Consider the following 144,179-nt stretch of genomic DNA (forward strand, 5'->3'; position numbering starts at 1 on the left):
AGTCCTATGCATGTCAACTCAGAAGGCCCAGTGAGTTCAATGAGACTTACTCCCAGGTAAGTGTGTATAGAATTGCAGCCATAAAGATACTCAAACTGTGTCTGGCGTGCACTTTCCAGGAAATCTATATGGTTGTATTCACAAAATGCAGAGCAGAATCTGCTTGTCATCTTGAGAGTCCTAAGGGTATTTCTAAAGTGCATTTTAATCCTCATGATTGCAGAGGACCTTTTGAAATCTGCAATCGCTTGTCCTAATGATTCAGAAACCAAAACAGACTCTATAGAAGTTATGATTCAGAATTTCAGCACTCCACTCTGCTCTATGGGCTAAGTCCTCTGGGCTAAGATCCTTGTCTAATCCTAGCATGTCCTTTTCCTTGCTTGTTGGCAACCTTCAGTCTTGAAAGACTATGGTATCGCGCTCTGAAAGGTGGTTCTGGAACAGCGTCTAGTGTGGCTGAAAAGGCCAGTTTGGGAGTGACAATCCCTTCCACACCGGGAGCAAGTGCAGTCTGTCCCTGGTCTGTCTCCCTGGCTATGGGCCTTCCTTCTTTGCCTCTTTGCCTCAGACGGTTGGCCAAGTGTCTCTTCAAACTGAGAAAGGCCATGCTGCACAGCCTGCCTCCAAGTGGACCGCTCAGAGGCCAGGGTTTCCCACCTGTTGAGGTCCCCTCCTAAGGCCTTCAGATCCCTCTTGCAGATGTCCTGGTATCGCAGCTGTAGGGCGCTTTCCTTGCATGAGTTCTCCATAGAGGAGATCCTTTGGGATCCGGCCATCATCCATTCTCACGACATGACCGAGCCAACGCAGGCGTCTCTGTTTCAGCAGTGCATACATGCTAGGGATTCCAGCACGTTCCAGGACTGTGTTGTTTGGAACTTTGTCCTGCCAGGTGATGCCGAGAATACGTCGGAGGCAGCGCATGTGGAAAGCGTTCAGTTTCCTCTCCTGTTGTGAGCGAAGAGTCCATGACTCGCTGCAGTACAGAAGTGTACTCAGGACGAAAGCTCTGTAGACCTGGATCTTAGTATGTTCCGTCAGCTTCTTGTTGGACCAGACTCTCTTTGTGAGTCTGGAAAATATGGTAGCTGCTTTACCGATGCATTTGTTTAGCTCAGTATCGAGAGAAAGAGTGTCAGAGATCGTTGAGCCAAGGTACACAAAGTCATGAACAACCTCCAGTTCATGCGCAGAGATTGTAATGCAGGGAGGTGAGTCCACATCCTGAACCATGACCTGTGTTTTCTTAAGGCTGATCGTCAGTCCAAAATCTTGGCAGGCCTTGCTAAAACGATCCATGAGCTGCTGGAGATCTTTGGCAGAGTGGGTAGTGACAGCTGCATCGTCGGCAAAGAGGAAGTCACGCAGACATTTCAGCTGGACTTTGGACTTTGCTCTTAGTCTGGAGAGGTTGAAGTTCTTTTCGTATTGGTAATTATTACCTGCATATAATATTATTGCAGAGATTGAGTTAGATCTGGCATTCGTAGGGTTGGTTCACATATGTGTGTGGATCACTTGGGGAATGCAGCTTCAAAATATGATTGTATGTACAGATCTCACACAATCATCAGAACTTTGGTGTCATATGGAATTTTTCCCCCCAGAATCAGTTCACATGTTCAGTTATCATTCACCTAATGCTGAGTAACCAAGTGAGGAGAAACCAATTTATGTAGATGCATATGTGCATACAGGCACATGTTGGAGAGGATTGGAAACAATGACAATGAGTTCCATTGGTTGATGAAGAAAAATAGGTTAAGCTGGTTATAGTCATTACACAAGAACACTTTCAATTGTGTACACCAATTTTTAGACTCCAGCAGCGTTTTTCCATGAAGCCAGAGAGTGCTTTTGGTGAGGTCTCAATCTGACTCTGTTAGAAAAGCATCTTTGTGCACTCATACCCTATTCTGAGGCTTGAACTAATGCCATTAGGGCTGCATATGTCTGTTGCTGTATCACTGCAATTCTTTATTGTGGTGATGCAAACCTGTGCGTTTCTAAATAATCAGATTGCTTTGAAAAGGCACCATCAGTCTTCATTGCTCTTTCTTTCACAGAGACATGACTCTGCAAAACCTATCCTGAAATTCCCACTACTGCACAGTTCAGACAGCTAGAACAGAAAGCTTGTCTTCAGCACTATCATTTTGGGTCATACTGAGAGGTTTGCATGCAGTTGCCAGCTGGGGTATAGGACAGGTCTGAAAGTATCAAAGGGATTTCTGAAGCAATGGTTCATATACTCTCCAGAAAAGAAGCAGAAGGGGATGAGGAAGTCAGAGGGTCGATACAGTTTTTGTGGCAATTGCGTTTGCCACTACTGAGTTTCACTGATGTCTCCTGCAGCAAACATGTACATTGCACACAACAGATATGCACCCTTACCTGTACATGTAAGCTGCACATTGTGAGCTGCCTTGAGTGTTCTTAATTGAAAAGGCAGGTGAGATATAAATAAATAAATAAATAAATAAATAAATAAATAAAATGTACACTTGATGCAAGTGCCTGATTGCACATTAAGATTCATGAGTGCTGAGAGATCTGTGACTGTCACCAATATTTTATATGTTTGCTTGGAGAGATAGCTGTGTCACATCAGTGTAGCTGATGCAAATATAAACCCCTCATTGAAGAGGTCAAACGCATCAAATGTGAGTGACAGTCACATGACATTAAATACCAATGTACATATGTCAGGGAATCAATCAAGCTCATGTTTGTCAGCATTTAAGGATATGTGCCTCTGATTGCATGTTTGCTGAAATACCGCTATAATGCTAGGGTACCTGTGTGAAATAGTTTTGAGGTGCACTATGTGGGCCACTCAGCATGTCCTGTTGATTTTTTTTTAAGCTTCAGCTAGCACATACAAGTGTGGGAAGCCAGAAAGAAAGCACTTATTCATAGGGCATATGCCCTAGTTCTCACAAATAGCAGATGAGGATCAACCTGTGACTAGACTGTATCACTTCAAACTGTAAGTGGGGATGCATCTGATTGCAGTGGTGTAGCTAATGATCGTGTAGTCCTGTGCCAAGCTCAGAATGTTGCCCCGGAAGTGATGTCACAACAGGAAGTGACATCACACCAGGGCTTTAAAAAAAAAGTGAAAATTGGGAGGAACCCACCTTCTCCCCCCAGCAGCTCAACACCCACTTGCTCTGCTGCCTCCCCTCAGTCAGTGGCATCTATCTGCTACCTGCAGTCAAACAAGATTTGTAGCCCCCCCCCAGACAAAATCAAATTTAATTACGAATAAATAAAAAGTATGCCCCTTCTCAGTCAGAGACACTGTGCTGGGGTGAAGAGGGATGGTTATTCTCCGCTTGCTAAATATAAGAGGGGCACCACTTGGAAAAGTGCCTTTTTACCCAGTTAGCAGGGGTACATTGATTTATTTATTTAGTGTATAGCATATAATACATGCTCTTATATATCGGATAGACTAGATCAAATGTCAATGTCCAGTTCACGCAGCCATTCAAGGACAGAGTAACCTTCATAGAAAAAGTCAGACCATGGGCCAGTATACACCCTCAGTTTGCAGCTAGACACAATGTGGTACATGGTTTGGTGGGAGAACCCGCAGTCACACTGAGGGGTAGATACTAGCCCTCATTTGAACACTGAGTCCTGACAAACACCATGTAGGGTACGGATCCTATTCAAAGTTTTCCACTGCTGATGAGGTAAGTCGAAACCTGGCACCTTAAGTGTAAGATCTTCTATATATCTACACCTTTCTGGGTGTTTGACTGCCCATTTAGCTTTCCATTGGGCATTGATGTTAAAATTGTTGTGCAGATGTTGTGCAAGTGCCACAACATCTGGATTTGAGTGCTTCCTGAATTTGAGCCTGCTGATTGTTAGATGAGGAAGATCGGCATGCACTGGTAAAAGTGGGTTGTTGGTGATTTTTCTGTATTCTTTCACTAAAGCCTCTTGTCTCCGTAGGGCTGGTGGTGCTATGTGGCTCAAAACAGGGAGCCGACAGACAGGAGTGGGTCTTATACAGCCGCTTATGATCCTCATGGGTTCATTTAATCTGGCATAAATCTTGCTAGTATGACAGCTGTTAAGCCATACAGGAGCACAGTATTCTGCTGCGGAGTAGATCAATCCTAATGCAGATGTTCTGAGAGTGCTGGCTGAAACTTCCCATTTTGTTCCTATTAATTTCTGGAGTATGTTGTTTCTGGTATTGATTTTTTTGGCTGTGTTCTTGAGGTGTGGCTTATAAGAGAGAAATAGCACAAAAGTGTGAACTAAATGAACTAGCAATCAGCTGGCAGCCAGACCACATGGTAGATTTCCTGGCTTTCTAAAACATGGCAATGATACATGGAAATGAGGGCTGACTCATAGTAACACCTTATTGGTTTCATGCTGTATCATGATAACATGTCATTGCAACATGTCAATAACATAATAACATGTCATTGCCTCTCAGACCAATCAGTTTCATAGGTCAGTTTTGAGTTAAGAAAAATCCTCTTCTTGTTCCATAAGGCAGGTGTGTTTTCATTTTATGGTTAATTGTCCATAACTTTTGATAGAATATAGATATTCCAATGCAATTTATTTCATTGCATTCAGTATAAAATTACCTGTCCCATGATATATAACGTGATGGTATTATTCATACATGCCAAGATTTTCACAATTTTGGTCACTAGTGTCAAGCTCAGCTTGTTGCCCCACTAAAGTCTGATGCCCAGTGCAACTGCTACCCCCTGCACCCCCTTAGCTACACCACTGTCTGACTGAATGCTCCTCTAATGCCCCTTTTCCCAGCATAGAAAATTACTCTGTTGGTGAAGGCTACGAGAACCATTCTACCCAACAGGCTAGTTTTTCACCTGGAGAACATTTTGAGGAAGGGTATGGTGATGTATTTAATCATTCAAGTGTTTGCTGGCAGTGTGAAGTGGTACTGCCTGGACACAATTTAACCACTTTTTTTTATAAGCCAGGCAGCAGCTGTCCAAGGGCCCAGTGAGTACCACCAGACAGCATCTCAAGTATCACCGGTGGTACTCATACCACTGTTTGAGAAACACTGTTCTAAGACTCCCAGTGGTAGAACACAGACTTTGTCTGCAGAAGGTCCCTGGTTGAGGAGGACTAGGAAAGACACCTGGCTGAAATCCCAGTCAGTATAGACCATCGATTTTCAACACTTTCCATCTCAAGGCACACTGACAAAGCACTAAAATTGTCAAGGCCATCAGTTTTTTGGCCATTGACAAGGTATACCATGTTGCAGGTAGGGGGCTCAAATCCCCCAATTGCCCTACTTATAAACGACCCCCCCCAACTCCTGAGGCACACCTGTGGACTGTCCTTGGCACACCAGTGTGTCACAGCACAGTGGTTGAAAATTGCTGGTATATAGACAATCCTGAGCCAGCTGAACTCCTGCTCCAGTTTAACATAAGGCTTCTTCATGGCTCAACCTGACAATTTAGACTGTGATCCTATCCACACTTTCCTGGGAGTAAGCCCCATTGACACTAATGGGACTTTCTTCTGAGTAGACATGCATAAGATTGGGCTCTGAGGCTGCAGTCCTACCCACACTTTCCCTGGGAGTAAGCCCCATTGACACTAATGGGACTTACTTCTGAGCAGACATGCATCGGCTTGGGCTCTTACACAGGTCGCCCGCGATACCTGGGAGGGCGCTGCAATGTAGGGAGCCTGGCTACAGTGGGGGGAACCTGGCTGACCACCTGGGCGTCGGGACAGAGTAGAGGCGGCGGCAAACTTGGACCTGCGCCCGTGGGTGGCTGACAGCAGCCGACTGGCCTCGGTTTTCTTCTTCCCCCCTAAGAACTGGGCGATGGGAGCCCCGGAGGGCTGGGCTGGGCTGGGCAGGGCCGAGCAGTTCCAGTGCGTGGCTGGGGAGAGACGGGGCGGGGCTGCGGCTGGTTGCTCGTCACTTGCTGCAAAGCAGAGCCCGAGTCTCAGGAGAGAACAAGGGGCTCATTCAGTGCCCGGCAGAGGGAGAGTTGCGCGGCGCGGTGCAGCGGCCGGGAGGGCGAGGGGCGCCCCGCCAGCCAGCCAGCCAGCCAGCCGGTCCAGCTCAGCCCAGCTCCCCTTCCGCCGGATCCGCAGGGAGGGACGATGGCGCCACTGCTGCTCCTCTACCTGCCCGGGCTGGCCCTCGCCTTCAACCTGGACACCGACAACGTGGTCATGTGGAGCGGCGACTCCGGCAGCCTCTTCGGCTTCTCCCTGGCCATGCACCGGCAGCTGCAGCCGCAGGACAGGAGGCTGTAAGTGGCTCCGCTCCGGGGGGAGGCTTGGCCGCGGTGGGGCGCTTCCCTGGAGGGGAAAGGGGGCGGCAGCTCGGCCTGCCCAAGCCCAGCCTGCTCCCTTAGGGGAGTCTTGGAAGGGGTCCTTCTCCGCCCCTCCACCTTGAGCCAGGACCCTCCGTGTGCCTTCTGGGGCTCTGCCTACTGGGCTTCTGGCTACTCAGAAGTAAGTCCCATGATGGTCAGTGGAGTCTGCACCCAGAAAAGTGTGGATAGGATTGTAGCCTCAAAGCCCAATCCCATGATAGTCAATGGAGCTTACTCCCAGGAAAGTGTGGACAGGATTGCAGCCTAAGTAGGCGAATCATGGAAGGCTTGCGGTTGGCGCGCGTTGTGGAGCTCTGCAGGTGGCATCGGGCGCCTTCCTCGTGGGCTCAGGGTGCAGTTGGCAGGGGCTGGCAGTGCAATCGTGGGCACGCTTCCTCTGAAGTTAGTTCTGTTGTGTTCAGTGGGGTTTACTACAGGTAGGTATGCCTAGGAGTGCAGCCTTGGTTGCTGTGGCCCTACAAAGGAGCGCTCCTTCAGTCCAGTCCTAGGGGATTCGATGACTCCTTTCCACCCTGGATCCTGCTCTGTCTCCTGGAAGGCTGCGCTGGCCCTGCGGGAACAGGAGGCGCAACTTTGGGAAGCGAGTTCCTGGCTGCTTGCTGTGTGCCGTGTTGTGATTCCTCCACCAGGGCATGGAGGTGTGTGGGGAACAAGGTGAGGCATCCAAGTACACTCACTTCCGCCAGTGTGCTAGGCAAATCTCTCCCCTCCCTCTCTGCCTAAGCGGTCAGGGTGGAGCGTAGGAGCAAGAGCAGCCACCTGTTAGCCAGGGCTGCTGCTGGGATGGGGAGCCCAGTCCTAGGCATGTCTACTCAGAAGTAAGTTCCATGATCGTCAATGGGGCTTACTCCCTGGCAAGTGTGGATAGGATTGTAGCCTGGGACATGTCCAAATGGAAAGGGACTGCTGTTTTGGAGAACTTTCTGGGACTGATGCATTACCTTAAAAGAAAGTACTAAGTTTTTCAGATCAGAATCTTTTATTGGTATGTAGTGCTAACTTCTCCCCACTACAAGTCTTGCCTTCAAGTGGTTTGCATCTGTGGGAGTCAGATTCCTAAATTTGCAATATAAATATAAAGAACCCCCCAATCCTGCCTACTGTGTTTTGCATTTCTAATTCCTGCTAACAAAGAATGCCAAAGGGGGGGGGGATTGTACAGCAACAAAAGAACCATCCCCCTAAGGGAATGTAAACTTCTCAGGTCAGCTGCAAAAGCCAAAAGGGTGGTGCTTAAATAAGCAAGTATTTTGCCTCCTGCAGGAAAGCAAATTAAAGGACAGGATGCCTAGTTTGAACTGTGTGTGAAAGCTCTTTGCTTTGGGAAAAAAGACTTCTTTCCCTGTGGTGTGTGTACCTTGCTTTGTAAAGCTGAGTTGAAAGCTTGCTGGGTGATCACAAGACCCTCCTGTTCCTCATAATTTTGCTGATGTATAAGCTCATCAGGACACTCCAGTTAGGGGAAAATAGTTTAAAGTAGAATTGTCAGGGGGAAAAAAATTAAAAACCCAACCTGGCTCCCACACCTGTGATTTTTGATAGAGATTTATGCGGAAATCAAGCCAGTGAGGCTTTTCACAGAGTTAAACATTACCTGCTGCAAACTGAACAGCTGTTACACAGGGTGCTTCAAAAGTTGGTAACCATCATTTTAACTCATAAGGTTGGTTGAATGAATACAGTATTTGGTGTGTGTGTGTGTGTGTGTGTTGGGAGGGAATGATGCCAGCACTGATGTTCACGCCTGAGACAGTTTTTGTCCTGTTGGATCAGATCAAAGATTCTTCTCGTCCATCATCCTGCTTGGCACAGTGGCCAGACGGTTGGCTCCAGGAAGCCAACTGCCAGGGCCTGAATTAAGGCAACATTCCTCTCCTGCTGTTACTCCCTGTGCTCTGCTATTCAGGGATGTGCTGCCTCTGAACGGGGAGGTTCTCCATAGCCATCATGATTCATCCCAGTAAATAGTGCAATGCCCTTCCACAAATTTGTCCAACTCCTTTTAAAACCATCTTCAGTTAGTGGCCATTATGCAACATATGTAGCAGTATTTCATTTTGGCTCTCCTGAATCTCTTGCCAGTCAACTGAATTCCTAAAGGGGAAAGCCTCGCTTCCCCTTTTAGCAGCTGCTCCTTAAGGATTTGAACTGGCAAATGCAAGATTGAAGAGCAGGAAGGAACTACCCAAATGCCACCAAGGATGTGGTTAGTTCTATGACACAATTGCATTTAGCTCTGATGTCATCATACAGTGCTGTAACGTGAAATGTGGGAAACCCATGCTGCGGCAGGGAGGGGGAGTGAGCCCAGAAGCTCCTGGGGTCCTCATAATCTCCTAACCATAGTTACAAAATCAGGAAATGCAACAGGCCCCAGGGACTGTTTTTGAACATTGAAATGAAATGATTTGTTGAAACCTACATACTAGGTATGCATGTGAGAGACTAGAAATTCCATGTGAAGTTACAGGTTCTGTTTTTTGTTTGTTTCTGCAAAAACTGTGATGGTAGTGTTTGAGAGCTAGAAAGGTACTAACTTATTAAGACAGACCACTTTCAGGGGCAATGGTATGTGTGATCAGCCAGACCAAGAGTGTGATCAACACACGTTTTGAGGAAGTTCAAGGCTCTTTTATTCTTTACAGGAGCAGAAAGGAAGAGGATAACTCTCCCTTTTCTTTGCCCTGCAGGCGGGTGAGGGTGAGCTGCCACAAGTGTGAACATGTGCTTCCTTTAGGCATGGCTGACTCATGCCACTGCTGGCTTCTGCCCAACTTTTGTCAACCTGTCTTTGGACCCTGTGTGTTCCTACTAGTAGCCTGCCTCCATTCTTGTTCTGTGGGTGTATGTACCATGGAAAGCTCCCCATTCAAATGCAAATAGAGACATGATTTTAATGTTTTATCAAAAACACTTGGTCCAGTCCTGTGTGTGTTTCCTTGGCAGTAACTCCTGCCTAGTCTAATGGGACTTACTCTAAACTGTGTATGCATAGGATTGCAACTTAGTATCATTTGGTTAAATAAATCGACTTTCCCCCCAAGTAAATGTGTTTAGGTTTGTTTAATAAAAGGTAATACGCTCCAATAAGTTTTGATACTTGTGTCAGAGGTTATTTGTGAGAAGTCTTTGTAGTCTGTTCATGTGGTTCTGAACAAAATACAGGTGGGACTTCAGTATCCGTTGGGGTTTGGTTCTGAAACTCCCTGCAGATACCAAAAAACATGTCAAATAAAAGCAGTTAAAACAAACATGAGTCAGTCAGGCAGTCAATTAGAACTGCTATTTTGCAGTTCGCTCCAAGAAAAGTGACCCCTTCACTTCGCCCTGGCTCATATCTGGTGGTTGATCACTCCCATATTCCATTGTTCAGTGAACCAGGGTGAAGGGAAGGGTCATTTTTCTCAAAGTAAGCTGCAAAATAGCAGTTCTAATAGTCTGACTCCCTAGTAAAGTGGTTTTTAGAAAAGGGATTGTAAAGGGCCTCCCCCCCCCTCCTTGTTCATGGATCAGCAGGGTCCTTCTTATCTGCAGTGGCCATGAGTCTAATCCATGGATAAAAATGGTTGGACCTGTAACTTTATTTTGGTTGCTTCTGTACACATTGACATTTGCGAACTGCCTATGTAAAGGGTTTACTCCTGGAAGTGTCATGAGTGGTAAGATACGGTCCTGTCTTGTATTGGTTTAACTCTGAGTTAAACCAGGGCTGCATTTTTAAGGTTCTAGCGCTAGGAGTACTAGAGAGCTTTTTTTTTTTAGCTTCCAGTGTGCTCAGATCGTGTTCTCTCTCTCTTTTTTAGGTTCTAGCATGCTAATCATGCTAGAATTTTTACAAGTGAGCTTGGTGCTAGAAGAGATAGCCGCCACCATGCTTACATCACCTCCACTTATTTTTAAAATTAAAAAAGAATGTAACATTGTAACTACCTCTTGTCAATTGTCTCATGTGAACGAACTCTTTAATTTTCTTGGTGTTCCATCGTATGATTGAGTCTGTCCACTGGCAGATTGAGTCTGTCACTGGAAGATTCCAGAGATGGCTTTCTGGACCCATTTGCTTCCGGGAACCAGCTGGTTTAGAACACAGTGTACTAGTGGCAGGAAGGAGAAGAGCTTGGGGAAAAGTATGTTAGAGTCATCCTTGTTGCAGCTGGGAGTGGGCTAATAAGATGAGGGGAAACAGAAAAAGACAAAGAGAAGTCTCTGATAGGAAGGACATCTGGGAGTCATATTAGGCAGAGGAGCTGTGCAGGTGACTTGAAACAACACAACCAGCCAATTTGTTGGCTGTAGGCCTTTTGTTTCTAAGGGCTATCTAGTGACAAAAGTCTCATTGTCTCCTAAGGTCAGAGTGAACTATAGAAATGGTAGCTGTAGATTGTCTGTGGTGTTTGAAATCTGATTGAAGTCTACTCAGACAGGCAAAATTGTTGTGCTAATTGCATGGAAATGGTCTTTCTAGTAAATAATTTGCCCAGATGTATGCCTGAACAATATTCAAATGAAGTTTCTGCCTGATTGGAACTGGCCTGACCAGAGTTTTATTTTTGCCTCAAAAGCCAGGCCATTCCAAGATATGGCTTGAATACCTTGGCACCTGCAAGCTGCAGTCATTTTTTTCCTTGTGGCATATGTTGGCATACTAGATTTGTGGATTTCTGTGTAACCTAAAGAGTCAAATACTCATTATTTCAAGAAAGCGGCATTCTGCCAAGTCAAAAGAAATGTCAAGAATGGTGTTTGTGGCTTAGTAAGAATGTTGGGTCAAGACATCATGACCCCTTTATTTGGAGTGTCTTACAAAAGGTTGGTACTTTATTTTTTACATGGATATATCCCCTTCTTCCTCCACGGAGCTCACACATTGTTCTCCTCTTCCATTTTGTCATCACAGCAACCCTGTGAGATAGAAGAGAGTGACTGGCTCAGAGTCACTCAGTGAGCTACATTCCTAAGCAGCTCTCCCAGGTCCTATCTGACACTATTATTTATTTACAAATTTATACCCTTCTTTTTCTCCCTTGTGGGCATTCACAACGGCTGTAACCACTATACAGTACCATATTAGCTCTCAAGTATTGCTTCCTTGTACCCCCTTTTCTTAAAAAAGAGGGGGAAAAGTTTCATTGGTGTTAGTTTTGTCTCTGTGCTGTTAGAGGTTTCACTAGCACCCCATCCCTTTGTCCATTATAACAGTTCTGAAACCAAAGATTCAGCAGCTGATTTCCAACCAATATGTGATTTTCAACATTCTTGTCGCTGCCAAAAAGGGTCAAGATGGATTACAATATATTTGTATTGTATCTCATCATATCCTCACATCAACTCTGTGAGTCAAGTGAGGACATGATTTCTATAACACCATATAAATACATGGAGAACTAGAGGACAGGTTACAATCTATATACCCAGACAAGAAGGCAACGGGGGGGGGGGGAGGAAATGGAAGCAGGAATAAATTGGAATAAAACATGTGCTTCTTTCTGCCATATGTATGTGGAGTAAGTTATAATAGGGGACTAAGGGTCTGAGCCTTAGGCTTCATGGAAAGGTGAGTTTTAAGAAGGGGTTGGAAGTAAGGAAAGGAAGGAGACTTCTCATAGTGATTCTGAGAGGGTACTGAGGAAGATCTTTCTAAAGGAGATCTTTGGAAAGTTGAGGATGATGAAACTGGAGAACTGAAGATCATGGGCAAGACTGTAAAGGGACATGAGAGCAGAAAGATAAGGAGGGCCTTGAAGGTCTTTTAAGGCAGGGAAGGACTTTGTGCTAGTTCTGGGAGTGGACAGGAAGCCATTCTAGACATTTAAGGAGGACTGTGAAATCTTGAGTATGTTGGAAGGAGGGTGCAATCCTAACCTCTTATGTCAGTGCTTTCCAGCACTGATACCTCAGAGCTGCAATGCTCTTGTAAGGGAACAAACATTCTCTTACTTTGAGGAGGCCTCCGTGAGTGACACCCTACTGCAGGATGCAGCACATGTCCCATTGGCACTGCTATGCCAGTGCTGGAGAGCACTGACATAAGGGGTTAGGATTGCGCCCTGATTTTGATAGCAGAGAGGTGGACTGAGATAAGCCAATGGAACACCAGTAGGCTATATTCTTCTTCTTTTCTGTAGATAATCTGCCTTCTAAATCTATGTACATGGCCCTGTAGATAATTATGCAAGCGAGTCAGGATTAATTCTGCTGGTTCAGTATAACTAATTTCAAAAGTATAATCTGTTCTCTATAAGACCCTTGCTAAAATCAGTGGAAGTTTTTGTTGATAAAAACACTGATAAATGAAAATGCAACAGTATGCAATCTAAGTAGTTCTATTGCTTGATCTCCATTCATTGCAGTGTGACTTGCTTGGTATGGGTAGCTATGCTGTGCATTTAAGTGCTATACAGTACTTGTAAAGAACCAGCTAGACTACAGGGATAATGGATTTTGAAGTAATAGATTAGACAAATTGGTGGATAGACAGGTGTATCAATTACTTCTAGTCATGATGGCTGTATAAAACCTCTCTGTTGAGGAAAAAATACCATTTCCTGGAGAGCAGTGGTGAGAGAGGAGACCTCTTTATGCCCTACTTGCTGACTTATCAGATGCCCTGCCAACCCTGGTTGATAGGGTTGTCAACTCTGCAGGACTGACCTAGAGTCTCCAGGAATCAGCATCATTCGCCAAGTGAGTACTGGAAGCAGTTCTTGAGATGCAAAATTTCTGTGCCATCTCTGCTGGCTCTGTGGTGAGGCAGAAGGCCCTTGCCCCTGGCCAGCTCAACACCCAGTGCTGCCAGAAGCTTCTGCGGCCAGCCATGGCACTCACTGAGTAGTACCCCAGTTTGCTTTGCACCTTGCTGACCAATGCCTGGCCAGGGCGGCTACAGTCGGGCCTGGGCTCAACCATTGTGGCCAGATCTGCTCCTGGGCCATGAACGCGGGACTTGGAATGTCCTTCAGGGAGGTCACATGGATAAGTCAACCTAGGTGTTCAGGGTAAATTTTAAGACTAAAATTTACCATACAAGCATATATGGTACTTAATTTTGTGGTAATGGTCAGATTTTTGTTTTCAGTCTTTATTTTAAGCCATTTCTGCTCTCTGTTGCATATATGCAACAGGGACAAAATATGTACACCTGTGGGCTGGGCAAAAAATGGATTTTAATATGCATTTCTAACTACAGGTGAGATTTGTGTATTGCTTTTTTAACACTTAATTGACTGAGGCAGTCAACACTTTAGAATACTTGTTTTTCTAGGTATTGTATACAAAAGGACAAGTCACTCCTTGTGCACCTGCAGCGCCCTCCCCCCAAGTTTAATACCTATCAGGTAACTCTCTGCTGCTCGAAAGAAATCTCTCTAATTGTGTAGCTGAAAAACCATGAAATGCAGCTGGGAAGGTTGAATGGGCGGGGTTGGGGGTTGGAGGAAGGCAGCTCTTGTAATGCAGGCATCTAGCCAATGCTAAAGCTGAAAGGAGACATTTTCTGTCTTTCTGGCATGTTTGTGGCACACTTTTGTGTATTGGGTTTCTTAAAAAGTAAAACAGAACAAAGACTGAAACCCAAAGAAACAAAAAAGCCTCCCCTGTGCTCAGAAATAATATATTCTGTCCTTGATGCAGTTGTGACATATGATGTGTCAGCATGGCTGCCCAAGGGTGAACTTGGCTCTAGTGTTTATCGTCCCCACTCTTTATACTGTATCTCCTGTTTCCAGTTTCTACTTACTCTAGTATTGGTCAGGAGTATTGCCTTATTTGGATTGATATAACATGGGATAGGTGCCCTTTGACATATCCATAGTGTCCCTGAACACAGGAACACTCTGCCATCCCCACTTCCCATACCCTTCCAAAGCCTGTATTAAAAAGGTACCATGTGATAGTCCCAACCAGTGGAAACAACTGGAAGGTCACTGCCATTGGGGGGCAATTAATCCTGATTGAAGTTTTGTATTGATTAATATGGGGATATCTCTTCATGCATATATGACATGAGAAGAAAATAACCAATTTCTACAGTTACTGGCTTGCAGTAACCTGTGCATTCCGTGATCTTGGGGATGGGTCAGTTAAATGCATGGTGATTCTCATGCACTGGATATTTATTTAAAAGATACATATCCTATCTTTTCACCAGTGTAACAAACAGTATTGGAACAATACAGAGCAATGAACCACCTGCAACTTCAGGTGTAATGCCTGGCTGTTCAATAAGAAGTCAGGGATGCCATGGCTTTCTGGTTTCTCTCTAGAAGACGGCATGACTCTGAAATTCCCCTCTTGGGTGGAATCTGAGAACTTTAGCAATCAGGGCAGATGTGGAGTGGTGGTGTTTGTTTTGGAATTGTCTGACAAATAGATCTTGAGGCTTCTATCCCCAAATGAAAAATGTGAGATATCTCTGGTTCCTAGCTGTACTTGACCTGTACAATCTTCTATCCTCACCCCAGTGATTTTTTTGAGGGGTGATCATCCTTCCTGATTAAATCTACATACTCTGCTTTCATTGAGTCAACAGTGGGGGGAAGTGAGAGAGGGAGAGAGAAAGAGATTCAGTAGCAACAATAGAAGCATTTGTTTCACCTATCACGATGAATGGCTGAAACAAACTTCAAAGTCCAGTTGTGACATTTCAGATGTGATCGTTGTTTAGAGAAAAAAAAAAAAAAAAGAGTTTGCCAGGATGCCAAAATTAAGCTCTGCCATTGGGGGGCCTAATTCAAAGTGACAGTTGGCTCCTAAAGTGGTTTGGGCTGTCAGTTCATAAACCACAAAACAAAATTGAGTCTGTCTCTTTTCTGCCAGGCAATTTCATGCTAGTAAGAAATAAACTACAGATAAAAGCAAGAGCCCCTCTAATGACACCTATGCAAGACTACAGGAATGCTGCAAGTGTCTGTGTAGATTACCAGGGCTTTACCAGATATGTAACAGTCATGATTCAGAATGTAATGTCTTGTTTGTTCACACTAGCTTTTCATGGTTCAAAAACTGTGGTAATAGTAACTGGCATCAACCTCTGTGAGTGTGATCAAAGCTTTATCTCCGACTATAACATATGGGTCGTCTTAGAAACTCCTTGCTTCTTTAGAGCAAATTTGAAAGTCGCCAATCGGCTGGTCCCCTATAAAGTTGTTCCCCAGGAGTTGCAGTGTGGTCCACCTGACAATTCAGCGAGGGCAGATACAGGGGACAGAAACCCTGATGCACCTGCTCACTCCCTTGGCAAAGTTGCAGAGAGAGTCCAGACTAGGGACAGCCACTTGTTCTGCTAGGACTCCCTGGTGGAACTATTTTAATTTTTTATATTTCACATTTTTATACCATCCTTCCTCCAAGGAGCTCAGCATGGTGTACATGATTTCTCCTCTCCTTTTGTACTTACAACAACTGTGAGATAAGTTTAGGCTGAGAGATAGTGACTGGAGAGAGTAGTGAGAGACAGCCCAAGCTGATCCAGGAAGCTTCATGGCTGAGTGGGGGTTTGAACCTGAATCTTCCAGGTCTAAATCCAACTCCTGAACCACTGCACCACCCTTGTGCTCTATGGTTGCTGCTTCTTAAGACACACACACACACACACACACACACACACACACACACACACACACACACACACACACTCATACCATTCCGATTTGATGCAGCCCAGCATCAAAGGTGGGGAGTGCTGAACCAGTTCCCTGGCAATGTTAATTTGTCCTGCGAAGCAGAAGCACATGAGGTGAAGAGGTGTGATTAAAAAGTGTGGTTTCATTCCTTTCACCACCTCCACATGTCACTTTTCATAGTGAAAACTGTACTTCACAAAACATTGGTGCAGCTCTGATTTCCTATGGGCTTCCATGGAATGAAGAAAAGTCATCTGCTGGTGATGTCACCAAAGCTATTGACCACTTCTAAGAGTCCTTACTTCAGACAATAGCCTCACTCACCCCTTGCTCTGATCAAGGCGACTTAGCGGTTTTTTAAAGCAAGTAATCTTCAGTTCTCTCCCAACTCTTGCTGAGTGATACCCAGGCCTCTCAACTAATCTCTTGTGTAAGTCTCTACATGCTGCAGAATCCCACAAGTACTGGGTTCAAACAAAGGATTGGCTCACCATCTTTATTTCAGTTCCAGTTTGGTGTAAGGAGCAAACTGTGTAGGAGTTGAGCTTTTATTTTTTAAATGAAAAACAGCAGGGGGGGGGAAGCTGTGCTTCAGAGCAGAGGAAGGGTAGGCAAGGGATGAGTTGCTGAACCCTTTCCTTGCTGACTCCCTATGTTCCTTCCATGCAAAATCTCACTTTTCCACTTTGGGGTTCCAGATGTATTTACATTGTAGATTCTGATGTTGCTGGTAAGCCTCATAGACCATCTATGCACATTCTTGGTACGTTAAATTAATATGTATTTAGAGGGAGGCATTGTTGTGGTAGACCCCATTCCAATGTAAGCATATTGCTTTGGACATCTGTGAAGAACCTCCATGTGTGGGTGGAGAACTTTCCATGGGCAATTGGGAACCCTTTGCAAGGAGGGTTCCTGATCCTGGGGAGGGAGTCCTCTATACTTATAGCTGAAGGAGGCTCTTTACAGATGATCTAATGAACATGTGAAGGATGGTGCAGAACATGCCATTGTAATATTGCATCCCCCATGTATTCATTGAATGCCCAAAGAACATGTGTTTAGGTCAGTGGTTCCCATACTGGTGGGTCACAACCCACCAACCAGGGAAGCACTTGTCTCTGCCCCTTTAAGGAGCGGGGGGAGGGGTGAAAGCAGCAATGCTACCTCTAGCATTGCACTGCTGGGGGTGTGTGTTTCACCTTACCTGAGGAAGTGCCAGCTGCCGCAGGACTTCTCAGATGCATCTGTTGGGCTCCCCAAGCCTCTGTAACAGTAAAAAAAAAGTAATTATGGAAACCATTTCTGGTTTTCAATCGAAAACCAGTTTCAGTAGTAAAAAAAAGTTTTAACTGTTACAGAGGCGTGGGGAGCCCTGAAGAGGCATTTGCAGAACTCCCTGCATCCCCCAGAGGCTGGCACTCCCTCAAGTAAGGTGAAAACCCCTCTCTTCTTCCCCCCCCCCACAGCAGCATGATCCTGGGGATTTCATTGTTGCCATACCCCTCTCCCATATACACGTATGGTGCTCCCAACTCCCTTGTAGGAGTTTGGGAAGCACTGGTCTAGAGAGGAAGTGTGGTATATAAATGTAATAAATAAAAGAGGTTGCTATTTTCCATTGGCTTACTTGGGAGCAATTTCCATTTAATCCCGAATTACATAGTTTGGCCATGATGTCTGAACTGGGTCATGGTGTTTGAAGCTGTGGCCCACTCCAAATATGCAGAAACATGTAGAAATCAGTATTTCTCACAGAATAACTGCATACTTGGATGCAAAACCCACGTGGGTTTCCTTACCTGTGAATTTTTGTCCCCCATGCAAGGAGGGAGGTTCTCAACATGACAAAGTCAATGACACAATCCTATACATACCTACTCAGAAGTGAGTCTCTCTGTGTTCAGTGTGGCTTACTCACAGGAAAGTTTTATCGGATAGAAACCTAAGGTGTAATCAGTGGGTCAGCCATTGGTGTAGTGTTGGGGATCAATAAGTGAGGCTATGGTGGATAAGGCTGACAGCTAATCAATATGACCCTCCAGTACCTTGAGGAGTCAATCTGATCTCTTTTTACATTCTTGTTGTTACATAAAAATACTATAATTGAAATTGAAATCTCTTTTCTGCTTTTTTGAGAGTGCATGTGAAAGGCTATGGGGTGGATGCTTGGGTGACTGTTCCCATGTGCCTGCTTTTGGGAAGCATCCTATGTCCCCTTGCTCATAAGTAGGCCCCAGAGTGTGGCTGGGGGATTGCTCCTGCATCAGCCCTCAGTTACACCCTGGAAAGGTAGAGAGCACAAGAACCCTGTTGTCACTTGTAGGAGCAGGACCAGGAAATTTAGTGCCCTCAGGAGGGCCAATTGTCTTGGTAACTCTCACCCTTTTAGGCTGACAAATAGTGCTGGGATAGATGCAGGCACAGAAAGTCTGCTGAAGGATGAGTGACAGCCCTGGAAGAGGGACTAGTGCAGTTTTTGCCATGAATAAATCCCTGAACGTGTGGTTATAAATCCCACGTGGGTTGAAATTCATGGGTGTCTTTTCCCATGTATTACTTGTATGTTTGGAATGGGCCTGTGATAGTTTTAGTGCAATCTGCTATTTTGTGAAGGCCAAGGTGTTGTGATGTAGGTAAATGTGAAAGTAGAAAAGGATGCACTTCAGCTATAGTGGCTTCTGTATAAGTCTAACACATTATTTCTCCTTTATTTGGAAAGGGGGTTGGAGGAGGAAGCACCAAGGTTGGGGCAGAAGAATCGGGTCATTTTTATTTTGTTAGCATCAACCTTTGCTAGGCATCAATCTTGTGTGGTCAGATACAGTTTTTGTAACTTATGCTGTCAGAGCACTAAAAGCATCTCTGAGGCAAGTACTGTGTCTAAAACTTGCATGTCTAAACATGCTGTTTCCACTTGCATGTGCCTAGACTGAGGACTGATTCATGTACTTTGAGAAGGAGGCATGTTAACCACAAGTATGTCAGCATCTCTCTTAGTGACTTGACTATCTCTTGACTCCCTTGTCTATCAAAGGTTAAATGGAGACAAACCTTTCCAAACACTTGGGGAGGGGGGCCACATTCCAGATTCTGGAGCAGCAATGGCTCTCTATTGCATATCTGTTAACATGCAGCAGATATATATCTCACCTTTATGGTGAGCTTTGTGTATACATATCTATCTCATGAAGTGTGAATCAGCCTTCTGGATTTGTTAGGACAGTATATCCATTATGATTCTTGGAATTCAGGAAGTTCAGATCAAGAACTGTTTTAGAACAGCAAAACTTGAGAGTTTGGTCTAGCACCATTTTACTGAATCAAGGACAACTGTTGGTGTTTGGGTGGGGAGAAGGCGGAAGCTATGATTCTGGATTAAGGGGCCGAATACTATCCAACTTTCCAGCACTGATGCAGCCATGTCAACGGGGTGTGAGCTGCATCCTGCAGGGGAAAGGCAGTCTCAGAGGCCTCCTCAAGGTAGGGTAACATTTGCTCCCTTACTTCTGGGCTGCGTTGTTGCTGCACCAGTACTGGAAAGTTGGATATGATTAGGCCCTAAGTCTTTCAAATTCTGTGGACAATTTTAAAACCCAAATTCCATAGTTGGAATGCATGAGGATAATGTGCAAAATTTGCTTTGCCACCCAGTTCTTTCCATGTTTACTCAGAAGTAAGTCTCTCTAGGCTGCATTGAGCTCCCAATATGCATAGAATTGCAGCTTTACAATTCTAGGCACTTCTGTTTAGGTTGGTCCCATTAAGCTTAGTGGGATTTACTCCCAGGTAAATATATACTGTATAACAGTGTTTCTCAAGGATTGTCCTCTGCCATACCACTTCACATGGTCTACTTATTCTAAGTATTACTGGAAGTATCTCGTGATGACATCATCTCCTGGGTTGGGAGCCAGGTGCAACACCAGTAAGAGACTCAGGGTGAACGGGAGAGCTTTTTAGAGTGTGAAAAAGCATGCTTTGGTGCTCTGCCCACAGAGTGGAGTTCCCTACTGTTGTTTGTTGCATTGCGTTCTTGATCTTGTTGCTGGGTGGCAGGTGTCCAAGGTCCTGTAAGTACCACCAGACACCACCTTAAGTACCACTGATGGTATCCATACCACTGGTTGAGAAACATTGCTGTATAGGATTGCAGCCTTAGGCCACTTATAAAACCTGAAGGTTTCATTTTTTTAATAGGACTGAAGTAGTAAAAGGTAGAGAATAAGTAATGATATGAATATTGGTTTCAGTTTTTTATAAGGACAGCACTGGGGTTAATGGTTCAAAGTACAGACTCTGAACTGCACTCAGTTTCCCAGATTGTCCAGGGAAAAATAGACATCTTTTGAAATGACATAAATTGGCCTTGATAGTATATTTGATGGAATGCTACCCCCTGTTCTAGCATGCTCTCGTTTGTTTGGGACCTGGAGACGTATGCTTCGTTTCAACTGGTCTGAGTACCAGAAGACAATGTTGTTTATGGTGCACAGAAGCAGTAATAATGAAACCAGCCAGGAAAACTGCAAAACCAGCTGTTCCAGGCTTCCTTTTCTGGCCAGGCTGATGTAGACATGTAGGGACAGATGGGCAGACCTTTGCCATGTAGCCGGAGACTTGCAACACAATCATGTCTCTCTTTCTTACATGTAAACCCTTTGTCCTCACTGAAGTTGTCAACGAATCATTCTTTTGTCTGTAAGGGTCACTGTTTTTAACAAAGCCATCCTAATAAGCAAGGCATCTGCACTGAGAACTTGAAATCTAATGGAATCTAGTAAAACTCTTCTCAAAAGCCTAGCTGTCACCTACACAGAGGCTGTGGAAAAAGGAGGCTAATGGTGCTTTGGGGCCTTTTTCACCTTCCTCCCCACAATTTTCCTTGTAGCCTGAAATGAGAGGTGCAGTGTGAGATGGGGCACACTTGCCTTTGTTTTAGAACCCCCCCCCCCCGTGTTTATTTAAAATGCTCTTTACCTGCCTTTTAACCAAGGTTGTCAGAGTGACATACAGCAGAATTAAAATGCAATAGAAAGCATTAAAATATTTATGTATTTTATACTCCCCTTCCTCTAAGGAACTTAGGGTGGTGTACATAGTTCCTCCCCTCCTTTTGTCCTCACAACAACACTGTGAGTGGCTCAAGGGCACTCAGGAAGCTTCATGGCTGAGTGGGAATTGAACCTGGATCCCCAAACCACTACACCAACAACAAAACATGAAAATGGCAATAGAATTAATTGAAAACAAAACTTCTGATTTAAAGTACATATAATTTTAAATAGCATTAAAACTACTTTTTACCTAGTACCTAAAAATCATCAAGGTAGGTGCCAGACAAGAGGACTTGGGGAGGGAGTTCCACAAATGAAGTTCCCAGGTACGAATTGCAGTTTAAGCCGCTCAACTGACCTCAGAAACGGGTGGGTGAGCCCAAGCAGGGCATCTTAGCAATTGGGCAGGTTCATAGGGGAGGAGGTACCTCTTTTGAGATGGTTTAAGGTAATTGTTTTAAACATAAGGCTTTGGTCCAGATACTGCCCATGGAAGCTCTTTATATGGCCCGTGTGATATTTGGGCTTGCCCAGTACCACCATCAGTTGCTTTTATCTACTGAGCTATGATGATGCAAAAGAGACATTGTTGGAAGAGTGATCTGCAAGATAATTGCACTCTCCCATATCTTGAAAATATGATCAAGAATTGCATATTTTCTCTTTTGTCATTTGTAGCTAATGAGTTCCTAACTGAGGAAAAACTGCTCATTTCTGGTCATCACCTGCTTAGTGATTTCACTTCCTGCTTTAATGACATCACTTCTGGCCCTCAGCAGGTGGCCATGAATGCTATTCCACCCACTATATGAATGACACCTCTGGTTTAAGGTGGTAGAGATCAGAACCAGTGTCTTGAATTATATCAGGAAAAAAATTAATAGCCCCTGAAGCTCTTTAAGGACTGTATATTGTTGCTTCCCTGTTTTGTCTTCTGTTTATGTCACCTTGCTAACACTTTGAACTGCATCCTGGTAATCTGATGTGATGTCTAAGCTCTGAATGGCTGTCAAAGACTCTTTGAAATTGGTGTTGGAAAAACCCCATCCAAACTCTGTTCATCTGGGCATTAGGATTCCAACATGACAGTTCCAAATGGCTAACAGACTCCTTATGAACTATTTGCAGTTCTTGCGTAGGACCAGTTCACACAACCTAACAATACTTATTTTTGTCATGCAGTCAAAGTTTCGAGTATACAGTCATATGAAAGACCTTTACTATGCCAGCAACATAGCCAGGAATTACTGCTGCAAGAGCTTCTTACAAATGTTATTATTTGTAAGGCTAATAAAAGTACAGAGAGTTTTTGAGATCTAATTCAATCCTGTCTGGGTTTTTTAAAACAAACAAAAGTAAAACCGAACATTTCCTACATCAGTGTCTGAATTAAGGCGCTTGGCATCTCAACAGAAAAAATCTTTTGTTGGCTCCAAACTGCAGAAGATTTTGTGCTCCCCTGTTTTTCTTGTTAAAAAAGTCTAGCCAGAGGCTCCTCTCAGAATCCTCTTCCTCCCTTGCAAGCCTTTTATCCAGGAAAGTTCTCACAGGAGTAGCCAACCAGTAGCCAGAATTAAATGAAAATTGGTTCTGTGCCTTCCTAAAACATCTCAAAATCAGGTTGGATTTTGGGAGGTGTGGGGACAGGCATTGCTCCAGAACATATAAAAGCAAAGCAAGATGGAAACAGAATAAAAATGAGGTTAAATAAAAGAGGTCTTCTTAGTGGACTTTTAAAAAGCAAATAAAATGCACCCACACCAAAGGCATGGATTGATTTTAAACCCCCCCCCCCCATTTTATTAGACAAGGCTATACAATTCATCTTTGGGCATGAAATAGCTCAGTCCTTGCAATGGGACTTGCTTCCAAGGAAGCATCCTAAGTACAGCAGCTGTGCAGTTTGATCCTGTGCATGCTAATTTTGAAAATATGGTCTTCTGCATTCAGTAGTTCTCACTCCCAGGTAAGTGTAAAGAATATAAGTTTAACAACAGAAGCTTATGCATGTATACTCAGAAGTGAGTCCCATTGAGTTCTATGGAAGTTACTCCCAGGAAAGTGTGTATTAGATTCCAGTTATAGTTTGATGCTTATTTTCCCAAATAAAGGGAGACAGCCTGTTAACTTTTACTCTGGATTACGCTTCATTGAATTTGATGGGCTTTTCTTTTGTATACACATCAATTGGATCAGTCTGCTTGAGATACTTTCTGCATATTGTCTTTCTATACAATATTTACATACTGCCATTCACCACTTAAGTTCTCAAAGCAATTTAGTAAAATTGGACAACAATTAAAACATCTGAATTCTACAGTTTCTACTAGGACCCAGTAAGATGGTATTGATGGCTCCTAGCTCTTGGACATTATGGTGAGAGAGGCTGTTGGAAGTGCTGGGGGGACAGTGATGAAAACCTTCTTATTGTTAATTTTTGGCCCAATCTTTCTCTTTCCAAAGAGATATTGTTGCACAACTTAGGGTGCAATCCTAACCCCTTATGTCAGTGCTTTCCAGCACTGGCATAGTGGTGCCAATGGAACATGTGCTGCATCCTGCAGTTGGGTGTCACTCATGGAGGCCTCCTCAAAGTAAGGGAATGTTTGTTGCCTTACCTCAGAGCTGCATTGCCTTTATGTCAGCGCTGGAAAGGGGTTAGGATTGCGCCCTTAGATGTGTACTGAACTGTCCAAGTATACATTGGATTGTGCAGGAGTTCTAGGAGTCTGGCAGTTTGCATCTCAGAAGTCAGGTTTCCAGAAGGGTAAAGTCATGTGAGTGGTGAGGAACAGGCATGAACCCTGGGGAACATGTATGCCCACCACAACACAAACTGGACATTTGTACAAACTTTCCCAGTTAGGCTAACATCCATGATCCCTTCCTAGTGTATGGAGGTTGGGGAGGCAGATCACAGATACCAACAGAGTCATGCACACACCTGTGTGAATGCCAACAGAGTCATGCACACACCTGTGTGAATGCCTGGTTTACACATTAGTGTACCTGTGGTTACCTGATGCTGGCAATAAAGACTGTAGGTTGGTCTCCTCCATTATGCCCAGTTTGTGACCTTGAGCAGGCCACTGCTGAAGATGGCTGGATTGCATGGATGTTTTGTCTGATGCAAAAAAAGCAAATCTGGTGTTCAGGTTAATCTAGTATGTAAAGAATTGCTGAGTTTTGCCAGTGATTATATAGGAGCGTGTGGGCTAGATGTATCAAGAAATCAAAAATGAATGGAATATTTTTATAATATGGAGATCTATAGCACGTTTGCAATCAGCTGATGTCTATGTAACGTTAACATGGTTAACATATTCCTAACATGGTTAAGTAAATTGGGAGTGGTTCATGAGATTTCACACTCTGTCTCCTTTCTGAAGCGTGAATGTCCACTGTGCAGGATATCTCAAATTTCTGTTTACTAGCATTGCATTTGACTTGCTAAGGACCTGGTGAGAATTAATGCTCTGCAAAGAAGGGTTTGGAGAACATATATGATCCAGTGGACTAATCCTGATTGCTTAGCCCAGGGGTGTCAAACTCGTTTCATACAGAGGGCCAAAGTTTACATTCAGGACTCTAGCTGAGGGCCGGAAGTGATGTCATTAAGCAGAAAGTGACATCATTAAGCAACTAATGGCCAGAAATAAGACCCTGTTCTCATATAGAAACTCATTAACTACAAATGACAGAAGAGAAAGTACACAAATCTTGATCATATTTCAAGATTTAGGAAAGCCCAATTTTCATGTGGGCTGCCATTTCAGCTGTAATACCTCAACAGCTGAGAGCCTGGGGGCCGGATAAAAAGCCCCTGGGGGCTGCATCCGGCCCCCAGGCCTTATGTTTCACACCCCTGGCTTAGCCAATGTTGAGCAATTGACAACATTATGTCTGTGACAGCCCATGAAGATGTTTGTCTACTCTAACCTTGGGTGTTTTTTCCCATGGATCTTATCAGTTCTTCTTAAAAACAAAATAATAAGCAGTCCTTTTTGTACCCAAGCTATTTTTTTTAGCTTCTCTGAAGATGGCATTGTACGTAAGTATAACTTTGGTTAATCATCCTTTACTGATGTATAAATTTCCTCAGCTAACCTGGAAAGAATCAAGCCCTAGATGATTTGTGTAAATATGTTTCTGGGCCATTTCAAGACAAGAGTCTTGGACTTTTATGAAAAACTCCATTGGAATTCTCAATACGCATGTGAATTCACACCAAAGCCTGGGGTTTGTTTTACCTGTAGTACTACTGTATAATGATTGTGTCTGTGAAACTTGCTTGGGGTAAACAATGGTCACTTTGTCTGGAATTTCTAGTATGCGAGGTTGTGGGTTTTCTGGATTCTAAATATATTTGGTCTCTCAAATAGTTCTCCTATTCACTGGAATTTGTCAGGAGTTTTCAACAGATTTACCTGAAGATAGACATGAATCTAAGCTTCTATCTGCTAAGGTTTGCCAGTGATTATATAGGAGTGTGTGGGCTCGATGTTTTTAGAACTTCTAAATTGAGAAAAAGAGAGAGAGTGCACAAGCACACACAGGAATTGAATGGGACCTGCAAGTTCAGAGGACCTGGGGACCAACATCCAGTTATGTCATTTCCAAAGGTTTGATTATCCTCTGGGAGACAGAGTGCTGGACTCGATGGCAGATGTTAAAGTACCCTGCAGCTGTAAATCTTTATTCCCCAGTGAAATAATGACAGTGAGTTCTGCTTTGAGGTTGGGCCCCTTTCTTGCAATTGGGCACACATGAACATGAGAAGCAGTCACAGACTGTGGGGCCATTAGACCATCTAGTGCAATGCTGTCAACTCCCACTGTCAGCAGCTCTTCAAGGTCTTGGGGCGGAGGTCCCTCCTAACCCTGCCTTCTCAACTGGAGATGCCTGAGATTGAACCTGGAATGTTATGCATGCAAAGCATGTGTTCCACCACTGAGCAATGCCCCCCCTGACTTAAACGGCAGAGTTGGGAAATGCAGGTGTTGTGGCTGAACAGAGACTTTCACTCAGAGACAGCTTTTATATATATATATATATATATATATATATATATATATATATATATATATATATATATATTACTTACAACACCTTTTGAGCATTTCTTCAAAGTCAGTGTACATATGTGAAAAATCAGAAATGTGATTTTAAGTGCTCTTGTATTGTGTTTTAAAATCAATGTCGGGACATAACAAGTGGTTTTGCAACTGCCTTTCACCTACCTCTAGTTTTTGTTGTGTATATTGTTGTGTATATTGATCAGAGGTGTTCTATCTAAAACTCATTTTTGTTCTTCACCCATTTTTTTCTTCAGAGTTGCAGATTTGGGCAAAGTTTTTTTTTTTTTTTGTATTTTTGCTTATCCTCCCTGTAGGATCTGTGTGTGTGGGCATGAAGCGGAAGCCTTGTTAGATTCACCAGTGTGGTTTTCTTCATCTGGTGAAACAGAGAAGGTCAGAAAAAGCCTTGTCAATTGTGCTGTTGCTGGGAAATCTTCATTCAGCTGTCCCCTTTCATTGCCATAAATTGCTGCTCGGTCGGGGTGGGGGGGGGGGAGATGAGAAGGAGTTTTGAGTCTCTCTCCCTTCAACATGGCAAGAATACACTCTGTGCTGGTGAACACAGTAACAAATAAACTAAGACTGCCGAAACTGGCAAGTTCATCTAATTTTGTTCATTTCCTTGGCTAGTATAAGGGACAGAATAGTGATAGAAATGTCTGTGGAGCAAACTAGATGTTCATGAAAGCACATTAGAATCTAGTTGTGGGACCTTATAGGTAGCATCTGGGGATGGCAGGTGGTCATGTATCTTCTCCTGAACTAGCTGGAGGGAATGTAGTGACATTTAAATGAGGAAAAGCATAATAAATGAAAGACAGTAATCAGAAATGAAGCAGAAGAGTATTCCCAAGTGATAATTAAAGCATGTTAAATACACATGTGACTGCAGCTTCAGTCGTTTTATTTCATATTCTATGTAGCTTCCTTGCAGCATAAATAGAAACATCAGAAGTTGGTGGAGAGAAAAGCAAAAGATGATGAAATTCATAATGGAAATGGGTTTAGGTGCTTTGGGGTCTAATCCTATCCAACTTGCTAGTGCTGCTGCTGCTGCAAAGCAGCCCTGAGGTAAAAGAGTAAAAATTCTCTTATCTTGACTCTGTGACAGTGACTCTGGGGGGCTTCTGTGATTGCCCCCCCCACCCAAGTATGCTCCACATGCCCCACTGGCATGACTTCATGAGCACTGGAAAGTTGGATAGGATTGGGCCCTTAGTGACCTTACAGCTCTACATCTTCAGTGAATGTCTGTCTTCAGCAATTCTAAAGTATGTTCTACAAACCTCTCCCCTTGAGGCCACATTCTTACAAAGAGGCATCTGTCAATAATCCCCACAAACTGCACATTTGTTTCATGCTGTCTTTCTGAGATTGTGCCCTTGGAGGAGTGTATGTGTGTGACTCTCTGTTTGGGATAAATAACTTTAATCTTATGTGGGACTGCTGGGGAGGATAGAGTGTACATATAAATAAGTGGGTGCTTGTGTTCTGTTCAGTAAGGAAGTGGTAGATCCTTTCAGGTAGATCAAACCCACGCCTACTATCCTAGGTTTGCCTATCTCACTGTTGCTGCTGCTTTAAAACATTTGATGTGTGTTTTGGCAACAATTTGTTTGGAGGGCAGAGAGCGTGCTGGGGCTTAAGGGTTCAATCCTATCCAGTTTTCCAGTGCTGGTGCTACTGTGCCTAAGGGGTACTGCTTCTTGTGTTAAGGAGGCAGTCACAGAGGCTCCTCAAGGTATGGGAACATTTGTTCCCTTACCTCGGGGCTGCATTGCAGCTGCCCCAGTACTGGAAAGTTGAATAGGACTGGGCCCTAAGTCTGCCTGGTATAATATATATTCTTTATTTGTTTTTCACATTTTTTATACCACCCTTCCTCCAGAGAGTTCAGGGTGATTTACATAATTCCCTACTTTTGTCTTCACAACAGCCCCATGAGGTAGGTGAAGCTGAGAAATAGTGACTGGCCCAAGGTCACCCAGGAAACTTCATGGCTGTGTGGGGATTTGAACCTTGATCTTCCAGATCTAAGTCCAGTTCTCGAACCACTACACCATCCTGGCTCTTCAAGCCTGGACTCCTAGGACTAGTTCACACATGTATACTTCTTATCTCTCAGGCAGCCCATTCCTAACCTGCACTGGAGAAGGTAGGCCAACTGGCTTGCACCTTATCCAGCACAGGGTTGGAGGTGGCTGTGGTGCAACTCGGAGTAATTGGTATTTTTTCCCCTTACCCTGAGGAATGCCCCAGCCACCACAATGGATTACTCAGATCTGTGTCAGCTAAATCACTGGTACGGATCTTGGCAGCCTGATGTCTTGCTGGGCTGCTTGAGAGAGAGGTTAGGATCCTGCCTAAGTGCTGGAGACTGGTTCCATCCCCCTCCTGGGACTGGTTTTAAGGCACGTTTGCAACACCTGGAGGCTGCTGCAAGAGGCTTGTGCCAGCTTAAGGGCAGTTTTGGATTGCACCCATTGGCTGTTACTGTCCGAGGATGCCTTGCTTACGTAAATTATTTCATTTATTTAAATGATTTATATCCCACCTTTCCATCCCAATAATTGGAGTACTCAAGGAAGCATATAATGCAGTCAAAAACAGTAATGAGCAAAATAAAAACAAAATAGTCACGCGCCACTTAACGATGGGGATTGGGAGCACGATCTCCCTCATTGAGCAGCGCTTGACACAGTGTGGACCCTCCAAAGGGAAGGGGTGCTCCCCTCCCTCCCAGAGGGTCATCTAAGCCTTCCAGAGGCAGCTCATGTCCGAGTGCTGCTTCTGCAAGGCTCAGACTGAGGGAAATTGCATCTCTCATGCGAGTTCTGGTTTCACGGACGAAACCAGAAATCACACAAAAGACACAATTTCCCTCAGTCTGATCTGTGTAGTGCAAGCACTTGGTTGTGCGCTGCCTCTGGGAGGCTCAGACAATCTTCCAGAGTTGAGGGGAGCAGAGCTCTCCTCGCATTCGGAGGGTGGGGGTGTGTGCCACCCTTGGTTGTTAGATATGTGATCCTGGCATAAACTGGTAAGTCACAAAGGGGCACACCTGTATAAAGTGAAATAATGATGGAATAGTCATAATGAATAGTGCAATAAACTTTAGAACAAAATATGGAATACAACTGCAAACCCCCAAAGTGACTAATATGAGCCACTGCAGATTAATTCCCATGGCAGAACTTCTGTAGAGCCTGGTGGCAGCTGGCCTGAGACTCTTCAAGTTCTGAGGAATGTTGTGCTCTCCACATGTATGTGAATGGGACCTTGGTTTCAGATGTGTTTTCTCAGTCTAACAGCTTTCTGTGACCATAGCATGCATTGGCGCACGGCATGTCTCTGATTCAGTAGCTTGGCTCTGTAAACACCAGTTTAGGGAGGAGGAAGCAAGTGTAATTCCTGAGCTGGAAACTCTGCCCGAATATGTAAGAAACAAACAAGATAAAAAGAAATAGCAAGAGTGAAGAATAACAAAACCTTAATGGAAACCAGCATGCTCTGACAAGGAAGCAATTTAATTATTTACAGGGGTACAAGTTCTTAAAATGAAATAAAAGCTTATAGCTTCTAAATCATAAAGAGAGATGAGAGAAGCCACCCATTAAAGGCTACAAAATAATCTTTAATTTTGTTGCCTCTAATGTGTGACTCTTCTCATCTCTACAGATGATGGAAAAAGGCTCCTGTTTCAAAGCACATGTTGTGCAGCACTGAGCTTATAATGGATTTAGGAAGTTGTCTGTGGAGATTTCCTCACCATCAGAAATTATACCCAGAGATTTGTGGCAATATAATGCTTCTCAGCCATTAACGCTGGTTACGGAATTAGGAATGGGCTCTTGTATTGCATGCCCGTTCTCCTAAACCATGATTGGTTATAGGTGTGTGCTGGCCATGGTTTGTTTGTAACCTGAATTAGGAAATCCTAATTTGCATTACCCATAGTTAATAATAATGATCAAAACACCAAGCAAGATCATTCTCTTTGAGAGGGAAGAGGTTAAGGGGGGTTGGGGGAGCATACCAATTTATGACCTGATTTGGATTCCTGCACAATTATTAAAAGTGGCATGAGTCTGTAGCAGCCCTGAAAAATTAAAACGCACAGATTGAGGTAACTGGTTTATTTGATCTTAACAAACCTCTCCCCTCAAGGAAAGGTCGGCCTTTTCAGTTTAAGTAGCATTTCACCAGATGATGTTGGATATTTGGTAACTTCAAAAAAAGCATGTCCTGAAAGGTTTTTGAGAAGACTTGGTAACATGATGGTAAGCAGGGTCAAAGGGAACCTAGCGGGTGAACATTTTTCTCTTTGGTGCCTGTCTTAAGTGTTTGTGAGCCTACCAAGACCCCAGTTGTGTTCTATTTTTAGAAAATAAGTCTTTTGATATTTACTTGATATTTACATGAATTCTTATAGTACCTTTTTCAAATCTGCATTATGGCTGCCACAGGGATACTACCCTAAATAGCCTTCCTAGGGCAATTCACCTGCAATCCTACAGTAGTACCAACATGTGGATCAAGATGATCACACCATAAGTCTCTTCACCATTTCCAGTGACCATCAGGAATATGGAGCAGGAGTTTGGATGAGTTGGCTGCTTTTTGGCTGCTTCACTATAACCAGGGCCGGCCCTTCCATGAGGCCAACTGAAACTGTCGCATCAGGCAGCAAATTAGTGAGGGTGCACTTCTCTGTCTACTTCCTTGCCTTCACTGCTGCTCCTTCTCCTTCGACTCCCTGGATGGGAAAAAAGAAGAGTGGAGGAGAGAGGAAGAAGAAGTGTGGTGGGGAGCAGAGTGCTGAGCTAAGACATCGGAGAGTGGGAGGAGCAGAGGCTGGCATATCATTTGCTAAGGAGGAGTGATTTGGCATGCCATCTGCGGTGTCAGGAAGTCTTGAGCCAGCCCTGAGTTGTAGGGCTGGCTCCTGACATCTGAGATGACATGCCAATTACTGCCCCTCCTATAATTACCATAAGGTGTGAGGATTATACCCCTGTTTCATTACTTCGTTCCTTAAAGGATGTTCTTTGTTTGGTGGAACTGTTATCATTTCTCTCCCTGCCCCCAATCTGCCACACCTACATACATTGTGAAGGTGACTTCATAGATGAAGTGGGTTTATTTCCTGCTGGTGCCTGATTGTGGGAGTGCCCATATCAAGTCATTCTCAAAAAAGTGGGTGAGCACTGATGAGAAGTGCTTGCTACGCATGTGAGATCATCTGTGATGGTGGGTGGGAGGGTGGCTTGTCTACCGCATGAAGAGGAGTTCACATATAAAACAAGTGTTCCACAAGAGTGCCTGATATTGTTGCAACAGCAGAGCCTTGCTGCTTATGTTCATGGAAAAGAACTAATGCAGCGTTTCCAAAACTTTGGGTTGCAACCTACTGGTGAGTCATGAGTCAACCATGGGCACTTGGCCCAACTTGATGCTCCTGGTAGTGCTGCAGTGCATTATTACCGGAAGTCACTTCCATGGGACATTCAGGGACCCACAGAGGTGGATTACAGGCTTGGTGTGACCCAGAAGCAGCCTCTGGGGCCTCTCACTACTACAGGGAACATTGCATCATGACCCCCTGAGGAGGATGAGATGGGTTGTGGTGCTGAAAAATTTGGGAACTGCTGAACTTGTCTTTCTTCCAGGCTATAGAAACGTTTTTAAAAACGAGATTTTTTTAAATGTCGAATGGTGGAGCCTTCCCACTTTGACCATTATACCAACTGTCCATATTCCTCCAATTCACTCTGCTCTTCCTTTCTCAACAGGGTGCTAGTTGGGGCTCCTCGCCAGAGAGCTTTCGTATCACAGCAAGCCAACAGGACTGGAGGGTTGTACAGCTGTGACATTCAATCGCCAAATACAAAATGCACACGGATAGTATTTGATGACAATGGTAAGCTCAGCAAGATCTAGACTTAAGTAGTTGTCTCGTTCTAGGAAGGTCGTAATGGCAATTAGTGACCATCTTGCAGAGTTTGTTTTTTTTAAAGCATTTTTTAAAAAGTCCTCTGGGAATTTTATTGATTCGATGTTTTAATTTATGCTTTGGGGTTTCTTGGAAATTAATATTTAATTGAAAACTAGTTTCCATTGCTGTAAAACTCTTTAATGACTCTGTTGAAGGACTCAACATGGGCATAACCACCAAGTTCTTCTGCAGAAGTGTGAGATTTATTACCACATGCTTGTTCATGAGAACTTCCTGGTAACTGGTAAAATAAACTAAAATCAACAAGCATTTTCAGATAACTAAGTACTTTATAGAGGGGACACAATTTCATCACAGACTTCCAAAAACATACACCATCAACATCGCCAATACTGAATGTAATATTGTAATTCAGTACTGATACTGTAGGCTAACAGTGCCATCTGAAGACTGTTTCAGGTATTAAATGAACTTCAATGGATTCAGAGTTGTGTTTGCAAATAACTGCATGAACTGTTATGAATGCCATTCATAGGGAACCATGTTATGATGCTTTTTCAGTTGATTTGAGAAAAGAAAGCAAGGAAGACCAATGGATGGGTGTTACTGTCCAGAGTCAAGGGCCTGGCGGAAAAGTGGTGGTAAGCTTCTTCCAAGAGCAAACAGTTTGAAATAATAACATGTATGTACAGCTTTTCAACAAAAAAGTTCACAAAGTGGTTTACAAGAAGAAAAAAAATCCAAATAGCTAAATGGCTATACTAATGAGGTGCATTGAGGGTTTCTGAGGGGTTTTTGAATTTTAAATTTCTTAGCACATATTCAGTTACACTATTTTTGCACTGGGATATAGACGATTCTCGGTCACTCAGACAGATACCTTGCTCAACTGCCTCTTAGTGCTTCCTTCCCTTGTAGACCCATTGAGTTGAGTAAAGCTTGCCAATGTGTTAAGTGTACAAAACTTAACGGAAACGCAAACGCTTATAGTTTACAGGTTCAGCTAGGCTTATTACATGATTATTTTTGCTTAAACTAGCAGCCAGTTGTATGCTTCTGTGTATATATCAGGGCTCTCCAGATCCCGACCTGTGGACTGGCTCTGTCATGCAGTCTAATCCCTCCCCTGCATGAACTGAGCTTGCTGTTTGCAGGGGAGCCTCTGTTTCAAGCCACTGATCTCCCCTAAACCGTATACCAGCCAGCTGCTTCTGGGTTCTGTTGCCCAAGCAGGCTTTGTGCCTGGATTTCCAGGCAGGTGTGGCTGGCTGGAGCACAGTTTGGGGGAGATGCAGCAGGGAAGCAGGTCCCCTGGTGGAACGGAATGCTCCATTTGCATGGGGGAAACCTTCCCCAGTGCACAGTGACCTCCAGTTTGGAGACTGCTGGTATCGATAAACAGAGCTGAAAGCAATGGTGGGGCTTCACATCTCTCATTGAGGAGGGAACTTGGTCCAGGGGAAAGATAAACAGCATTTTATCTGTGTTTCTTGTTATCTTACAGACGTGTGCGCATCGCTATGAGAAAAGGCAATTTGTGAACACAAATCAAGAAACTCGAGATATCATAGGGAGGTGCTATGTACTGAGTCAGGATCTCACCATCAACGCGCAGGATGACATGGATGGTGGGGAGTGGAGTTTTTGCGATGGTCGACTGAGAGGCCATGAGAAGTTTGGTTCATGCCAGCAAGGTGTAGCTGCCACGTTTACCAAAGATTATCACTATGTGGTATTTGGGGCACCAGGCACCTATAACTGGAAAGGTATGGCTTGGCTTTTTCAGCACTCCTGTTGGCTGCTTCCAGAGCAAGCACTTGATTTTCTTAAGAAATAATCAAATCCTGTGCTAGGTGGAACAGTGGACTTAGGGCCCAATCCTGTGCCTTCCAGTGCTGGCACTGGGTGCTGTAAACAGGCTATGAAGTACACTTATGGCACCGGGAGAGCAAGGAGTGCCAACACTGGGCCCGCACCAGTCGGTGCTGGGCCCAGTGCCAGGACGCTGACATTGGAGGAGCGCCCACAATAGGGTGCACTGCCAGGTGGTGGTGCAAGGTTAATGGGCTGGAGGGGAGGCATTCTGGGGCAGGGGAGGAACTGGGCCAGGGGGGTGGTTGGACTGGTGGAGCCTGCTCTGCTGGATCCTATGCTCTGTTTTAGACTGTAAAGCCTGACACGAAACACTTCCAGTCTGCGCCAGCAAAATAGCCAGTGCAGACTGGAGAAGACCCATTGTGGCCCCTGCACCCTTACTCGGGGGAAGGGAACAAAAGTCCCCTTCCTTCGAGGAGACCTCCAGTGGCCTTGACAGTGCAGTTGGATGCAGCGGTAGCTATTTTGGCAGTGCTGCACCTGGTGGAGCTGCTGGCTTCAGGATTGGCCTGTTAGGCAGCTTTCTGTGTTCCTTGCACTGAGTCATATAGGCAGAGGCTCCAGAAAAGGCTTGCTTTTGCCAGGCTTCCTGAAATTCCAATTCAACTTGGGAGGCTGAGGTTTGAACTTTTTGAGTTTTGTCACACAGAGCATGCGACTTCTCCTCACAGCCTTGCTAGATCCTGAGTGTAAAGCCTGGGAGTGCAGAAAACGGGCATGAGAGAAGGGAGCTGGCTGGCGTACTGTAGGATTTTCTATGCCTCTCCCTCTGTAGACTGCCACCCCCTCTGCTGGTGTAACATAGCTGTGCAGAGATTAAGCCAGTGGTACTCAAACTTTTCCGGCCAGTGGCTCCCTTGTCCCCCGTGGCTGTTGGCCATGACTCCCCATCGTGTTTCTGAGGGCTGGAAGTGACATCATTAAACAGGAAGTGGCCAGAAATAACTGTATTAAATATTATAATATTTATATATTATATATATTATTAATATTAATTATATTAAACATATCATTAATTAAATGCAGATCTTAAAAACATATTATTAATACACAGTAATATACATGCTTTATAAATGATCAGCTGCTGATCACTGTTGGAGACAGGATGCTGGAGTAGGTAGGTTTTGTCTGGTCCAGGAGGACTCATTTTTTTAAACTTTGTAAGCATACCAATAGAATTGTTTTATCAAATGAACTTTGTGAACAACCAGTCTGACCAACATTACACACACACACACCCCTGCGGACCCCAATCCAACTAGTCATTTCTCCCACTCTCCTTGGATAGGATTGAACCCTTTATTAATTTAATGAAATTAAATTTTTCCAGCAGCTGGTGGGGAAAACAAAAATAGACCATGAAAATATATCAGAACAGATAAGGGTTTGGTTAGGAAGCTGATTTGTCTCCTATACTAGGAGATGCACAGCTCAAGCCTATGCATGTCTACTCAGAAGTGAGTCCCATTAGAGTCAATGGGGCTTACTCCCAGGAAAGTGTGGATAGGAGTGGGCTGGCAATCACTTCATCAATGGCTGATAGGTATTCCCTTCAAATAGCAAGATTCATCACTTAAAAAATACAGCCTCTCCTCTTCAGTCAAACAACAAGATTAATAAATCACTTTAAAAACAGTACCCTTTTTCTGCTCCTGGCCAAGTAAAGTGTGTGCTTCTCTCTCTCCCCCCCCCCCTTTGCCAACTGCATGGAAACAACTTTAAGACCCCTGGTGACTGGTAAAATGGGAAGCGTTTTATTTGGGGAGGGGGAGAAAAACGGGAAGGTTTGGAGATCGAAAGGGGGGAGTGGAAGAAGGAGGGGGTTGAAAGGAGACTTCACTTTGATGAGAAGCAACCCCAGGCTGGGAACTAGGAACCAACCAGACAAGGATCAGCGAGGGTTAAGGACTGCAAGCCCAGCATGCTCGGAAGAGGGCGGGGTGGCAGCAGCCACTCTCCAAGCTGAGCAACTTGCATTTCTTCTGCTTAAAAAAAAAATGACCTGCCCAGGGGTGTGACTGTATCGCTGCGAGAGGATGTCCCGCGCCTCCCCTTTGAGTTCTTGGCGCCGCCCTAAAGAGCCGTGCCTCACAGTTTTGAATAAGCTGTGAATTGGTTGCCCTGGTCTTTGTCTAAACCACGAATTCACCCTGTGGATTTGGGCAAGCCGTTCTCTCTCAGCTCCCCCCACCCCAGCTTTCTTGCCTTGCAGGTTTGTTGTAAGGACTCTGCCAAGGTAATCAATAGGAAGCGATCTGCACCCTCAAAGAAGTGGTATCCAAATGTCCTTTATTATTGCTGAATTCCAGTTCAAGTGACTTCTGTCTGGTTGCAGACTGCTATGAAATAGGCACAAGCTCTTTCCCTGAGAAGGCAGCTTGTGGAACTGGATGTGTTTTTATGTCTGTCTGTCTGTGTAGAAGTAGACAGGATCATTATGCTTTTTTAACCCAGCAAAACTGCATTAACCTCAGTGAAAGACTTGTTTGAGATAGGGATTAATGCAAGGAGAGAATCTCGACGAAATTCATTTGGTGAGCAGGGCAAGTTTAAATGAAAAAGCAAATGTGTTTGTCTCAGCTCCTTGATACTGAAAGGCCGTGAAACAGTACTTCCAACTTTCCTTCAGAAAATAAATTAAGGAGGTTGTTTTTCTAGCTGCCCTCTCTTCAGCCCACAGCTGTGAAATTCTTCTCTCTTCGCTGACCTTTAACCTTTGTGATAAATTGTTGCAGCCTGCACCTGTGCCTGACACACGAACCCCACAAAGCCTGTGCAGTTTGACACATGAAATCCTATCTTTTGACATGCCAGTTTTCACGTCCAGAAAATATGACCATCCCAATGTGGTTTATCAAACGGTGTGGTTGTTTCCCCTTAGTTTTCAGTGATTTAAATACTGAAGATTTCAAATCGTATGCTGTGAGTGTTGAAAGACACCTCACAAATGGATCGATGCATGAAAGAGCGGTGGGATATCCAGTCCGTGTGCTCTTTTTAGTGTGGAGTGGCGTCTCTTTCACAGAGGGGTCCATGGAGTTCCTTCATGCTGTTCTGTTGTTGTGCCCTGGCTTTGCCCTTCTCCACATTCAGCTCTGCTTGCCATCCAGTTTAGGTTGGAGGATTTCTACGATTAATTTTGGAACTGGCACGCATGCAGTTTGTCACAATACTCAGTTTACATTTGGGGGGGTGGAGTGGTGGCGGCGGCGGCATTGTTTACCAATGTGCATAGATTAAACTGACACAGGGGCCTTGGGATGGTCCTAAGGTCACACTGGAATTCCCTTTTGAGCTGTGATTGAACCAGGGTTAATATTATTATTAATTATTAACAGTATTTATATGTGCTGAGTGTCAGTGGTGTCACTAGGGGGATGTGGAGGGTGTGGATCACACCGGGTGAAAACCTGGGGGGGGGGTGACACCAAAGGAAGGGAGAAATTAAGTGACCAGGAGGGGCTCCACATCAGGAAACCAAACCTGGTAGACCTGAGCTCTGGAGACTTTTCCAGCTATTGCTGCCCTCTTCCTGTCCTGTTTTGCCCCCCCTTGCCCTGCACAGGATGACAGAAACCCTAGTGATGCCGCTGCTGAGTGTATCTTAAATGTCTTTCTTTGCACTTTGGACACCCTCTGCATACAATTGCTATTCCTGAGAACCTCAACTTTTAATTTCAAAGGCTTTCCTGCTCTCAGAGTTCTGAAAAAAGAAACCGTTTTTGCAATCTTACACCTACCTGCTTGGAACAGCAAGTCCCTGTGATTTCTGTGGAGCTGGCTTAATGAGACCATGAAGGGCTACAATTTTCCATAAAGGCATTACTCTCCTTTGGAATCTTCCTGTTGGCTTTTAAATCCTTTAGACGGGGCTTTCAGTTCCCCGTTTCCTGTGCCATCACCATCTTTGTGTTGACTCCCTACAGCTCTAACCTGTTTTTTACCTTACGGCCCAGTGCTCCTCTTTCTTCCTAGCTCTCTGCCATTTCAGATTCTCCCAAAATAATCAAGATCCTGCAAATCTCAGATATTCCAAATCATGTGCGAATGTGTGTAAATTGCATTTTTTTGCCATGAATGCCATATGTGGATTTTTTGTTGTTGCCCTGATCATATCTTTCTGAACATTTCTTGGTATATCATGAAGTTTCAGACCAAGTCTAAAATTGGTTCATTACCCAGAGCTGCATTATGGATCCTCCTCCTCTTTCTCTTCTCCACAAAATTATACCATTATTGCCTTGGTTTTATTTCTACTTTTGAAGAAAAGAAAAAAAAGTTGTCCAGTATTTTGTTTTCTCCCTTTCCATACCATTCATCCCATTTTTGTGTTTTACCATTTCATTCTTCCAGGAGTAGTCCGTGCTGAGCAAAAGAATCAGACATTTTATGAAATGAATATCTTTGATGATGGGCCTTATGAAGTTGGTGATGAGAGCCACTACGACGAGAGCCTAGTTCCTGTTCCAGCTAACAGTTACTTAGGTAGGATTAAGCACTTCAGAGATCTATCAAAAGTGTGGCGCAATAGTATAAAAGCCTGCCAGAAGGTAATTTCATTTGGAGACGCCTTGCATTTAAGCCAGTAGTTGGTCATTCGTGCCCTCCTCCTGCATTTTATGGCTGCTTTGAAGTGTAAAATGGTACTTGGGTGAGGTACCTCTAAGGGCTGCTAATGTAATGAGACATTTAAGAGCAGGGATGAGGACTTGCAAATTCTTAGGCATGATTATAATCGCTCTCTCTCACACAGTAAGTATTGTACGTGGATCAATAGTCCTCAGTCCCATAGCTTCAGACTTGTAGCACGGGGAGGTCTTTGTCTCTGAAGAGGACTGTCTGTGATCGCTCAGAATAGCTTTTATACTATATCTGCTATGAAAGCTGCCAAATAGCACCCCAGAATTGATGGGCAGCTCCTGAGGTTCCTTTGCAGCATCTTAATGGCTGTCCCAGAAGATTAGTGTGTTGCGTTGCAATTGCAGGCATGCTTTTAGGTGCTCAACCTTTGAGTGTGGATTGACATAAATAACTGTTTGTATGGCATTTGTGATGAATGGGAAAGCAGTCTCTCTTGATGCAAACAATGGGAAGGGAAAATAGCATCCTGCAACTTGGAGACGTCTTCCAGCATGGAACAGGAATCTTGAAACACTGAATAGTGACAAGTCTGTAAGTACTCTTTGGGTGAAGTTTTGTGCAGAGCACTTGACTAAGGACTGCCCTTTGCTATTAAAACAAATTCAAGGGGTGGGTGGAAGGAAAGCATTGCTCATGTATCTTTGCTGCGGTAAGGCATCATTGTGAAGCTCTTGAAAGGTGCCCTTCCAAATTCACTCTATGATTTGAGACCAATCCAAGGTCCACACCAACCAATGATTTGCTTTAAAGATTCTCTCACATGCTGGCAGGCATCCCACTGCTGCATATGAAAAGCTCCAGCCATTAGGGATATTAAAAGTTATTTTAGTACTACCACCTTCTCTGCATCTCTATGAGTGCCTCTTCTCTTGCCTAGCAACAGGGTCTGCCTGGCTGCTCTGAGCATTGGCCCAAGAGGACAGTAACTAAGAGTCCAGTCCCATCGAACTTTCCAGCACTGATGCAGCTGTACCAACAGGGCTTGTGCTGCATCTTTCGGTGGGGGAGGGGGTGGGCAGTCATGGAGGCCTCCTCAGTGCAAGGGAACATTTGTTCCCTTACCCCGGAGCTTCATTGCAGCTGGATCAGTGCTAGAAAATTAGACAGGTTTGGACCCATAGGGACATTTTCCAACCCAGCTTGCCAATTTGTTGTTGTTAGTATGCATATGCTGCTTTTCAGCAAAAAGTGGTTCACAAAGCAGTTTCCATAGCAAAATAAATAGTTGTCTGTCCCATAAGGCTCACAGTCTAAAATAAGGTACAAAAGCGTCAGCAACAGGCAGCCACTGGAAAAGACACCATGCTGCTGTGGAAAGGAACAGTTGCTCTCCCCCTGCTGAATATAAGAGGGCAGAGCCTTGAAAGGTGCCTTTTAAAGTTCCCACTCTGTATCTTAGAGTGAAAGGATCCCTCCCTCCTGCTTTTCTTCTAGCATCATTAGATGGTTGCTGATGTAACATATATGACTTTCCGGAGCATGTCATGAGACCACTTCTTTGCTGAGATCCTGAGCCATAGTTGGAGAAGGCATCATTGGAATGCATAGGGAAAGAATTTATTAATCTGCCTGCCCCTTTCTCCAAACATTATGGAAAGGGGAAAGAGGAAAGGGTGGAAGGAAAATCTCTAGAAATCTCTATTCTAAGAGTGATGTACACAATCTGAGAACCAGATGGCTTTGTGCTCTATCTGTATCCCACATGTTTCTTCTGGGACTACTGATCTGTGTACTTAAATTGATTGCAAGCCCCTCAGGACAGGGGCTTGTCTTTTTACTCTGTCTAAAGCACCATGTAAATGGATGATGACACTAAATACATAAGCAGATAATAATGTTTCTGACATTGAGTCCAGGACCTGCTGAGCAAGCATGATCACAATGAGCTGTTCCTGCCATTATTGCAGGAAGATCAGTATGCGTGTACTTGTTGACAGTTTCTTGAATGGCTTCAGATGTTCCCTTGAAGCAACAACAGATGAATTGTGAATGGCTGCTATTTCCTCATTGCTGCTTCCAGGACTTGTGTGAATAGAGAAAGACACATTAGAAGAGCATACACCTAGGTGCAGGGAAGATGTGCAAGTTGCCTAGGATCTAGTTGAGGTAAAGAAGTGCAAGGGGCTCCTACTTCCTCTATGGAATCTGAATCACCACCCACACTATCTGTGTTCTGTTGTAATTCGTTAACATGGTTGGGGACAAGGCACACAAAACAGGTTGCCATTTGCTGGAAATAAGGTAGAAATAAATATGGTGACAGTACTCTGTAATATCAGCCAATAATAAAGCTTCATAATGAGTCTCATATATTTCTGGATGTCTTATAATTCTGTTTTGTTTTTTTTCCTGGCTGTCTTGTAATCCTACTTTTGCTTGATTAACTTATGTATAGTAGCACATCTCTCCCTTTTGGGCTTATAGAAGCTCCTCCTTCACTTCAGTTGACCTTATGAATTATGCTTACTGCTTAACATGCTCTCCTTCCTTTTCTAAATCTTCTTCTTCCACTTGCACTTACAGGTCTTCTTTTTATGACAAGTATGTCTTATTCTAACCCTGATCAGTTTGTGTACAAAACACTACCCCCCAGTATCGGAGTAGACAAACCTTCTGATGTGTTGATGAATAGCTACCTAGGTTTGTGACCTCTGAGGAGATGCCATCCATCTGCACTTCATTCATTGAATTCAAAATGTCCATGTCATTATTTTATTTCCATTGCAAGTTATGCATGTCACAGAAGTTCAGATGAGATGACCTTGAACTTATAATAGAAGGTGGTTTTTGTGGAGTAGCATTTGAACTCAAGCTTTCCAGTCACTCACCTGGCTAGGGACCTATGATCTTCATGTGAATGAGACTGGAAGGCTGGGTACTCCCATACCCTATGGTGCCACAATCCATCTTTTCCTTATTCCCTTCCACAAATACATTGAGAGAGGGGAGATGATAGGATGAATGTGGTGGCACCAGGGAGAGTACTGAAATGTTTGGCAAGTCCAATTTGTCATTACCACCATCTTACCTGAACCTCTTGTTGCACAATTAATTTTGCTCATTGACAATTGGAATGGCAGTGGTGAAAGAGTCCACAAGTGGAATTTGCTGGGGCACTTTTCAGGCTATTGAAACTGTGGCAGAACTACATGCTATGTGCAAGATGGGACTGCCACTGAAGACTGTATCCCTGTGTTGAATTCTCTTCCGTGAAATATAGTATTACTATAATAATAATGTCATCACATGGAGTCCTGGTTGTGCAGTGCCAGTTCCATGCAACTGACTGCTTTTGTTAGTGGTAGGAAAATGTACAGCAGGAGTATGTCATGATGTGGTGTGGGTGATCCCACACATTACAAGGGAGGAGGGGAGAGGTTTCTGCATGCTGACACCATATTTGGCAGCAGCCCTATGTCATTCTCTATCCTGAGTCTTAAAGTATATTGTTAAGGTGTTTTAAAAGTGGGGAGGGGCGGCATTGTGGACCATTATTGAGCTTTACATGTTCACTGTGGAACTTTCCAGAACAATGCTGATGATTTCACCACTGCTCCTTTTGTAAAGTTTTGGTTCAATGATTGCTGTGCCAGCTTTCTAGCCCCATATAAATGAATGCAGAGTTACATTGTCAGTGCTGGGTGGATCAAGTACCCAAGTAGTCAAATACAATGAAATGCTTGGCAAAAAAAAAAGCCATTTGTATGAACTGTGAAGAGCGTGATTCATTTTCCACCAAGAGTTACAATCCTTTAATGTCATGTGGTGCACTATGTTAAAGTGGTACGTGTCGGACAGTTCCAAGCACATAGAAGTAAACCAGTCACATAGACTGTAGTAGGCAAGATGATTACTCAGTACATCTGACTATCTGGGTGAAATTGTTTCGGTAATTTTGGTGCTTCTAACTTTGCTGGGAAGGCACAGGTTTGTGCTGTAACAGACATGAATGAAGTACCATCAGGTTTTCATTTAAACTTTGCCTACTCTATAAAAATCATGTAAATAATTTGGTATTGGAGTATATATATATACCTCTAGTACTCTTAATCACCACTTTAATATAGTCCAGTTACAGGGGATTATGAGTAGCAGGATAACTTCTTCACCTGCACATGTATGTTGTGTTGTAGGTTTTTCTTTGGACTCGGGAAAAGGCATCGTGACCCAGGAAAACATAACTTTTGTTTCTGGAGCCCCAAGAGCAAACCATAGTGGAGCTGTTGTTCTGTTGAAAAAATTTAGTACCACCAAAAGGATCCTTTCCCTTGAGCATGTCTTTGAGGGTGAAGGCCTGGCTTCTTCATTTGGCTATGACGTGGCAGTTGTGGATCTCAACCGTGATGGGTAAAGCTGACCTCTGGTTCCTACTTTTTACTTGTTTTTCCTCCATGATGTAATGTGGGGCATAGCTCTTTTTTTTGCAAAGGGGGAGAAAGGGGGCTTCCTGTCCTTGGTTTGTGGATATCAGAAATAGCAACCACGGCAGAATTAAGATAGGTAACCTGGAGTCTTCGTACTTAACAAAAGTGTTGTTAAATGTTTCTGTACTCCCCCCCCCCCCCGCAACAACTTTCCAGTTTAAGTAGTTTGAGTAAGTTGCAAGTTTTAGGATGCAGAAAAAGTTAAAAGAAACACTTCCCAAAATTCTTTGAAACATCTTGAACCTAAACTAGCCACTTTCTCTTCTTATTTCCCTTTAATGAGAGCCACAGTGGTCCAGTGGATGGCGCTGGATTTGATTTAAGGAGGTGGGCCTTAAACCCAAATGAAAGAGTCCACAAGCGTTTGGGTTTAAGGCCCACCTCCATTATGAACTTTGGGCAAACTATATGTACGCGGCTTAGCTCATTAGCTGAAAAATTGGAATAATGATTGACTTTGCAGGCTCGTTGTGAGAATGGACATATTAATTGTTAAGCAGTAGCGTACCTGAGGGGAGTCACAGGGGTAACAAGACCCCAGGTGGCACTCTAAGAGGCGGCAATGCCACCCCCCACTGTGATCCTGCCCCCCTTGCTCACTCCTGTGTCCCCTCTGAACACAACCAGAGCTGTGTTCCAGTCGCTTCCAGAGAGTGTTCTAAGGCCTCTGGGAGGCCGTCACTTCTGGTTTTTCAAAAAACTGGAAGTGTTGTTTTAAGGCCTTCTGAGGCCTGGGGAGGCCACATAGCACTCCCAGGCCTCAGAACACCCTCCCGATGTGACTGGAACAGAGCTCTGGTTGAGTTTGGGAGGGCAACCCTGGAAGTTATGCCCTAGGGTGGCACGCCTTCCAACTACACTGCTGTTGTGAAGATACACTGACCATATAACCAGGCATCTTAACATTGCTTTAAAGGGACCTTTCTGAGTGGCTGATTGGGGGAGGTGGAAGTGCTCTTATTGTGCGTCATTTTGAATCAAAAGTCATTCAATAGTCAGTTTTCACTTGCTTCTCTCAATTCAAATCAATGTACTTTCCCCCCCTCAGTTGGCAAGATATTGTTGTTGGAGCTCCACAATATTTTGACAGAAATGGAGAAATTGGTGGTGCAGTGTACATTTATATTAACCAGCAAGGCAAGTGGGACCGGGTCAAGCCAGTTCGGCTCAATGGAACCGCAGACTCCATGTTCGGAACTGCAGTTGAAAATATCGGTGATATTAACCAAGATGGCTTTCCAGGTAAGCAAGCAAAAAACCAGCCTGTGCCAGGCTGGTTACCACTGCAGTGAATTTGAGTGGATTTGTCCACATTGACAGTATGGACAGTTCATACTTAGGGTAACTTTTCCCCTTCTTTTTGTGAAATGTCATTGTGGTGTTTTACTGTTGCAATTCTAAATTCATTCTTGTCATTTCCACCTCTGTTCGTTTGGTACACAGTCCATTTGCAAGGTCTTATTGGAACAGTTTGATATGCATGTGGCTTTTTTGAACTGCAAGCTCTGTGTGTTTGTTTGTTTAAACAGATATTGCTGTGGGGGCTCCGTATGATGGTTTTGGCAAGGTGTATATATACCATGGCTCCAAGGATGGAATTAACACAAAAGCAGCACAGGTACTAACAATATCAACTTCTCCTTATAGTGGATCAGAAATATGACTATCACTCATGTATCCAGATTCTCCTAAACAGCTGCCTGCTTATTTCTCTCTGCCTGCACCTTCTGCCTTTCCTTTCGACTTCATTTGCTTTTTTCTGTTCATCCTAACATTGCATCATCTTTGCGCCCCTATAGATCTCCAACTTCAGACAGTTCTCCAAACTTGCTTACTTTTTTCCTTCCGGCAGGTACAGTAGCAGAGCCGGGGGGGGGGGAGCAGAACTGTAAGTTCCGCACAGCTCTGAAACTCACCATGTAAGCTGCCCCTCCCTCTCTCTTGAAGCCATTCTGAGAAGTGAAAGCAATGCAGAGGCTTGCTTTCTGAGGGGGGGGGGGGAGGCCTTACACAGTGAGTTTCAGAGCCATGCAACACTTACAGCTCTGCTGCCTTGCTCTGCTACTGAGCAGGTCTGGTCTGGTCTACACATGCAGCAGAATGAGATGGCAGGGTTCCAAAGTATTGGAATGAACAGTATCATTTTGGATTGTGGATGGGGAAGATCATATTTTTAAACACTTCCATAATTTCAATTAAATTAAATTTAAAATGGCCTTTAGTCAGAAAATTAGGGCACTGGAAGATGACTGGGATACAGCCTCTGCCCTGATGTGCAAGTAAATTGCTGTAGAAAGCTTGGCACGTGGGAGAGCAATAAAAAAAAATGAAGTCAGATATTCCAGCAAGCAAATAGAGCTTGACCCTATGTCTTCTTCAAGCTGCTCTCCTTACAAAGACTACTATCCTGCTTCAGTGATGCGTTCTGACAATTGCAATAAACCATTGCTATCCAATGGACTTCAAGCAAGCAATAACTTTTTGTAAGATTCAGTCATTGCTGAAGACTTTTTTCCTTATCAGAATCGCAACATTATTTGTATTTGTGCTATGATGAGAGACTGTTAATAAATATAGATGTAATTCTCTCCCCTCCCCCTTTTTGCTATTGATTTTTCCATTGTTATTTATAACCTTTATGCAGACAGGAAATATGAAAAAGAATCATCTGTTCTGAGTTTCCATCAATAGATGCTTAACTTTGTAAATCAATGATTCTTATAACAGCATACAATGTCAGAGTTGTGCTGATGAGATAACTTGGCTAGCTATCTTGGGTAAGGATGGCCACCTGATGTCTGTGTTCCATAATTCTGTAGTTTTTTGCCAGCACGTGCTTCCTGCTCATCTCCTGCTTTTTTGACCTTGGCTGTCCTCCATCTTTCTGTTTTCATCCTTCTTCCTATCCTTGTGCCCTATTTACTGCCAGCACAATTTTTATTGATAGAGGCCTTCTGCTAGTGGATGAAGCTGCTTAATACATAATGTAACTCTGGCATAACAGCTTGTATCCCCTTGTTCTTGGTTTTGTTTTAGATTCTTGATGGCAAGGACAAAAGTGTCTCGTTCTTTGGTTATTCCATAACTGGAAACATGGATCTTGATAGAAACTCCTACCCTGATATTGCTGTTGGGTCTCTCTCAGATTCTATATCTGTTTTCAGGTGTGTACTGTGCCCTTTACATTGTGGTTCAAGTAAGTGAGTGAGAGTGAAGTGGGTGCTTAGAGCAGGTTAAGAAGTAACCCTCTAGATCAGCCTTTCTCAACGGGAGCCATTTGGCCCCCTGGGGAGCTCTGGCACTTTTGAAGGGAGCCACAGACTTTTCAGCTCAGTAATAAATGATTTTATGTTTATCTGTTCTTATGGTATCTTTGTTTGACAGAGGGGCCATGGAACCTGAGAAGAGTCCCTAAGGGGCTATGGCCCCCCCAGTTGAGAATGGCTGCTCTAGATCACTTGTGGAGTAAATGATTCAACTTATCTCTCTTGCATTCTCATATCACACAGTCATAGCCTCCATATCTTTCTAACTCTCAGACTGATGTAGCACAACACTGGAAACCTGCTTTTGTGAGCATGGATGCTAAGGCATATTTCTCACAGCAGCAGGTGAAGTGCTAAACATGCCTTGGAAGTTCTGCTTCAGGCTGCAGCAGGAACGTGTGGTGTGGGATGGGAGCAGCAGGCGAGGCAGAACCTCTCCATTGTTATCCATGGAAAAGCGCCATAGCTGCCCCTCCCTGAGGAGACTCTCCTTACACCCATTTTATCAGATGTATTTATCCTCAGGTGTAAGTGGGTGGGGTGGTTGCAGCGCTTTTCCATGGAAAACGAAGGGGCAGTTCTGCCCCACCTGCCATCTCATGTCCCTGGGCTGCAGGGGTGTGTGTGTGTGGATCAGTCATTTTCAACCACTGTGCTGCGGTGCACACTGGTGCGCCGTGAATAGTCTGCAGGTGTGCTGTAAGAGTTTGGGAGAGGGTTATTTGTTAGGGCCAGTGGGGATGTGAGCCCCCCTACCTACAGCATGTTGTGTCTTGTCAATTGTAAAAAAGCTGATGATGTACCGTGATGATTTTAATACCTTGTCAGTGTGCCGTCAGATGAAAAAAGTTGAAAATAACTGGTGTAGAGGTTCTGCTGCTGGAATGTTTGTGCAATTTCAGACAACATTCCTACACTTAGAAAACTAGGTGATTTATTGCGTTCTCTATACTTGGTGCTGAAATAGCAAGCTAGGGGCTGTTCTCTTCTGGCCATTGTGACCTAGCAAGACCATAGTGGCAATAAGAGGGCTGGGAACTGCTTCCTCCAGCCTTAACAGTCTCCTCCACTGAAAATCCCAGGAACCACAGATACCATCTATCCAACGAAGTGTACAAGACTCCAGGAATGTCTTTGCTCAAGGCAAACTGCAGTTGGTGCCAATTTCATTATGTAAACCAATTTGTTGCAAGTGTGGTATTATACATATTCTAAAGGAAATCAAATAAACATATATGTCTGTAATTTTTTTTTAATGCAGAAGGGATAAAAAAAAGTAGACCCCATAGAATTGGGAATGAGAAATCCCAATTGAATTTTAAATATAGTACCATCAAGTATTTAGACTTTTTGATACGATGTTTTCCTTTATTACCTGCAGCAGTGTTTGAAAGAGACCCCTGGCCTGCTTTCCATAGTAATGCACTGCAAAGAACAGAGCAGGTCATCTCTGCCGCTCCCCCCTCAGCCAAATATAGGGATGAACAGCCTAGTGTTTCTTTCTCAATTATCAAAGTAATCCATTCCCCCTTCATAGAATGTCAGTAATGGCATAGAACAATTTTTTCCCTCTCTTCCTCTACAATGTACCAGATCAAGACCGGTGATAAGCATTAAGAAAACCATTGAGGTATCTCCTGACAAAATTGACTTCAACAGAAGGAACTGTGAGAAGCCCAGTGGAATTTGGTAAGCTGCTGACCTTTAAACTTTTATCTAGTATTAGCCAACTGTTATGTGATTTGTATGCATGAGAACTTATCCAGTATTCCAGATAATATAGATATTACTCTATCAGCCTACTAATACTATATCTGATATGCTAGTCCAGCAATGTGGGAGTCATAGCAACATTGCTTCTTGTACCACCTGGGTAATGTGAAAAGCCTGGAGTTGGGACCATGTGGGAAGAGCTCATGCTGCAGTGCGTTGGTGTAGTTTCTCAGCTTTAGTGTTGGGGCCTAGAGAACCATAAAGCAGGATCTCCTGGTCCAAAGTTTCTCATATAATCTCTGTGACACAGGAAGAAAAAGTGATGCCACAGCTCTCATACTATTGTAGACAATGGGAGTACCTGGTCTTTATTTTTAAAGATGGGCCCTTCTTGCCTGCAGGTTTGGAACCCGTGGGTTCAACTCAGCACTGGTTCCGAACCCGTGCTGGAGGGCCCCACCTAAGCTCTTGGATGCAACTGGAAGGTGCTTCTGGTCGTGTCTGGAGGTCCTATTGACACCCCCCCATGGATACCTTTATCCAACTGTATATGTCTGTGATGTCAAGTTCTTTGCTACTGAGGTAGAACACTAAGGGCACAATCCTACCCTGCGCAATCCTACCCAGAGGCTTGTGCTGTATCCAGCGCAGGATAGAGGCCCAGAGTGGCTCAGAAAGGTAAGGGGAAACTTTTCCCCTTACCTCTGGGTAAGGCATGCTGGCCCCTATTGGTCTCCTTGGACCTACGCCACCTCCTGAGGTGGCACAAGTCCTAGGAGAGCGGAGCGGCTTGAAGCCACTCCGAATACCCTGGGAAACAGGGGTTGGGATCCAGCATAAGTGCCGAATCCCAGCCCTGCCTCCCCACCCGCCCATCCCCGGGTCTTTCTGCCGCCCGCCTTCCGCCTGCCCCAGAACACCTTCCTCCTACTTCCTGCCCGCCTCCTCCCTGCCCACCAGAGAGCCTTGCGTCGGCCCAGCTGGGTCGATACAAAACTCCCTGCCTCGGCACAGAGGGTTGTGTTAGCCACACCAAGCTGGCGTGCCTGTGCATACCGGTCTTGCCAAGTCCCAAGGAGGCGCAAATGTGCCTTACGGCATGTTTGCAACCCTCCTAGGCTGGCACAAGGGACTTGCACCGGTCCAAGGTCACCTCTGGATTGCACCCTAAATCTACTCTTGAACTCCTCCCAACTCTTAAAGAAATGTCCTATATGCTGAATTCTTAATTTTAAAATATTAATGCTATTTTCTTGGATTCTTGCAGCATGAACGTTAAAGCATGTTTTGAATATACAGCTAATCCTCGTGATTTCAACCCCAGGATAAGTAAGTTCCAATAATACTTGCCTCTCACTAAGCTTTTGTAGCTGAATTTAGACAATCAGTTTACTCATTCCATTGCAATTTGTATGTGTATTTGCTCCATGAATATCAACTGAGCGCCCGCATAAAATTGTGATGTTTCTGAAGGGTGTTTAATTTACAGTGTGTTTCACAGCTACCCTGCTGTTTACAGGATGTTTTCCTGAATTGTCATTCTGCTTATGTATATCTAGCACAGTGTAGAGCTGCTATCTCTGAAGGTTATTTCTAAAGGTACCTTTTCACATGCTCCTTGCAAGTTTTGAAACATAACTGAGCAAATAGCATCATGGGATATTGCCTGCTTTCTACAAAATAACATACAGTATTTGGAATATAATATAATCTTTGCGTTGTATACATAATAGACCGATGATGAGGCTACTCCTGTCAGGCAAGTGTTTAGTGTGTGTGTGTACAGTGTACCTGTATAGTCTGTGACTATGATATTACAGCAGCAATGTGGACAGATGAGTTAGCACAAATACAATATATGTTTGTTTTTCAATTTCAATCACATCATATGCTTCCAGAAAGCCCTGGGGGAGCTAAGAACAATTAAACACAACAATAAAATCTCATCTGTTCACCAACATTAATTAAAAATAAACAGCATAAATAACAACTCCATAGCAAAAATAGTAGTAAAACAGTCATATCAGTTTGGGATTCCGGGGGCCAGATGCGGCCTGCAGCGAGCTTCTATCCGGCCAGCCTCTTGTTCCCTGAAAGCCTATAACCCACTCCACTGAACATGACCAGAGCTGTGCTCTGATTGCATCTGGAGGGTGTTCTGAGGGCCGGAGAGGCTGAGTGAATGTGCCCACTCATTCATTTGTTCTTTCATCTAAGTTCCATTTCTAATTTATTTATTTATTTAAATTTTTTCCCGGCCCTCAGCACTGCGCCAGATATTTCATGCGGCCTTCTTGCCAAAAAGTTTGGAGACCCTATTCTATAATATCAGTGCCTCCACTGAAAATACCCTGCTCCTTGTGCCTACCAGTTTATTATCATATCTGACCCAAGGGCATGGGAAGGTTCGTACAGGAGTAGGCAGGATCAAAGATGCTTGTACTGCTTTAAAGGTCAGGAACAGAATGGTTGACTCGTACGTGGAAATTAATCAGCAGCCAAAGTAGCACCTCCTCAAGCTGACTCTTGCCAGAAGGTGGGTCATGATATTCTGAACCATTTTGATGTTTCTGAACTGCCTTCAAGGCTTGCTAACATTGAGCTCTTTAATGGTAATCCAAGGCATGTTTAATCCACTTGGTTCAATTGGCTTACTTCCAAGTAAGTGTGCCTAGGATTGCAGCCTTCACCAACTAGCTATTAAGTAAAACAATGTTCCTGAATAAATTATTATTATTTATTATATTTTTAAACAATGATAACTGTTGTTAGTGTGTTGCACCAAACATTTGGATACATTTGACTGTGGCATAGAAATGTTGCTGACTGAATTTCTTGCATTTCATGGACTTTTTTTCTCAATTGCTGACAATTTCTTTTCCATGCTGTGTGCCAAAATTTCTGAATGAGGATAACACTGCATACCTCTGGCAAAGCAGGCTGCAGTTCACAATAAATTTGTTTATTTGTTTAAATTTGTTTAAGAAGAGTTCACAACTCCTTTTCTTGTGTTTGCTCAATTTGTTTGCTTCCTTTTTTTATTAAACCAAAAAGTTCACTTCATTATAAAGTTCCTTACACATCTTAAATACTACTGCTGTGCTTTGGCTACTGTCTGTCGGAGTGCCCCTGAGAAATCAGCATAATGCCGTATCTTGCAACATAGCAATACAATGGAGAGATGTCCTCTAACACACCACTTGTGTGTTAGTGCAACAAGTCTTAAAACTGGTGCTATACAGAGCAAGTGTGTGGGAAGCGTAGGGAAGTAAATAATGCATCAAATATGTGAATAGTGTTGTTCAACCCCATAGAGGTGTTTGAAAACCGTGTAATTTATTGTACTCGGAAGGAAGCCCACTGTGTTCAGTAAGACTTAGGCTGTACTTCTATCTTACTCACCGGAAACAATCACCTCTACCCATTGGGGGATTTCTTGTTTTAATTGTTTTTAATGTTTTATTACTGTTATTTTTTAAAGTTTTGTAAGCCACTTTGATTGCCCTTATTGGGAGAAAGTTGGAGTATAAATTCTTAGAATGAATGAATGAAATGTTCTAACAAACTATATACATAATAATATATATAATATACATAGTAAAATGTATATTTACCATTGGCTTATTTGTGATTCCCCCGGGCCCCTGCCACTCCCAGTCTAGCATGGTCAGCATGTCGGGTGTCTTGCTGTACTATTTCTGAGGATTCTGGTTTCTCTCCACCCAACTCCCTTCCCAGTTCTGAACTATACATTTGAAGCAGAAAATGACAGACGGCAGAAGGGTTTGCCATCGAGAGTGCATTTTTCTCCGCGCTTTTCTGACCAGTTTAGTGGAAGTGTGACCCTACCACGACAGAAGAGCAAAGAATGTGTGACAACTTTACTTGTCTTGCAGGTATGAGAAGCACAACAGCACACACTGCCCTATTTCAATCCCTTTCATGCTTTTTCAGATTTTGTTTCTGATAATGCGCTTTTGCTTAAACTTCAGAATAGCTCATGGATGGGCAATCTGTGGCTTGTGTGTTGTCAATGGAGTAGGAGTTTGAGGAACAGTTGGTCAGGAACTGGGCTTTGTCCTCAGTGATGTCATTGGCTGATTGGCTACATTGTGGTGTTATTCCGTCATATGCACTACATGATCCCTGACTGGCTACGGGCACAATCCAGAGTGCCTCTTCGGCCGACGCAAGTACCATGCGCCAGCCGAAGAGTGTCACAAAAGTGCAGTAAAGCACTTTTGAATCGCTCTTGGAGCTGACACGAGCCCTAGAGCCTGGTAAGGTTGTGCCGGCTGAGCTCAGCAGGCAGCGGACGTTCCCTTGGGCAGGCGGGGAGCAGGGTCAAGCACTTATGCCAGACCCTAGCCCCGTTCCCAGGTAGCCTGGGACTGCTCAGATTTGTGCCACCGATTTAAGTGGTGCAGACCCAAATTGCCTCATTGGGGCTGCTGCGGCTCTCCACAGGTAAGGGGAAAAGTTTCCCCTTGCCTCGGGCGGAGCCTCAGACAACCTGGAACTTGTGCTGGATACAGTGCAGATCCGCCAGCCTGCCTGTTCCAGCGCAAGTTAGTATTGCGCTGGCCATCATGGAATGAGGTCTGCACTTATGTCTACATCTGCAGCACTGCTCTTCTGCTTCTCTCCCCTCTCCATCCTCAGTAATCTTCTATCCTCATGATGGGGAAATGGCTGTGTTGATTCATTTAGCTTCGGCCTTACACTCTGCTCTCAGAATATACCTTTATTGTATGTCTCATATGTTGTGTAGACACATCCTCAGACATAGGCTTTATCTCCATAGAGTTTATCACTTTTGTCTGCCTTTAAAACAGAACATGAACAGTACTCCCTGATCCTAAATGTATGTATGTGTAATACCTACACATTGGTGTTTCAGACAGATATGTCCTCACAGCACAAACATTGCAACTGGTTTTGTGATGGCGTTAATGCAAACTGGTTGCTGGGAATACACAACGATCCAAGTCTTTCTTTGGTGGTACAGAAAATCCTGATGTTTGTCTGCCCCTACTAACTGGATTGTCTTCTAAAATTTTTTTAGGAAAAGATTAAAGATAAGCTGCGTCCTATTCCCATAACAGTTGGTGTCGAAATCAATGGTGCAGCACAGCGCAGGAAGAGGCAAGCGAATTCACTTCCAGATCTTGTTCCAATTCTGAATTCAAATGAGCCCAAAACAGCAAGATCAGAAGTAAGCTTTGTTATTAAGAGCTCTATAACAATCTGACTCACTGATTCTGAATTGTGTTTTGAAAAAATAGGAAAGTTACCTGAGGATTCCCTCCCCACTCTGACCTAGCTTTGTCGGTATGAGGTCTGGAACTTTGTGGTGGTGGCTGGGACTGACCTGGTAATAGTACGATCTTTGCTCCGTCACTGGGCTTTTTATGACAGTGGGACACTCATCCCTTGTAGTGAAAGGCCCATAGGATTGGGCCATAGGGCAGTGCTTCTGTATTCCATTTCAATCACATGTTGTTGACTGCCTGGAACGGAATGTGGACATTGATGTGCATTTGAATGCGTATCCCATTGAAAGTAATTGGGTGAGGTTGGATAATATTTTTATCTGGATGGATATCCAAACAAGGATGACCACTTGTTTGTCCAAATCCAAACAAGTGATGCTTCACTTTCAGTGGGGTATACATCCAAATAAGTATTCCAGTTCATGCTCTACCCCAATCAGTGGCACATAAGTACAGGTGTGTGCCCCTTTGAGACGTATTGGCTTACGCCAGGATTGCATATCCTACGGCCCCGTGTGATCACATGGTCATTGGGGGGGACACACCCCCACCCTCTGAATGAGAAAGGAGCTCCGCTCCACCTCGTGTCCAGAGGGTTGTCTGAGGCTCCCAGAGGCAGTGCACATCTGAGCGCTGCCTCTGCAAATCTCAGACTGAGGGAAATCGCGTCTCTCACACGATTTCCAGTTTCCTCTGTGAAAGAGAGACACTATTTCCCTCAGTCTGAGTCTTGCAGAGGCAGCGCTTAGATGTGTGCTGCCTCTGGGAGGCTCAGATGATCCTCCAGAGGGGAGGGGAGCCAAGCATCCCCTTCCCTGCTGAAGGTCCACATTGCATCAAGCACTGCTTGACAAAGGGGATTGTGGTCCCAATCCCCATCGTTAAGTGACGCATGACTGTATACACAATTTGGGCAGGCTCCACCAGCATCACACAAAGAAACAGGGAGAGTAAGCCTAAATGTCATGGTAATGAGGACCCATTTCTGCTTTCCTCTCTCATCCCCACGCCCACATCAGAGAGCAGTACAAGGGTTTTGATCGCCTTCAAGATGTTATCTGAGCTAAATTTTATTGACTATATGGTGATATGTCGCCACCACATTTTGTAAATGATCTTTGGTTGGCTGAGATCAAGCAGTGAAGAAGCCATAAAAATAATTCCAATGCAGAAGAATATCAAGGCTGTGAAAAGGGGTATGTGAGTGAGGAAATTGGCAAAACCAGTACAGGGTGTTTTGAACTTGTTATGCACTTAGCAAAAAAAATGTAAGAGCAAAATAGGTTTTTGAGAGGTGCAGAAGACATGTGGTACAACAGTACTTGTAAGTAACCAGTGTACTCCACAAATGTAGGTGGTGTTAAAGAAGGGCTACCTTTTGTGTGGTTTGTTCTCTTTGCACCTCCTCCCAGAAGACTGATGATCACCCACTTAATGCCAAGGTGGGAGAGGGGGTTATTGTGTGGCTGGTAGAGACTCAGGTCATGTCCATATGGTTCTTGAATCCTAACATTACTGGGGCAGGATTGTGGGAGAACAGCTCTTACAGCATTCTAACAAAACTGGAATTACTCTCATTTCATGGTAGAGTAGCTTGTTTGTAGAAGGGAAGACATTTCAGGCAAAATAAAAGGAACTGGCAATGAAGAGTTACCAAGGATGGGAAGCTACATTGTACTGAATGCTTTAGGATTTTAAATCAGACCACTAAACATGGGTTCTTCGTAGGTGCAGTTCCTAAAAGAAGGTTGTGGATCAGACAACATATGCCACAGCAATCTGAAGCTTCATTACAGGTTCTGCACCAAAGAAGGAAATGAGTTTTCTTACTTACCAATGTAAGTCTCGCATAATGTCACACCTGCTTGAAAAGAGGTGTTCGTTCCTTTGCACGGTGTCTTGTTTCCTGGATTCCTTTGACATGGCTTGTTCTATTTCTCCAGTGAGAACAATATTCCAGTGCTTGTCCTCAAAGACCAGAAAGATATTGCCCTGGAAATTACAGTGACAAACCTTCCATCAGATGCAAGAAATCCCCAGAAAGATGGCGATGACGCCCACGAAGCTAAATTCATCGCAACGTTTCCTGATAGCTTGACTTATTCCGCCTTCAGGGAGCTGAAAGGCTCTTCAGTGAGTATTTCTTTCAGATGAGGAGAAAATACAAACACTTCATTATTTCATTCACCTGTGTATTGAAATTTCTCTCCTCTTTAATTTAGGAGAAGCAGTTGAGCTGTGGTGCCAATCCAAATGGTTCTCTAGTAGAGTGTGAACTTGGAAATCCATTTAAGAGGAATTCGTCTGTAAGTATGGGGTTTACTTTTACTTAATGCAGGGTTGTTTTAAACTTCTGATAGTTCTGCAGTGATGCAGTGGGCACCCTTTTCCATAGGTGGGTGTTTGGGACCTTTAACTATTTAACTGTTGGGCAGCCCAATCCTAACAGTAGTCCTATGCTCCAGAGCGGCCAGTGCAGCCTATGCTGCATCCAGTGGAATAGAGGCTACTGGAGGTCTTGGGTGGGAAAATGACATTTATCCCTTTACCCTGGGTAAAGCCCCAGCAGCCTCTGTGAAGCCCCAGCAGCCTTTGCAATATTGCTGGTGCAAATCTGAGCCACCTTATGTTGGGCTTTCAGAACTGGAAGGGGTGATAGGATGCAGCGATAACCACAGTTCCTGCCCACTCCCAGGCATGAACCACCCCCTTCACCACCCAGTCTCTTCCTGTAACGCCTTTCCTACACCTGTTCTGCCACCCCCATGGCCTGTAAGTGGTGGTGGCAGGCTGGCACAGGCCTTGTCACTGGTGCACAGGCCTCCGTGCTGCCGCAACGTGCCTTATGGCCTTAGTTCTCATGGTAGATTCTTGTGTCCTGGAACAGTTTGGAAATCATTGGTTTGAATCTGTGGTTTTGTCTGTTTCTTGTCTTAACACTTTGGAAGACTTAATTCCTTTATAAGAGTTCTGTCTATGATATATCTTAACCACGCTGCACTTGTTCCCTTTTCTTTTTTTGTAGGTTACATTTTATGTGATTTTAAGTACAACTAAAGTGAATGTTGATACAAGGGACTTGGACATTAAACTAAAACTGGAAACGTAAGATTTCTTTTTTACAGTTGTATTCAGCATCTTCTTAATGCTTGTAAACATTCTGAGATGGCTGTGGTTTGATTGTGGAGGCAACATAATTATAGCATAGAAATGGTTAATGGTTTTTAAAAGAAGACTCCTTTTGTTTCCTTTTTGTTGCAGAACAAGTGATCAAGTTAATTTGGATCCAATTACTGCAAGTGCTAAAGTAGTTATCGAACTGCTTCTGTCACTCACAGGGTAAGTGTTTGAGAAGTTAGCATAACAAATTGATGCTAGAGACAACCCTTTATAACAGTCATTAAAATGTGATGTTTCTTTCAGCCTAGAAAGGAGACGCCTGAGGGTGGACATGATTGAGACATATAAAATTATGCATGGGAGGGATAAAGTGGATAGAGAGATGCTCTTTACACTCTCACATAACACCATAACCAGGGGATATCCACTAAAATTGAGTGTTGGGAGAGTTAGAACAGACAAAAGAAAATATTTCTTTACTCAGCATGTGGTCAGTCTGTGGAACTCCTTGCCACAGGATGTGGTGACGGCATCTGGCCTGGATGCCTTTAAAAGGGGATTGGACAAGTTTCTGGAGGAAAAATCCATTACGGGTTACAAGCCATGATGTGTATGTGCAACCTCCTGATTTTAGAAATGGGCTATGTCAGAATGTCAGATGCAAGGGAGGGCACCATGATGCAGGTCTCTTGTTATCTGGTGTGCTCCCTGAGGCATTTGGTGGGGCCGCTGTGAGATACAGGAAGCTGGACTAGTTGGGCCTGTGGCCTGATCCAGTGGGGCTGTTCTTATGTTCTTATGTTCTTACGATAGGGTTGCTAAGCCTTCCCAGGTGTACTTTGGAGGCAACGTCATTGGAGAAAGTGCTATGAAATCCGAAGATGACATTGGTAGCTTAATTGAATACGAATTCAGAGTAAGTTGGTCTATATCAAGAAATGATTTTCTCTGTTAAATATTCAGCATCCTTATAATTTCCCTTGGGATTATTTCAAAATAGTAGTCTTAGCTTTGCACCGTAACTGTCTTTTTCTTTTTTAAAAGAGACCTCTATTCTGGTGAAGCTGGCCATTGAATTTTCCAAAGGTGCTCTCTGTTTAAATGTATGTGGCATTTTATGTATCGGTGGCCATACATGAATGCATGCAGATGAACAAATATGTATGTGGCCATTTTGGCTGGGATCCTAAGCATTCTGATTGTATTCTGGTCTTGGAATGGGGCTTTCCTGGACCTTCTGACTGCAGCACCTTGTCCACTTCTCCAGCTGATCTTGTGGATCAGAGAACCCTCTGTAAAACCATTTGCTATATTGCGAGGAGTTGCAGTTGTGGGGGGAATTAGGAGGAAAACTAACATACACAATTAGTGAGTGAGTGGAAATGTGTTCTGCAACCACAAGTGCTCTGTTGGACCCATGCCACTATTCTGAAACATGTCATCTTTCTGAGGCAGAGTGCATTTACCCTTTAGTAAATGTTGCACAAACAAGAACGTTTGTGGGAGCCATCAGGAATAGGAAATAAGTACAAGGAAATAGGCATTTCAGTTGTTCCTGATCTTCTCTATTAACCTACTTTCTTGTTGAATTTCCAATTTAAATACTTCACTGACCTTAAATACCTCACTATGCATGTTTGCATGTCATCCTAATGTTTTCCTGGGAGTCAGTCTCTTTAAACACAGTAGAGAAATGCATGCAAAGGATCTCTTAAAAAAAAAAACATGCAGAGGATTACACTCTCAGTCAGTCTGCTTATACTAAACTAAACTGCCTTCATTTAATAAATTCCCCAAGTGTTTTAATTTTACTGAACTTTATTTAAAAAAAACAAAAACTTTTCTAAACTGAAATCTGAGTCATGTGATATTTGTAGTACAATTAGGGCTACTATAATTTCATTTGACTGCTGCCTTAGGGCCCAATCCTTTCCAACTTCCCAGCACCAGTGCAGCAACAGTGCAGCCCCGAACTGAGGGAACAAATGTTCCCATACCTTGAGAATGTCTCTGTGACCGTCCCTACCACCGCAGGATGCACTGCGTGCCCCATTGGTACAGCTACACCAGCCCTGGAAAATTGGATAGAATTGGGCCCTTAGTTATCAAAAGTATTCTAAGAATTGCATTTTCAGGAAACATAGTTTTTGGAATGCCTACTTTTATACCATATTGCAATTTTTTTAAAAAAGTGTGTGTGTGTGTATCTATAGTTATATTTAAAAAAAACAAAACCAATTTCTTACAGATTACTAACCTGGGCAAGCCACTTAAAACATTTGGTAGAGCTTCATTGGACATCATGTGGCCAAAAGAAATTAAGGGAGGCAAGTGGCTGCTGTATTTGGTATCAATACACTCTAAAGAGTTAGGAGAACTCCAGTGTGAACCTCAGAATGAAGTAAACTCTTTGAAAATTAAGGTAAATGAATCTGTTTGGCAGCATTTCATGTAAAAGGAAATATGGTGTTGGGACAATAGATTGGTTGGTGTCTTGAACCATGGAACTGCAGATTGAAGGCTGTCTGCCATACTGACATGGGATCAAAGCAGATTCTGTGTTTTGAGAGGGCTTTTGTAAGCTCACTGTACTGGTCCTCCACCAGTGCTGAGTGTTGTAAATGCGTTGTAAGGCATGCTTGCAACATTCAGCACTGGGTCAGTGGTAGTCTGCATTGAGCCAGCCCAGCCAGAGGCCTGCTGCATGCTGCCCAGAGCAAGGGACGAGCTCCAGGCAGCGGAGAGGTTAGTTGGGGTGTGGGGGAGTTGATCTGGGGTGGGGGGAGGGTAAGAGAAGGCAGGGTGGAGGGAAGGAGGGAGCAAGGCAGGAAGGGATAGGACTGACCAAATCCAGAACCCTGCATTGGGCCTCCTGGCCAGATATAGAGCTTCTCAATTCTGTGCCAGCAAAATAGCCACAAGGCTGCATGGATTAAAGGGAACCATTCATGTATGCTGCTGTCTGTACAATCATTGCCACAAATGGGCCTGATAACTGCACAGAGATTTGTGGTGGTGTGATCTGTATGATTTGCTCCAAAATGATGTCTGCGTATGAACTGTGTCATTACAGATGCCTTGGAGCAGGTAGTAGAATTTAGTACTTCTGTGAAACTATCATCTAAATATTCAGTTTCAGTAGTTTAGATATTCTGTAGCATACTGCTTGTTGACTGCTTTTATATGCTGGTTCATCATTTTTATAGACGTCTAAAAGTTCAAGGAAGAAACGTGAAGTTGCAGAGAAGCAGACAGAGGGTACCAAAATTTTTCCTTTATTTCCAGAAAGAAAATATAAGACTTTGGTAAGCACCTATCTTAACTAATGACCAGTTGCGGTCTTACCTCTTTACTTTTATTTTGGGGTTCAGTGATGAAACGACAAGAGTTTTGCTCTTCTTTTGCTTCTGTAGATATTATGCATACAAATTTGAAGTCTTAAATGATAAGCATAATGTATGGTTGAATTAGGTTGTGAAGATCTATTTAATATGTTTAAAATATCTCTTGAAATTCATTTTAAATTCAGCCTTCAAAGAGTCTTGTGGCATTTGAGAATTCATTAGTGACTTTATTATGGCAAGCACATTTGTCGCTTAGAGCTCAGTTTGTCAGATGAATGACGGATGAGTGAGTTCTACTCTGTGGAAATTTTCACCAAAGAAAAGCATTGGTCTTAAGCCACTTCTGCCCAATGTTGCATATATATAACAGGGACCAGATGTGTACACCTGTGGGCAAGGCAAAAATGGATTAAAGCTAAAACTGGACTCTTCATTGTCTGTTGTTGTTGCAGCACGAACTGCTCTCTTTCTGGAATTTATAATTTTAAAGAGGAGCAGAAATAGAAAGGAAAGCAAAGATTCTTCCTGAACTAGTGACATTGTTGAAAACTGCAAAAGTTTTGTCCGGTGGTTCTGAGAGAAGTTGGGATGGACCATTTCATACGAGTAATTTGCTTAGTAACAGAATAATATTAAATGCTACTTTTGCTGTATCTAAAATTTTACTCCCAAGATTTTTTATGGTCACAAGATATCATACTTGGCAAAAAAAAATTGATGAAAACATTATCTACTTTCAAGTGTTCCCTTTTCAAAACATGCTTTGTATTTAATTCAGGAATGTAACATGGATGCCAACTGTGTCACCATAAAATGCCCTTTGCAAGGTTTGGACAGCAAGGCATCTGTAGTGTTGCGTTCAAGATTGTGGAATAGCACCTTCTTGGAGGTAGGTTTCAGTAACTCATTCGATATGGATTTTCATTAGCCCCTTTCACTTGTTCCAATGTCAGAATGTTGTTTTTCCTTTGTCCCAAACTAGGAATTTTCAAAAATGAACTACGTAGATATACTCCTTAGAGCTACAATCAGCATTGCTGCAGCTGCGGATAATATTAAACTGGCAAATGAAGCTACTCAAGTGAGTTGGTAACATTTCTTTAATGATGGCTGTAAGCATCATATAGTAGAAACTGCTTCCTTCAAGGGATTACCATAGCATATCCAACCATATCCAGTACTTTCAAGTGGCTGATTCTGTTTACTGTGCCTCCAAAATGTTAACATACTAGTTGGCATTTGTTACTCTAGGACTTATAATTTGCTAACTTGGTTTCCAAGAGGTCTGTACAGTCCTAGTTCCAGGCAGCAGCAGAGCTGGGGGTGTGTGTGAAGTGGTAAGTATAGCACACTCTGCAACGTGCCATGTAAGCGCCCCTCCCCCTTGGCCATTCGGAGCAGCGACAGCAGAGTACCATCGTCACCCTGAATGGCCCCGATGCTGAGGGGAAGGGGCACTTACATGGCATGTTGTGGAGTGTGCCGTATTTACTGCCTCTCCAACTCTACTTATGGTTCCTGGAGACAACATTGTTAGATGTCGCTGTGTTCAAAATGCACTCGATGGAGGACAAAGGCATGTATTGGAAATCTATATTATCATTTCCATATCTGTTCTCATATAATTTAACATCATTGTGAATGTAACCAGGTCAGATCTTATTAGACATCTATTGCATTCCTGTGATGCTATTGGTGAAGCTCTCAAGCCACTGATCATGTCACAACTTCCTATTAAAGCTGAGCAATCAAACTGCATTTATTCATTATCATGAAGTTTCTCTAGAAACAATAGAACATCTCAGCAAAGTAAACTTGGCTTTAAAAAATATAACGTCGAGGTATTCTGAACTTCTAAAGTACATTTTTAAACATTTGTCTGCGGCCATAGCACATACCAGTTTAAAAAACTTAGATCCCAAAGGTTCTAATGAGAGTTTGTGAATTGCAAAAAATGTATTCCTGGGTTGAGCACGAAAGATACTGCATGATATTGGGAAACTATTTTAGGATGGTGGGTAATGTTAGATCAATGAGTTTTGTAGTTCAAAAGACATTAGCACTGATGCCAATCTGAAATTTTATTACACTATTTGCACATATAAAATTATTTCCTCCCTATTGACATTAATATATGTTTCCCCTTCTCCTTAGGTGAGAGTTACTGTCTTTCCTGCAAAGACTGTAGCGTTGTATAAAGGAGTACCTTGGTGGATCATCTTAGTTGCTATTCTTGCAGGGTTATTGATGCTTGCTCTCTTGGTATTTCTACTCTGGAAGGTGAGTGAGTTCTTACTAGTGGTCTATGTTATATATTTCTTGAAAGGTGCAAGCAGTTTACTAAAAAAATATATTTTTACAGAGGGAAAGAGGGCATTGTAAATGCTAGTATAAAGGAATATGTTCTCCTTTTGGGTAAGATGTTTTTACTGAAACAAGAACATGGTAGGAAAAACCTGTTAGTTTTAAATCCTGCCTTATTTGGGCTGAAATGCCAATGGGAATTTAAACTCATTTCACACAAAAATAAAAAAGATTCAGGATAGCATTTGTTCATATTCAAATGGTAGTACTTGGATAGTTCTTAAAACATGAAAACTACTTTTGAAATTGTCATGAAATAGGCAAGTGATTCATTAGCTGAAAATTATGTTGGAATTGCTGTTGGAGATACACAGACGTCGGGATTCAGAAAGTGCACAAGATTGCGAATGAGACTGTCTAGTGTGTGCTCCGAGATATTGTTTGTTAAAGTCTGTTCAAATATAGTATACTGAAGGGCTCTAGCAATTTATTAAAGATGTTAATACATTGCCTAAAAATATAATGGGCACAAACATTTTTCATGGAAGGACCCAGTGCCCTCACTTGGGGGATTCTCATAGGACTCAAGAAAGCTGTATTTCTTCCTTCCCACTACTCTCTACATATGAGACTTTATAGAAAGTTGGAAGGTTTGGGTGTGCTTCCCATATCCCCTGTCCAGCCACTCCCTCAGTGCAGTTGAAGTTATGTAAGATTTGAGTCTACAGCTGCTTGTGTTCTGTTGAATCCTATGGGGATTCCTTCATGCACTTTCTGAAAGTGGTTTTCAACAGCTTTACTTACTGAATCCGACCAAATGTATTCAGGTTTCATATCATGTCTTCTCACGCTCTTGTTCGAACACCAAACTCTTTCTAGACTAGAAGCTTGGGAGTTATTGCTGGAGGAAGTCTGTATCACAAGACCTCAATGACTCCCAGCCCTATGCATGAAACACGTGTCAATCTTCCAAAATAATAATTTTTTAAAAAATTGCTTATGCATTAAATATCAGTTGATTGGTAATGTACAGAAGGATTAAAGTGTCAATAAGTTAGTCACCTATGAAAAATTCTCTTGCAAAAGTATCAATCTGAAAAATTGTGACATAATCGGATGAATAATTTTGAAACGCATATACAAGCAAACCTAGTTCACCCTCTTCTTTTTGCTTTTCACATTCGTCCATAAAATTGACTAAATGCCTTGCTTCCTTATAGTGTGGTTTCTTCAAGAGAAATAAGAAAGATCATTATGATGCCACATATCACAAGGCTGAGATCCATGCTCAGCCATCTGATAAAGAGAGGCTTACTTCTGATGCATAATATTGATCTACTTCTGTAATTGGTAATTGATCAGTTTTTTTTTAACTTGTTAGCTGTGGGACATGCTTTGGTTGTGGTGGCTAATGACTGGAAGCTTGCTGCATCTGTTCCCCTAATTGCCTCGTTTCCAAATATCAATTTTTGCTTGCTTACATTGTTTATAATAATCCCTTTCTCAATGCACGAGGATGTAAATCCTTTTGTCAATTATTTTTTTAACAGCTGTCTACTTGTGCATTCTTCCTTGAAATTCTGAAGGCTTGATCATTTAAAGCTGGTGCCCCAAACCTTAAATACATAGGGTTGTATCCTACTTCTTTTTGCACAAGTGGCAAGATAGTTTGTACCAGTTTCTCCTTTTCTCTGCACCCCCTCTAATCTGCCCCTGAGGATCTTCAGGAGCAGATTTTTGGGGGATGCAGAAGGAAAAGATCAGCAAACCTTACCTATGCCTCTCTCAAATAGGATACAACTCTAGGCACACACAATTTAGAAGACACTATGTATTGCTGGGGCCTATGTATTTTATTGTGAAAAAGGAAAGAACTCTGTTTTAAACTGAGTGGTTTTTAAACTATTCCAAGGAATCCTGGATTAGCAGGATTTCCTCAGAAGACCAGTAATATTAGGAAGCTTTACTGAGAGACTGCATATCTACCGGTATCGATAAGATCCTTCCTGTAGGAGCATACCTGGTGTGTTCTAAATAGAACACTCAAGTGCTCTCAATTCATATGTCTGTGGGAAGTCTCAACAGAACACATGAGCTGATTGTGCTTTTTAGAACATGCCTCATAATTCCCTGCAATGTGAAGAGATTCCATAGCACTCATAGGTTTTTCAGCAGATAAACGGATACAAAAAATATTTCTTAAAAGAAGTTTTAAAAACACACAGCTAAGCTGTCCTTGGATCATAAATATCAAGAAGCTTGAGAATTTCAGCCCTCTTAGAAAATACAAGAGCATTTGCGTATGTGAGGCTGGCATTTGCTTTGAATTTCTTGTGGTATGTATCTGAACATTTGATTTTTGCAAATGTGAAAGAAAAAGCAGACGGGAAATAGCTGAATGAGCGTTATGGCCAAGGTAGTTTTACTTTCAATCTTATACACATTCGCTGGGAGTAAGTCTGAACTCAGTAGGGCTTACTGAAGCAAGAACATATTTAAGCCTCACGCACGAAAGTGTTTTCTCATTTGATTTTAGTGGAAAATAACTTTCTTACACCTTTGCTTGGGGTAGCAGCCTTAAAGCACATGCCTCCTTTTAATACAACTAGTTCAGGATTTCTCAGACTTACCAGGGTCATGGCACCCCTGCAGCTTCCTTCCCTGCTCAGCCAGATACTACCATCTTGGATCATGCAAAATCTCACGCAATCCAAGATAACTTGCATGATCCAAGATGGTGGCATCCAAATCTCACAAAATCTTGTGTACTCCAAGATCTTACTCCAAGATCTTAAGATTAACACCCAAATCTCATAAGATTTGATTAATTTTAACTAGGTCTTTTGTAAGGATGCATAGGTGCTGCCATATTGAATCATGCAAGATTTCATGTCATCCAAGATAGCAGCACCTGGGATTGCTGGTAGGAGGTGTCAGGGACATTCTGCAGCACCCCTGGGAGTTTGCCATGGCACCTTACGGCGCTGCGGCACACAGTTTGGGATCCACTGAACTAGACATTTGAACTATTAAGAGGCTCAAATGAATCTCCTAACATTAAGAGAAAGAAATGAGTTCGTATTACTGATATTAAGTTAGCATTTTAAGCTTTACAGATTATAATCACAGTAACCAGAATCCAATATAGACTGTACATAAATCCATTTGGATTATGACCCATGTGTGCAGTCTACAGATTTTAATGGGATATGGGCTGTAACCCGTACAGATCTTGAATATTAATAATTTTTTTTTGATACTAGTGCTCCCCTGTTCAGAAGTTAAATAGCTTTATTAACTGCTAATGCATGCTAAACACCTTTGCTGCTTGAACTGCCTTTTCAGTAAAATAAAAGGATGTTGTTGTTCCGTTTCTGTGGGAAGTATACGGGTAAATTTTCAGCTTACATTTTTCTATACTTGAAGTACGCATTTCTTCTTTGAAGCCTGCCTACTGCATGATACTTTGTGCTCTTGCAAGACTTGAGTTTATCTGTGCAACTATACATTGTGCTTGCTGGATTGCCAGGATGACTACATTGAACTTGCTGCCTTACATCTGAATGTTGACTATAGGAGAATCAGCCATTCCTCAAATACAGAAAATATCTGACTCCCTCTTGAAATACCCAGTCCCTTAAAACACTGATACTTATACCCTCAGAGTAGTTTCTTAACACTGCTATAACAGAGCCACAAAGTAAGAAATTAGATTGTTGCCACTTCTGAGTGACTCTCACGCCAACTTGAGGAGAGTGAACAACCTCGTTCATCCCCTCATGTTTCACTATATCAAGGGTGCCCAAACCCCGGCCCTGGAGTCACATGCGGCCCTCGAGGCCTCTCAATGTGGCCGTCAGGAAGCCCCCAGTCTCCAATGAGCCTCTGGCCCTCCAGAGATTTGTTGGAGCCCACACTGGCCCGACGCAACTGCTCGCAGCGTGAGGGCAACTGTTTGATCTCTCACATGAGCTGTGGGATGAGGGCTCTCTCCATTTCTTGCTGTTTCACATCTGTGATGCAGTAGTGACAGCAAAGGAAAGGCCAGCCTTGCTTTGTGCAAGGCCTTTTATAGGCCTTGAGCGATTGCAAGACCTTCATTCATTCATATAAGTTCATCTTTAATATAGTCATATATGTAAACTTATGTAAATTTATTCAAATTTTAAATGTAAATTAATTCTTTTTTCTCCCGGCCCCCGACACAGTGTCAGAGAGCTGATGTGGCCCTCCTGCCAAAAACTTTGGACATCCCTGCACTATATGAAAGATAAGGATCAGCCTCTTAATGTATGCTGTGCTTCACATAGACAGTGAAAGGGATTCTTACCACTCCTCACAGCCTCTCAGCCTGGCACAATGTGAAAGGCTGGTCTCTTCCCTGAGGCCTCTGGAAACATTTGGCTATACTCTCAGTATGTGACTTCTCAGCCCAGTGCAAGGATGGTTATCACCACTGAGAGGCTGTCCCTGTTCCCCTTCAACCCCCACGAGTCCCTGATGCAAGGAGATTTGGGAAGAAGGAAAAGGTCTATCTGTCCCACCCAGCCCAGAATAAAATGAGATGGTGGACCAGTACAATTTTTCAGAGATCTCAGAAGACACAGAGAAGTATTCATAGTAAACCTGTAACAAAGGGGGTAGCAAAACAAGTAGGTAATAGTGGTACCCATCATTGCTTGCTGCCAGACTAGCCTCCATCTTCTGTAAAATCTGGGTTGGATTTGTTCTGGCATATTAAGCACTATTTACAAATCATGAACAAGATCTCCCAACTTCAAGTTTTTACTCTGAGTTCTCTATGATGTGGAAAGCTCAAAGTAAGGATGGGGAAAAATTTCCATCACGCCAATCCACAAATGAGAATTGCCCAGGAGAGATTGAACAGACGAAGCTGTTAGAGTATTATTCAGACTATTGATCCATTCAGCCCAGTTTCAGTGGACCATCACATAGGGCTACAGTAGCTCTCCAAGGGGATGGACACCAATATTTCCAGCTCAGCTTCCTGAGATCTTTTACAGTGGACATATGGCAAATGGAACCCAAAGCTTCCTATAGGCAAAGCACATGCTCTACCAATGAGCTACAATCCCCTTCTCATCACTTGGAGTGGTCACCTTGGTGGAATCTTGGCCTACAGTATTTGTTTTCACTACCAACAAGGCTGTTAATATAGGGTTGAAATCCCTGAACCTCACAATGATCTTGACTACATAGGAAGTAAAACCATGTTGACTCAAAAATGAGTTGGGATGACTTTTCACATTTTTATCCCACCCTTGCTCCAAGCTCAAAGTGGTGAACATAGTTTTCCTTTTCTTCTGTCTCACAACAACCCTGTGAGGGAGGTGAGGCCAAAAGATAGCAGTTGGCCCATGGTCATCCAGGAAGCTTTGTGGCTGAGTGGGGATTTATAGGTTTAACTCCTGAACCACCATCCTGGCTCTCAATTAATGGTTCTGGATTATTGGAGGTGTTCTCTGCTTACATCTTGGGTTTGCACTGTTTGCTGTCACTTTCTTCTGTTATGTAAACTACTATATGTTTGGGCATTTTGTGAATGGCCTCTATAGGCACTCAAGTGTACTAATACCAGGTCAAAATTACAGTACATATAATGTCCCTGTGGCTCCTGTGTAACTGCAATCTGGATGTTTCTTTCCTCTCTATATAGTGCGGGTTCTTCCAGCGTTCTAGGTACGATGACAGCATCCCCCGATACCATGCTGTAAGAATTCGGAAAGAGGAGAGACAGATCAAAGATGGGAAAACTAAAGAAAATCATGCAAAAAAACAGTGGATCACAAAATGGAATGAAAATGAAAGTTATTCCTAGGAACTTCCCCCGGAATCAAAGGCTTGCATGGTCTTTAAAGTGACTTTGATTCATACAATGGATAGATGAAGACCTGTGTCCAGCAACGGCTGCCTTTTTGTAGATCTTGTTACTTTTCTAACAGAGCTTTTTGTTTTACAAACTTAAAAAAAACAAAACTATTTAAGCCAACCTGTATGCAATATTTAACATTTCCAATCTTTAAAAAAAATTAAGAACTGTATTCTTCATCAGCCTTGAAGTCAGAGTGTAAGCCTGGTCCTTACTATAAAGAGTGTATAATTGGCACACAGAATCAAGGGCCCTACTAATATGGGCTAAAGGGTGAAACAGCCCTTAATCAAAAGGGATGAGGAGAAACAGAATTGAAGATAACCTGGGGTCTTTTGTTTCTCCAAATTGATTTTCAGTCCAAAATTCAAACCATCAGTCAGGAAAGAGGGAGAGGAGAGCCTATAGAACAGAGATTTTTGTCAACCTTTTTCATCTCATGGCACACTGAAAAGGTGCTAAAATTGTTAAGGCACACCATCAGTTTTGATAATTTACATGGCGCACTGCACTGCCACTGGGGGGGGGGGGGAGCACCACACATCTCCCAATGGCACTAGTAATAAATGATCCTTCCCCAGACTCCTGGTGCACACATGTGGACCATTCACTGTACACCAATCTGCCATGACACACTGGTTAAAAATAGCTGCTAGAGAGGTAGCTAGGTGACTGTTCTTCTTGCTCCTTCTCTCTGGAGCATAGCCACACAACTCCCTTTCATGTAGTGAATCTGTTTTCTCCCATTCAACATTTGCAGCCAGAATCCTGGGTTACTAATGGTCATCTCTTAGCTCCTCCCCCACACAAAGGCATATTGCTATCTCTTGGATGGAGAAGAAAACAGTCCATCTTGTGCACAGTGCAGCTGTATGTATGTGAGAGATGTTGTCCTGCTGTAGCCCAAAGACTTAAACAGTCGAATCATCACATAGCTTGCTTAGTTTTAGGAACAGGAGTGGTTTGGCTTCTGAAAGGCTGAAAGCCTTTGTTTTGTTTTGAACCTGTATATAACAAACAGCAAGTGTTTTCTGACTTTAAAAGCTTTGATGTATTTGTTGGTTTTTGTTTTTGGCAATAGGTGGGTGCATGGTCCCTTAAAAATGCAAGAGCTTTTACAATGTGATATGACTTGCAGCACAATCTTAGGCATGTCTCCTCAGAAGTAAGTCTCACTGAACTCAGTGGGGCTTACTTACAGGAAAGTGAATAGGTTTGCAACCTGACTTTCTAAATGAAAGGTGCTGAGACTGAACTTGGATATGGAAGTCATATTCACGTGGAAACTATTCTCTATGGGTTTGTAGCGAATAGCTAATGTTTCTCAGTACAGACTATGGCATACATTTTAACGACACTTTAAATTGTTGTACTAGTCCTACTGTAAAGAGGGGAGGGGAACTAAAAAACTTCAACTCCCACCAACTCCAAAAGCCATAATTGTGCACTCTCACTATGGCACTGCATTTTTCAGGTGAAAGTGGGGTCTCTAAATCTGCTAATGTTTTATGCTAAGACTCTTAGCCATGGTTAGTTAGGAAAGTGTGTGATTGTAAATGTGCAATAGGTCATGTCTCAATAAACGTTTTAAAAATCAATTTGTGTGAATCTGTTGCTCACACCAAATATACACAGGTTTGTTTTCTAAAGCTTGAACATTTGTTGTACTTTTTTGTATATACTGTAAGTCATTCATATATTTATTTTTACAATAAATCTTTGCCTTTGACTATCTGTAAAGCCAAAGATTTTTAACTAGACTTTAAAACTAGTTAGCAATAGCATTACAAGAGTTCAGCAACTGAATCTGAACACATTCCGCCACATGTGCCAATCTTTAATACTGCTGCATTTCAATGAGTGATGAAGCATTCTGGGAAACTCTTCGTTGCCTATTTCTGGTTATGTAGTAGAGAAATTTTGTAGCTTCTAAATAATTTGTGCACTAATGCATACCTGCAGATTTTTATCTATAGAAGTTTTATATGACTAACTTAATGGAAAGTATGGCAAGTGGTCCTTGGGATCAGGGAGGGAGAAAGGTTTTCTAACTCTGTATAGAGCAAAATTAACTACTGCAAATGTTACAGCACTTGAAACTAAATATAAGCTCCAAAATCTAACTACGGGATCTATACTGGTCAACTTGAGACTACTGAGGTGTGTCCAAAATATCTAAATTTTAGTTGTAAGACTAGTTCCATACATTCATACTACAACAATACTTGTGATTGTAACAAAGGTATTTGCAATTTTTTAAAGAGATGTCTTAAAGATATTGGTACTGATGAAATAAACATTCTAAACATATTGACATTTACTGCAAATGATATATCAACAAACATTTAGTATGTAGATAGTGAGACAGGATGAACACTGTGCAAAACTTTAAATATTTACCTTCAATTATTAAATGTCTATGCCTTAAGCCCTATAGTCACCCTACAAAAAACTATCATTTTGGAGGTGCTTATTGCCCTTTTGAAGGTTTAAAGCTGATTTTGATCTCTGTTAGTGTCAACTTTTTATTATTCAAATGGCTCTTTTGACCATGTATTTTATAAAATGTCCAGCTTTTTTGAACAGGCTTTTTTCTTTTAAAATGTGTATATTTTCTCTCGATAAACCTCAACTATGGTTCCAGTGCCTAAAGCTATAACCTGCCAAGTGCTGCTTCTCCCTCTCCTTTCTGTGAGGCCTGCACAAAGAGCCTCATAACAGCAAGTTTGGTGGATTGCATCTTAAATCATTATCAATGAAAACTTCACCTCTGTTACTGGACTACTTAAGATCCAACAGGCTTGGTCACTTGAAATGGTAAAATGTTGAAACACTACTGTATCTTTTTATGAGAACATGGTTGTCATGCTGAAGGCTTGTCAAAAGGAATGAACACCTAGGCAGTGTTTCATTAGGGCTGGTTTTAGAAGTGTCTTCTCGAATCACATTCACTGGTATATACAGTATTCATCTTATACATTGACTGTTATTAACATCTAATGTTAGATCATGGCTAAAAATTACCTGTGGATATTTGTATAAAAGTGTGAAATAAATTTTATATGAAAAGCTTCTGTCTTTGCTCGTAATATGCTTACATATTACAATTTTACAACATATTACAAATTACATAATTTACATTTTAATTAATTTCTATAACTTTATAATATTGATAACTTTATAATTATTATATGTAATTATATAATAAATGATATAAGACATTTTATTTCTATAAATATTTGCTTTACATATTATACACAGCAAAACATAGGCCCAGTCCAACTAGAATTGTGATAGGCAGTGCAAACCTATGTATATTTACTCAGATTTACTAAGTCCCATTGAGGCAAATGGAACTTACTCAAATATTAAGAATATTTATAAACCTCTTTTCAACAAGAAGTTCACAAGGCAGTTTACAAAGCAAAATAAATAAATGGTGCCCTGTCCCTAAAGGACTCAAACATCTAAAAGAGATGCAGAATAGACACCAGCAACAGTGTCCCATCAAATCTATGCTCTAGACCAGAGGTTCTCAAACTGGTGGGTCGTGACCCACCAGTTCGTGTAACACTTCCTGTGTCCCTTTAAGGGGTGGGGAAAGGGGAGGGAAGCAGCAACGTGATCCCCAGGATCGCGATGCTGAAGGGGGCGCTTTGCACTTACTTTAAGAAGGCAGGGCTGCAGGAGGTGCGGGGAGCCTTGCGCAGCCCTGTACAGCGCTCCCTGAGGCTTGGAACTTTCACTAAAAGCGGGTGCAAAGCACCTCCTGTAAAACAGAAGTACTTCGTGCCCGCCTGGGGATTGTCCCCTTAGCCCTTCCCCTGCAAGAACTTACTGAGGGAATAAAGCTCCCATCTGCTTTGCACCCTATCCAGATGTGCTCTATAGCCACTGCCAGCTTCTTCTACATGTGCTTCAAAACACATTTGCCATGTACACACTTTACAAGTTGACATGGACTTATATTTTGCAGTGGGGCTACACCAAGTGTCATTTTGAACCCAGAATCTAGCAGCATTTCTTAGGATTAAACCATTTCTGCTCAATATTGCACAGACGCAACAGGGATCAAATGTGTACACCTGTGGACTGGGCAGAAATGGGTTAAACCAACACACTTTGATGCAGCTGTTAGCAGAGAGAGAGGAACATGAGACCATGTGAAACTGGTAAATTACCTTACCTTAGATATATAACTTGACGGTATTATTTGTAATTACTAGTGGTCAAAACTGAAAACCTTGGTGTCAATCTCATCGTCCCCCTAAAGCAGGGGTGTACAAACTTTTTGGCAGGAGGGCCACATCATCTCTCTGACACTGTGTTGGGGGCTGGGAAAAATATAATTAATTTACATTTCAAATTTGAATAAATTTACATAAATGAACATATTAGAGATGGAACTTATATGACTGAATGAAGGTCTTGCAATAGCACAAGGCCTATAAAAGGCCTTGCACAAACAAGGCCAGCCTTTCCTTCACTGCCGCTGCTGCATCACAGATGTGAAACAGCAAGCAGTGGAGGAAGTTCTCATCCCACAGCTCATGAGAGAGGTCGAACACTCACTTCACACTGAGAGCAGTTGCTTCAGGCCAGCAGGGGCTCCAGCAAGTCTCCAGAGGGCCAGAAGCTCATTGGAGACTGGGGGCTTCCCATGGGCCGGACTGGAAGTTTTCAAGGGCTGCAAGTGGCCCCAGGGCCGGGGTTCGGGCACCCCTGCCCTAAAGCTTGGTGCCTGGGGTCACTGACCACCTCAACCCCGCCCCCCCCTTAGCTACAGCACTGCTGAGTGAAGTTCTTCCCTTGGGAGCAATCAAAGTGTTTTTACAAGAGCAATGGGAAAAATGAGTTTGTGTAGGGTAGAAGTTTTGCACAACTTCTGTATGACAAGTTAACTACGAAACTTCTAAATTACATTAAAAAAAATTCCACAGCAACAAGTAACTGTAACACTTGCAGCCAGTCAAGACAGAGAAGAAGCCAAAATGCAAAGAAAAGAGTTGAAATCAACATGAACATGGCTAAAGCAAATTAAGGCTGCAATCCTGTGCACAGTTAACTAGGAGTAAGCTCCACTATATGCAAGTATCTTGTGGTCTTGTGTGTGCTCCCTGAGGTATCTGGTGGGCCATTGTGAGATACAGGAAGCTGGACTAGATGGGCCCTGGGCCTGATCCAGCAAGGCTCTTATGTTCTTATGTTCACTGAACACAGTGGCTCTTCCTTCTGCATAAACTCCCACAGGATTGAGCTGCACAAGTCCTTCTTCACCCCATGCAGATTTAAGGAGGAATTCTCTTTTTGAAAAGAAAAGGATAATCTTTTTGCTTTTCTGGCCCAGAGTCTCTTTTGGTGATAAACAGAAAAAGGTGTGAATGTCACATGTCTATTCTGTTTTGCTTCCAATCCGGGATGATGTGGGTTAAGATGATGCAAACTCCTGAAACCAGGGTGACCGGATGTCAAAACTGCAAAAGAGGACAAGGCACCCCAAAATGTAGGACATGACAAAAGAAAAGCTAAAAACACTCATAGCAACATAAGAACAGCCCTGCTGGATCAGCCATAGGTCCATCTAGTCCAGCTTCCTGTATCTCACAGTGCCCAACCAAATGCCTCAGGGAGCTCACAAGACAACAAGAGACCTGCATCCTGGTGCCATTGCTTGCATCTGGCATTCTGAGGTAACCCACTTCTGAAATCAGGAGGTCACACATACACATCATGGCTTGTAACCTGTGATAGACCTCCAGAAATTTGTCCAAACCTCTTTTAAAGGCATCTAGGCCAGATGCCATCACTACAGTCACCACACTTGTTCATTGATTTCATGCTATTAGGACAAATAAAGGTTCTGATTCTTTCATGTGGTCAATTTAAACACTAGATTACTTCCCAAATTTATTAATAAGTACTTATTAGATTACTGATGTAATAGTTTTATTACATATAATTTATTAATTCCAAGAAGGCTATGCGCTGCCTACAGGGGCTGCTTACAGGGAAAAGGAGGGCGTTAAGTTCACCAGAAGCTTCCGTGAGCAGTGAGACCTTGAGAAGCGACTGACAAGCAAGGCTGAGCTATTCCAGCTGCTCTTCAGTGTGAGTGAAGTTGTCGTCTCAGGGCCCAATCCTATCCAATTTTCCACTGCTGGTGCAGTTGTGGCAGTGGGGTGTGCACTGCATCCTGTGGTGGAGGGGCAGTCCCTGGGGCCTTCTCAAGGCATGGGAACGTGTTCCTTTACCACGGGGCTGCACTGTGGCTACACCAGAGCTGGAATATTGGATAGGATTGGTTGCCCTTTACTGAGAGAAAAAGAGCTGTTTGTCGGCCAGCATGGGAGGCAACCACGCCAGAAGTGATAGCAAACTGTTGAAAGATCCATCTGGAATGTTGTTTGGTTCTTACTGTAAAAAAAACGGGGGGCGGGGGTTTAGAGAAAGCCTGACCGCCTTGCATAAAAGTCAAGGGAGCAAATCCAATGACCCAGAAAGGCAGTATAGAAATAACAGTTGTCGTTATTATGATCCAGGACACAAGGTTTAAAAAAGAGGACTTGTCCTGGAAAAAGAGGACGCCTGGTCACCCTGCCTGAGACAGGCACACACAGTGATGCAGTCATTCTTCCTGCTTCTCTACCACTTTTCATTTCAAGGAACAGATGTGATGCACAAGATGTAGGTGCAAACAAGGAAACGCAGGGCTGGGCTGTGAGGCTGCAAACCTGCCCACACTTTCCTGGGAGTAGGCCCCATTGACTACAATCGGGCTTCCTTCTGAGTAGACATGCCTAGGCCTGGGCTCGCAGGCCGCCCCCGGCGCGCAAGGAGGGCTGCGATTGTGCGGGGGGCAGGAGCGGGGCGCGCTGCGGCTGCCACCTTCTCACCTCCCCAGCCCCGCCTCCGAGCCCTCCTCTTCCTGGGAGGCGGGCGGGGAGGAGAGGGCGGTGCTGCGGGTGTTGTTGTCGCCGCCGCCAGCCCCTCCGTCTGCCTGTCCCTCGCAGGGCCGCCCGGGAGGCTCCTGCTGGCCATGGCGGCGGGGACCAGCTGAAGGCCAGCGCGCCCTTGCTCGGCTTGCCCCCGGTGCTGCAGGGGCGGCCATGAGGCTGCTGCGGGCGCTGCTGAGGAGCGTCTCCCCGGCCTCCATCCCCCAGCAGGTGGACTTCTACTGCCGCTTCTCCCCGTCCCCGCTCTCCATGAAGCAGTTCCTGGACTTCGGTGGGTGCGCGCGGCGGGGTGGGGGGAGGAGGGGCCCTTCTCGCCTGCGCTGGGCGAGCAGCTCCTCAGCCTCGTCCCCTCGGGGCTGCCCCTTCCAAGCGGTGCGCCAGGAGCAGCCCCCAGGCCGCCCTCAAGGGCGCGCGGCGCGTTGCATAAGGCGGCCAGTGCGGGCCCGGGCGCACCACCAATGGGCGAGGGCGCCGCCTGCTCCGCCCCGGGCTGGCTTTGCAGGGCACAGGGAGGCCTGGGCTGAGGCTGCGAGACGCTCCAGCGCCTCCCACCCCCCAGTGGGGCTGCTGCAGCCCTGGGGGTGTCTGCTGCTGACTGAGCATGTGCGGTGGATGCACATTTAGAGCCCTAGCCTGTGCAGGTCTACTCAGGAGTAAGTCCCATTATAGTCACTGGAGCTTACTCCCAGGTAATTGTGGATAGGATTGCAGCCTGAGAGCCCAATCCTTTGCATGCCTACTCAGAAGTAAGTCCCATTATAGTTTTGGAGCTTACTCCCAGGTATTTGTGGATAGGATTGCAGCCTGAGAGCCCATGCCTATTCAGAAGTAAGTCCCATTATAGTCCCTGGAGGTTGCTCCCAGGTAATTGTGGATAGGATTGCAACCTGAGAGCCCAATCCTATGCATGCCTACTCAGAAGTAAGTCCCACTGTGTGCAGTGGGACTTACAGAAAGTGTGTTTAGAATTGCAGCCTTAGATCCCAGTCATCTCCACAATGCCATATTAAAGTGTTCTCCAAAGATTTGTAGGGCATGCAGTGATACCAAAATGACTCTTATAATATTATGTATGTTTTTAAAATGACTTTTCTCCTTGTTTATTAATGTTGGTTGCAAGTGTGGGCCCATTGAAAAGCTTTCCTATCCTCTTGCATCAGCCAAACTGTGGCCATTATCTCTTGTGAAGTGGGATTGTCCCATGTTAATCTGCAAAACCCAGGCTTCTGTAGAATGTGAACCAGATTTCAGCAATGTTGCTCACAGCTAAATTGGCTTGAAGCCTGCTGTTGACTTTTGTGTATCTAATGGCTGTGATGTTGAGGTGATGTGGCTGGTGGTATGGTATGCCTGTTCCCAGAGCACATCTGATGGTGGTGAAGGAATGAGCAAGTTTGTTTTAGATTCCTTGCATTTCTCAGTAGTAAAAGAAATTGTGTAATTGGGTGCTTGGAAAAAGGCAGTGGATGCGTGCCAGGTAAGTGGTTATTGGTGAAACTAGTACAAATTAAGCCATCAGGTGACTTTGCTATGCAAATGCAGCAAGATCTAAAAAAAAAGTTTGTGTTGCTTCATGCTTAGAGCAGATGGGGGCACCTGCATTGGCATGTGACCTGGATCTGCCATACAGCATGCATGGGATAGCTATATAGTTACTTATTTAAAACATTTGTATCTTGCCCTTCAGTGGCCAAGCCTCCCAGAGCCGTGGGGCAGCAAGCTACTTTGCAGCCTTCTGTTCTCCTCTTTATGGTGCAGTTGTTGTTTCTATGAGGCAGTTGTTTCTGTGAGGCCAAGGTGACCAGGTACAATGGAGGACAGGCTGCCTATTCCTTCAACTGTTGTATAGAAGAGGGAATTTGGGCAGGTTCAGCTTTTTAAACCCTTCCATGTTGAGTTACACCTGCCAAAATTTCCTCTTCTAAACAGTGATTAAAGGTATAGGCACTCTGTCTTCCATTGTATCTGGTCACCCTGTGTGAGGCAGGAGAGGTAGAGTCCAAACTTTAAGAGGCACTGCTGGTGGAGGTGACAATGATGGTTCTTAGCTTTGCTGGTACCTGTAATTGCTTTTGCTTTTCTAATTGTTTTAGTGGGCAGAGACAGTGATTGCCTCTGTATCTTAGTTTGCATATGCTATGCTATGCTACCTGAATGCATTGTAATCATTGTATGTACATATCCTACTTCTAATTTAAACATAAAGTGGGCTGAACAGCATTCATGGCACCTGCTGAGTGCCAGTAGTAATATCATTCACCAGAAAGTGATGGCCATTTGGCAGATGATGGCCAGAAATAAGCACTTTGTTCTCACATTGAAACTTAATGGCTGCAAATGACAGAAGAGAAAATGTGTGAATCTTGTTCATGATTTCAAGATATGGGAGAGTTCAATTATGCTTAGAGAGCCCAATTATAACAAGGGTTGGAGGAATTGCTTCAGGGGGCCGCATCTGGCCCGAAGGCCTTATGTTTGGCAACCCTGCGTTAAAATAATTTTTTAAAAGTAAACATAAACTGTTAGTAACAGAATTATTGAAGCTAGTAAAAAACCAGTTCTGTGTGGTAGTAAATACTTTCTGAAACAAGGAAGTCTTGAATCTCTCTTTAAAAATTGAGAAAGAGGGAGCCAGTCTGAAATCCCTATGATGTGGTGCCACCACTGAAAAGACCCTATCTCTGCTAAACATGAGTCAGATTTTTGTAGTTACTGAACTATTGTTCCACTCCTTTGCAAAACATTTTTCTTGCATACAGTCTGATGTTTATTAGGTGGCGGAAGTGCCTCAATCCAGCCTTTAATGCACAGTATATACTTGCCTATAGGTCGAAAAATTTATGCCTAACAATGGAGCCTGAGATCCTGGGTCAACTTATACCTGGGTCAGTGCAGTGTATGGGGCAGAATCCTCTGGGAGCTTCTGGGAAGCTTATGGAAGCTCAGCAGCTGTCTGGTGAAGTTGGAGGGATGACCTGGAAATGGGCTGAGAAGCAGGAACCAGGTGGAGAAAAAGGAGAATTTTAACTAGTAATTACAGTATTTGGAGGCAGCCATTTTAGCCTCTTCTCCAGGCAGGAAGAGAAATGAAGGCGCTTCTGGGAACTGTAGCCTGTATGGGCTGCTGCTGTGGAATGCAGCACATGCTCCCACAAAGCCTCCCCACAATTCCCAGAAGCCCCTTTGCCCCCCCTTCCAGTTTGGAGAAGAAGGGAAATGCCTCCTTCTTTTGCTGCTGCCTCTGAAGATTCCTGGCAAGTCATTTGCAAAGAATTTCAAACCCCACCCCCCAGTTTAGGGGTCTGGTTTTTAAGACCCCAGGATGTGATCCTCATTTCCATCTGAAACAAGGTCCCAGGCTGCAGTGCACAGTGCTTAAGAGTAACACCCATGGAAAGCAGTGGGACTGCTTCTGAGTAAAGAGGGTTGCAACTGTGTGCAGCTCAGTCCTTGTTACTTGTCTCCCTGCTGTGAACTGAACTGCACACTCCCAATTGCATGTTTTTATGTTGCATGTTATATGCAGAGCCTCTGGCTTCACACACCAAGCATCTTAAAGAAGCATTTGATTGATGGTTCTACTGGTATGTTGTTTACAGGCACAACACTTACTCTGACAGTGTTTACACAAATGTTGTGAAGACCAGAATTTTAAAAGTCAATGAACAAAAATGCATCTTATGATCTTTTACTGTATTTTTAATAAATTAGAAACTGTACAGTTTTTAGGTAACAATTACTGGAAGGTTATTTTTCAGGATCCGGCCTTGGGTAAAATCAGACAAAATTATAGTCAGACCCCCCTAAGTTTAACCCCCCACTTATCCGTGGGTCATAGAAAATTTCATGATTTGGGGCTCAAAACCTGCCCTCAGCTTATCTGTGAGATTGACTTATAGGCGAGTGCCTGTGGTACATTGAAAATGGATCTCTTTTCACCATTAGTACTTAACTGTCCAGTTTCAAACAGTGCTCATCTATAGGCCTGCAAGCCAAAGGTTTTCTGTGACCTACTTTCCTACCCTCTTTGGCACTGCATGCTATGCTTGTCAGAGGGCAAGCAGGTATAACCTTCAGTACCAAGACAAGAATGCCTTTGCTCCATAGCTTGTAGATAAGTAATAAAATATAACATTGAAATGGCAGGTTTGGCGTAGCATATTTGTGGAGAAAGGACCTGCATTGTTTTTACTACAAGTACATTTCCAAACATCAGTTTTTTGTGTGAATTGGTACAATCTCACAGTTGTTTCAATTTGTTTGGGGACTCAGAGGACTAATTGGGCTTTTCTTGCTACCATCTTGAGCCTAATGAGTCAATCTAACTGTCTAAATTAAAATCTGTATGTAAGTGCATGCACTATGCTAAAATAAGAATTTTCCTGTGTCTTGCCAATATTTTCCTCTCTAGGAGCTGACAATGCTTGTGAAAAAACATCCTTTATGTTTCTGCGACAGGAATTGCCTGTAAGATTGGCAAACATAATGAAAGAGATAAGTTTGCTTCCAGACAACCTTCTCAAAACACCTTCAGTTCAGCTTGTTCAGAGTTGGTAAGAATCTTCTTAAAAAATGGAATATTTAGTGAACGTGTGTGGTGATTTTGAATGATTCTTGGAAAGTTATTGTTGGTAGTAGACAAACTTGCTGGATTAGAAAGTGTCTACACAACTGTCTTTACAGCCCAATCCTTACTCAGGAGTAAGCCCCATTGAGTTTAATGAGACTTACTCCCAGGTAAGTTTATAGGATTTCAGGCTTAGTTCCTCATGCCTTTTCTTTCTTTTGGCCAAAAACAGTTCCCAAAATTAAGAACAAAAAATCTCATCCAAACCCTCTTTTTTAAAAATTTCCTATGAATGTGGAATTTGGGTTGCTTCTTGCAAAATGCAAATTTCTTTGGCACAAAGCAAACTACATCCCTGAGTTATTCTTTCTCTGAGTTCTCAAGTTCAGCTAGAGCACTCTACTTTCAGGGGAGCACAGTGTGGTTTATGTATATATAAAAAAATCTTAGTTGTAAAATTTGTTCTGTAAGTGTAAACTTACTTAATGTTTATAGGGAATAGAATTTTAAATGGCTGTTGGAGATTAAGCCCATGACAAATTGAAGACATTATCACAGTTCTACTTTTTAATTCATGATAAAAAACAAAACAGTTACTACCTTTTTTATTGCACTCCATAGAAATGCAAGTGACTAACTGAATTTTCTAGATGGACCTGTTAGAAGAAAGGTTGAATAATTTTTATATAAAATGTACTGCACTTAAAAAACATTGAAACCTGCCTCCTTCCTGAAATGCTTATTTTCTATATGGAGGAATTTTTTTTTGTATGTATGGGGGAACATTTGGTCCTGTTGACCCACCTGCAGTCTGATGCAACACATCCCAACTACCTCGGTGGGTGCCAGCCTGGAAGTGATGTTCTTCCCTGTGATTACTTTGTACCTTTTATGTCTAAAGTGATTACTTTGTACCTTTTATGTCTAAACAATCTAAAATTGTTTTTTTAACAGCAAAAGTTATTTATGGGTGAGATAAGCTGGGCCCTAGTTCTTCCTAACTTTATACCTTCTTCCACTTTGAGCACATTTCTCCGAATCACTTGTTCATTTATGGCTTTGAAACTGGGCTGAGAGAAAAGTACCTGCATCCGTGGGCTGTGGAGCATTAAGGTGGATGAAGGATCAGCCCCTCTTTGTGCGTAAACCATCGGTTCTTAAACTTTCAGGGAGAGTTTGAGCCGCTGCACATGTGTGCAGGGGCAGGGGGGAAGGCAGTGATACGATCTGCTGGATTGTGCTGCTTTGGAGGGCTGCAGGGGCTTGCTGCCACTTACCAGAGCCTGTAGCAGCCTCCCAGGAGTGCAGGAAGCCCCTGCACCAGCCTCCGCAGAGCCCTCTGCACTGCGGAGACATTCAAAATTGTGATTACAACCACTTCTGGTTTTGCGTTCGCAAAACCGGAAGTGGTCGTGATCACAATTTTTACTGGCTCTGCAGCGTGGGGAGCCCTACAGAGGCCCCTCCACAGTGACCACGTCTCTGCCTTCCTCCCCTTAAGGGGGCAGAGGCCAGGGCTCTCTGGCTGGGGTGTTGCAACACCCCAATTTGAGAACCACTGGTGTACACATTTGGTTGTAAGTAGTTCTCCTACCTCATTTAGATGTGAGCAGGCATAAAAGTGTACAACAAACATGGTAGAAGTTGAAAGTAAATGTTTTTCTCTCTAGAAAGTCACTTTAGTGAACTCATGCTTATGTACTTCTATAGATATAGTAGTGTTAAGAGAAAAGGTTCATAATTTCAAACAGAAGATGTATGACAAAGGCCAACCATTCAGAACTTGTGTTTCAGGTATGTTCAAAGTCTTCAAGAGATCCTCGATTTTAAAGATAAAAGTTCTGAAGATTCAGAAGCTGTTTCGCGGTAAGCACATTTTGGCATCTTCATGCACTTGAATATATTTATTTTATCTAGGCATTAATTTTCCATCTAATAGAATGTAGAAATATACAAATAAAAAGAAATCCCAACCAATCCAGCTGAATATTAAGAGCAGGGAGAACACAAATTGCAGCACTGGGATGAAATTAAAGAAAATGCTTAAACAAAGGTTTTACTAGGTGACAAAAACCAGTCTTTGTAAATACGAGTCTTGCAGCAAGGCAGGGTTGGAGCTGTTTACCTCTCATCCTTAGCATCCAGTACCTACTACTTTCTCTTATGGCTGCAGAGGGAATGCTACTCTCCCAGCTGTCCTTCCACTGGCCATTTGAGTAGGTGGTAGACACTGAGGGAGAGCAGTATACCATTCTCTCAGTGTCCAGGGTTGTTGCCGCCACTCTCTCTAATGGCCAGTGAGGGCGTGAGCTTTCTGGATTGACATTTGACAGCTATTTCTTTTATGAAGAAGGGGACTCTGTATCTAGTTAGAATGAACGTGGACCTGTCTTAGGAAGATCTATAGTGCAAGGGTTGTCTTTTTCCCATGTGAGCCTACCCATGTACCAACGTCAGTCACGGAGGTTGTGACTGAACATTCTGAAAGGCTCCAGAAATAAATTAATTTCAAATAATTGGCACTGGTAGCCACAGTTTTAAGTAGATAGCTAAACCAACTTGATTTTCTTCTGCTAGGAATATTCATGTTGAACCAAGTGATAGAAATCAATGGGTGGGGTGTGGCTGCTGAGAATTTCAGCTAAGGCTAAACCATGATTGTGCTATGACCCAGATGAGTCATACAGTTATATTTTCATTCACTTACCTAAAATAGCAAAATGCTATATCAGCGTGGGTGGATCTGACTCTGAAAATGAATGTTCAGAGTGACATTGGGCTATCCCCATATCTCTAGGAAATCTTATGACATTAGTTGAGTAGCAAGTTTTTTTTGCTCTTATTGTGGGACTGAAGGGTTAAATGGAAGCTGGGAGTTTCTTCTTGTGACTTGTTAGACTCTTTCATGTACATTAATTCTGTTTGATATACGGTATGCTTCATTTCAGTTTTACAGATACTGTGATAACAATCCGGAATCGTCACAATGATGTCATTCCTACCATGGCTCAGGGCGTGATAGAATATAAGGATCACTACGGTGTTGATCCAGTGACCAGTCAGAATGTGCAGTATTTTTTGGACCGCTTCTTCATGAGCCGCATTTCAATTAGAATGCTTCTGAATCAGCACAGTAAGTACTTTTGTAAACTGGGAAGATAACATTTTTGTGTAGAACAAGTGAGGATGGTGCATTCTAACAAAGCAGCTTCCCTTAAAGGTATTGGGATCTTTCTAATTTTTATACACTATTGAATGCTTTCTAGGTTTGATTTTGTTTGGACCTTATAAAAATTGCTTATGATGCATTCTGTTTTCTTCTTCTGTTGGCAGCTATGTTGTTTGGGGGGAAAATAAAAGTTAATCCAGCTCATCCAAAACACATTGGCAGCATTGATCCCAAGTGCAGCGTTGTTGACGTTATAAAAGGTAAATTCAGAGAGACCTACCAAAGAAGGAAAAAGATGTGATTACAAGTGGGTGGTACTTGTAGAAATGGTCTGTTCACTCTTCTAATCTCATTCTAACTGGTGAACAAAGCTTCAGTTCTGATGGTTACACTTGGGTGTCAACTCTGTACTTTAAAAACAAATGTACATGATAGCTTGGATTCTGCGTAACGAGAATCTGTATTATATGACCTGTAGGCAACTTTCAGAATGCCATGAATGGTAGCACTATTTACTTTGCAGTTACTGCTCTGTATAGTTTGTTTTAGGTAGAGGCTGTGCAGGATACTGAAGACCAACTTGCCTACTGGAAATCTTAACAATGCCTCTGGCTTCTGAGATTTTTACCAGGCATTGCCCACACATTTTCCAACTTATTGGGTAGGTTCTTACTTGTGGCAAGTGGAACAAAGCTTGTACAAGGGATCTTTCTGACTCTTTTTTCTCCCATTGAATTTTCCCAAAAAGCCACTCCAGAAGGTTGGGGAACCCTTGGGAGCAGTGTCAGGTGGGGTACAGGGAGTTGTGGAGGAAGGGGGAAAACCTTGGAAATTAGACAGGTACCTTGTGTGAGCCGTCCAATTGCAGTGTGAGGAGGGAATCCCTAGAACAGTGGTTCTCACACATTTAGCACTGGGACCCACTTTTTTAGAATGAGAATCTATCAGAACCCACCGGAAGTGATGTCATGACCAGAAGTGACATCATCAAGCAGGAAAATTTTAACAATCCTAGGCTGCAATCTTACCCACACTTATCCAGGAGTCAGTACCATTTACTATCATTGTTAAAAGAATAAACATAGTAGCTTGTTAAAAGTATAGTTCTATAACATTTCCCCAAATGCAGTCACATACCCATGGCAGCATCAAGTCTAATATATTAAAAATAAAATATTGAAATGAATGGGGACCCACCTGAAATTGGCTCACGACCCACAGTTTGAGAAACACTGCCTTAGAAGCTTTCCACACTCCATGCCATGCTATTCCTGAATTTGTTGACTCTTAGAAGTGGCTTGGGGAGGGACTCAGATCTGCAGTGGGAAAGGAGGAGGGCAAAATATCTCTTGTGCAAACATCATTCCAGTTCCAGAAGTTTGGACCTAACCCACTCCTTATTACCATAGGCATTAGAAACTTGCTTTTTAAAAGAATGAAACTAGAATCTGTACTGTGTGCTTTTCTTGCACTGACATGAAATCATAGCATACATGCAGCCCTGGTTATATTAGTAATTTAAACATGCACAGGAAAAATGTGCATGACAAATGTAAGCTGTAGTCCTTGTTTTTATTCTTGAGCAGTACAACTGGCATAGCCTTAAACTGTTTTGGCTAAGAACTCACTGACATTTTTGAAAATCGCGCTAGCTAGCTGTTTGGCTAAAGCAGCAAGTGACAATATTTGTTGTGGCTTTGATTCCTGCAGATGGCTATGAAAATGCAAAAAGACTTTGTGACTTGTATTACATGGACTCTCCAGAACTTATACTTGATGAACAGAATGGTAAGAAGAAGAACTCTTTGAAGAAAATTGAAAGTTCTTAACAGGACCCTAACATAAGTTGAAGTCTCTCCAGTTTCTGTATGTAACTCATTTTAACCTGAGCCCATGGAGGTGAAAATCTGTTTGTTCACCGAGTATCAGGTAAATGAATAAAGGCAGTAATGTCACTGGTACAGTGCATCCATACTGCCTTGGGAGTAATGCTAGGGCCACTTCACATGTAAGAGCAGTGTGCTCCTAGTGTGCTCCTAGAAGCACTACGGTTCCCTGAGACCATTCAGGGGTTCCATGAGTGCACAAGTGGCTGTCACCTACTCAGTGCTATGCCATTTTGCATGCAGCGGCACTCTGGGGCTCCCTGAGACTCAATTTAGGAATGTTAAATGCTCTGGAGACCAAAAAGGTGGACAACTACTGTGTTAGAGAAATTGGAGGTTTATTGTACGTTTGGGGTGAATCCCACAAAGTGAGATGTCTACTAATAGGCAGTGGGATAGGAAGGGAAGCAAAACCTACAAGCAGTAAGTATGCTGCTCACTCCTCTGTCATCCCCTTGCCAGACCTCTGTAATAACTTGAAAGAAAAGCACTCTGATAATGCAGCTTCCTTTAGTACTGGTTCATTAGGGCTCTTGTCTTGGCATGACTGACAGCCATTCTAACCAGGGATGTGTGGTGGGTGGGGAAGCAGAGCCTCCCCACCAGAGTCCTTCAAAAAGCTCCACCACTGTGTAAGGCATACAAGCACTCCCAACCCACGTGTGAGAGTGTGTGGGTTGCGAGTGCTTGTGCACTTCATATAGTGGCGACGCTTTTTGAAGGACTCTAGTGGGGAGGCACCCTACCCACTGCATGTCTCTGATTCTAACCAATAGGAGCAATGCATTCTGAGTCAATCAGTGCCCTTTTCCTGCCTATCAGTTAACTGATGTCTCCAATAGCAGTGTTTCATGCAGTGCTTGACTTCAGGGGAATGTATCTCCCATTTTATCTGAGATATTACTGTACTCTGAATGTCTTCCTTTGCTGTTTTTGATCAGTATAACCTAAGGCTAAAATATTACATGAAAGAGCAGTTCACCATGGAGTGGCTTCTGATTTGTTTAGGATGGAGCCATTAATATGAAATATACCATTATGTCTTTCAGGCGTCCAAGATGTGGGAAGAAGTTCACCTTCTCCCAGAAACACACTTTTCCCTTTCTGTGCCTTTCTACCTCTTTGCCCCCTCCCCCAGTCCTGCACTGTCTGCACATGCTGTTTTCACCATAGAAACATGTGCAGAGCCAGGGCTTGCTATAACTCTTTGCACTGTGTTTGCACAGTGGATAAATGCGTGCCTCACACATGGCAAGGTTCAGTGTAGCAGCATTGCTTAAAAAATAAACAGGACTTTAGATATCAATTACAGGGAATAGAAACCTTCTAAAATGTAGGTTTTTAATAAGTTTTCTTCTAATCCAGTCTGTCATAGCTGTGTCTGTTTATATAAACCAGGATCTAAATAAGCATGCAGCCAGTTCCTCGTGCCCAATCAGGCTTTGATCTTGTCTGTCTTGAAGCTCAGCACACCCACTTCTGGATGTTTTGAAATTTGGAGAAGTTTAGAAATCAATTTGTGATGCAATAGTAGTGGTGTGTCTGTTGTTTGAAGAGTAAAAGTAAGGTCCCATTGGGCATGTGTAAGGGGCCATTAGGCATGCCTAAAATAGCTATTTGAATCCCAAATTTGTAATGCCCTAAAAAGACTGCTCTGTTGAGTGATGCTCAGTTGTTGCCAAAATAGCATCCATCAAACATGTAGCTGATAGTTTTTGTTCTCATTTTTTTGCAGTGAAATCCCCACAGCAGCCCATGCAGGTGGTATATGTACCATCCCATCTCTACTACATGGTTTTTGAACTTTTCAAGGTTTGTATAGTGGGATAGAAACCTTTTTGTGTTGTGTGCATTCTATTTCTGTTTTCTTCTAGTCAATGTATGAGGAAAGACCTGGTAGCTTCTCACACTTGATACATTAAGAAGTAGAAAAAAAAAATGTTTATAATTACCTGAAAATAACAGGAGAATAATCTGTCCCTTCAAAGGGAATCTCCATGGGCATTCATCTGAACCTTTCTTCCAGGCCATTCTGCCAGCCATTTCTGGTAATGTCAGACCCTCTTGCACCTCAGCTGGAGGTACAGCTCTGGGCTTCTCATGAATGACATTGCATATAGGTGCTTGGAGACAAGGGGCTGTTGGCTAAGCTTATGTGACACATAGGCAGTTTTCATGTTCTTGGCAATAGTTGGATGCAGTCTGTTGTGTGTGGCACAGAACAGCATGTCCAATGAGGCCTGTGAGAGTGCAGTGTGGGGCTCAATAGAATGCCCATAGAGATCCCCTGCATGTGCACAGAGGATTTTTATTGATGTGCTACATTTTTATCCTGCTCTTTCTCCAAGGAGTTGGTCAGCATATGTGGTCCTCCCCTTATTTTATTCTTTCAACAACTTCTTTTGAGTAGGTGAAGCTAAGCAATAGTGGTGACTAGCCCAAGGTCACCGAGATAGCTTTGTGACTGAGTGGGGTTTGACCCTGGGGCTAGTTTGATACGTAAGCACTTCATTACACTGGTCACCAGGGTTGTGACCTAGATTAAACAGAAACAAAATCACATTACTGTGCAAAGTTTTCATTTTTAAAAGTGGGCGAAGAAAGCCAACAACTTTTGTTGGGCATATTTAAATTCCAGAATAGCAGAAATGGAGAATTCCTCAGCAGTTACTCTAGTTCTGGGACTGAATATATTCTTTTGAAAACATTCAGTACTTAAAGACAAAAATGAGCATTAGTAAGCCTTTAGTGGTAAAGCAGAAAATGATTAACAAATCAAATTTATTATTAAGCAGATTTCAAAAACTTTAGCTTCAATTATGCACTTAATGAAAAATGTTTTCTTACTGTGCAGTCCTATACATAGTTACTCAGAAGAAATCCCCACCGTGTTAAGTGCTTACTTGAAGTTTATACCATTGCAGCCTCAAACTATTGTGCAAAAGCATTGTCAGGATTTGATTGACTCTGATTTTTGACTTTTTAGAATGCAATGAGGGCTACCATGGAACACCATGCTGATCGAGGTATTTACCCTCCAATCCGTGTTCATGTCACATTAGGCAATGAGGATTTAACTGTAAAGGTAACTGCCTTGTTTTTTTTTTTTTTTTTGTTTTGCTAATTTCAAATTTTTAACTATTATAATACAAGAAAAAGCAAGAAAAAAGAAAGCACACAATAGAACGAAAAGAAAAACATGAAAAATTGTTTAAAAATACAGATAAAGAAAGCCTCTAATAATGTTACATAAGCAAAGTCGAATATTCTAATTACTTACAGCCTTAAATCTTAATAATCTAAATTTCCACCCATGTATATATTATATCTCCCCCTTTTCAAATTGTTATTCCGGAATAATTTCTCTGTCCCTTAAAATCTAATCTTCAAATTCACTACTCATTAACTCATTGTTCTCACTTTCATGGAGAAAGTCAATAATTGGTTTCCAATTCTTCATAAAATTTTCTGTTGATGTCTCTTTAAGTAACGTCGACGGTTTGTCCATTTCTGCAAGGTACATAACCTTCGTTCACCATTCTTCTATTGACAGAATGTGTGTAGTTTTCCAATATTGTGCATAAAGTGTTCTAGCTGCACTTACCATGTACAAAAATAAAATTTTGAATCTTTTTTCTACATATTCATTTATCATACTTCAACAAAGACTTCAGGTTTCATTTGCAAGGTTGATGTTGATGGTTAATTTCTTCCTTTATAGTTAGCTAAAGTCCTGATCTTCCATAGTTCATTGACTTCACTTTCATATATATATTTGGGGGATTTTGTTTACTTGTTGATGATCCACTTGAAATACTAGGCCATAAGGTCATAAGTGGAAACATGTTGTGATTTGTATGCAACCTCATTCTGCTTTGCCAATTCTGTTTTCATACTTGCAAACCAACATTCATTTAGGAGGATACGAGTATTGTTTTGTAATATGAGATTGGCTATGCCAATTCCTGCTTTTCACCAGATCTGGAAGCTGTATTGGGCCCAAATCCTGCTAGTTATAGAACATGTTCTTGATAAAGATCCATTAAGGGACTTTAATATACTGTCAGGTCGCATCTTATGTAAGGGTTATGTTCTGAAGTTGGTGTGTAAGGGAAAATTGCATACAGTTGGAATTACCTTAAATCAGACAAACACACACACTGTGTCTTAATGCATTTTTTTTTCATATTCAAGATGTGTGATCGCGGTGGTGGTGTCCCTCTGAGGAAAATAGATCGCTTATTTAACTACATGTATTCAACTGCACCACGCCCCCGTGTTGAGACATCACGAGCAACACCACTGGTTTGTGAATTGTGATTGTTGGAACGCTTTGAGAAATAGTTTTTTTTTCTGTCTTTAAATGTTCAAACAATTTTACATATCAATAGTACCACTGTTCTGTAATTCACAAGAACTGGAGTGTTCTTAAGTTTAGGGCAAAATGACAGACTACATTTAGGGCAAAATAACATACCTCTTAAGATTAGAATCTAGAGTTCCACCTCTCACAAATTAACATTAGTTACTATGTGCAGAACCTTCCAGGAGGAGCATCTGGCTTCCCAGGAGTTTGTTCCATTTGCAGAAACCTACTTCACACAGTGAGTTAAGCATGCCACTCATACAGAATCATAGATAAGAACAGCCTCCCCTTCCCATCCACCTTTTCTACTATCAGCAATCTGGAGTGCCAGTAAAATATATGCATCTATTTAACCATGTTCTTTTTTGGGATTATTTGAACTGATGCTGCTGTTTAGTGGACTGCACAAGTACTTGTTCTCTCAGCCAATTCATATGAGCAGTGTGATATCAAAGGGAAGGACTCCTACAGATCACCCTTGTCTTCTATATTTCCAACACTATCTTCTTGCAGTTGTAATTGGATACAAAACAGCTTTTCCTAATCATGGAAGAGGATCATGATCTTTCCTGAACTGCCTTCTCTGATCGTTTTGCTGCTCATGTGATAGCATCACTAATACGAGCAGCTTACATGCAGTTAGCTGGCGGCAGTAGTGTTAGTACTTGGGAGATCATCTTGGAAGATCATCACAGAAGTAAAATGAATGTTGCATTAGAGTCCGCTAGCATCTGTTCTGAGAACTAGAACTTGGGAAAGGGAGTAGAAGATATGTATTCCCTGGATTCTTTTATCAGATGTATATGAACAGGAAATTTGGAAGTACTATGAGCTGTCTCCTAAGGTTATCTTCTGTTTGCATAAGAGAAAATAGGTTTTCACCAAATAGGACTTTTTCTGTGAATGGAAAGAAACCTTCAATATAACTGTTTCTGTTTTCCTAAAAAGACCCTGACAGCATATTCCCTGGTCCTCAGAATGCTTTTTAATGTCATAAAATGTCACTTGCAGTTTTCCTCCGAAAACCAGAAGTGTTTTTTTTTTTTTGCCTCTAGGAGGCATTTTAAGGCTCCCAGAAGTTGTGAGCAGACATATGTAGCCTCTGCGGGCTTCAGAAAGCCCTCCAGTCAGCTCCAGTCGCCTTCAGAGGATTCAGTTTGGGCCAAGTCTGGCTCAATGCGGGTCCAAAGGACCCACGTTGAGCCAGATCCGCGGGTAAGTAGGCTCAACCTGTATATAAAATGAGTGGCAGCGCTAGGGGTGAATGAGTATCACTATGGCTCTGCAGTAAGGCTGCATTCTAGGAGCAATTACACAGGCCTACAAAATGGAGGGTCAGAAAAGTTTTTCCCAAACTTTATGGTGGTTTGATATGAAGTTGGGGTGCTGATTCAAAAAATGGCATCCGTTTTGCCCTATCGTGTCTAGTTTTGGAGACACAGCATAGCCTCTTTAGTGAATGGTTCAAGCAGCTTCCTCATGAGGAAGCTATGGTGTAGGCTTCCTCATGAGGAAGCTGCTTGAACCATTCACTAAAGAGGCTATGCTGTGTCTCCCAAACTAGACATGCTAGGGCAAAACGGATGCCATTTTTAGAATCAGCACCCCCAAATATAGTAACGTTTAAGGAAGCAAAATGTGTGTTGGCCTGTGTTATGGAAGTGAAAGGTCTGTTGCAGCCTTCCATGTGAGCAGAGTAGGAAACAATTGGCAGAGATGAGAAAAAGTAGTAAGAGTAAACTATTGTGTGTTTGATCCATTTTCACTGTGAAAGTAGCCACTTGTCCTTCTCATTTGCATCTAGCAGCAGCTTTGCTTTTCTGTACATGTAGGAAGTGATTATCAGTTCTTTGTTTCCCAGATGTTTCAATTAATTCAAATGTATCTTTTGGTTTAGGCTGGATTTGGTTATGGCCTGCCTATATCTCGTCTCTATGCTCAGTACTTTCAAGGAGATTTGAAGCTATATTCTTTAGAGGGTTATGGTACTGATGCTGTTATCTTCATTAAGGTATGTAGCCTATTATCTCTCTATTTTGACAAATCTTTCAATTTAAGGGATAGCATCTAGTTCTCGCAAGTTATATTAACACTACCATCTCTCTCTCTCTTCCCTCTTCCAGGCTTTATCAACGGAATCTGTTGAAAGACTGCCTGTATATAACAAATCGGCTTGGAGACATTACACCGCAAATCATGAAGCAGATGACTGGTGTGTTCCAAGTAGTGAACCGAAGGACATGACTACATTCCGCAGTATATAGCAGTATGGGCCCTTTGTGGCCTTAGTACCAGATTATGTCAGGACTACATAAACTTAGCTTATTCCAGTACAGGTCTCATATTTTGTATGGAGGGAACATACATAGCCACTAAAGGAATTGGATCACCACTTATCTTTTCTAGTGTATTATGTATTCATTTTTTAAAAAGCAAGTACTCTTAATTTTGTTTCAATCATTTCACCTCAAATTGCATCAGCATATTAAGCTGGGGTACAAAGTCTAGGTTGGCTTTAAAGAGACCAATGCCCAGCTTGTTTAAATACTGTTCAATTTAACTTCCAAACTTTCTACTGGAGCGTTCAGGGAATGTAGCAACTTTTATAAACCTCCTCTGGTAAGCAGTTGCACTACCACAGCACTTCCTGCTCAAGAATTCTAGAAGTGCTTTGCAATGTGAAAAAGACTAAATAAATTCTCGTGTGTGTGTGTTTTGTTTTTTAAATATTTCTTGGCATCAAACAATTTGTACATTAAGCACCAGCCGTAATTAAAACAACTCTTAGGTTCTGATATATTTTGTGTTTGAGTGAGCTGAAATTAAGTGCTTGAATCTCTGAATTCCAGGTGGAGAGTTAAACACATACTTAAATACTGGCAGCATTTAAGTTTAGCAGGATCATGCCCTGTCTTTAGCTAGCCTAGGAATTTTTAACATAGATCTTAAGTCTGTGGCACTGTACAGAGCTGTCCTTAGATAACATTGTTAAAAAACTACTGAATTCATTTGATTTCTTTACAGATAAATATTTGCTTTTAACCAGACCTGTTAACCATTTCATAGTTAAGACTTGTCTATCATCAGCTACATGTGCAAGACCCCTGGGTACAATTTAGACAAAAATTGAGAATTGTTCTCAGCTGGAGAATTTAGCAGGTCTTTCACTTAAACTGACATGTTAAAAATACTTAAATCTGAATTGTGCTACCACTCTTAGGTAAATCAGTGATGATGACCTTGCAAGGTGAACTGCACTAGTTTGCAAAGTACAACCACCAAGGTAAAACCTGTGTCACTGCAGCCTAATCAATTAGCTAGCATAACATATGGTGCTGGGGTGAGATTTGAGTTATCAGCTTATAGATTCTCAACCTAAACTAAATATAATTTTGTACAGTAAGCTTTTACAGAGGTGGATAAGCAATTTAGTTATGTGCACTGTACTTCTGGCAGCTAATTACTAATGCTCTTAAGAGAGTACATACAAATAGTTGAGCATTATAGCGTTGGTTAACTAGTCCATAGCAAACTGAAAAGAAATTGGAGTAGCAATTCAGTGCCTTATAATGTGGTATAGTTCTTATTTTAGAACTAATGTTTCATCTCACTTTTGCCCCATTAGTTTCTTACACATTTGTTCCTTGGTATCTGCGGGAGGTGGTTCCAAGACGGCCCATGGATACCAAAATCCATGGATGCTTGAGTCCTGGGCTGTGAGGTGGGGGCAGCGTCACAGTGCTGTAATGCCTTACTGTGAGCTTCTGGAAGCCACAGAAGGCCCATGGTTCACTCCATTTGCCTCCTTGTACTTCCTGCAAGCGACTTCTGGCTTGCATCTGCTACTTCTGGTGTGCTTCTGGGGGCATTCTGAGGTGTAGGGAGGCCAATGGAGTGGGCTGCAGGCCTCCTTACGCCTCAGAATACTTCCTGGATGCTATCGTAAGTTGTGGATGCAAACTGCAAGTCACTTCAGGTTGCTTCCTTGGAAGCATTTCTCATGAGGCATGAGGAAGGGAAAAAAAATCCTCTTTAAAAATATTTTTGATCCATCGTGGTTCAAAATCATGGAATACAAGCCTGAGGATGTGGAGGGCCCACTATATGCCTTTCCCATCTTCATCTAGACAAGCATGACCAACATTAACCTAAAGTACCATCATTAAGTGCATGTCATTGAGTTTCAGTGCCTGGTAAATTTTAATGAACTTTTGCTTTAAGCATTAACTTGGACCCAAAGCTGCATGTTATGTTGGAATTATGTTATGGGTAGGAGTGCCATTTTCTCTTTCCCTCTCATACTAACTGGGTCCAACTTGTCCCCCCATGAACACCTACTAGGAAAACAATCCTCACTGAGCACAATGGGCCTTACTTCTAACAAAGCATGTATAAAAGAATGCCGATGTGCATGTGTCATTGAAGAGCAGCTTTTCACCATAAAATTCTATTCACTTGCAGTTGTATTAGTATACCTAGTACTAATGGTTGCTACTAGCCATAATGCAAGTTTGGTGCAGTATTACTCAATGGCAGAAACTAGTCACATTTCCAACTACTTTTAGGGTCTTACAGTGAACTATTCTTGATCATGTATGTACATGTTCTTCACCAACCAGCCCATCTCAGAGGCATGAGCTTATTCCTGAGCAATTCTTTTGGTCTAGGCTCTTTAGGATAACAGCAGTTGCTAACTCATTTTTTTAGGTTTTTGCTGACCTTAATCCTTGTAGCTTGACACCCAGATGCAATAGCTGTAGTTTCAGAACTCTATTCTGCACTTTGCAGTGACTGAGCAGAAGCCAGAAAGAGGCCCATTTACAGTGCCAGAGACCACACTGCTTAGGAATGAGATTCATTTACAAGCTATGGCAGTGCCAAATGGTGTGCTGGGGGGGGGGGGGAGAACAGCAGAATGTAATTCTGGCTGATGGAATAAGTTATTTCAGTTAAAAAATGACTAACCTGTTTCTCGTCAGTAATTGAGCCACATGGACATGTTGTATAGGAAAGGGCTCCCCTTTTTTCCAGCTACCACCTTCTGAGAGTAATTTTCAGTATTTGTCAACCTGATTTTAGCTATTCCTTTTAACACAAAAGCATTTTTGGAAATAAATATTAGTTCAGTCATGAGCTGATAATTCAGGATATTAAGTTTAGCATGCTAAAAAATGAAATACCAATGCCCAGAAGTACCAGATGTACGTAACTGCTTCCCATTCACCTGGAGTTTCTTTTTTTTGGGGGGGGGGAGTAGAAAAGAAACAGGAATCTGTAATCTGTATCCCTGAATGAACACTGAAGCTACGTGCACAGTCAGGGCTTTACTCTGTTTTTAATTCAGTAACAAAGTGTGTAGCACTCTCTACTGTACAGCAGATGGTTTTGGAACTTGATGCTGCTTAAGGAAGTTTATACCAAAAGCATGCAGAAGTTCAAACATTGTCCTAGTTGGATCACACGCATTGACTGTGTCCTTGTTTGATCAATTAAATGACTTATATAAAAGATTATATAGAACCATAACAGTTAGTGGGAATAACAGTGTTTAATCATAGGTATGAGTTTTACTGTTTCAGGCTTGATTCTCATTAACCCAGTATTTCAGAAAAGATTTATGATGAGCCCTTCATAAAAGTATTGTTCACTACTGCTAGTACTAGATTTGAAAATAATTTTGCTTGCAGATGGGAGTAATATTGAAACTTGGCTCTAAACAGACATTTTGTATTTAATTTTTTAATCTTGTACTGTGAACATTTTGGCTGGCAAGAAAATGGCTTACAGTGATTTTTGTAAGAACCAATAAAGTTTAAACTTTTTAAAAAAGAAAATCAGGCCTTCAGCTCCTTAATTATATTGGTAACTGCTGCTATTCCACTCTTCTATTATCACTGCACTGTAAAAACCATAAATATTATGTAGCAGTATTACATTTGGAATAAACAGGAACTCACTGGTGCAATCACATCTTGTAGACCATTTTAAGACTTCAAAAATCGTTCTAATCACAAATTTTTCCTTCCTATATCAAGGAATTAGGGCAGTTATGGCAGCCCATTAAAAAAAATACTACTTCCTGGACCTGAATCTGTAGTAAACACACATCTCACAAAGGGGCTCCATGAACTAGTTGGATCCTTAATTATGGCCCATCTTGCTCCTTACAACAAATTAAATCATGGCAGCAAAGACATTAAATAAGAATGCAAGTTGGGCTGTGTTTTGCAGAGACTACTACCATTGTCATTCTGTGCCCTTCTAGCTCTGGGCATTATTTCAGTGCAGTCTCAAGATGGTGGTTGTTTAAGCTCAGCATCTTACAAGTTACACGAAGGAATACTTTCTTTTCTGTGTCCTACCCTATGCTCAAAGATGGTTTAAAATCCTGCCACAAGCACCCCTACTTTTTGAAGCATGACAGATAGCTACAAGATAAGTGTAGTGGTACTCTCTGGAACTTTGTACACACGGCAGCTTACCTGTAACTCTTCACTTTCCACAAAACAATTGTGCCCTTCAAGGGGATATTTTCCTTTCTGTACTTTAGCTGACTTGATGAACATTTTTGTAAGCTATTTTGCTGGTTTCTGTTTTGTATCATGGGCAGTGCAATCCTCCACTACCCCCAGCCAGCACGCTCATGGCTATTCTGGAGCAGACTAGGTCAGCACATGTACATGCACTGGCCTAGCAGAGCCAGACTTGCACTTTACTGAGTTTGTGCCAGCCTCAGCAGTTTGTTTGTGCCAGCCTGGGCAGGATGACACTGGGTGGGAGAGCAGCAGGAGAAACTGAAGCAGGGAGGGGATGTTTTGGAGCAGGGGACAACTGTTGGGGTTGGGGGGGTCAGCTACGATAGCACAGGCTGGATCCTAACCCCCATCCCTAGCCTGAACAGCTTTACAGGGGTTGCTTGTATTTGTGCTTGCAAAAATCACAGGTGCAGATCCAAGTAGCCCCATAGGGCTGGCTGGTGCACAACATAGGGTAAGCGGAATAAAATCTGCTTACCCCAGTTTGCGCACCAGCCTGCACATACCTTGCCCTGGATTTAGCACAGGTCAATCGGGCTGCTTATTCTAGCACAAGTTAGGATTACACCCTTATTATTTAGTAGATGGCCAAGAACACATGACTGGTTGCACCAGAACTTCAACACAAAGCTCTTCATACTGCTAGCAGATTAAGCTTCATGATGCTGCAGCACTTAATTGCATGCCAGAATCTTGGAATAAGCTGCTTTAGCTATTGATATTTATCAGCAACCATTTGTCCTTGTAGCTATTAGCTGAATGAGGCTTCTAGGAACTCTAGAATTAGAAGGGCCCTTGTAAATTAAGTTGATTCCCCTATGTCAGTGGTATTCAGACTGGAGTGTTGTGATGCCCCAGCCTGAGGGCCCTGGCCTCTGCCTCCTTAAGTGGTGGGGGCAGGAGGGAAGGCAGCTGCAGGGGCTGGGATGTACTCACCAGTCGCTGCAGCAGCCTTCCTGGGGAGCCCTGCGCGAGCACCTGCAGGGCTCCCTAGCCGTTTTGAAGTGAAAGTAGAGCAATTGCACTCCACTTCTGGTTTTGCGGAGGTGGAGCGCAATCACTCCACTTTCACTTCAAAGCAGCTAGAGTCCTGCAGGCGCTTGCGCAGGGCTCCCCGCACCCCGGGAAGGCTGCTGCAGTGACTGGTGAGTACATCCCAGTCCTTGCAGCCCCCCTGAGCAGCGCAATCCTGGAGATCGCATCGCTGCCTTCCCCCAGCCCCCGCTGCTTTCCTCCCTCCCCTACAAAGACTTAGTGGCTCTCAAACTCTCCCAGAAAGATTGAGAACCACTGCCCTATGCAAATATCTCTCCAATTTCCAGCAAGTTACTATGTTTTGGATTCTCCCCACATAATAACAGCAGATTGGCCTAAACTTTGCCAGTAGCACAAAAAGCTTTTACACATTGACTCAAGCAGCAGCTTGAAAGAAGCATCATCCATTTCAGAATTATTTCTAGATCTTATTATTCAATCAAAGTTCTATTATGAACACAGCAAGCCCTTTATTTTGAAAGGATTCAAAATGAGTATTATTGCAATGCATTTCCATTTAATTTTCTCCCAGAATTTAGACTTGGCAGTTAATGTTTTCTTACAAGTATGTGAAATATCAAAAATGAAAATGCTTTCATTTTATCAGGAACACATGACTAATTCACTTTTTTACTTGTATAAGATAATCCATGACAGACATACTAACTAATCCAAAGTCATCTTTTTTTGAATGAAATTTATTCTGCTTTTCAAAAGTGTCACTCTAATGGTGTTATTTCTCTACTCCCCGATCATGGCATTACCCACTACCAGATGGTAACTGTGTTTTACACTATTCTGGAAAACAAATTCAACTCATAAAAAGGAAGAAGTTTTACAATCTACTGTGTAATTATATACACAAAGCAGAAACCCAGTGCTTCATTGATGCTTTTTCTGGCTATTCCCACTGTAGTAGTATTTCAAACTTGGAAGACCAACAGCATTTAAAAATTAGCAAAAATATAAATTTTGGTCCTCGAGTCGGAAAGCAAAACGCATGTATTACAATCTGATCTTACTCGTCACATGAACTATAAAACTATTACATACAAAAGTGTATAAAACTGATCTACAAACTTTGAAATCCTGTTCCAACATACTGGACAATTTAGAAACTTAGTGTTATCTTATTTCAGAAATAAGATTCAATTCACAAATTATATTACTACAGTAAGTCTTGAACTTAGAATGGACTCTGGAAAATACAGGATTTAAAACACTTCATTAAATTTGAAATACGATTAAATTAATTTTCTATTTTTAAACTTAATTTTTCTCTATACAACACTAGTGTCAAGAAACTACCTCCAACAAAATGTAATGATGACCCGATATCTCCGCACCAGATATCCAACATTACACTGCAATTTGTGTCAGATTCTGTTTTACATAAACTGTGTATACCATTTTGAATAAACGCTTTGGGGAGTTAATAGCCAAATACAAATATACACATTACTGAAAACAAAGTTAATTTACTGTTCATTAGTATAAGCAATAACCTACATATAAAAAGTTGAAAATATTTCATTTAATGAATCCCATAAATGGAGAAGGATTATGGAAACTGGAGGTAAAAAGCCTGTAATGTAAAAGTAGTCTTTCCTCCTTGCCCCATCCATAGTTACGCAGCAATATACAATTGTTACACTTCTTCAAGTTGAAGTCTGTAGTAAAATAAAGATTATGAAGCATTACACTGGTAGAGTTCTATTTTAGCCCTTGACACTACACCAGTGTGTAGCTGGATATGGCATCTTAAATTGTGTTAGCAGCTTGATTCTACAGTAGCAACCGCTCTGCCACCTCTCCGAACATCCCTTTCTTTCTTCTGAAACTTTTCTTTTTGTTTCTCCAGTTTTTCTTGTGCCTTTTTAATATCTTTAATTTTCTTTTTTATGGTTGATCGGTCGTTTTGATTGGATACTCCCAGGGCCTATGAAAGAAGAAATATACTCTATTACATTAGAGAAAAGTAATAGGACATAAAAAAGAACATGCTACAAATTTGATAAATACAAGCATGTATTACATAGGAAAAACTAGCAGCAGCGTTACAGTACAACTTTTAGCCAGAAGATGGCAACATTTGATAAGTGGAAAGTCCTTATCAGATTCTTGAGCAGTGCACATTTTCAGAGTGCAATTTATTCAAAACATTTAGAATTCTCACACTTGTTCCACTCATATAAAGCCTTTAAATAAATCTGTACTGTCACAACAAATTTAGTACAGAACAGTCTCAAACTGTGGGTCGCAAGCCTATTTCAGGTGGGTCCCCATTCATTTCAATATTTTATTTTTAATATATTAGACTTGGTACTACAATGGTATGTGACTGCATTTGGAGAAATGTGATAGACCTGTACTTTTAACAAGCTACTATGTATATTCTTTTAACAATGGGACTTACTCCTGGGAAAGTGGGTAGGATTGCAGCCTAGGATTGTAAAAAATTTTTCCGGCTTGATGATGTCACTTTTGGTCATGACATCACTTCCAGTGTGTCCTGACAGATTCTCATTTGAAAAAGTGGGTCCCAGTGCTAAATGTGTGAGAACTACTGGTGTAGGAAATCAGCCCAAGAAGTTGTTATGTTTAATGGGAGCTGTACAACACCCTGGTGTTCAGTGCATCATTATGTTCAGAGATTACGACAAGTAAGAATTACTGTGATAGCGAAAAGGTCTAGAACAGTGGTTCCCAGACAGTTTAAGTGGAAGCTCCCTTGACATACTGGGCCATTGGTCACGGCTCCCTATTAGTGCTATAATTCTATGCATTTAAAGGGCAGTGGGTTTTTTGCAAGGATTCCACAGCACTCCTGGTTGGATTCTGCAGCTCCCTGGGGAGCCACAGCTCACAGTTTGGGAACCACAGTTTGAAACCAGTGTTTCCCAAAAACTACCCTACCCCCTTTAAAAAGAGAGTCTTCTCCATATAAAAACAAAACACCCCCAACAAAATAAGGAGAAATATGAAGGTCAGTCTGCAATCCTTCCATAAACATTTCAAGCGAACACTCAATTTATGCCAGTCTTCATAAGGATAGATTAACAAGCATAGAAAAATTACGAAAACATGTTTTGCTTCAGCAATCAAATAAGCTATCTGTAGAGACTGTGTAATCTTGCATTAAGGTTTTGAAAGAGAAAGTTGAAGGGGAGGAATGAAAAGCAAGGTATTCTATTTTCAGACAACATATGGTTCAATGGGTCTCTTCCACTCAAGGGTTCTATGAATAATTACAGGTTTGGGGGTGGAAGAACAACAATAGTATGTCTGAACCAGAGTAATAAAACTAGCAGTTTTTTGTATTCTGGAGGGATGTAAATTTTAGCAAATCACAAGTCATTTTCAAAATTTTGTAGCAAATGGCTTATCTGTGCTGCCAGTGAAATTTATACTAGTGAAATAGTTCCGGAACTTTTTAGTACCAGGACCCAGTTTTTAAAATGACACTCTATCACAGTGATTTTCAACCTTTTTCATCCCATGGCACACTGGCAAGGTATTAAAATGGTCAAGGCACACCCTCAGTTTTTTGACAATTGAAAAGGCACACTGTGCTGTCAATGGGGGGCTCACATCCCCAAAGGCCCTAGTGATAAATGATTCTCTCCGAAATTCCCACGGCACACCTGGGGACCATTCACGGCACACTAGTCTGCCACGGCACAGTGGTTGAAAATGGCTATTCTATCAGGACCTAACTAGGTTTATCAGACCTAGGCGATCTAGATAGAAATAATATTTGGTTATTTATTTTTAAGTAGTAATAACCAGAAAAAAGACCCTCAAATGTTTATCTCCCTATATTTACACATGCTTGCAAATTGCAGGAGTTGAGCTCTCTGCAGGGTAATTAGCAGGTACAGTATCTGATTTTTGAATAGCCTGAGGACTTGAGGTAATTAGTTATCAGATCTTTGCATCACCCTTTGTCAACCCACCAGCAGGTCCCAACTCACAGTTTGGAAACCACTGTACTACTGATTTAAAGTAAGGAGTACAGATGCACACCAGAACTCAAGCTTACCTTCAATCTTTCACTGTCAAGCAGCATTAACTGTTGTCCATCTATATTCTTGGTTGTGAACTCTGCAATGTACTGCTCCATGTTCATTCCCATTAGCCAATGGCATACCTGTTGTGTTGTCCATTCAGAAATGGGTCTACTGTGCCACTGATTTTGTTTTCCTGTAGTTGATGGTTCATCATCTAAAGCCTAACCAAGAAAAATCAAGCCATTACTATATACATAATTTAATTACTCATTCATTTCAATTAAATACAGTGTTTCTAATGTATCAAATCTTCAAGGACTTGTACAAAGGAATCAATTTGAGGAGGGTTATAAATCTTAAATGTGTTTAACTACTAGATTTTCAAGGGAGCTTGCATTTCACCAAAATTTTAGTTTAGCATCTTTTTGAGAGAACTGTAAATTTTTTTTACAAAGAATAAAATGCCACTACATCTGTCTGAGAATTCCAGAACTCTCATTCTGAACATCTTTATGGAAAAGTAGATCCCACTGGGTTGGATCCAAATGTGCTGTTTGTCACTTGACGCTAAAGTGCTACATGCAAAAAAGTGAAACTAAATCCACATACTATCTTCTGCTTGTGCAATAACTCATGTAATCTCTTGCACACGAACAATAATGAAACCTGCTACATAATTCCTTATTATATGAACTCTTGTGCAAATGCTTGCCTAAGTAGGGTTCCCGAACAGTGCTACTCATGGTTCTTGGGAATCAGATCATTAAGCGGATGAAGCAAACATTCTTAGTATCACAATTTTAACATCCAGAACTCTTTAGTGCACCACAGTACTTTAAGACACTGTGGGCATAATCCTAACCCCTTATGTCACTGCTTCCAGCACTTCCAATGGGGCATGTGCTGCATCCGGCAGTTGGGTGTAACTCATGGAGGCCTCCTCAAAGTAAGGGAATGTTTGTTCCCTTACCTCAGAGCTGCATTGCCCTTATGTCAGTGCTGGAAAGCACTGACATACAGGATTAGGATTGCGCCCTGTATGAGGTAACTGAAGTGTATTATAATTTGGTCAGTCTGATTATAAAACTGAGCAAGTTTGGTAAGAGAAGTAAATTTAAATGACTGCAAGGGATCTCTCAATGCTTGTCTTCTGAGGTAACACTCCGTATCAGGGTCATTTGCAGAAAACCCCATTCTAATGGTTGCTTACTGTACATCCCAAAACTTTCTTGAATCTGAAACAAGGCCAATTCAAAGGGGAAAGAAGAAACAGTAGTGAAACCTGATTTTAGAGTGAATACTACAAGCTACAGACAAGACGACAAAATATCCTTTGTATCAATTGATTTGGAGACACAGGTTCTATTGCCACACCCATCTGATGGGGCAGTGGGAGGCAATTTTTACAATTGTGCATTTAAATTATGCAGAGAAGTTCTATCTTGGTTTAGATGTGTTAACTACAAAAAACAAAGACAATGTGTGTTGGTTTTCCACTAGGTGTGTGAATCACTTATTCACACTAACTTCCTGAGACTCATAAAGGATGTGTAGATGAGGATACGGACATATTCTCTCCCCCCCCCCCACTTCCCCCTGGGAATATTATAATTTCCAAGGTCAGAAACTTCAATTAACTGTTCTTTTCTCTAAAGTCAGCATACAGCCTTTGGCTGAAGACAAGATAACTTATTACTTACTCAAGGCTATTTACTAAAAACCACATAACATTCCATGCCAAAAAGAGAAAAGGCTCAAAATACATCAGAAGTTTATTATTATTTTTATTAATAACAGTATTTATATACCGCTTTCCAACTAAATGTTCACAAAGCGGTTTACAGAGAAACCGTATAACTAATCAAATAACTAATGAGAAAATCAAATCTACAGAGAAATCAAATAACTAATGGCTGATCAAATGGCTTTATGCTGATCAAATGTCTATAGAGAGTACGTGCATTCAGATCTACAATACAAGTTGTAATAAAACAAAATCGATTTTATTCATTTTTACCTATAGTAATTATTCCTAAAACTCCACTCTAAGAAAAAGGTTTCCCCCCTCTGCAGAAACTTGGTTTGAAGAAAAGTGGAATGCAATCAACACTTTTCTATCTGGCTTCCCTTAGAAGTGATTTATAAACTTACTTTTATTTGGGACTGTGTGCTCTTTGTAGCCCGTAAGACTTTTTAAACCTTCCATTCCCTATGTCGTAGAAAGTTAAAAAGACCTCCAGTTTAAATCCAACTGCTGCATTGGCCTTGGTGACTATGGTCAAATTAAGCTCTCCATATGCTCATACAGCTATGCATAATACCATAGGTTTCAACAAGTTTCCACTGCAGTTAATTGCACTGCTCGTAGACAGAAAAGGTACTTTTGGTTTAATTTTTAAACTTAAATTGAAAAATGAGACGTTCATTTAATACGTCTTCAATACGTTGGACAAACTGTAAATAATCCACAGCTCTGATCTACCTCCACTGAAATCTTTGGGGGATCATATGAAAACCCAGCAGGAACCACAAGTTAAGAATCACTGGTTGTATGAATTTAAAAGCAAAACAAGTTTCAAAGACACAACATAAAAATGAGCTACTGGTAACTAGCATCTACAAATAGAGAACGCCACTCTCTAGCCAGTTCCAGTTCACCAGATATCAAGGCTTCTGCCACCTCCAAAAAAGTGAATTTTTAAAATAAGCAAGTGTCAAAATGTTTACTCAAACAATTTTACTTATATTTTTATTGTCAAGACCGCAACTCATCCTCTCTCCAATGCAGATAAAAACACTGCTTCAATACTGTACTGCTGAAAAGGACAGCCAAACACAAGATCAAATTCCAACATTCTAGTTGCTTCCAGAAAACAAAGAATAAAATATATACCTGTAGATCTGAGTGCACAAAATCCTAAAGATGATTGGGGAAACAGACAGAAAAAGAACCTGCCTTTCTAAACCCTTACAAGTAGGAAGCTATTTAAGAGAAAAATCACAGAAGGCCAGCTATGCATATACACAAAAGTCGCTCAATATTATGAAGCTCCAAATGTCCCAGAAGCAGAAAATTTCCCTAAGAGTGCACCTCCACACTGGGTGACCACCACAGACTAGATGTCATGTATGACCTCTGTAAAACTCAACAAAAAAGACTAACTTTAGCTCATGACACAAAATCTTCTTCCTAAATTCTGCACAGGTATGAAAGAGCCACTTTATAGATTCTTTAAAAGTTTTGTTTTCTACTGATCTAAAACAATAACTGGGTACAATTGGGTACAGATCAAAAAATTATGCAGTCTAAATAAAAGTCTGAAGCGTACTTACCTTACAAAGGAATAAAAAAATTATTTCTGTGAAAAGTATGACCACATGCTATTTGCATAAATCTTAATAAGCATTTGAAAAAGTAGCCATGATCATAAAGTATGTTGCACTGACCTGGCGGCACTATTCATTACTGAGCTACATCTCTACACATTAAGGATGTATTTAAAATGGGAAGCCCAACAGTGCTGGTGCAATAGGGTTGCACAGCTCACCCTGCATCCTGCGCTGAAACTGGGCAGACTAGAGGTCTCTTTGTGGTAAAGGAATATTTATTCCCTTAATCCATGTCAAGACACAGTCTGCCCAATGGTGCTCCTCGCATCTGCGCCAGTTAAATCGCAGCCAAGTCAGTGTAGCCCTGTGTAGAGCTCTCGGGCCTGAGACGGGGGGGGGGGCGAGGTAATGGTGGAAGCCTTCTCCACTGTCCCCATCCGCCCCAGGCCTGAACCACCTCCTTACTGCTCCAAAACACCCTCTCCCCTGTGCCACCCAGCGCAGAACTCACCTGTCACATCGGCCAGTCTGCTGGATTCAGTGTCGGTGGGATGGCACAGTTCTTCCCTCCAGCACACTCTACTCATAAGTCATCACGAACATGCTTTATGGTATGTTTGCGCTGGCACTAGCCCACATTAGAATCAGGTTGTTAGTTGACAAAGTTGGGCCCAATCCTATCCAACGTTCCAACACCCAATCAGCTGCAATGCAATTCTGAGGTAAGCAAACAAATGTTCCTTTACCTTGAGGAGGCCTCTATCACTGCCCTTCCCCACTGCAACACACAGTGCAAACCCCATTGGCAAGCTTGCATGGAAAGTTGGATAGGACTGGGGCCTAACAGAACCACTTTTCTCTTTAGCTATCTCAAATTTCCAAAGGATGCAATTAATACATTAGATATACACTGCTCAAAACAATAAAGGGAACACTTAAACAACACATCCGAGATCTGAATGAATGAAATATTCCTATTAAATACTTCGTTCCTGACATAGTTGAATGTGCTGACAACAAAATCACACAACAATCATCAATGGAAATCACATTTATTAACCCATGGAGGTCTGGGTTTGGTGTCATACTCAAAATTGAAGTGGAAAAACACACTGCAGGCTGATCCAACTTCGATGTAATGTTCATAAAGTAAGTCAAAATGAGGCTCAGTAGTGTGTGTGGCCTCCACGTGCCTGCATGACCTCCCTACAACGCCTGGGCATGCTCCTGATGAGGTGGCCTCCCAGACCTGGACTAAAGCATCCGCCAACTCCTGGACAGTCTGTGGTGCAACGTGGCTCAGGTGGATGGAGCGAGACATGATGTCCCAGATGTGCTCAATTGGATTCAGGTCTGGGGAACGGGCGGGCCAGTCCATAGCATCAATGCCTTCATCTTGCAGGAACTGCTGACATACTCCAGCCACATGAGGTCTAGCATTGTCCTGCATTAGGAGGTACCCAGGGCCAACCACGCCAGCATATGGTCTCACAAGGGGTCTGAGGATCTCATCTCGGTACCTAATGGCAGTCAGGCTACCTCTGGCGAGCACATGGAGGGCTGTGTGGCCCCCCAAAGAAATGCCACCCCACACCATTACTGACCCACTGCCAAACTGGTCATGCTGGAGGATGTTGCAGGCAGCAGAACGTTCTCCCTGCCGTCTCCAGACTCTGTCACATGTGCTCAGTGTGAACCTGCTTTCATCTGTGAAGAGCACAGGGCGCCAGTGGCGAGGTTGCCAATCTTGGTGTTCTTTGGCAAATGCCAAACGTCCTGCACGGTGTCGGGCTGTCAGCACAACCCCCACCTGTGGACGTCGGGCCCTCATACCACCTCATGGAGTCTGTTTCTGACCGTTTGAGCAGACACATGCACATTTGTGGCCTGCTGGAGGTCATTTTGCAGGGCTCTGGCAGTGCTCCTCCTGTTCCTCCTGGCACGAAGGCGGAGGTAGCGGTCCTGATGCTGGGTTGTTGCCCTCCTACAGCCTCCTCCACGTCTCCTGGTGTACTGGCCTGTCTCCTGGTAGTGCCTCCATGCTCTGGACACTACACTGACAGATACAGCAAACCTTCGTGCCACAGCTCGCATTGATGTGCCATCCTGGATGAGCTGCACTACCTGAGCCACTTGTGTGGGTTGCAGACTCCGCCTCATGCTGCCACTAGAGTGACAGCACCGCCAGCATTCAAAGGTCACCCAAACATCAGCCAGAAAGCATAGGGACTGTGAAGTGGTCTGTGGTCACCACCTGCAGAACCACTCCTTTATTGGGGGTGTCTTGTTGCTTGCCTATGATTTCCACCTGTTGTCTACTCCATTTGTGCAACAGCATGTGAACTTGATTGTCAATCGGTGTGGCTTCATAGGAGGACAGATTGATTTTACAGAAGTGTGATTGACTTGGAGTGACATTGTGTTGTTTAAGTGTTCCCTTTATTGTTTTGAGCAGTGTATATAAATTCACTGTCTAACAACTGAGTCATACTCTGATGAGGTGCTGCAATATTAAAATTCAAAGCTTGTTTTAGTTCATTTATAAAAGAAAGTACAAAACCATGGATATGATTAGTAAACAGTCAAATACGACATACAGTATATACCTCAAACTAGAAACTATGGAGAGCAAACACCACCTTAATTATGATTCTTCCCAGGGTACATATTTCAGTGTTAAGTTATAAAAATATTAAGGTGCAATAATAACCTACCACTTTGATTGCAAGTAACCCTAATTGGTATAATGTAGTCCACCTATTCCCAAATTATGCGTCCTGGACCCACCAGTGGGTTTTGACCCAATTTTTGTTGGGTTGCAAAATTGAAAGGGCATCTTAGGATATGTGCATCAAGGGGGAAGCACTGCTGCCCAATCACCATTACAGCCACACCCCTAGGCATTTATAAATTAGGCAATAGCCTCTTTAGGGCCTCTAAAAAGTTTGGGAACCACGGATGTACTCTGAATCAACAATACACACAGACACACTGAAACTCACCTCATTTGAAGAGAAGGTTAAAGTGTGTGAACGCCCTGAAAGATTTGGCTCTGTCACTAACTGTGATAGATCACAACTTGATTTGCTATGGTTTGAATCATCTATGACAATTCTACTCTGCAAACAAGTGAAAATAATGTTTTGTTAACTTACCCCTAAGAATAATGAATCACAAGGAGACACAGTACCTTAAAATGTTTCCACAGAAGTACACAACAGTTAAGATTAACAATAAATTTGCACTACCTTTATCTGTAGGAATATACTATACTTTTCCTCCATATACAGTATACAATTTTTAGGTTTTTTCCCCCTAATGTGTAGGAACACACTTCCAGAAAGTTTTAATTGTTTACTAGATAGAATATTTTCAACAATGGTGAAGTTATTCCCCTTCTAGAGGTAGCTGTCTCTGGCTGCAGTGTTATACACACACTTAAACCAGAATGAGTCCCACTGAATTCAAATGGGCTTATTTCCAAGTAGACATGCATAGGATTGTGCTGCCAATAACTTAGAAGTGATCTTTAGAGTGTAAATTGAAATCTCAAATTCTTGATGTTTCTCAGGAAAATATTTGGCTGCTAGAACAGGGGTAGGCAACCTTAAACACTCAAAGAGCCATTTGGACCCGTTTTCCAGAGAAAAAAAAAACCTCAGGAGCCACAAAACCCTTTTGACATCTAAAATGAAGATAATACTGCATATATAGTTTTTTTTTACCTTTATGCTCTTATAGGTCCCATTTTTATAATGTAGCCCCCTCTTGTAGCTTTTAGTTAGTTTTGTCAAACATTCTTGTCCTGTGTTTTCAGACGCCTGGTCCTCTATGGTGTTTTGCCTGATTCCAAGGCCATTCTCTGCCTGGAGAATTAGGCCCACTTTAAGCAAATTAGCTCCCCTTCTTTCCCCCAACAAATGACCCTGGTTCTGCCCTGCAGTCCTGCTAGACCCCACCTCCAGGGTAGTTCGCCTGTTCAACCTGCAGAGGTCCTTTCTCCTGCCAGCAGCCTCCCACCACTACAGGAGACCCTGGGTCGTCAGCAGGTCTAGGGCACAGCAGCCACACTTCAAACTCCAGTGTCTCCAACAGTCCGTTAGTCACAAAGTCAGTCAGAGTATCCAGGGCAGAGTCCAAAGTCAATAAGCCAAGTCACAGTCCAAGGTCAGATTGCAAAGCCAGTCAGTCAAATCAGTCAGAGTATCCAAGTCAAAGTCAATAAGCCAAATCAGTCAGTCTCCTCTCCTACCTCCAACCTGCACTCCTTCTACAACCCACACCCCCTTCCTGCCTCAGGTTATATCCCTGAGGGCCCTACAGCCTTCAAGTGGCTGCAGCTGTGCAGCACACTCTGCTGGATGCCCAGGCCTTACCCTTAAAGGGGCCACTGCTGACACCACATCTACCTCCTCACCAGATTTTCCAGGATTCCAATACATCTGCTTATCTTACATGGATACTAAAGAAATCCCCCCACCTTCCAGAGGCACCCTGCTGGAAGGAAAAAAGGACACAGACTCCAGAGGTGGGGAACAGAAGAAGCCAGAGCTGGGGGGGGGGAGATGGGGGCAGCCACAGGCCAGCTTCTGCCCTGCCTGCCTGCCCTCCCTCACTCAGGCTGCAACCCTCTCCACACTATTCTGGGGGTAAGCCCCATTGACTACAATGGGACTTCTGAGCAGACAAGTTGGTTGGAGCTCTCAGGTTGCAGTCCTCTCCACACTTTCCTGGGAGGAAGCCTAACTGACTATTTGTGAGTAGACCTGCATAGGAGGGGGCTGAGGCTGCAGCCCTCCACACCTTCCTGGGAGGAAGCCTCACTGACTACAGCGGGGCTTACTTGTGAGCTGACCTGCACAGGAGGGGGCTGAGGCTACAGCCCTCCACACCTTCCAGGGAGTAGCCCAGGGACTACATTACAAACAGACCTGCCGGGCGCGGGCTCCCACTCACCCGTCCTTGCGCTTGGACTTAAACAGGCTCCAAGGCTGCAATCCCAGGCACCCTTTCCTGGGAGTAAGCCTCATCCGCTGTAATGGGGCTTACAACTGAGTAGACACGCATGGGAGCAGGCTCCAAGGCTGCCATCCCAGGCACCCTTTCCTGGGAGTAAGCTTCATCCGCTGTAATGGGGCTTACTACTGAGTAGACACACAGGATATCTCCTCTGCTGTGGAGGAAAAGCCTCTCCTTGCACTGAGTGGGGACCTGCACAGGGAAAGGCGGCCTGCAAGGGCTCGCAATGGCTGAGGAGGAGGGCGTCCTGCTGGAGAGTTGGGGAAAGGAAAAACAGGGAGCTTAAGCCTGCAGAGCAGGCAAAATTGAAAAGGGAAACCAATGCGGGGCAGGTGGGGGTGGAGGGCACTGAGCTCAGGGGTCAGAGGGAAGCAGCCTGTCCTCCCAACACAGGTGCCTCCTGTCATCCCCTTTGCCACTTTCACCCGGAGGAGCCGCGGGTTACCGACCCCTGTGCTAGAACAACAACGCAAACATGGATATCTTCTACAAATTTTCACCTTCATTGCTATATTACTGTAGAAAGTATACAGTGCAGACCTGCGATTTTCAACCTTTTTCCTTTTATGGCACACTGATAAGGTGCTAAAATTGTCAAGGCACAACTATCAGTTATTTTACAATTTACAAGGCACACCTTGCTGCTGGTGGGAGGCTCATATCCCCCAATGGCCCTACTAATAAAAGACCCTTCCCCGTGGCACACCTGCAGACCATTCGTAGCACACCAGTGTGCTGTGGCACACTGGTTGAAAACAGCTAGTGTAGAGAGATATTAGGTAACCAAATCTGTCTTAATCTAAACTGGCTTGCCAAAATCTACAGGGTCAGAGGTCGTGGTGCACAATAACTCAGCTGGAGGCCACACCGGCCTTCCAGCTTCCTTAGAAGGCCTCCCAAACGCAACCAGAAGCTATTTTGACGCAACCAGAAGCTATTTGGTTCGTATCAGCAACTTCTAGTCACGTCCAAGAGAGCCCACTGTAGTTTAACTATTACTGATCCATCACTTACAGAAAGTAACAATACACACTATAGATAACTATATTACGCACTACTGCAAACATTTTGGAACACTCCAAAATCAAATTGGTTACAATTCTGTCTCCACAGTATACTTTATATCTGAAGAGCAACATGTTAAACACATTTTTCTAAACACCAGAAATGTAAATGCAACAACTTTTGAGCCTTTACAGCTAGCAAAATAAATTGTCAAGTATGGCAGTTGTGCACTTGTGCAAATAAAACAACTTGCTGCCCTAGTGCAACATGTTTGGTCTTTTTGTCTGGTGGGTACCTCAAAGATCTCTTCACTACCCCTGCCACTCATTTTCTTGGTTATGTACTAGTGATGAATCTCTGTATTTCCCTGTGCTTCCCCAGGTCTTTCTCCCCTGTGTTTCTGTGTATTTTCTATTTTCCTGTGTTTGGGGTCATTTTCAACCCCAACCCACCACACCCCGCTGTTCCACAGCTGGGATGTACTTATAGGCAGCCTTGTTGAGGACAGCAACATGGACATTCTCTGTCCTGAGTTACACAGCCTAGATTCTCCTTCCAAGGGGCCAAAACATGTCTACCTTGCAGGCCCATAAGAAGAGCAGAATTACTACTGCTTTCTTCTGCAAGAGTTTTTCCTTTCACCATTCCCTGCCATCCTCTGCTTTTATCAGTCAACAGGGTAGGTCTGAATAAGTACTTATTCTGCACCTCATTGGAAAATGTGAGGTCTAGCCTAGTCTCTAAAGTGGGAGGGGGGATGAAGGTGAGAGGCTCTACCAGCACTTCAGTATTTCCTTATTTGTTGAGGGACTCATGGGAGTGCTCTTGAGTGTTTTATTTTATCCTCACTTCAGGCTGAAAAGTAGTTTCTGGTACAAAACTGGCGATCAAACCTTTTGCCACTCCAACTATACTACACTGGTCTACAGCTATTTGTTCTTGCCCCTAAACCTCATTCTTCAGCTTGGATAAGAGGCAGCAGATCTACTTTTTAATTTGCTTTCCAGCTGTGGTCAAATAAAGGAAGAATTACATCTTATTGTCAGAACATATCTTTTATATGTTCAACTAACTAATTGGCAAATGTTAATATCACATCTTTGCTTCTAATGCCCTGAACCCCCTCTTCATATAGACAACATAATTCTATCCCACTTCATTACTCCCACCACTGAATTTAACAATTTCTCTGATTGTTCACACCATTCTTAGGCAACTGTTAGCATCATCAAATACAATAAAAAGAATTTAAAAGTGAATTGTTAGAAGACAGACAGTGCTGAGAGTGGATTAAAACCATATACGAAGCCAGATTAGTGTATACTTGTGTATAAGTTGATCTCATGGAAAAGTTGAGGGCGAGTGATAAGCCAAAATACAGGTGGAGCCTCTTTATTCATGAAATTTCTATCCATGAATCTAGTTCGAAGGTCCCCAGCACCTGCATGGAGTCAGACTTGGCCCCACCTGCGCCCTCTGGAGGTGAATGGAGCTGTCTCCAGTCGCCTCCAGAGACTCTTAAGAAGCCTACGTGCAGCCTCCACAGACCTCAAAATGGATTCCAGAGGTCCTAGAAGGGCACTTATGGTTTTCGGACCTCTGGAGGCCATACGGAGGCCTGTGGAGGCTGTGCACAGGCCTCAGAAGAGCCTCCAGAGACAACTGGAGCACAGGTCCAGTCACCTCTAGAGAAGTGGCCTCTGAGGCTTTCACAGGCCCGCCTTTTCTGCAGGCAGCCTCAACAGGCCTCAGAAAGGCCTCTAGAGGTCCTAGAACGGAACTTCCGGTTTTTGCCTGAAAACCACAACTGCCCTTCTAGGACCTCCAGAGGCCATTTTGCACGCGGCCTTCACAGGCTGCAAAACAGTTCAGGATGCAACCGGAGCAAGGCTCCGGTCGTGTTCAGAGCTCGGTGGACCCCGAATTTCGCATGACTTGGTTTCATGCAAAATTTGATATTCGTGTGGATTCCAGGAACTGAATCCTCACGAATAACAAAGCTCCACCTGTAATGGAATTCACTATGATCCGTGGATAAGTCAAGGGCAAAGCTTAGGGGTGTATGAAAGTCTTTGCATTTGATACAGTATAGGTTGAGTCTCAATATTTGCAAGGGTTCTGTTCCCAGAACTCACTTGGATGGCAAAAAATGCACTAAAGCAAATCAATTTAAAAAACAAAGTCCCTTTGATCTGATGATTTAAAAACAGCCTTGCTGACCTTTGTGATGTTAAGACAGAGTCATTAGGCAGACAATCCATCAATCAGTCTCACTCCAGGCAGCCAGTCTCTCTCCCTTCACAGAGAGCAAAGTGATCTTTCTTTCACCTGGTGGGGAAAGGGAGGAGTCCTTTTGCATTGGAAAGAGAATCAGGGGACTGCCCTCTCTCGCATTAGCAAGGCTATTGTTAAATGACTGTTTTCTTTTGATTTAAACGGCCTTTTTCATCAAGTTGAGATAGAAAAATCTGTGGATAATTAGGTTATCTGCAATCCCTTGTATGACTCTCTCTATAATAGTAAAAAAAAGCAGTTTTAAAAACTGATTTTAAAGGGATGTATTTTTCCCTTTCTCCAGGGATCAGCAGATTCCTTCTCATTTGCAGTGGCCATTTGTGTTGAGTTAAATCCGTGTATAACAAGGTTGCACCTGTAGTTTTGTCTGATTTTACCCAAGGCCAGATCCTGAAAAATGCTTGCCAGTAACTGTTCTGAACAGCTATTTTCCAAATAGGAAGAAAAGTGAGGGAGGTTTTGGGAGTTATAGGCTCTATGAGTAATACAGTACTTCTATAGCAGCAGCCTTCACAGACTATAATTTCCATACACTCTTACACCTTCCTTCCTGACTGGAGAATAGCCCCATTTCTGTGGAACAAGGTAAAATAGCTCTTTTTCCCCTCCCCCTCCATGTGTCTTGCTTCTCAGACCTGTCCCTGCCCCCCCCCCTCACCAAGCAGCTGTTCTTAGAAGCTAAGGACCCATTTATTGACCCGTTTATAAGTTTATAGGTCTTCAGGGTCAATTTTAAGGCATAACTTTTTTCTTATATATTAGTATATATGGTAAATTAAATAGTAAAAATAAACAGGCTCCCTTGTAGTATCACATTACAAAGAATAAGATAATGATAGAGAGCAGTTAACCATGCATTTGAAATGGAAACACATAAGTTTTTCATTTTTTGAAGGCAAGGAAATGGGGACTAGGAATATGGAAGGGTAAATGTTTTGGTATTACACAATTAAAACATACATTAAAATAGCAACTACAAACTGCAAAGTTTACAGTATTTGATTTATATTAGCCAATATTTCAAAGTTTCTGCTCTAGATGGCTATGTTTGCATTCTTATATTCAAAAAGTCATTTTTAAACATAACTCCTAGCTATTTTTTTCTCTCTCACTGACCTTATAAAATGAACAGAAATATCTCAACATTTTATCTCAGTAGGGGCACAATCCTAACCAACTTTCCAGTACTGAGGTAAGGGCAATGTAGCTCCAAGATAATGGATCAAACGTTCCCTTACCTTAAGGAGGCCTCAATGACTGCCCCCCAACAGCAGGATGTAGCACATGTCCCACTGGCACAGCTGTGTCAAGTGCTGGAAAGCTGGTTAGGATTTGAGCCTAAATGCAATAGTAGCTACTATAACAGCATGCGTAAATGCAATCTGTACCACTGGAATACACAAGTCTTTATCTTCTAAAATATTTTTTAACACAGATATACTGTGTTATACTGGACCATTTAAATACCTGATAGTGGTTCTGCAAAACTGCACAATGATTCTGCATTTTTTCATTTTTGCTGGTTTATATACAAATTCACAGTAACACTATGAAGAGACAGAGCATTGGAGCAACGATCACAGTTATCTACTGGACAAATGGCTCATACAACATGGGTGTGTCTTATTTTTGTGTTCTATAAAAATCAGAGGGTTACCGTGTCAATGAACTCTGGTAAATAGGCACAGAGGCTTGGATCCAACAATGCCCTTCATGGACAGAAAGGTACTCCCATTTGTGGAAAATGCATTCATTCACTCATTCTTCTGTAACTTGCAACACTAGTTCCTCAACTCTCAGAAGCTGCTATGGGGGCAACACAATGGAGAGGTGGTGGCAGGAAAGCAGACGTAAGCAAATGACGTTCTGTCTATGCTTCTTTAGATCCAAGCCTCATTATTTCAAGACAGTATTTCAAGTATTATAATATGGGCAACAATCAAAGAAAGAATTGGCCCTCCATTCCACAGATTAAACTTTAACATTTGTATGCTAGAAATGGGAACAGTAATTCCTCCTCTCCATATTTACCTAGGGAGGCCCTTCTTTTACTCTGAAAGTCACAGGAAATGAGAAATGGGAAATAACCAGATTCAATGTATCTTTTGCACTTAATGCATTTAAAGTCATAACTATTTTCATAATAGACTGCATTCAAAATGCAACACAATTCCCTTTTCCCAATACAATTCCCGATTCCCTTAATATTTCTATTGAAGCCTCCCCATCAATTTGACTAAAAGCAAGACTGGGCTCCACATTCATTTCTTTACCATAAGCTAGAGGGAATATGAAGTTCTTCTGTCAAAGACTGGGTATACGTTCAACTGAATTAATCTCTGCATCAAGCACAATATTATAGCTTTGGAAGTGGGGAGGAAGACACTGAAAATAATGAGCCACTTTCAGATCAATCAATTTAGCTAGATTGAAGCCTAAAAACAAAGAAGTCCATGTACTTTTAAATAATTCTTAAGAGTAATGTGCCTGCAGTAGCTACAAATATCAACTCCTTTATTGAATTGCCAGAACTTGAAAAATTTTAAAGAAAAACGGGCAGCTTTAGCATGACCACTTCAGACGCACTACACATTTTGTCTCAACAGTATACATTTTGTCTCAAGTTATTTGAATTGCTTTCTTCCATGGGTAAAGCTTCAGTCATGATGATCTTGTCTCACCTATCTGAGAGCACTTATGCCCTTTAAGGGCAGATATTTTTCAACTGCTGCATCTATGTAGACACAACCAGACATAAACACATTTATGTAAGATCATATCTTACATTGTTTAACCATCTGCTGGCGCAGACCATGTAAGCCTTCGATGTATCGATATCTTTTGAGTTCAAGAAAAAATGAAGTAGAGACAGCTTGAAATGCATACACAACATTACCATAGGAAACTGAATCCACAAAGAGCAAGCCAACTATGAAAAAAAACACTACGTTTGCTTTGTCAAAGGTAAAAACATACAGAAATGATCAATATGCAAGAGCGTGAACATATATAGAGAAAACAATGAAGAGACTAAAATAAATCAGAACATGCTGTGATTCTAGACAGCCTTGTCACAAGTATACAAAACTGTACCACCTTTAATGACTTCAGTGATTGAGCCTTCTTCAGTTTAATCTACATTAAATATAGAGAACTTTTCTTTTAAACAAAACATGCTGAAAAGTACACAACTTTCAACTGTGAACACCATCACCACCCCTCCCCCCAAGATCTATTTTTGTTTCAAAGCAGAATAATTGCTAAGTTCACACCCTTTAAAGTGTGAAACTTTAAAGGACAGTGAGATCACAATCCTATGCACACCTACATGACAATAGATTCCAATGAACACTGTGGGACTTACTTCTGAGAAAAAATGCACAGGATTGGGATGAAAAAACACTTAAGATATTGTGCTGTTAAGACTAAGAAATCCCCTGAAATCTTTAAAAAAAAGTAAAGAAGCACACCGTTTTTAAGACACTAGCCTTCCTTCATCTGGGAAAGGTGTAGAACATAAATATAAATACTTCTGAAGCCAACAGGCCCACTGTTCTGATACAGCACATTGGTTCTTAAAATGGATTGATTAGTAAGAAGTAACAGGCGATGGATGGGCAAGAACTTAAAACCAGTACTCTTAGTTTATCAATTCTGCTATAATGATCTTGGGAAAGAAAACAAAAATTAGGCAGCTGAATGCAAAGAAAAGTTTGTTGCAGTTAAGAATAAAAAGAGAAACACGATTTAATATGCATTTGTATGTTTCAGATGCCCTGTTTTTTTACATCTGGACAGTCACTAAGGGTTTATGCCTACACTAATCAACTATAACTATAAGCTGGGAAGCTGAATTTTAATAAAGGTAAAAGGTTATTTCTGCAGAATATGCTGTTAATAGGCTTTTAGTGGTTTATTCTTGGAAATGTTTCCAAAGTTTATTATAAATAAATCACTTTGTGTAACTAAATTTACCTTAAATTTAAATGTCCTTATTTTAAGGTAAAGGGAATAAAAGATGGAAAAAGACATGTATGTGAAGCCTGGTTGCAAGTTATTTTGTTTGTGGTTACTCATAAAATATTATATAGATTTTTTTTTATAAATTCAGAGTTCTTGATTTTACTAGAGACATCAATTACTTCTGTTTTGCATTATCATCTGTACAAAGAAGCAAGTATGGAAAATTCATGCAATGGAATAGATATTTGGAGCTGCTATATCAATCTTACTAGGAGTTTAGATCTATCCATGAAGTGCTAGTTATCTACTTAATTGTGCACTTCAGTAATTTGTCTTCATAAGTTGCACATATTACAACCAACAGCCCTCAAAATCCAAACTTGCAAAATGTAAACGAATAAGCCATATTTACCTTGCTTTTGTTCTTCTCTTGGCTCTGTTCAAAGACAACATCATGCCCACCCTGAGAAAAACTCAGGGTGCTACTTGAACTATGCTCCTTATGGCTATCTCCAAACCAAGAGAAAGGCATACAAGTGGGAATAGGAGAATCCGAATCTGATGCAGATAAGTTGTTAGAGTCTTCCACCAATTCTCGAGAGCCCCTGAAACAATGTAAAACTCACATAAAGGATCTGTGTTAACCTTGTATATATAATCACAGTGTTAAGTATATCAAATTAAATATAATGAACCTTTAAAACATTCACATATTTATAACATTCAATTCATGTTGGTATGTTATACAGAACACAACTTAAATAACTTAGTATTTCCAATTCAGTAAGCTTACAATTATGCTTTGGGCCAACACTGAACTAAAAATAGGAAAAATCTTTCTGTGGAAGAATCTTGTGGAAGACTGATTTTTACTTTGGACCAAATAATTGGTCAAAATCAGGAGGTTTTTTCCCCTTTTACCAAACTGAAGAGTAAATATGACTTACTACAATTGGCCAACTGGCAATATTTACATTTATTAGTGACTTAATTTGGACCAGCTGCATTATCAGCCTCTCAATCACCTCCTCTTTCAGAAACGCCTACTGAATCTACTAAGCAAAAGAAGCCTATAATATTGGTATGCAAGTATTTAATGTTGCTAAATAAATATGGCATTTATAGTCTTAGAGAAGCAAGGAACAAAGTTTGAATGTCCTATTTTATATTATCATTGGAAAACAGCAGCTACTATCATTACAATATATATGGACCTTAAACTAGACTGATTCAGCAAAACAATTTCTTTAGTTTGGCATCTTATTGATACCAAAATGTGGAGCACTGTATCAAATCTGAAGAATCATTTAGGCATACAGATTGTTTCTCCTTATCTGCAGGTTTGGGACCTGAGGCTTTGACCCAATGCAGGTCCCAACCCATGCCAGGTGGGCCTCACTGCACTTCCCAGATGTGACTGGAGAGGTCTTCCAGTTGCACCCTGGAGGTGGTCTGAGGCGCAGGGAAGCAGCACGTGGCCTCTCCACACCTTGGAAGACATCCTGGAGGCCTTAGAAACACACTTCCCGTTTTCACGTTTGGCCTACTGGGTCTCAGAACTCCTCCAACACACAACATCCAAAGATTCTCTGCTGGCCCCACCCATGGATTTAACTACCCATGGGTTGGGGGCCATCAAAGGGCCTCTGGATGTTGTGTGTGGGAGGTGTTCTGCAGCCCGTGAGGCTGCATGGATTAAATCGGTGGATTCAATATCTGCAGGGAGTTCAGGAATGGATCCCCCATGGATACTGAGGGCTAACTGTATGTTTCAGTCTTATATGGTGATTCAGCCCTTTTGCGTGGAAGTTATTAGCTGCATTAAACAAGTGTTTGTGGAAATGCAGATTCTCTTAAAATGTTCACCCATCATATGGAAGCCATTTGGAAAGACAAGAGAAATGGACTCTTTGTGCCCTTACTATATATAAAAGACTCTTACTATTTACCAGAGGAGAGAGGACCTCTTTATCAATATCTAAATCTATGGCTTATAGACAACTGCATATGGATAAGATTTTTAATATTTGGAAGACTTCCACAAATTTATGTGCAGACTCTTTATTCATATCCAATTTATATGTGGTTATGTTTATTTGTGTGTTTATATTTAAACACCCAAACCATTTTTTCTATTTTTCTCATTTTTTCTTTTCCTTTGTTTTACATTCAATATTTGGTTTAATAATTGTATTATTGTTTTACTATTCACTAATAAAGGGAAAAAAAGTTTTCAATTTCCATTTATTTCAAGAACTAACCTCCTCATTACATGCTTCTTAAATTGTTACCTTTTTTGAAAAATTGTATTTTATACAATTTTTTTGTATTTTGTACCTTACTCTGGAGGGCCTAGGTTCACATATGAAGGAAGTGTTCAATTCACAGTCTAGAACACACCAGGATTACTCAGATCCAGCATGTTTGAAACCCTGCGTTGTAAACACAGTTCACAAAAAAGCCAGGATACAAAACACAGACTGAATAAAACATGGTCTGAACTGGGCCAATTTGGAGAAGGTTCTAGTTCCAAACCAACTTCTCAACTTGAAATGAATTTGAAACTTTCAATTTCAAACTCAATTGAAACTTGGAATTAAATACCGGCTATCCAGAGAACTTCTTGTATTTTCTTTTTCTTGCTTCTTGCCTTTACCACCAGATTTTCTTAGGCCCCTGAAAAAAAAGGAAATATCTAGTTTTAGACTTTTTTAATAGTAAAGAAAGTCTGTTCCAAAACATTTTGCATACTTACAAAATAAATTCAGTAGCTGTCACACAAGTATTAATTACAAACCAAAACTTGAAACAAGTGTCAAAATAATTTATAGTAGAATAAAAGTTTAACAAACATAGGGTGCAATCCTAACCCCTTATGTCAGTGCTTTCCAGCACTGACATAAGGGCAATGCAGCTCTGAGGTAAGGGAACAAACATTCCCTTACTTTGAGAAGGCCTCTGTGAGTGACACCCAACTGCAGGATGCAGCACACGTCCCATTGGCACCGCCATGCCAGTGCTAGAAAGCACTGACATAAGGGGTTAGGATTGCGCCCAAAGTCATATATTCCATTATGAGAAGTTTGTAGCAAAAGAAAAAACAAGTGACCCCATCATTCTGCATACCAGTAAATACAATCTGCTTTCTAAAATACGAGAAGAAAATACGAGAAGAAATTCGTATAAATGTCTTCCTGGCTGCCGCTAGATATGGTGTTCTATGAGTCAAAGTTCATGTCCCAGATTTCAAAGGAGAAAAGTTAAAAAAATGACACACTTTCAAAATCAGGATGGTACTCACAATGTCACTTCACATGAAATATATTTCATCTATATGCATATGCTGTGGCAACATACCACAGGAATTAATATGATTCTCACTATAGTAGCCAAGGCTTGACCATTTTTATACAGAGGGATGCACTGCAACAGCCCAATCCAATCCATTCTCCCCCCTGCCACCACCAATGCAGGTGTGCCAAAATGGCAATCACTGCATCCTATGGTGGTGGGGGACAGTTGCATTGTTCCTCCACTGCATTGGGGGGGTTGACTACTTGGACCTGTGCTATCTAAAAAACAGGTGCAAGTCTGCACAGAGCAGCACCGTGGGATCAGGTTTGGGAAGGGGGAATAGGTTATCGGTGGCTCTGCCGATACTGCCCCCCTTGCAAACCTGATATGCCCACCCCACCTTTGGGCAATGGTTTCCCCCTCCTGGCCCTGTTCTGCCTTCCCACCATCCCCTCCTGCTGACTTATCTACTCCCAGTAGCAGCATAAGAAATACCGGAGTGGGTGGGAAAGCACAGACCTTCCCACCAGCAGTGTGCTAACTAGCGCACTGTTGGAATGCCTTTTAGGCCTGTTGCTTACTGTTTTATGGCATTAGGCGCCAGCCAGGAGTTGCACCGCCAGGAGGCGATGCGCATAAGACTGGAACATCAGTTACGTACAAAGAAAAGTTATCCTACTTTGAAAGCACCGTGCTATTTAATGCAGGTGGGACAATATGCATGTCCAGCTCACACTTGCAAACCTTGCTAGACTACAAATTATATCATTTTAAAAATAAAAATTATGTGCCAAAATAGATATTAAGACTATAATATTTTTTCTTGATTATTATAGAGCAATTAAATTGCTATTTATACGATTACCCAAATAGGAGAAATTTTGAATACCTTATTACTAATACTTTAATATTCAGGTATACAATCATTCAAGCTAGGAAATGATCAAGCTTCTCAGAATGCTATAGGAACAAACCAGATCCAATGTACAGTTATTTGAACTAGTTAACTGGATTGTCTAAGCTTATTCTTCTTCAAACTGGTAAAAATTTCAGTTTTTGTACAATCATGCACAAAACTAATCCAAGGGAAAAAAATCTGCAGGTGATGAGCATCAAACTGATAGTGACATAAAGTAAACTGCAGTTCAGTCACATAGTATTTGAAACAAAAGAGGACTTACCCAAAATCTGGAAAACGCCTTTTGGATTTGGCCACAGAAGTACCTTCATTCAATTCACCCTTTTCTTCATTTTTTTTGTCATCTACATTAGAAACACAATACTGCTTAACATGATATAACAGAAAAGCATAAGATAATCTGCTGTTACCAAAAATCGAGTGGTGGAACAATACTGTGCAATTCATTAAAAAAAGAGAAAGATTTTAGAATTACCTTTGGTCTCTCTTCCTTTGCCTTTTGATTCTCTGAGCTTAACATTTCTGCAATATCCTGAGGGAGAACTTGAAGTTGCATCATGACTGGCTGCTGACCGAGTTGTTCCAGGACTATTTTCTGTGCATGGTTTATACACTGGAGAAGAGTGCACAGAAACTGATGGACTTGATTCTAACAAACTGTCAGTGCTTTCAGCACGCCCACCTTTATCAACCCTCTGATCTACATCATTTTGCTGTGACGAAGTTAGTTTTTCTGTCACATATGAAGGCTTTCTCTGGATATTGTTCTCTGCATGATCATCATCATCATCATCATCATCAACAACATCCTGAAAACAGGTTAAAAGAGCTTAAATTAATTTCTAAAATCAGCCTAAGACCATAAGATCTGACATTCTCCGCAAACCAGTGCATTTGCTGGGAGATTGTTGTACAGCACTTGCTCTGGAGTTGCCTGCATTAAAAGATTAGGCAGATTGCTTCCAAATCTTTTTTGTAGTGTCACCCAAGTTATGGAATACCTTCCTAAGAAATATTCAGTTAGCTCCTACTCTTCTTTGGGTACCAAGTAAAATCTGTTTGTTTACATTCGATTTTAATGGGAGGTAGTACAGGAATATTTTTTTAATTTCTATAATTTAATTCTATAATTCTGCAGCTCTGTTTAACAGTCTTGACACCTGTACAGCGAAAGACATGATAGAAATATTTAATTTTCTCAAACATTAAGTATCTCTTGCAGATACTCGCCAATAAGTCAATCTCACAGATAAGTCAATGGCCGAGTTTTCAGCTAAAAATCATGCAATGTTCTATGACCCTCAGATACGTCGGGCAGGGGTTAAACTTAAGGGGTTAAACTTAAGGGGTGTCTGACTATAGTTTTGTCTGATTTTATGTGAGGCCAGAACCTGAAAAATAACCTACCAGTAATTGTAACCTAAGAACTGTAGTCTCTAATTTATTAAAAACATAGTAAAAAAATCATAAGATCATAACAGATTTTTATTCTTTAACTTTTTAAATTCTGGTCTTCACAACCTTTTTGGAAACACTATCAGAATAAGTGCACTGTAAATAACATATCAGTAGAACAGTGGTTCCCAACCTGGTATTCATGTACTCCCAGGGACACTGGACACTACCTTTAGGGGTACTTGAAAAAGAATTGAATAACGTTAGAAAAAGGCAGGTAGTGCTCCAGAATGCCTTGCAGGGCCAGCAAGGCAATAAGGGAGGTAGCCAGTTGGCTGCGAAAGCCTCACCAATAGCTAGTTTTTGGTCATGTATGAATCAGTGATTGAAAACCAGCACTGTAAAAAAGCTGAAACATAATACGCACAGTGATCAACCACCAAGAATTTCTCAGGACACTTCTGGTGCAAAACAGTGAAGAGGCATAGTCTTCACTTCTTCAAATAGATAAAATGAGAAAATATTGTGATAAATACATGGGCTTTCATATAGAGGAGATGAGGGCTTATATTATTAATTTTAATTACAAACATTTTGCTAATACACTGGTGTCGCTAGGGGGTGTGGGGGGTACGGGCCGCATCAGGTGATGCGCCGGGGGGGGTGGACGCGCCCTGCTGGGAGGACATGCTAACTTCATGGCTTCAGGAGCTATCCTGTCATGACCTACACCATTGGATGCGGAATGGCCAGCGGAGTGCAATGCAAAAAACAGAAATAGCTCCTTTCGTTCAAAAGTTATGGCCAAAAAACCAAAAGGAAAAATGCACGGAGCCCTATGGAAAGTGAAAGTGAGCCGTATCGTGCATTTACTCGTGAGTAGGCATACTTGCCATAGTCCATCAGAAAGGGCAGGCTGAGAGGAATCCAATGACACCACAACAGTCCCGTTCCAATGAATGCAGTTCCCAAAAAACACCCGAGAAGCTTCCCCTTCCCAGCTGCAAGCCTGAGCCCGAAATGAAGCCACGTGGTCGCATTTACTCGCAAGTAGGCGGACTTGCCTTAGTCGAGGCAGGCTGAGCGGCTCCAAGGGCATCAGAATGGTCCTGATCCAATGAATGCAGCCCCCAAAACATGGAGAAGGAGGTCCCCCTACCAGCTGCGAGTTTATGGAGCCCTATGGAAACTCAAGCAGCCTCATGTCACGTTTACTCACGAGTAGCAGACGTGCCTTGGCTGGTGGTCTGGCCAGGTAAAGGGGAATGTGAGGACACCAGAATGGTCCCGATCCAATGGAGCTGGAGTGCAACAAATGTCCAGAGGCAGCCTCCCCCCCCCCCCACTAAAAAGAGGCTTCAACTGGTAAGGGGAAGTTTTCTATTTTGCACTTGCGAAGCCAGGTGGGTCTTTATCTTGATATGCCTGACATAGAAAAACTTTAAACTGGGCACTGGGAGGGCTGGAAATCTCACTGATTCTTTTTGGGGGGTTGTTACTGCAGGCGGACTACAGTGAAAGCTCCATTGACTACTATGGGACTTACTTCTGAGTAGACATGCATAGGCTTGAGCTCACAGGCTGCAATTCTACACACACATTCCTGAGAGTAAGCCCATTGACCACTATGGGACTTACTTCAGAGTAGACATGCATAGGATTGGGCTCACAGGCTGCAATCCTGAGTAGATTCACTTGGTGAAACAGGACTGGTTCCCCCTTAATTAATTATTTTATTTTAATTATTTATAATTATTTTAATTTGCTTGATGATGTCACTTCTGGCCATGACCACTTCCAATGGGTCCTGGACAGATTGTCATTCTAAAAAGTGGATCCCAGTGCTAAAAGTTTAAGAACTGCTGCAATAAGGTGTTAGTAAGTTGACACGGGGTGTGTGTGTGAGAGACTCTAAAAGTTTTCAAAATCACTAAAATCAGAGTTTGGAGGAATAAGACCATCATGTTATACATCAATCAATGCGTAATTTCATGCAGAATGCAATGAAACAAACCACATTGAAATATGTGTTATAACAAAAGGTACAGCCAAAAAACCGGTGGGGGCAGGGCAATGGTACATCACCATGCCCACCTGGGGCGTTGCCCTGCTGATTACATGAGGTGACACGCAGGCACCGGGTGATTCGAATCCTAGTGACGCCACTGTGCTAATATGAGGGGTACAATTTTTGAAAATGGGCTGCCAAGGGGTACACAAGTGGAAAAAGGTTGAGAACCACTGCAGGAGAACCATTAATCAAATCCTACTTTAAGCTGCCTGGTGTTAAGTCTACAGTACATAACTGGGAATGTGCAATTCAATTCACAGCAGAGAGACAAGCAACAAGGAATGACTGTGAGCAAGTGCAGCTGCACATAGTTGCAACCCTATTTACTCAGAAGTAGACCCATGGGTGTTATTCTTAAGTAATGGTGCACTGAACTGTTGCCTCGGACTTTGTTTCAGATGGAAACAAGGATTACATTCTGGTGTTTAAAAAAAACAAAACAGAGCTCTGCAAAGCATTAGCAAAACGGAACGAGGCTGCAGCAGGGTCTGCTAAAGTGAAGAAGGTTTGCTTGATTTAAATGGAAGCTTTGAACCCTTTTCTCATGAGTAAGGAGAAGAAAGAGGAGGAACTCTGGCTGCAGCTTGCCAGGGAGGTTATGGTGGAGATTAACACCCAATAATTATCTCTGCATTGCTTCTCTGTTGCTGGGACTTGTTTGAAAAGCCATGACCCCTGAGCAACCTCGGAAATAAGGCAGGTGATTATCTAAGTTTGATTTATTGGCAGAATTTTCTCGGCCTATAGGTGAGTATCTGCGGTATTAAAATTTGTTTGTGTATTTAATTATGAAAACATCAGGAGCTTTAACAATTCAGTTCCAATATTTATACTACTTAAAGTAGCATAAAGGATATATTAGGTTTTCAAAATCATTTTTCTGGTATTATTGAAACTATAGTTTCACAGCTGGAGTGGATGAACTTCTTGCTTCAGTAAGATGAAGTTCCTGCACTAGCAACATACCTGCTATGGCAAACAACTTTGCTGTGTCTACCATTCCAGGTGCCAAACTGGTGTGGGATGTTTACCACAGAATCTGCCTCATCTAGATAAGATAGTTAGGGAAACATTCCAGCACAATTCCTAATCACACAGAAGCAATTTTCAGCACGTGAGTATATCAATCAGCCTGAAAATTTTGTCATATTAAAATGTTTCTGAGTTGCATCCCATTTATCTCCAGAAAACCAAGGCTTAACTTTGTAAAAATACTATTTAGTAAAGTGTTATGAATGAGCAATGTAACAGGAATTTGCAGTCATTTGGATAATTTTTTAATAACACTTCAGACGGATGCAAAAATAATGTCATTGTCCACTAACCACAACTAAGTGATGGGCTATGGGCTGTGAGATTATATATGTACACACACCGAAAGGCAATCTTTACCAATATTTTTAACCAGCTTCAAATCATATTAAGAGTAAATTCTAGTCAGGGTAGTAGGAACAAGAGGAGGGGCAAAATTGTGCTGAAGAGAGTGGGGGTTTGAAGGCAGATGTACGTGATGGTGTGATCCACTTGTGATCATTAAAGGAAAAGTTCAAATTACACAGCACAGATTCATGTAGTCACAGGATATATAAAACTGAATACAGTTTCTCAAAAAAATATTCCTGATTAGACTGAAGCGTGCATTATAAATGGCTACTTTATTTGCATTAAAGTATTTCCAACTGCTCTCTTCGTTCCAGTATCTGAATTACATCCATACTACAGGCATAGCACTCATGGGCAAAGTATCCAAACAGGGTTCACCTGTTTTCTTCCTGCTACTCACGTGCACTCATTAGACTGAAGTGAAAGATCTGTGTATGCCTCCTACATTCCCACCCAGTCATCCTTCTCTGTCTAATGCAAGTTACTTGTTCTCAGAGCATAAGTAACATTCAGGCACAGAGAGGGAGGATAAGTATATGAATAGGGAGGAAAGGGAGATCCTTCAAACACAAGTTGGAGGCATACAAACTGGCTGTATGTATGTTTTCAGGGGATTCCATGAAATTGCAATTCCACTAGAATGTGCTTATTAGTATAAGATAGTTTAGTTCTGGCAATTACTGTGAAGATGCAAAAAAAGTCCATACCCAGAGCAGCACATATGCAAAATACACTTGCTTGGAAGCCAATGTAATTAGTCTCATGAACTGCAAAGTTAAAAACTGTTCATGAAATTAACTAACAAATCTATATAGTGAACACCATACCTGTGAAATTGCATCCTTCTGTCTGGCTTCAAGAGATTCTTTTAGCTTTGCCCGAGAAGGTGGTTGACGTTTTACTTTCAAGGCAAGTTGAGCTTTTGCTTTGTGTGCACTGGTGTCTAACCTTGGCGTATTCCCAACAAAAGTATCAAAATCTATAACAAATCACAGTTACCTTTAAAAGATGCTTTATTGCTGGAAAATTCTATTTCTCAACAAAAAATTTCAGTCCTCTTTTACAAATTATTATTGAATAGGTTTAAGCAGCCTGACACTCCTATGGAAAGCATGGAACTCAAGGCAGCTTAAATAGAGCTCCCAGGCACTAACCGACTTAGCTTCAAGAAAGGTTGCTGCACAGGGGCGGATCCAAGGAGGGGGCCATGGGTGCATGACTCCCCCAAATTGTCTGCCCATAGGCAAGGGCACCCGCAAGGCTGGGGAGCAAAATCAGGAGCCAGGGGAATGTCCACTGGTCGAGCGTCGACGAGATTGGCTGAAATGGGAGCCCAGGTCTATCCACCCAGTAAACCATGGCCATGGAGACCATCAGGTTCAACCTGGAGCTCAGGTCTACCCCAGGTCCGCCCCTTTTGCTGCCACACATGCCTTTAAACCATAGCCCAGGACCACAATTTGTTTCCAAGCACTCTTAACTCCAAACCTTGGACAATCTTTGTACAAATGTACATCTGTACAAGCAGATGTACAAACGTACAGATGCATAAGCATACTTCTGTTTGTATCTTATGCTATATGATGAAACAGTATATAGCTTAAAACTTTGTATACTAAGGCACACCTATTGCAGGAGCACAAAGATGGCAAAGAAGTGATTACGTTAAAAAGTTACGTTTTAATTTTGCTAGTTATCTTGCATTCCCTATATGCAATTCCAATAATTACTGAAAATATATCTTCCAGTTATTCCCTTAGTGGCAGTAAGATTTCAAAGTTCACATTCCACTCATTTGGCAGTTTTAAGGATGTTCATCTAAAAACTGACAAATCTAGTTGCTAGCAAGACAGATACCTTATACAGCAAAATTCACAGCTGAAATTAGTTATAGCCTAACACTGCACTCCATAAATAAAAGCTTCTTAAGGCTTATGGAAAAAGTTTTTGTTCAGAGTGCAAGTTTAGAATACAGCTGATGGTACATATGTTAAGAAATCAATAACATAACATTTTAAAACATTTTTTTAAATGTACTAGCACATATATTTATACACATTTACTTGCCAGAAAAATCTAATTTCTCCATTGAAGATTCAATATTCTGATCATCATCTTTTACTTCAAAATGTTCTGTGAGCTGGTCAGGCTGTAGAGTGGCAGTCTCTAATAAAATGCTATTTCCAAACATATAAGGGAGTCCCTCATATATTTTTAATTTATCTTCAAGCTCTGTAACCTGAAAATGTTGAAAGAGAATTTTTGAATCAAGGAGTTTTAAATGTTTTTAAAAGCAGTTTTCTTTTTCAAGTCATCTTGCCTAACCTTATCCTGCAACATTTTCAGCTCATTTGCATGCTCTTGGTCTTTCTCTTCCAGAATTTGTGTATGCTCTTCTTCTTTTTTCACAAGTTCTACTTCTCTGGTGAGGGAAGAGACATAATCACATTGTGTAATTTAGGAGTCTCATCTGAAAAAGGAAACATACTGAAATAGCTTTCTGTACTAAACTGAGCTACTCAACATTTTAACCTATGTACTGAAAACTCAAAATGACTAGGATACAACATACTGTGATTCTTTTTGTTTTTAGAATCTCATCTCCTACCACTGTATAATTGTTGATTATAGTCGACTAGTGGACACCTGTGAATATACAGGCAGGTGGGGGTACAGTGCCTTGCCCTTTCCCTTCTTCCCACTTGTTCTTTGCTATTTCCAACCCACTTAGGGCCAATCCTATCCAACTTTCCAGCAACAATGCAATTGCAATTCTCAGAATGATTAACATAGCAAAGGAATAAGATGGTGGTTCCCTGTCCTGTCCCAGAGAGATTTGCAATCTAAAAAACGGACCTTTTTCCCTTTGGCCTTTTATGTCTTGACTTTTGCTATCTCTCCAGTGGCTGCCAACATAGTCAGTTTTCTCATGAAAGAGAGACGCAAGTCTACTGGCAAGTTATTTTCTCTCTACACAGAATCTCTAATAACTAGGTAAAGACCAATTCAGATCTGAAACCCTTTGCCACAGCTGAAACAAAGGTACTCCTGGAACTACACAAGTGTGAGGAGCCCTGCCTGATACTGCTTCTTGATCAGACAATGTAGGATGATATTTGTCAATGGAAACTTGTGCTTTTCTTCCTGTTTGTTTTGCTTCCTATGTTGTTGCTTGTATTGCCCTGATGGTCTGAGAACAGTCTTAATAACAAACAACAATAAAGCATGATAAACAAAAAAAAGACAAGCATAGAACCTGATGAGTTTAACTTACAGAAAATGATACTATACTCACTTCTGTTGATACTCTTTGAGTAACTTCTTGGCCTTGTTGTATTTTTTCTCTAGGACATCATATTGTTCCTGAGTTTCTTTAAGATGCTCATTTACAGTTTTACATAAACTTTGTGCCTCTAACCAATAGGTTTCCAACTTCTTTATTTTCTCTTTGTTCTCATCTAAAGTTTCCTGGAGCTGGGATTTACATAACTCCCATTCGGCCTTTTCAGCTTCTGCTGCTTTTAACTTTAAAAACAATTCAATAGCATATTAGGTATATACTACGATTATCCTTCACAATCATTTTATGATTTAAAAAAGATAACTGTAATTTCTAAAATGAGGAAAGGAAAAGAATATACATTAAAATTAGTGGTTTTTTTTAATTTTTTGAAAGTTTATTCAAAATTATCTACTTTCAATAAGCAGTCTTTTTATGGTATGGACTAACTTGCTATAGCACCTTAAGAAACTATCCAGTTTCTGCAGATAACAGCTTACTGTTTCAATGATCTCTTTCCTTGCAATGGATTGTATTTGCAGGAATACAAATTCCTTGATTTGTGGGAATGGAAGGCACTTCTGTCCACACAAGAGAGGTGGGGTCATTTAAACTGATTTCTCCCCCCTTGGAAGCCTCCTATGCCACATTCAATTTTGTTTCAGTGGGTCGCCCAACTCCCAGGAGTGGATTTTGGGGGGCTGAGAAAAAGGAGAAGTTCCCACTTCCTTCCACAAGCATTAGGGTTAGGACATAATCCAAAATTTTGAGGGTTGCATGCAACCTCCATTTACACTGAAGGCCCAATCCTTTCCAACACTAATGCAGCCATGCCAAAGGGGCACATGCTGCATCCTACAGTGGAAGGGCAGTCATGTAGGTGACCTCAAGGTAAGGGAATGTGGGGCAACTCTCCTTCCTTCTCAAAAACTACATTGTCTGCTGCTTACTAGGAAGGTTAGGAAGAATCTGCAGGAAGGTTTTCTATAGCTGCAGATAACAGTAAGAATGCATCATGCAATTCTCTTGCTATATGGATCATAGACACGGGGCACTCCACAAAGAATGCACTGTTCTTCTTACATCACAGGGATGGGCAGTAGCTATGGGTGTGTCAGAGATAGAACTGGGGTTCATGCACTGAACTTTTACCAATGCTTGAATACGTACAAAAATATTCCATTTTAATTAAATGAATAATTTACCTTCTCCTTAAGTTGATTAACTTCAGCTGCTGTAACTGCATGTTTTAGTTGCAACTAGAAAAGGATACAAAAACAGCACTGTAAAAACGAAAACACCTGACATTTGAAACATTGTAAGATTCTCTATTATGACTTTATTTAAACCAGTAACTGCACTGCTGCAGTTTTTTCTCCTAAGTTTTAAGGACCTTTAAACAAGAAAGCACAGCAAGGGAGATCACCACATACAGCTGAGCAATTACTAGATTAATTACCAATCTGGTTGGTGTCGGAAACTACTGAATTTCTGATAACTTTCTATTTTTCTAAAAGTTCTAGAATGTTTTCGTAAAAACTGGCTGTTCCATAAACCAAAAATGAACAGAAGATGGTTTAAAAAAGTTATCACAAAACCAAAATTACATAAAGCCTATGACAGTAAAGTAAGTACAAGTGCAACATTTAGTCGAATGGGCAGCTTATTTAATAGCCATATAGCTCAAACTGTGGCATACCTCTTTAAACTTCAGAAGAAACTGTGTAGACTCCATGTCCAGTGGCAAATTAATATCTTCATTTTCAGGAAGATAAAATACTTCCACAGATTTTCCATGTAAGTGTGATTCAAAAGAATCGTCATCATCATCATAATCATCATCCTGAAAATATAGTAAAAACTGCTTTATTGAAACTAATTACATTTTAAAAAACTGGATCCATATTGAAGTATTTTAATTTTTGTTGTTAGCCACCGTGGGCATCCCATGTTATGCAAGATATAAATTTTTGAAATAAATCTTATACATCAGTGGTTCTTAAACGTTTAGCACAGGGATCTACTTTTTAAAATAACACTCTATTGAGATCCACCTAACTTTAAGAGGCTTTAAAAAGTGATCTAAAAGAAATACTACTTTCTTTATTTATTTGCAAAAGACTTGATCCATTTCTCATAATGAGGCAGGTCCAATGAATGACCTCAAGGTTTGAGGGGCTCCGTTTTATGACCCAGGCTTCACCTGCCCCCCACTACCTGTCACTGACAGACTTGGAAGAAAACGCACCAGAAAAAAGATGCTCAAACATTTATCTCCCTATATTAACGTAAGTTTGCAAACTGCAGGAGCTCAGCTGTTTGCAGGGCAGTTAGCATTTTTGAATTTTGACTTTTGAATAGCCTTGGGACTTGAGGCAATTAGTTGTCTGATCTTTCCATCATCACATTTTCAGTGGAGGCTTTGTGGGACCCACCAGAAATCAGGTCACAACTCACCAAGTGGGTCCCAACCCACAGTTAGTGGAACACTGTTACACATAAATGGCAGCCTTTTAAAACAAAAAAAGTGTATGAATTCACAACTATTTTAAGTTGCAATTTTCAATAATAAAGAAGAGGTAAGAGGACTAGCCCAGAAAGCCATTGTGATTCTGTTTCTTTGGGTTCCACACAACCCCAATGGTTCCAGTTTGCTAGTACACCTCATTCAGCATGGCCTATGAGCACTCTTTGTTCCTGCATTTGTGTGACCTAGCAGACATGGGAAGAGGGTCTTTCTAAGAACTGAAATCAGATCTGCCTGAGTTACAACTTCCTAGTCGTCAGGGAGTTTTAGTGGGATGTAATCTAATTTTATACATATCTACTCAGAAGTTAGTTAACTATTGGGTTTAAAAGGACTTACTCTGGTATTACCAGGCATAGGATTGTAGCCTTAAACTACTGATGCAACTAATCTAGCAGCATCTACTCTGAATGACAATGAAACTCAAGGATTCAAGCAGAAATCATTCTAAGTTCAGCTGCCTCGGTTCCTTTTAACTGGAGAGACCTGAGGTTGAACCTGGGATAATACTGCTGCAGTATCATGATGGAATTGGATTTCACAGCTGTGGACCAATGTGCATTCATGTGGGTTTTGCTTGGGGGCAAACAATACGTGTCTGATCAGTGCATGGGATGGTGATGGGGAGACAGATCAATGTCTGACTCATAGGCCGACATATTTGTGGATCTGTGTGTCTTTTTCTGAAGAATTCAGCTAAATGCACAGATCATGCAAATACAGCCTCTAGACTAGGGATCAACAACTGGAGTCACAAAAGTCAAATGTGGCCCACTACAATGCCACCTCAACTGTCTCAATTTCCAATCACTTGAGGCCAATCAAGGAGCTGGTGCTTGAAGTACTTGCCAACTATTCCTCATTTCTCAAAGCAGTCAGTCATCAGGAGAACTAGTTGGATTGACAAGAACTTTAGATTAAACATACTTTGTTCACTCAGTATCTTCAGGGAAGGTGAAGTTTAATTTGGTGAAACATTTTAAATAATGTGTAACAGACTGTACGTAATAGACTAGGCATATATGCATAATAGAACCTGAAGTTAAAACACATATGCAATTACACATTAGATACCTGTTCTGTATCATCAGGAGCATACTGCTGCTCATATAAGCATCTCTCTTGTTCCAAAGTCTCACTAATAAGACGAGCTACTTCACTCTGAGTACCTGGTTTTTCTCTTCCAATCAGAAACCTAAGGAAAAAAACACCAACCATCATCAATATATCTGTCAACATAAAACAATAGTTTCCAACACCACTATCTACAACAAGAAAAAATTAATTTAAAGTTTTGCCTTCACCTTTATTAATAAAGGAAGTCTAATGAGTTTTTTAAAAATAAAAATGCACATACCTGACTGTGCCTTTTGTATTTTTTAATACAGTTGCTGCAAAAAATTGAGTTACTCCTACAAGACTTATACCATCCACCTCAACAATCTGATCATTTACTTGGATTCTGCAAGGCAAAGAATAAAAACAAAATTAGACTAAATAAAACACAGAATTCGACAGAATATAAAATCATGTTCTGGGGAAAACTTTCAATATGATACAGGCTCAGCCTCATTATTATTATTATTATTATTATTATTATTATTATTATTCACATGGATTCCGTTCCATGCACTCACATGGATGGCAAAAAAACAAACTATAGCAAATCAATTTAAAAAACAAAGTTTCTTTGCTCCGGTGATTTAAAAACTGCCTTGATGACCTTTGTGATGTAAGACAAGAGTCATTAAGAAGACAATCAACCAAACAGTCCTCTTCCAAGCTCTTACTCAGTACCTCCCTTCACCAATGCAAAGTGATCACTTTCTTTCACGTGCTCAGGGGGAAGGGAGGGTTCTGCTGGAGAGAGAAGGATTGATGGATTGTCAGCTAGCTGCCCCCCCCCCCATTAACAAGGCTATTGTTAAAGGACTGTTCAGTTTTTTAAACTGATTTTATAGGGGTGCATTTTTCCCCTTCTCCAGGGATCAGCACATTCCTTCTCATTTGCAAGGGCCATTCGTGTTGAGTCAAATCCGTGTATTAAAAATGCATGTATAACAAGGCTGGACCTGTATAAGTCTTGGAACCCATAGATAAGATTTATTTAAGGTAGCCAGACCAGAAACTATTATTTTTTAATCCATATGAAAGCTCTCTTTCATAGTCGCATTCTGTTACCTTGTTTTTCTGAATCAAGTCTGTGTAGTTTTCAAGAATGATAATGACAGGTTAAGATGGTAAAAATATAAATTTTAATGAAGTTTTTAAAAACTTAAAATCAGATTTTTTAAAACCAGTCATTAAATATCTCTAAAAATAGCATGACTGATGAGACATAACTTTAACATAAGGAAGCATGCTAAAAAATGTAGGGAGGCCCCCCGTAACTGCAGATCCTACATCCGTGGTTTCACTTAACCGAGGATCGGACACACAGAGCCCCCCCTCTGGAGGCTAGGGGAGCTGGACTCAAATGTTTTGAGTCAGAGCATTTTTCAGGAGATAAATTTACCATGGAGCACTATGGTCGCCCTTATGCCAAAGGCACATGTGTGCATTTTTGGCTGTTTTTACCTAACTGCATTTTTCAAGTTGTTAGTTGATATTTTATCGTATAGCAAAAAGCATGAATTATTTTTCAAATTCTAAATAGCTTAAATTGTGATCTAAACTTAATTTTTCTCATTGGAACACATTAAAAATTCAAACATTGTTAAATATTGTTTTCTTAAAACATCCATTTTGCACATATGTGTCTTTTGCATAAGGGCAACAATACTTTCACCTACAGAGGTACTAAACTCAATGACAGCAGTACTGACAATGGAGGATATTTTTAAGTATATGGGCATGTTAGACATTGAGTTTTATTTCATTCAAAATGTTGTTTTCTCCACTAATTTAAGAGAAATAAGGAACTTAACTACATAAACAAAACACATAAAGGCAAAACATTTGAGGACAAATTCAAAGCAGGTATTGTAAATCCACAATATGCTACCCAAAAAGATATGGTATTTAAACCATTTTTACAGTTGCAAAACCAAAAATGTCACTTGGCATTGAAAAAGAACAATAAAGCATAGCTGGGAACTTAGATTCTAATGAGAGTCATGAGACTGTTTCACAATGTGGCTATATCTGGTTGCATTTGGGAAAGCAGCTGCCTCTCCACACTGGCATGACCCGGGCGGTGGGCCCCTTCCCTGAGGCTCTGGCGAGACGCAGCTGTGGCTTTTGCTCAACGGCAGGCCCAGCAGACTCCCACAGCGCTCAGTAAGGCAAGCTCCCCAGCAGGACCCAAACACTATCCCCAATACTTACTTATTCATAGTTCATGGCTGCACAAATTCACGATGTTGAGATTTGTCAGATATATTTTCTTTCTAAACTTTTTACAGAGCACTTGACGATGCTTCGAGGAGCACCAAGTGCTCTGTGGAGCAGTTTGGGAACAGCTGCAGTAAAATACGGGGGGCCCCCATACCCACGGACCTTGTATCCATGTTTTCAGTTAACCAGATTGGGTCTGTGGGGCCAACCCCACAGGGCTCAGAATGACTGTAGCAACAGAAAAAGCACTACAGGTGGACCTTCGTTATTCTTGAGGGTTCTGTTCCTGGACCCCTTGTAGATACCAAATTTCGTATGAAACCAAGTCATGAATTTTGGACACCACCAAGCTCCGAACATGACCTGAGCAAGGCTCTGGCCACGTCCGGAACTGTTCTGAGGTTCATGGAGCCTGCGCACAACCTCCACAGGTCTCAGAATGGCGTTCGGAGGTCCTAGAAGGGCACTTGCGGTTTTCACCTGAAAACCAGAAGTGCCCTTCTAGGACCTCCGAACGCCATTCCAAGGCCCGTGGAGGCTATGCACCGCTTCCATGGGCCTCAGAAGAGCCTCCGGAGGCGATCAGAGCACAGTGGGCAAACACACGCTGCTTCTGCTGGACTCAGAAAATCCTTCGGAGGGTGAGGGGTGTCCCCTCATTTCGTGGAAACAGGGGCATGCCTGCATGTTTGTTTTCATTATAAAGTGAATACAGGTTGAGAATAATTATTCGCATGGGTTCCGTTCCAAGCACTCACATGGATGGCAAAAAACGCACTATAGCAAATCAATTTAAAAAACAAAGTTTCTTTGCGCCTACCAAGTGCTATGTGGAGCACAGTTTGGGAACAGCTGCAGTAAAATACGGGGGACCCCCATACTTGTGGACCCTGTATCCGTGTTTTCAGTTAACTGGATTGGGTCTGTGGGGCCAACCCCCACGTGCCCCAGGACTCAGAATGACTGTAGTAACAGAAAAAACACTACAAAAACAGAAAAAAATTCTACAAAATATGCGATTTAAAAACAGCTGGCCCTTTTGACTCTAAGGTAAGAGTCATTAAGAAGACAATCCATCAGTGATTCACTCAGTTCCTCCACTCAGTCCCTCCCTTCACCAATGCAAAGCAATCATCTTTCTTTCATGTGCTCAGGGGGAAGGGAGGGGGTCCGCTGGAGAGAGAAGGACTGATGGATTGTCAGCCAGTTGCCCTCTCTCTCTCTCATTAAGGAGGCTATTGTTAAAGGACTGTTCAGTTTTTTAAACTGATTTTAAAGGGGTGCATTTTCCCCTTCTCCAGAGATCAGCACATTCCTTCTCATTTGCAGGGGCCATTCGTGTTGAGTCAAACCTGTGTATAAAAAACCCATGTATAAATAGGTTGGACCTGTATTCACTGATTGTCAATCACTGTTCTACCCATTAACTACCAACACTCATTTTCTGAAGAGTTTCATGTACTAAGGGTCCAATCCTATTGGCCATCAGCACTGGCGCTAAGTGTTGTAAACTTTCCATAAAGCCGTTTATGGCACCGCAGGAGAAGGGAGTGCCGGTGCAGGGCCAGTGCCATTTGGCCCAGTACTGGGAAGAGGACACCACATCGTCGAAGACTGCCAGGCAGTGGGGTAACCTTTTAGAGTGGGCAGGCAAGGTAAGGACGGGGAGGGTAGAACAGGCTGAGAAGTCTCACATGGAGGTTCTCAAGCCTGTGCCAACAAAATAGCCAGTGCAGACTTGAGAAGTCCCATTGTGGGGCCTGGGACATTCTTTGGGGGAAGGGGATAAAAGTCCCTTTCTCCCAAGGAGAACTCTGGAGGCTTCCCCATGCCTGCAGGATACAGTAGTAGTAATTTTGGTGCCACTGTTACTTCAGATGCCAGGAAGCATAGGATTGGTCTGTTAGTCTCCAAGTAACAACTCTTTCATAATGTCTGTACAAAAGAGCCAATCAGAAATCCTTCATTTGGCATTGTTCTCCTCTTCCTCCAGAGATATAAGTTTGTACGGCTGCATGATCAGAGGTCAAGAAACATGCTCTCTCTTGGTGATTTAAAATCAACTCACTCTGAAATCTGGCATTTTTCCACAATTCTACAAAATATGTTCCCAGTTAGACTAGAACTACTATATATTGTTAAATGGACAAAAGCCAATGGTGCCTACACAGTGATGAATTATAAACCCTGAAGCATAGAGTGTACTTTCATTACTCAGTTCTCAACTCAGAGCCCTCTTTTGCAAGCAAACGAAAGTCTATGAAACAAAATGAACATTCCTACTCACCGACCATCTTTTTGAGCAGCTCCGCTTTCAGTTATTGTTTTTACAAAAATTCCCAGTTTTTCCAATCCCTGATCTGCACCAACTCCCATTCCGATAATACTAATACCTAAGCCACTGTCACCTATAGATTACAAAAAAACACAGTGCATTTTAAAAATTAATTTCATTGCTCACACACAAAGATTGAAAGTGCTTACTATTTACTTCACAGTACAGTATCTGAATCATTAACAATAAATTATACAAATTCTTTATTTAAAAAAAAGTATGCTGTGGCAACCAAATGATTTTTTCCTAACTGGTTAGAAAAGGCTCCTGCTGTGTACATGCTCCCATATGATTTTTTAAAAATTGACAGATCCTAGCCATTTTTTTTAGGCAATAACTTTTTTGGTTATGACTTTTTTGGTTTGGTGGCAATAACTTTTCCCCCCACTCCTGGAGCCCTCTCCAAATATTTAGAAGGCAACTGTAGACTAAAGCCTAGGAAAATTTAAGATTCTTGTGTGCTTTTAAGATTCTTGTAGCCAGGTACCCAACATTTCCCAACCCTAATAATGAACACATTTTTACTTTTGGGGCCTGAGAGTACACTTTTATGGGACAAACATTTAAAAGTTGCACCTTTTTCAATTTCCACAGGAAAAACTTCCATTTTCTCCACCCTTTTCTCAAGTTCATACTCTGCTGATGCTGCCACTGGGTCAACTTCTTCATTACGTCGATCGTACTCCTCATTTGAGTAAGTACTGAACACCTGAGAAAGAATTTTAGAACAATTTTTCACTCAATAAACCAGATACAATTTCCATCTAAAAACTAGATACAATTTGTATTAAAAGCTGCATTTGGAAAAAGGTACTTTAATGTCCTCCTTGCAATTCACAACTAACCAATAACTGAAACTGCATGTAGTTTGTGCTAAAATGAATCTCAATTCAATACCAAGTTAGTTCAAATTCTATATCAAAGGAATAAAAAAAATTACATTACAAAATTACATTACAAAATGAAGGATACCTGTGCATATTTTACTTGCATTACCGTATATACTCGCAAATAAGTCAAAATTTAGGCTTTAAAATTGGCCCTGAAAACTTGGGTCAACTTATACACAGGTCAATATGGTAAATGAAGCTTCTAGGAGCAGCAGCTTTGTGAGGTGGGGGTGGGACTGGGCTGAGAAGCAGGACACAGGAGGGTGGGGAAAAAAGGAGCAATTTTAATTACCAGTTTCTGAGGCAGCAACAGAAAGCAAGCAAAAAAAAAGTAGCCGTTTTAGCTTCTCCAAATAGGAAGAGTAGTGAAAGCGGTCATGAAAATTGTAGTCTGTATGAGGCCCGCTGCTATGGAAGTACAGCACTGTACACCTCACAAAGCCTACAACTTCCATAAACACCTTCATCTCCCTTCCTGTTTCAATAAGAAGGTTTAACAGCTCCTTTTTTATCTTTTTGGCTGCTGCAAACAATTCCAGGTAAGTTGTTTTCAAAAATTTTTACACATTCCTAAATTTTACCCTGACTTATCTGAGGGTTGTAGAAAATTCCATATTTGGTGCAAAACCTGTCCTTGTTTGTGAGATCGACTTACACTCGAGTATCTGCAGTGTTCAGTTTGCTTCCATGATCCAAGTTTTCAAATAATTAATACACTTTGTTCACATTTATTTGCAAAAACAAGGGCATTGAAGATATTGAGATAGACCAAAAGACAACATAGCAACAAAAACAAAAAAAAGTTGGAGACCAATGTTCTTTTCCTTGATCACTGATAGCCTAACAGGAATATGATGGTTTTTCCACTACATTTTTTTTAAAAATGCCAAGTTAGATGTTAAACACAGTGGGACAGAGTGAAAATCTCTCTTCCTCCATCAGAAGCACTCCTTCGATCAGATAAAGGAAACTTTTGGTTCAATGCATTTTTTCTACTTGTGAGGGAGGGGAATCACACGAAGTTAACACACCTGTTCAAAAGAAGGGTGCCATTATGAAAGTTTTTTTGCCCCCAGAAACAGGGAACATCAAGTTGCAGATATCACTATATTGAGTAATCTCTACAACTGATTTAAACATAAAATTGAAAGCACCACCTATTTTTGCCTATTTTTATTTATTTTGGCCAATAAAGTTATACTTTGTTTTACAGGATATTATTATTCAAATTAAATCATATTTGAAATGAGCATTCATGCAGCTGTCACAACCTGGTTCAGAAGGCATGTCACTAAACAGAACTACCAGCAGAAACAGCAGCTGCTATACTGTACTACCATGTCTTGTATTAGCTCACTGAAAAATCTCATATTACAAAATGGGGTAGGAAAATTTTATCGTGATCAGATTTCTTTTTCCATTGATGGAGTTTACTTCCTAAAACCCAAACAAGTGCTATCTAACAAATTCTAAATTGGGGGTATTACATGAGACCTGAAAGAACAGACTTGAGTACAATACACAAGTAGCAAGAGGAAGAATAGCAACTTTCAATTTCTGTGTGCCATGCAAAATAGGAAATAAAAAAAACCCATCCCACATAGATGTACAAGCTACACACACTTCTGAAGCTTATGCACTTCACTGCAGGAGAAATGTACCAGTTCTGGATTTGCACATTATACACAAAGCCAAAACAAAAAAAGGTAGCACAAACTACTTGCACTTTCCTTCATTACCACATATCCAGTATCCAGTTGCCTTAGGGAGAGACACTGTAACTGAATAAGTGCATCAAGTGTTAGGGAAAAAAAATGTAACTGTCATTCTTGAATGACTGCTTTATGGCCACACAAAGTACAGGAAAGTTGTACTGTGAAAAGGAGGGCAAAGAGTTCCAACTGCCACTGATAGGCCAAGATCAGTGGGTGCTAAAACACTGTGGACAGGAAACTATTTGTTTTACTATGTAAATTGCTTTGTGTACTCTGTAGAAAAGTGGTATACACGTGGGGTCCTGTATCCACAGATCTGGTATCTGCAGTTTCAGTTATCCATTGATGTCCCCCCCACCGCATCCATTAATGTTCTTTAAAATCTTATCTGTGCTTCTTGCCTTAAACAGGGCGCTATAAGTATTCAAGCTTTAGCTTGAAGAGAGCAGGCTACTGGCAGCTTCAATGACTGACAAAAATAGACTTAATGCTAAACAGGAAGCAGTTAACTGCCACATCCTGTTTACTGTGAGGTCTATTTTCATCCGTTATTCAGGCTGCCAGCAGCCTGTTCTCTTCCCACTATAAGCCTGAATGTTTATAGCGCCCTGTTTAAAGAAAAGTACCGGTAAGACTTTAAAGTCTATTAATGGGTGCAGAGGGCATGAAGGAGGCACTATTAATACAGGCTTCCCCGTATCCGCTGTTTCTGTAACCACAGAAGGTCCCTGGAGTAGATCCCCATGGATACGGGGCATGCCTATATAGTATTTTTAACAACAAACAAATGCTACTCCACAATGTCCCCTATGCCACTCTTTTGCTGCACCCCCTCCTCTCCTTCTCTGCAATATGGAATAAGTGGCTCTATTCCTTTCCTTGGCACGCCTTCCCATTCTGCTAATTGAAAACAAATTACTCTAAATAAATTCTCTGTCTCTTTTCTAAAAATCAGTGCTTCCCAAACCATTTGAAATTCCTTACTAACCATTACCATCATTACTATTTATGCTGATACTGAATAAGGTTTATTATTTGAAAATGATATAAGATGTAGAGAGGGCACAGTGGTGAGTAACCATGAACAGGACTTTCCATCGCCAACAACCGCTACTCAAAATGCAAGATGTAATAGGGATAGCTACTATTAAGCACTTCCCAGTCCTTCACTTGCTACTCGCAAGCAAATACAGTCTGGGAGTTCACTCAAAGTAGTTTTTGGCATATTGTACAATTAATATGCCAACACTGCAAAATAAAATATATGAAAGTCCATATCTTGTCTAAGTACATCTATGACGATACCAGTATAATGATACCAGTATAATGATATAATAATACCAGTATAATGACCATGCATATTTCAGAAAGGCAAAGAGAGACTATCTTTCTCCCTTTCTTTGGGCCCAATCCTATCTAACTTTCCAGCATCCAGTGCAACCACATGCAAACTGGAATTGGTTTGCACGCATTGCTTCTCAACATTCTAACACTCATGTAACCTTGTGCAGAGGGCTGCGCGGGGCTCCCCACACTTCCTGCTGCTTGCAGACGCCCAAAGTAAGTAAAAGTACCCCCCCAGTGGTGCAATCGTGGGGATTGTGTTGTTGCCTCCCCTCTTCTTCCACTCCTTAAAGGGATGGGGGGAGCTTTACTTGAACTGGTGGGTCATGACCCACCAGTTTGAGAACCAGTGGGCTACAGCGTTTAGGGCTATTCAGTCTAGAACAGTGTTTCTCAAACTGTGGGTCAGGACTCACTAGGTGGGGTCGCAAGCCAATTTCCATTCATTTCAATATTTTATTTTTAAGCTATTAAACTTGATGCTACCATGATGACTGCATTTGGGGAAATGTTACACATCTGTAGTTTTAACAGGCTACTATGTATATACAGGTTGAAATTCTCAAAGGTTCCATTCCAAGAACTCAGGTGGATGGCAAAAAACACAGTACAGCAAATCAATTTTAAAAACAAAGTTTCTTTGCTCTGGTGATTTAAAAACAGCCTTGCTGATCTTTTGAAATGCACACAGAGGCAAACAGTCTGTCTCCAGGCTTTTAGGTTTCACTAGAAGGCAGCAATCCCTCCCTTCACCAGGAGCCCCAGCAAGGGGGAAAGAATGGACAAGATGATAATCGCTGCCATTTAGCCTTCTTTCACATGCTCAGGGGAAAGGAAGGAGTGAAGCCTGCAGAGAGAATGATTGATGGATTGTCAGCCTGCTACCCTCTCTGGCATTATTAAACAACTGTTTTCCTTTAATTTAAAGGGCCCTTCTCATCAACTCTGAGATAGAAAAATCTGTGGATACTTAGGTTATACCTGTAAACACTTGTATGACTGTCTCTCCGCAACAATAAAAAGCAGTTTTTTAAACTGTAATTTTAAAGGGGTGCATTTTTTCTCCTTCTCCAGGGATCAGCACATTCCTTCTTATTTGCAGGGGGTTATTCGTGCTAAGTCAAATCCGTGTATAAAAAATCCATGTATAAGAAGGCTGGACTTGTACTTCTAACAAAGATAGTGAATGGGACTTACTCCTGGGTAAGTGTGGGTAGGATTGCAGCCTAGGATTGTTAAAAATTTTCCTGCTTGATGATGTCACTTCCAGTCATGATATCACCCATCATGTGGGTGCTGACAGATTCTCATTCTAAAATGTGGGTCCCGGTGCTAAAAGTTTGAAAACCACTGGTCTAGAACAGTGGTTCCCAAACTAGTAAGCGCCACGACACACTTTTTAAAACACCCTACTGGTACCTACCTAGCCATGCAAGATGAAAATAAAAGGTTTCACTTTATGAGCCACTCAAGTCTCTGTTTTTATCCTTTTACACTTTTTATCCTTTTTTACTATGTTAGCCTGACATACAAAACATATTTTGTACATATACATACATTATGAATTCATAAATTAAAAATGCAGTTTGAAAAGTCAACTGGAGGCTGCGGAACAGTCTATAACTGTTCTTCAATTGGAGAACTGTAAAAGAGGAACCACAGATCAGTGGTAGAGCACATGCTTTGCATTTAAAAAGTCCCATGTTCAAATCTGGTATCTCCAGTGAAAGGGATGAGGTAACAGGTGATAGAAAAAAAATCTGCCTACTGAGCCCTAGCCAATTAAAGTAAACAATACTGGGACAAATTAACTAATGCTGTCACTCTGCGTAAGGCAGCTTTCACTATATATATGTCCACCATTTGCTGGCATTAATAAAAATCCCAAATCAACAAACACATGGTGAAAAAGATTCCCCTGATAAAAACACTGATAAAAATCAAAGCATGTGTGTTTGGCTCAACACACATCACAAGCTCACTTACTTCTGACCTCCCCTTTCTGACCCAAATTCCCACAACCCTTGTCATCCTTAATCATAGTACAATATTATGTCTTCAGCAATACTAATCAAAGTTCCATCTTAACCAGTGTTTGGAGCAGGTTTGCCACCACTGGTTAAGAGGCCAACCTATTTAAAACACTAAGCATAGTTAGCACTAGTGCAGATTTAAGATTTTAAGTACCAATTGAATAAAAGATAAAAACTGATGCATAATGGGGCAAAATAAAAACTTCTTGGCCCAAGATGATGAATGCCAGGGAAAATGACAGTAAAGATGTCAGCAGAACATAGTTTTTTTAATGGTCAAATAAAGATATCACATGATGATATATTATCTCAATTAATGATCCTATGTTTGCCCATGGCTATTAATACAGTTTTGAACCTTGAAAACCTAACAACTGGCTACAATCCTGGAAAGGTTTTTCTTCACATGTTTCAAACACTGTAACAAGACTGAACCAAGTCAACATGAAATGGTAGTTCAAAAAGCCAAGTTGAAAAATTATAAATCATTGCATGCTATCCCACATATGAGCTCCAGAATGTCTTTTTGAAAGTTTTAACATTTGAACATGCAACTGAACTTCTGGATCCTTTCTTAATACAAATATTCTTCATAATAACCAGAAAATTAAAATATTTTGGATAATTAAGAAGTACCGAGCAATAGGCTTCTAATAGGTTACCAATAATAAGCCTCAACCTCAAAATCCCTACACATAGCAACTGAATGCAGCACAAAGACCTGTAGGCACATATCATTTGAAAAAGTGATTGGTACTGTCCATTTTGACAGTGAAAATTACCTGTTTGGAGACAAGGAGAGGAAGCCATGAATTAAGATCATCTACCCACTTCAGCCTGAGGACAGCACAACTAAAGGGAAGCATACACTGGCCTTTGTCATCAACTAAATGACTAAGAGCTGCCAAGTTGTTTTTTTACATTATTATTGGCTGCAGCCACCCATGATTATTGTGACTGTAAGGTGGGGTATAAATCTTCAAAATAAAACAAGCAAGCAAACAACTGGCACAGTCAGAGCTGACTGCACTGACCATCTGGATGCGCCCAAGGATTTGCTTGGTTCACATGGAGGTTTGTTTTTAAACCTAGAAAGCCCCACTAGTAATGCAAAAAACAATGATACACATAACTCATACACATTATGGGGCACATTGTGTACTGTACACATAATATACAAGTGGCACAGATATACCTGCTAATGTATTACCACATGAAGAAACAATTGGTTATATAAAATAACAGAATTTATGCAAAAAACCTGCAAACAAGACTTGTGACATTTTTGAAAATTTTATACTAGGGAAGAAAGAGTATCATCCTAAGCATATTTATTTCCTAAAAAGCATAGGTAGAATGACTACTTCACAAATTTAACTAAGGGCGCAATCCTAACCCACTTTCCAGCATTGTCATAAGGGCAATGCAGTTCTGAGGTAAGGGGAAAAAAAATCCTTACTTTGAGGAGGCCTCCATGAGTGCCACCCAACTGCAGGATGCACCACAGATTCCATTGGCACAGCTATGCCAGTGCTGGAAAGTGGGTTAGGATTTGGGCCTAAAGCTCAGGAGCTACTACTGA

The 144,179-nt window shown here is 42.0% G+C and overlaps 3 protein-coding genes across 5 annotated transcripts in view; 2 read left to right on the forward strand and 1 right to left on the reverse strand.

The window, feature by feature from the left end:
* Window positions 1–5,992: 5,992 nt before the first annotated feature.
* On the forward strand, window positions 5,993–70,986 carry ITGA6 (integrin subunit alpha 6). 2 transcript variants are annotated; one of them, XM_066612231.1, is made up of 26 exons: window positions 5,993–6,293; window positions 31,928–32,055; window positions 32,653–32,732; window positions 33,596–33,857; window positions 38,320–38,451; window positions 42,741–42,954; window positions 44,080–44,273; window positions 44,561–44,649; window positions 46,068–46,195; window positions 47,891–47,986; window positions 49,278–49,339; window positions 51,749–51,906; window positions 53,076–53,225; window positions 55,012–55,121; window positions 55,227–55,416; window positions 55,506–55,589; window positions 56,309–56,388; window positions 56,545–56,622; window positions 57,217–57,319; window positions 58,652–58,825; window positions 59,610–59,708; window positions 60,526–60,636; window positions 60,730–60,828; window positions 61,902–62,027; window positions 63,272–63,401; window positions 67,729–67,817. In XM_066612231.1, exons 1-25 carry the CDS (start codon window positions 6,142–6,144, stop codon window positions 63,377–63,379), a joined length of 3,207 nt encoding a protein of 1,068 aa, XP_066468328.1. In that variant the 5' UTR covers window positions 5,993–6,141; the 3' UTR covers window positions 63,380–63,401; window positions 67,729–67,817. The 2 variants fall into 2 exon arrangements, with proteins under 2 accessions (XP_066468328.1, XP_066468329.1); XM_066612232.1 differs by lacking the exon at window positions 63,272–63,401 and having other exon boundaries at window positions 67,729–70,986.
* A 3,894-nt stretch (window positions 70,987–74,880) lies between these two features.
* On the forward strand, window positions 74,881–91,679 carry PDK1 (pyruvate dehydrogenase kinase 1). The gene is made up of 11 exons (XM_066612237.1): window positions 74,881–75,165; window positions 79,306–79,447; window positions 81,256–81,327; window positions 82,410–82,594; window positions 82,795–82,890; window positions 84,341–84,418; window positions 86,252–86,328; window positions 87,503–87,601; window positions 88,711–88,821; window positions 90,780–90,893; window positions 91,006–91,679. Exons 1-11 carry the CDS (start codon window positions 75,048–75,050, stop codon window positions 91,144–91,146), a joined length of 1,233 nt encoding a protein of 410 aa, XP_066468334.1. The 5' UTR covers window positions 74,881–75,047; the 3' UTR covers window positions 91,147–91,679.
* A 5,017-nt stretch (window positions 91,680–96,696) lies between these two features.
* LOC136636899 (neurabin-2-like) overlaps window positions 96,697–144,179 on the reverse strand; it is a 53,114-nt gene continuing 5,631 nt past the window's right edge. The window contains exons 3-19 of one of the 2 annotated variants that reach the window (XM_066612238.1): window positions 137,192–137,324; window positions 136,568–136,688; window positions 132,302–132,406; window positions 132,019–132,139; window positions 130,117–130,260; window positions 129,623–129,676; window positions 128,433–128,662; window positions 127,463–127,559; window positions 127,205–127,376; window positions 125,965–126,116; window positions 120,764–121,097; window positions 120,551–120,632; window positions 118,680–118,751; window positions 116,488–116,680; window positions 106,796–106,912; window positions 100,496–100,684; window positions 96,697–98,392 (exon numbers count right to left, since the gene is read on the reverse strand). In XM_066612238.1, the coding sequence (XP_066468335.1) occupies window positions 98,225–98,392; window positions 100,496–100,684; window positions 106,796–106,912; window positions 116,488–116,680; window positions 118,680–118,751; window positions 120,551–120,632; window positions 120,764–121,097; window positions 125,965–126,116; window positions 127,205–127,376; window positions 127,463–127,559; window positions 128,433–128,662; window positions 129,623–129,676; window positions 130,117–130,260; window positions 132,019–132,139; window positions 132,302–132,406; window positions 136,568–136,688; window positions 137,192–137,324 (2,484 nt within the window). In that variant the 3' untranslated portion in view covers window positions 96,697–98,224. The remainder of the gene's footprint in view (window positions 98,393–100,495; window positions 100,685–106,795; window positions 106,913–116,487; window positions 116,681–118,679; window positions 118,752–120,550; window positions 120,633–120,763; window positions 121,098–125,964; window positions 126,117–127,204; window positions 127,377–127,462; window positions 127,560–128,432; window positions 128,663–129,622; window positions 129,677–130,116; window positions 130,261–132,018; window positions 132,140–132,301; window positions 132,407–136,567; window positions 136,689–137,191; window positions 137,325–144,179) is intronic. The other variant, XM_066612239.1, reaches the window with a different exon arrangement.

Source organism: Tiliqua scincoides, chromosome 1 (assembly GCF_035046505.1).
Source record: "Tiliqua scincoides isolate rTilSci1 chromosome 1, rTilSci1.hap2, whole genome shotgun sequence".
NCBI lineage: Eukaryota > Metazoa > Chordata > Lepidosauria > Squamata > Scincidae > Tiliqua > Tiliqua scincoides.

Bases quoted from the DNA above. Each gene is read 5' to 3' on its own strand.
- ITGA6 (XM_066612232.1), top strand. From the start codon at position 6,142: ATGGCGCCACTGCTGCTCCTCTACCTGCCCGGGCTGGCCCTCGCCTTC. The intron at 47,987-49,277 runs GTAAGCTGCTGA...GGATTCTTGCAG, and splicing joins GAGAAGCCCAGTGGAATTTG to CATGAACGTTAAAGCATGTT. The intron at 56,389-56,544 runs GTAAGATTTCTT...TTTTTGTTGCAG, and splicing joins ATTAAACTAAAACTGGAAAC to AACAAGTGATCAAGTTAATT.
- PDK1 (XM_066612237.1), top strand. From the start codon at position 75,048: ATGAGGCTGCTGCGGGCGCTGCTGAGGAGCGTCTCCCCGGCCTCCATC. The intron at 81,328-82,409 runs GTAAGCACATTT...GCTTCATTTCAG, and splicing joins GATTCAGAAGCTGTTTCGCG to TTTTACAGATACTGTGATAA. The intron at 86,329-87,502 runs GTTTGTATAGTG...TTGACTTTTTAG, and splicing joins TGGTTTTTGAACTTTTCAAG to AATGCAATGAGGGCTACCAT.